Source organism: Lampetra fluviatilis, chromosome 5 (assembly GCF_964198595.1).
Source record: "Lampetra fluviatilis chromosome 5, kcLamFluv1.1, whole genome shotgun sequence".
Classification (NCBI taxonomy): domain Eukaryota; kingdom Metazoa; phylum Chordata; class Hyperoartia; order Petromyzontiformes; family Petromyzontidae; genus Lampetra; species Lampetra fluviatilis.
In genome coordinates, this window is record NC_136279.1 from 719,038 (window position 1) to 846,430 (window position 127,393).

Sequence of the window (127,393 nt, forward strand, 5' to 3'; positions counted from 1 at the left end):
AGTGGCTTATCATCGTGTGAAAATGTGGAGCCATGCGCGGGTTTTCTCCATAAATTCAGGCAAAGGTGACTATTAATCAAACACAAAAATCATTCCCCGAGCCTCTCTCTGCAAGATACATTCAATAAAGCACGGCAGTGACATTTATATCATTCCCATCATGTTGTTGGGTATGATGCCTATTCAGCATGTCTATGAGTGTGCGCTTGTTTAGTTGCAAGGGTTCAGTGCCGTTGTTCGGCATGGTTAGCGTGGGCCCCACGGGAGATGTTTAACCCTCTTTGGTGGAGGCAATTGCCAATTACTTTCAAAAACAACGACTTATCATCGAGGCACAACAGTCTCAGGAAATCATGTGTCCATGCGTCCTTTGATGGCTACACGCTTAAAGCCGATGCCACTTTCATTCCAGGAAATCTATTTAACGTAATATTGATGTTTGTGCACTGCTTTAGATCTCTTCTCCAACTCGGTTGTTGTCACCCCAATTTCCATTTGCTTCATCGCTGCGCTTTGTTTTTACGCCATCGCTTTTGTCATTTCCGTGAGCCAGGTCCCTCTCGCAGACGAGACCTATCCCCGGTCTCGCTACCAAACTCGACGAACCCTCAATAGTGTGGCACGAGCCGGCCGCGCGTGGTGGCAGTACTCACTCGCACAGGCGGATGGCCCCCTCCCCTTCCGCAGCAGCGGCGTAGTAGTCCCTGTTGGTGGAGTCAACGAGCGCCGAGCTGTATTCACGCTTGCTCGACTCGAGGTGCGACGAGCTGTATTCACGCTTGCTCGACTCCAGGGCGGACTTGTAACGGGCACTGGCGGCGTATTCGTCCTCGCTGGCGTCGAGCAGAGCGAGCTGGTACTCGCGCTTGCCGGACTTGGCCCTCGTGGCGGCAGCGGCGCCGGCGTGCTCGGACGACGCGAGCTGCCGCCGCGCCGCTCGCTGCTCGCGCAGCCGCGCGGCCGCGTGCTCCTGGCGGCCGAGGTCGAGCCGGGCCACGCGGTACTCGTCCGTGATGGCCTCCAGCTGCGCCGACCGGTAGTCGCGGAGCGAGGCGACGCGCGCCGCCCGGTACTCGCGGTCCGCCGCGTGCAGCTGCGCCTCGGCCGAGCGCAGGCGGGCGTCGCTCAGCTCGACGTTCCGCGCCCGGACCCTGTGGTAGTCGGAGTGAGCGGTGTGCTGCGACACGCCCAGCCCGCGGCTCTTTCTCGCTTGCACGGACATCGCCCCGCTGCTGCTGCTGGTGGTGGTGTAGCTCGACGTAGCCCGACTTGGGACAGCCTTGCTGGAGGACGTTCACTGCGGACAGGTGGCACGACGCGACACGACTGAGACGTGACGTCCACTATCAGCTCGGTGATGCACGCGGGCTACTGCGGTCACGTCAGAGGAATGGCACCGAACCGGACGCCTGCAAGAGCAATGGCAACGATCGTGGTAGATAACGGAGGCAAAGGGCGACCAAGAAAACGATCATGGACTGATGAGGAAGAGGAGGTGCTAGAGAGGAATGATACGAAAACATCAGCAGCAGATGGGCCATGACGATGGTGCTGATAATGACGATGATTATTATTTTAGTGTTTAGTTTGGCCTTCCCCGCACCTCCAAATAGCACGGTTGGCTCTGTACGGTGTGAAAGAAGTTCAACATATATACATACAAGGTTTGGTCAGCGCCCAGGTGTGGAAGTGCTGCGTTGCTAAGTCCGCTAGGCAGACTGTGGAGACAATTCCCAATTAGCGGCAATGCACTTATTGCAAAATGGGACATTTATTTCGGAATGTTTGGCCTTTGGTTATTTTCACAGAGTTATCGGTAACAGCATTAGCGGTCCATTTTCACATTGAAATCAATGCTTTCCATTAACATTCGGTGAACACTGCTGAGATTTAGAATAAAAGTATGCACTCATTTACACCGGCACACAGTGACCTACTTTAGAGTGGCCTGTAATGGGTTCAGCAATGTCCTCGTGGGCACAGACGCTTGTTGATAATGTGCCCATAATATTTCTTATTCCCTTCACCAATCCTTTTAGTAGCCATTACCATGAATGCATTAATATTTTTTGAACTAGGGTCATTATACGACAATAATCGAGTGGGGTATTATTTTTCAATCACTCGAGCCGGCAGTAACTTGAGCCAGAGGTTTTTTTAACGAAAGAAAAACACGTCTGCATGTAAAGCATCTTCAAGCATCTTCAGTCTCTCGGTGAGCCACTGCCACCATCCCACAGATGCCAGTGTGGAGCTCATGAAGAAAGCCATTATCGCGAACGAGGTGAATAAAGTGGGCGGGTTGAGCGAGGGAGCCATTTAGAGAAATGCAATCACAGGACCAATGCCCCGGCTGGCTCCCATTTGGCAAACAGCTGCTGCATTTGGGGTCCAGTTCTACATAGGGTGCCGCGGTGGTGAGATGTTAACTACCTCGCCTGCTATACAGGAGGTCGTGGATTCGATCCCGACCCTGACGCCTGCTGCTGTATATTTGGAGTTTGCAAGTTATCCCTGTGGTCCCGTGGATTTTTCTCCAGGTCTTCTGGTTTTTCGCCTCCACATTTATAAGCTTTGCGTTTAAAACATGTGACTGCTATACATTTCCACGTGAAAAGCCACTTTGTTGAGCTATCATATGTGGCCAGGTCGCTTCTGAAAAAATAGATTCATATCGCTCAGTGGGCCTTACCTGGTAAAAGAAAAAATAAGTAAAATTTTAGCTCCAGCCCAGTTACAGGATTTGGTTAAGACGATGAGTAATATTGGAACAGCATCAGCAGCACCAGCAGCAGCATCAGCACATTCCATTGACTGCAAGGGCACCCGGAAAGCTGACCTACATTCTTGAGGCCATTAGTCAATTACTCAAATAGCGTACCTGGTAATTAAAAGTTAAACAAGAAGAGGTGGCTGGGTGGATTAGCGGTCAAAGCACTGAGCCACCACTGCTGAGATGCTTGGTTTGAAATCAGGTTTCAGCTGGCGGGGATTAACCCAGATTTTCCAGTGTAGTAAGTTGGTGAGTCACTAATGAATACACAACACAGCCAGCAAATGAGGTTTTATAATCCAAGTCTGGTGAAAGTGATTCCTTGCTCAAATAAGCACGGAAGCAATGCTCATCTTCGATATAAAGTACTGATTCAGTGCCTGAAATTCCACATTCCTGTAATGGGACAAGTCTTCCACAGGACAACCACTGCTGACTTGCACACAACATTGCACGTATCTGATCGACACCCTGGGAATGATGGGCTCAGTTCACTCCCATCCATGATTTGAACTCGGAAGGCATGCGCGACCATAGGACTTGCTTTTCGTTTGTGCGAAAAGCAAAGCCAAAGGTCAGAGTGCCCACTCAGCAGAGGTGGGACAAAGTCATTGTTATGCAAGTCCAAGTCGAGTCGCAAGTCATCAAATGCATGACTCGAGTCTGACTCGAGTCCAAGTCACATGACTCGAGTCCACACCTCTGCCACTCAGTGCTCGCAGCTGTTGTGGTGGCTCTCCTGATCCAGATCAGTGTGGGCAGAGGACAATCACGGTTCACTTCCTGCGAAATGGTACTCATTATTTTATCCACCTCAGATACTATGGACAGGGACAAGTCGCTCCTCCAACCCCATCCCCCTCACTCTCCCACCGAAATTTAAACTCTCAAACTGCCCTTCTAATTGCGGGCGAATGCTATTCCTCGGAGTATATATAGCCCGCCTATATATACAGCACAGTGCGGTATATATGTGCGTGCGTGCGTGCGTGTAAAACAAGTATTGGAGATGTGAGCAAAGACCCTTGGGGGCTAAACGTGACCGAATCAGCATCGCAGAATCTGTTAGATAATTAAAGTAACTGCATAGCAATGTGAAAATGTTCGAGCGTAAAATTTCGAATATAAAGTTCATACATTGATTTAAATAACGTTCATTTAAGCAGTGATGGTAAGTGACAAAGGGCTGCACATTTGTTTGGTGATGATTCTGCATACATTCTCCCCATCCCAAAACAGGTCATGTGTAACATAATATATCCAATATAATTTACGTGTACTATAATGCAAACTATGTAATATAATATTCATGTAATTTAATCCAGACCATGCCGACTAGCAAATGCCACTTTCCTCAATTGCTCGATGGTTCAAAGGATGAGGCAGCCTATTAAATAATCATTGATGACATCCTTATCGCTCCACTGCTCTTGCTTATTGTGATTATAATGTTTAACATTCTTCACAGTCTTTACACACACACAGAGCACATGACAATTGCAAGCATGCAAATTAGTTAACAGCTTAATATTTTCTTAAGTTACGGTAGTTTTACTCTTGATTACCTACGGAAATAGGATGCGCGTAAAACACATTTGGTAAACTGAAGATGCAAATTAGAAAATGTATTGCTGCGTCTCGTGGTGTAAGTATACAACAGGGCCTCATGTATAGCATAATATACATTCTAACATTCAATCAATTGCATATACAACACACACAAAGTATATAATCTAAACAATGTATGTTTAAATGTTAACGTGTTAATGGTGTCATTGCTCTCTGGATCAACGACCAGCGAAGCCAGACGCGAGGGTGATCTGGCACCTACCTGGTTACTCTCTAAACTCTCGCGAAACGGCCAGGTGAGCCCTCAAACGACTCCCTCCTCCTCCTCACTCTACGCACACACGGCACCACAAACCCACGAAGCCGAGCGCACGATACAATCCCAGAGGCGTGCGGCGAGAGGGGACCCGGAGGAAGGATGGGAGAGAGCGCCAGGGGAGCGCAGGGGGAGCGAGATGGATACCCGAGGGCGTTGCTGCCCGGCGCGCCCATGTATGGCGAGGAACGGCGCTTCCACGGGGGTATTTTCGGCACGCTTACTACGCGATTACCCTGCTCGCTCGCTCGCTCGCTCCCCAGCCGAGAGAGCAGACCCCGGTGGCCACGGCACTTGTCACCGTGAGGCGTGAGTGGCAATGGAGAGAAGCGCGGCGAAGCGCTTCTGAGCGAGACGCTGAGGGGGCGAGGGAGCAGAGTGCAGGTGATGGAGCCCACGGGAGGGTGTGGATTTGTTGTTGTCTTTAACTGAAGAACGAATGAAAATACATCAAAGCGAAGTCGAGTCACGGAGTCTCTCTGCTCAGTTACCAATAGAGCGGCGCTCAGCTTCACTGGAAATTCCACATTCCCATGGCAGGAAAAAGTCAACAATAGAACAATCATTGTTGAAGGATTACGGGTTTAGTTTGCTACAATTCCATTGCTTTACTCACCAGTATTTTCATCTATGACCCATCTGGGCCCATGAATTCTCGCAGCACCCGTCCTCCACTGTTGGCGATGATCGTCACCATCGTCACTATATCGAATCTGCCGCTGATGTGTCCACGTCATATTCATAAGTCCAGTACTGCAAGATCACGCCACAGGCTCGATATGTACACCGTCCAAATATGAATATTTCTTGTCAGCATACACGCCATATATATCTGGTATAGGTTAATGCTGGTGCTGTCGTGCATGTGCCTCACCGCACAGACAGATATTGACTCTACGATGACACACGGCTGTGCGTGCACCCTCCCCTGTGACGGCACGCATGAGAGAACGTTACGACCCAACGTTTACAAAGAGAGCGGCAATGTTGCGTAGTGATCCATCATCGCAACTGTGATTTCCTTCACCTCTGAGCAAGGGAGGGGGGGGTCCCTCCTGAGACGCGCTTTCTCAACTGCGCGGAATAACCCAGTGACAAGCTCAGCTGAAATGTGACGCCCCGCTGGGCAGCGTCACGCTGGCAGCGGTGGTGCAGGCACGGCAGCAGCTGGTTCCCACGCAATGAGCGACGGAGAGTGGGGACAGCCAGCGAAGGCGTCAGCGATGGAAAGGTCAAGCGGCCATCTGGTATCCGCAACAGTTGTCAATATCCAATGCTTGACCCCTTAGAGCACTGACGCAGCCCCTCATTGCATCATCATCAGCCACGGTAAATCCACTGCTGGATGAAGGCCTCCCCAAGCCGCCACTATCGCCCACAATGCCGTCATGCAACAACCCACATCGCTCCTGCACAAGGGGCGATTTCATCACTCCATCTCCTCCGTGGACGACAACAGCCGACTTAAATTCAGAAAGGGCCTCACGGAAAAATGTTTCCAGGTGCATTGATTTCGCTTTTTTCAATTGTATCAATTTTTTACACTGTTAATAGAACATTCCAATGTGACTAAAGGTGCATTTTATTTGTAATTAATCATTAATACTATAATTACGCATTTTGGTCCATTAAAATTACCACGTTAACCACGTATATCTTTTTTTGTCGTAATGCCAACTATTTCCCTATGGCAGTTTGGCACACAGGTGAACGAACCCTCTGGGGGTCTCATTCTGGGGGTCTCGCTCCCTCTGGGGGTCTCGCTCCCTCTGGGGGTCTCGCTCCCTCTGGGGTCTCGCTCCCTTTGGGGGTCTCGTTCCCTTCTCGCTCTCGTCGTCGTCTCAGGCACAGCCCCCTGGCAGTTCACACTTCACACACTCGCCCCGGGGGGGCATGTCGGGATGTGAGTGGACAAACTCGGAGCTCAGCGAACTCAGCCCACCACGTGTTAACACGACGTGTTAAACTATTAGTTCCCTCGGCACGCAGCGCCTACTGAGTTTCATTGTAGACCCAATCCCCTTTCGCGAGCCGTCACGACACCAGGAAAGCAATAGCAGGTGCTTTGGCACACAAATAAAGTGAGTTTGCTTCATTTCGTGTGGAACTTGGCAGCTGGGATTATTCAATTTAAGAAACCTCACCCCAATGGATATTCTACTGCCTCCAATGAAACCCTATGCCAGCCATCTCAATGTCACGCACAAGTATTGCTCCAACTTGCGTCCCGGACGCATCCCCTAGCGCGTGGGAGGGAGGGAAGGGGGGGGGGTGGTAAAATAAAAAAATTGCCGTCCCAACGATGCAGTCGCGAGCCCCAGTGTGTGAGTCCAAGGCACGCACCACCCCGCAGCATGCACCACCACGCGGGTTGCAGGCACGCGCATGCCCGAGGGGGCAGGAGACGCGTTAATCGCGCGTCCCTCTCGAGAGTGCTCTTCGAAGCCACCCCACAATCTGTGCCCTTTTAAAGCAGAGTTGTGTGCGCTCGTGAGTTGGGGGGTGTTGGGCCCCAAGGAATAAAGGGCGACTATCCTCGATGCGTGAACCCACCACTCCCCCTACTCACTGCTGCCGTTCAAATATTCCGAATGTGACGACGGTGGCTTCAGGGCTGGAACACGGCCGCACAATTTTGAAGGGCCCTGCATGCAGGGCTGCCCTACAGGGGGGGCTGCCCTACAGGGGGGGGGTGGTGTCCTACAGGGGGGGGGGGGTGTCCTACAGGGGGACAGTTCCCGCCGGTTGTTGGTGACGTTGCGCTGAGCCGGTAGTTCACGCGATCAATATGAGTGGTGGGAGTGAGGCCAGAATGCAAGGTGATGGAGTGAAAGCTTCAACACTGTCACTGCGTCCCGGACGGAATCAATGATTCATCTGTTTTTTTTAATTTAATTTGACTCACAGATCGACCACCGAGAGGTCTAGACACGCAGAGACCCACAGACACGCACAGAGACCCACAGACACACACAGAGACCCACAGACACGCACATAGACCCACAGACACACACAGAGACCCACAGACACGCAGAGACCCACAGACACACACAGAGCCCCACAGACACGCACAGAGACCCACAGACACACACAGAGACCCACAGACACGCACAGAGACCCACAGACACACACAGAGACCCACATACACGGACAGAGACCCACAGACACGCACAGAGACCCACAGACACGCACAGAGACCCACAGACACACACAGAGACCCACAGACACGCACAGAGACCCACAGACACACACAGAGACCCACAGACACGGACAGAGACCCACAGACACGCACAGAGACCCACAGACACACACAGAGACCCACAGACACACACAGAGACCCACAGACACGCACAGAGACCCACAGACACACACAGAGACCCACAGACACGCACAGAGACCCACAGACACACACAGAGACCCACAGACACACACAGAGACCCACAAACACGCACAGAGACCCACAGACACACACAGAGACCCACAGACACGCACAGAGACCCACAGACACACACAGAGACTCACAGACACGCACAGAGACCCACAGACACACACAGAGACCCACAGACACACACAGAGACCCACAGACACGCACAGAGACCCACAGACACACACAGAGACCCACAGACACGCACAGAGACCCACAGACACACACAGAGACCCACAGACACACACAGAGACCCACAGACACGCACAGAGACCCACAGACACACACAGAGACCCACAGACACGCACAGAGACCCACAGACACGCACAGAGACCCACAGACACACACAGAGACCCACAGACACACACAGAGACCCACAGACACGCACAGAGACCCACAGACACGCACAGAGACCCACAGACACACACAGAGACCCACAGACACACACAGAGACCCACAGACACACACAGAGACCCACAGACACGCACAGAGACCCACAGACACACACAGAGACCCACAGACACGCACAGAGACCCACAGACACGCACAGAGACCCACAGACACACACAGAGACCCACAGACACACACAGAGACCCACAGACACACACAGAGACCCACAGACACACACAGAGACCCACAGACACACACAGAGACCCACAGACACGCACAGAGACCCACAAACTCACACAGAGACCCACATACACACGCATAGAGACCCACAGACACGCACAGAGACCCACAGACACACACAGAGACCCACAGACACGCACAGAGACCCACAAACACACACAGAGACCCACAGACACGCACAGAGACCCAGAGACACGCACAGAGACCCAGAGACACGCACAGAGACCCACAGACACGCACAGAGACCCACAGACACACACAGAGACCCAGAGACACGCACAGAGACCCAGAGACACGCACAGAGACCCAGAGACATGCACAGAGACCCACAGACACGCACAGAGACCCAGAGACACGCACAGAGACTCAGAGACACGCACAGAGACCCACAGAAACGCACAGAGACCCAGAGACACGCACAGAGACCCAGAGACACGCACAGAGACCCACAGACACACACAGAGACACGCACAGAGACCCACAGACACGCACAGAGACCCACAGACACGCACAGAGACCCACAGACACGCACAGAGACCCACAGAGACCCAGAGACCCACAGACACACACAGAGACCCACAGACACACACAGAGACCCAGAGACGCGCACAGAGACCCACAAACGGAGTGAAGCTCCTCCCCCTTCTCAGAGTTGAACACCTCTAAGAGCATCGCACCAACATGCACGCCCGGGGCAATCAGGTGAGCTGGGATCACAATGAGAGCATGTGTTTACGTGTAGAGTGATTGTTTTGAGAAGAGTGCCATGCACCCAGATAAAAGTGGGGCTATATTTACCTTTGTGCGAGAGGATCTGGAGGCGCGCCAAGGTTTAGCGCCATCACAACCACGGAGGGAACGGGGTCAAGCACCCGGCTGCAGAAACAGTGGCATTGTAATCCTGCAGACACTCCACTTCCCCATCCAGTGCGTTTATCCCGAGTGTTTCTGTGTTAAGAACTCTCACGTGTGCTCCTGGTATGCCGCGTCAAAGTGCGTCATCGGCCATGAAGACATTCAGTTTTCGAAAATCGCTGAAATAAAACAGATTAAGTGAATAACAAATCATTTACATTGCTGACGTGTTATCTTGTTTTGGCAATGTTGTAATGTCAACGCCAATGATTCACGCAGGCAATTCTGAGTAACGAGAATTCCGAGGCGGCCTCTGCGTTGAGACGTTTGACCCAATTTCATGAGCGAGTGTTGGGCTCACGGCAGGAAAGCGGGCACCTGGGGAAGACAGGTCGCTGCTAAATGACTCCTGACATGATCATGGTCAAATCCATTGACCTCACTTGAGATCGTAAAGGTACACACACAATGGTTCTGGTTCACAACAGATTTTACATTTGGTCAAGCATCAAGTTAAATTGTTGAAATAAACTTGGTGCCTGTTGAAATAAACCCTAGCATGCTAGGGACCATATCTGTGCACTACTATGGAGTGCTGATGTTAACTACCACGACGTTGTGGCTTCTATCCAGACCGGGACGCCTGTATATTTGGAGTTTGGATGTTCTCCCTGTGGTCGCGTCGATTTTTATTCGGGTCCACCAGTTTTTCCCTCCACACTCAAGATTCAACACGCGTTTAGAGTCGTTGGCTGCTATAAATTTCCACATTACAATAAGCCATTTCGGTGAGCTATTATTTGTGGACAGGTCGCGTCTGAAAAAGAGCTTTTGAGCTCAGTAGCACTTACCTGGTGAAATAAAAAGTTTCAGTTTATATTTATATGTATGTACGGAGATGATTGTACGTGTAGATACTTCTTGACTTAAAGCTTTCGTGACTGCAGGAATTCATATTCTTTGGGTCTTTCGGTAAAGTCACGTAGGTAGAAAAAATAATAAAAATAAAGTAATAAAAATGAAGTGGCGGCAGCGCTGCGATCTTACATTGACATGCTAATCTCTCTTCTTGGTTCTTTCGGTAAAGTCACGTAGAAGGGAAATAATAAAATAATAAAAATAAAACATAATAAAATACAAAAAAAATGCTAATCCCTCACAATACAATGGCCACCTCCGTGCCCTCGTCGTGGAGGTAGCTATCCAATCTTACATTGACATGCAAATTCCTCACTTCAACATCACTAGCTCTGCCCACTTCGTTCATGACCCTTGGGCTACACCAATTTCAAACCTTTAAAACAGACTTCCTCAGCAGCTTTCCCCTTTTTCTCCTGATGACGATTGCTTGTGTTGCGATCGAAACGTTGTGATTTTTTGTATTATTTTTTAGTCACTTTATTTTCATTTTTTCTATCTACGTGACTTTACCGAAAGACCCAAAGAATACCTGTAGATACTTGTTTGTCATATGTATTTTACACGTATGATTTAGCAACTTGTGTTTGTCTGGACTGCTGTTAAGTATCACCACAATAAGGATATCAACAGGATAATGTATATATAATTATATCATTTTATTCAAATTATTTGTATAATACAATATTGAACTTGCTGTACATAAAAGCAGTGTGGAATACTGCTTAAACATGTATACATATGAGCATACACATCCACATTAATTTATATGTGAAAAGGCCACTTCATAAATTCACTGAAACCCACCAGCATTGTACAATGTTGGCCAATCACAAGAGACACGAGCAGTCTTTTAAATAAACATTGCACAGCCAACATATAACAGCCATGTGAAACCCAGGTAACAACATCCCAGCAACACAGAGGGTTCACCTCCTGCCATTCAACGCCGTGTATATCGCCGAGTGCGCCTTTGTAAATGTGTTCACAGTGGTATAGTGAGCCGGGCGACCAATCAGGGTAAGGGTGGAGCAAGGGACCCGAGTCTTACGTTGCACTGTGGTGATGTGAACATGCTTCACGTCACGCAAAAATCCAGTGTGAATGGTTCCCAGCATCCACGTAGCCAGTGCCTCGGCATTCAGAACCACTGACAAGCAGGAGCATGGTGTAGTTAAGGTCACAAAGTGAAAGGTGAACTCTTGGACTGTGTCACAATCGCCTCCTACTCTGGACAGGTCCACTCTGTACAACTACCCATAACAGCTTCTGCATTTAAACCTGAGGCAACAGTTGCTACGTATGCATTGATACATTTTGAATTTCTTTCACACCGTACGTAGCCAACCATACTTATCGGAGGTGCTGGGGGAAAGGACAAACTAAACTCAAAATGCAGCTACAACAGAGAATGCCATATTGTATCCAGTTATAACTTTCCAGAGCTATGTTAACTCTAAAAGGTTTAATTATATGATACCCTTAGGGACAATTCCTCCACAATCTATAATAATTCTAGATGTGAAGTTTTCGTGGCTGCAAGGGTCCATACTCTCTGGTTTTGTCGGTAGTCACGTAGGTAAAAAAGACGTGACTTTACCGAAAAAAACAAAGAGTAAATATATTAAACACAAAATAAAATACATGTACCATAAAGGGAGAAGACAAAGTTAAATTGACATAAAAGTACTGCAACACTCGAATTATGTTGTATTAATTAGGACACCGAAATTAAGTTACGCAACAGAACTTTCCAGAGTATATTAGCCACATGCAAAAGTATTGCTATTCAGTCTGTTGGAAAAATGGTCCATGTTTTCTGGGTTTATATATAAAAAGATCAACCAATAATTTGGCAAACTTATTTCTTTCAACATTTACTTTAATACTACTCAATTACAAAGGCTGCAGGTATGAACAGGTGGGATGTATGCTATTTCATGTTTTCTGTTACGTCACCTGGCAAACACTACACCAAACACACCATCAATAATTATAACCATATTTGTAGTGACACCGATTGCATTACACACAAATAACAAACTGACACTGGTGTGATCAAAGTCTGACCAAGTGACAAAAATTGGATCAAACTTTTTTGCCCAGTACACTTTCATTCAAGTTGTCTTACAAGACGGGCAGTCACCTCATGAAAGCTCTATGCTACCTATTCAGCACCTGTCCCAACAATCATCCCCCTGATGAAGGATGCTAGTGCAGAGGAAGTTTACACCAATTCAGGAAATCATCCCTCCCATACGCTTGAACAAAGCCTTCTCTAAGTATTATCATTGGAACAACACAATTATCATATCAGGTACATTGCCAATATATTAGAGAACCTTTAAGTGGCATGACATTTTTGAATTTATATAATCTTGCACCGTTGTTAGATCCACCATTATTTTGTCTTTAGTGTAGATACCTCCATCCCATTATATTCTTTATAAAAGAAACTTACAGACTGGCAAAATATTTATTACATTTTTTGGATATCATTCCCATCTTGTTAACCGATCTATTTCTTCCGATTGTCAGCAAAGACGTGGTGGTAGTGGCTCCATTGTCAATAATTGGGACACCACTACAATTTCACGAAACGTCTGCCAAACACGACGAATCGTCACGATGGGAATGACACCAATTACCTTTGCTCGCATCACCAATCTCATCTGGCAGCGCAGACGCAGCTCAACGCAACCCGCCGGCTCGACGGCGCGTCACGCATCGCACTAGCTCACGCTTCCACCGCCGGCGCGGTTACGCTCCAGCACGGCGCGCGGCGCAAACTCGCGCACGTCGTGCAGACTGTTGAAGTGGCCGGGGCCACCGGTGGCCACGTCATGGAGCTGCTCCTGAAGCCGGCGCTCCTCACGTCGCTCCAGCACCCCTCGCTCCTCGTACGGCTGGCCCAGGTCTCCCCCGCGCGCCATCCACTCCAGGTTGTAGCCCACGAAGCCCACGACCAGCGCCACGGGGAAGGTCACGTAGGGCGCGTAGGTGCGCATCGCGGTCCAGATGATCGGCCACATGACGCTCTACTCTGCCAGGGTTTGGAGAAAGCACATGAAACCGGCTCTTGTCTTTTTGTGCTGTCTTTTGTTGCAGTTTTGTATCTGTCAAGTGCAAAGGAGGGTGATGCGTTCCAGAATGTGTCAGCAGCGTAGAGTGTGAAGGAGGCAGCAGAGCATTTTGTGTGGTAGTTTGGGCAAACATTTTCAGGTGACGAGATGGAGAGACGTCAAAAGGCTGGTAGCGTTATGTGTCAAGCTTCTAATGAGCAATATAATTAAAAGTAGTAGGTGGGACAAAATGTACATACTTGTTGTTTAAAACAAGCGAGTACCCGTTGAGCGAAAGTCTCTTTTTCGAGGGAGATCTGGAACGGTAAGAATTTAAACAGTCAGACCACAACATCATTAACTTCACATAAATGTGAACATTACACAACAAGCAATACAATAACAATGCACGCCGGCTCGAACCAAAGAATCAAAGAATAATTCCTGCAGTCACGAAAGCTCCAAAATTAAGATTAATAACAATGCAGTCTATCATTGTAACAACTTCATTTCCGATAAAACAACTGTGGAATTGGGCATATTGTATTGCAAAGGCAATGACACTCATTATACACGCGTTGATACAAGACCATCACAAAGCCAAAATATAACTCGAGATCTTCAGAACATTACTGTAGCAAGACTCGCACACTTAATTGTTCTGTAGCCATTGGGGTTTTCTCGTCATTTACAGCTATGAATGACACACTCCCTTGGCGAGGGTTACGACCGACTCGTGTGTTGTGGACGGGTAACGAGTCAGAGCTTTAAGCAACTCCTCGAACGAGGCCCGATTATAATCCACTACCCCACCCATAACACGATGGCACTGCGCTACTGAAGCCCGAGTTCGACTCGTGGCGAACGTCAGTGGCGAGCAATACGAGAAGCTGCCCTGGGCCTCGTCTCCCCCTGCACCAAGGCGCACCGCCGATGTCGTGTGGCCGACTTACGCGCCACGGGAGGGAGAACTTCATCCAGCAGTGGAGTGACAAATGGGCTGTAACTTAAAACCATACCCGGCTCTCACGCTCACGAAGGCCCGAGGGTGATGCTCCTGGAATCGCGCGAAGGCCCTGTCAGTCGGTGAAGTTCGCCAAGGCCGCGTGGGCCCTTGATAGCCGTGTCGTCAATGCCCTGTATTGCCCACTGAAGGCCCTGCACGCGGTGAGCCCCGTGTGACCACTGCAGGCCCTGCTGACTGCAGGCCCTGCTGAGTGAAGGCCCCGTGTGACCACTGCAGGCCCTGCTGAGTGAAGGCCCTGGACTCGGCGATGAAGCCCTGCGCTGTTCAGGTCCCGAGTGAAGGTGACACGCGGGGGAGCCCCCCCCTGCCTGACCCCTACGGAAGCCGCTCGGGCGGCTCAATTGCGAAACGCGTTATGCGACCAGCAGTCAACAATCGAGTGCAAGCCGATGAGAGCATTACTCCTGCTGCTTGTTCGTGCCATTGCACCTCAACGATGTGACACTGGAGTGGCAGCATGACACCGAAATAACGATTGGCACGCAGCAAGTCGGTGCACGAGATCGCTCTCAATGCGCGGCCACTGCCGTGTCGCTACGCCGCAGCGCAAGGCGGCACCCATCGACGAGTGCGCAGACATTGAGACCGTGGTCATTATATTGTCCACCGGGGTCCCCCTGAGCCAGAGCGTGAACATTCCACTCACCCACGGCGGGGGTCAGGCTCTCAGTCGGGCAAAAGTCAAGAGGTCAATCATCGCGTCCATTGCCACTGATGGCATCCGCCCGTCCATTCCTTCTGCCAGACCCCGCAGTGCTTTTTATGAAGTCGAACCCAACCTCAAAGGTGCCCCTTTAAGTGTCCCCCCACGGTGTGGCTTTAAGTATTCCTCTCGCTTGCCAGCCTCTGGGTGCCACTCGGGCCCGCCTCAGCTCCTCGGATGGGAGCCCGGCCGAGCCTGTGGGTGGTGATTCACAGCGCTCAGGGGAGCGAACTTGCGTCAACCAAAGGGACGTTTGGTGGTGCAGGACCCACCACGGAACCCCCGCTCCCTATCTCATGAACTTGCCCATCATCTTTTTTGGGTCGATACAATGAGTACCACTTCGTGAGAAAGCCAACAGTGGTTGGCCAGATTCACAGTGGATGTTTGGGTCGGATCGCGAAAGTAAAATGTGTTTCGCAAATCCTCCATCCGACACAGCCAATGAATAAAGTTGGCATGTGAACAAACATGCCATGTTGTTACTGCTTTCCGGGCACCGGTGGTTGCCCGATGGATACACTTCGCCAACGTCATAGGTCTGCGAGCGATGAGCGGGCTTGAAGAGTGAGTCCGTGTTGTTTTGATTCTGTTCTGTTGAAAGAGAGCGGACTACAATAGTTGTCTTTCTGGTCCATAGTTTGGGTTGCATGGCCACAAGCACACTGCTGTGGCTTTGTCTTGCATTTTCCATGTATACAGATGTGCGCATTGGCCTGTTGATGTTCTGTTGCGGTTAATGGTTCCACCAGTGCCTTTGAGGAATGGCGGAGCCAGGAGGTTCGATGTTTGAGTCTTGGATGAGGTGTTTATTCTGGACATTCGTGGTATCCCTCTCTGTTCACCAGCAGTGTCCCTCTGGATCTGGGTGGGATTCTAAGATGGTGACAGCAGCGCGGTTGCCCGAAAGGGATCGGGGCTTGAGTCGGCGGTGAGCGGCATTGTTGATATTTGGCGACAGGATGTTGGCCAGAACAGGGAGCCAGAGGATTGGCATCAGTTTCAGTGGCCTGGTGATGGGGCGCATTGCGTTGGATATCTCGCAGTGTTGTGTACGAGCTCCCTGAGCAGGCTGGAGCGCAGTGACTCTGCCACTGAGCAGATCAGAGGCAGGGCAGCAGTCAGCAGCACAACGGCTGAGAACCCCAGGTCGTACATGTCAGTTGAATAAAGCACAGAAATTCATCAGTAATTAATTCATATATTTTTTTATTGTTTAAAATAGTGTTACAGTCAACAAGTCAGGCATTGTACTCGGTTTAAGATACCTGTCAGTTGCATCTCCATACGCAAACGCTACATGGACAGCAACATGTGCCAGGTTAGAAGTGCACGTAAAAAATAGCCATTCTCACGATAAGACGCCGTGGAGAATTCATGATATTAACAGCACACTTGTTTACGCCCCAGTGTATGTAATGTTAGATGCCTCTACGTAAAATTATAATAATAAAAAAATACAAATTATACTTCTAAATTACATATTACACATGTTACATACAATAGCAGCTTTATAAATAAAAAGATAAATTATTAATATTGATTTATATATTTCCAAAATATTTACTACAAGATTATGATTGTCCATAACCCATTTCCTGGCAGTAAACTCTTCCAGTTTGAAGAGCATGTGAACACTTTATATGCCATCGATTTTTGCATACAATTCTCTCATATATTACACATGTTATCATGATTACAGTAATTATTTACCCATGATATAAATTAATAGATAATTTTGTATTGCCTCCAGTGTTGCAGAAAGCATCAATGAACCGTAGTAAAATGGGGGGGGGGGGGGAATGAACATGAGCGTTTTTGTTGTGAAGAACAGCATCACGTGTTATCAAAACTAGATCAATTAAACTTACAACAAACTCCATAAACATTCTTTATACAGCCCTTAAGGGCTCATAAACATTAATAATGGTCGATATAGTGTGACAAGCAAGATACAAAATATGGAATGCATAGATATGTACAATTTGTTTATTACATAATGCAATACTTAATATTTAATAAGTGTAAGTATAATACAGCAACGAAAAATATAAGCATGCGATTTATTATTGAATGTGTAATCAGTGATTTCATACAGGATACATGCCAAAAGGTTCCATAGTAATGATGTGCATTAAAAAATAATGGAATGCTAGCTGCAGAAGGTGTTTTAGTTATCTCTGGAAGGCCAGGAACACTTCAGAGTGCTTGTCCCCTGCTTATGTGGCTTGTGAATAAACGCCCTGGGTGGTCGTGATTAGCACAGCTTAATTTTCATGTCTATGGACGAGCTTCTAAATAGCACGCATCATTTTAAGCGACAACCCTGTTTACTGCTGTAAAAATGAGAATTTACAAGGTTGTATCAGTCACTACCCTTTTGTAACATCATTCTTTTTCAGAGATGGAATATTGTTGTTGCGTTTATTTGTACTGTTGCATACTATATGCACACGACATGCACAATCTCCTTAAATAACAGGGTGAATAGTGAATATTCGGATTGTTTTTGTTTTCATAATAGTGTTTTGGAAACGAGTCGACAATGTTAAAATAATGCCCATGCGGCTGGTAAAATAAAATACTTTGAGATGTGGTGAAAGTTTAACTGCCCAGTAATAATTGCACAACAAGTGGAAGTGAGCCCAAATGCGTGCGTCTTCATTTCATCCTTGCACGGTCGACTTACATTTCCAATTGGGCGCATTATTTAAAGGTAAATTGCTGACCGTTTGCAATAAAGCTGATCAATTTTGTTGAAGGAGGAAGATACACAACGCTCGCTCTCCATCACCATCTCAGCAGGCCTCATTGTAAATTAATATCCATAATGCACTACATGATGTGCACATGCTCCACTTTAACTGCGTGGATTTTTATATAATCCAATTTCATACAGTGGATGTAAAACAGAGCATAGAACATATATATACACCTATGGCCTGCTCTCCCTGGAAACTCAAACTTATCTTGACGTAAAACCAATCCCAGTCCAATAACCTGCAAGGAAATGTCACACTATTAGGTTCTCCCAAACAAGGGCTGTAATACTCATTGGTGTTTTATGACCTTTATGTATGTGTGTGCACGTGCTGGTGTGCATATAATGTCCGTAACTTCAACTATAGTTTTATGAGTGCTTAAAGCTGTACACCAAAAGCAAGGTAGATTTTTGCTCGAATGCATGTGCCGTGAATGCTGAGTTGTGTGACAAGGGCCGGAGGTCTGATACAGAAGGCTAAACTAGGAGCCACACTCAGGGTTAAGTTCATCAACATTTTGGCCAAAATCTGTGGGATTTTACTCAAGTTTTAGTTTGTAAATTAAATTTAGTCATTAAAATAAAATAAAAATGCTGACGAATATAACACTGGTCACGCTATAAGTGAGAATAATTTCACTACTTTAAAACGCCTCCAAGCTTTATGTTTCTGTTTTCACGAGGTCACACCCAGTAGGTTCGATGATAAAACTGAGATGCACTCACATATTGTGAGGCAGAATTTGCAGTCACGCTTCTCACCAACATTAGTCATGTGAATACCATGTTTAATAAGCAAGTAAAAATATAATTTCTATAAATAAAAAAACACGTAGTTCAATTGCAGTGACTGCTCCTAAACGCAGCAACGTCACCTCCCCCCCTTCACCGTTATAGATACATGTCAAACATCCCAGATGCCAGCACCACTCACGGAAGACTGCATCAGCATTTCCCTTCTCTTACTCAACAGCAAATAGTAAAATGAAGTCACACAATGAAAAACTCGTGTGTTCGGAAGGATGGGAAACGTAACAAAACAAGCTCACTAAAAATGTGCGCACTTTAAACAGAGACATACACTTATTTTACTGTCACGTGTGGGTGAACAGGACGGTTCATGTTGAAAGAAAATGTGTCGCGTGGAGTCTCTGGGGTGAGAAGGCTGCCAGATCACACATTCCTTCTATTACATTGACTGATTGACTTGGAATGCAGTGGCCTCTGGAGACAAATCGGTCATTGAAGTGTCAAAAGGGTCCCTAGGGATAAGGCTTAGCAAAATAATTAAAATGTTTGGCAAATCAAATTTGCTTTACGACATCATAACAACCACATGTACGTCACGGACAAAGATACAAAGCCATGTTATATATGATGACAGGCAGTGCATCTGTCAGGGTAACGTCAGCCAAACATGCAAGGGTCTCCAGTGTTACGGGCTGCTGTAAGCAGACCTGTCAGGCGGTGTGTTTTAAGTTGGCACTGATGCTGGATAAAGTATGTCATTAAAAAATGATTATCAATGGATGCAAAATGAAGTTGTCAAGCCAGCATAGTTACTAAACCTAATTTCTGACACTCAATGAATGAATCTCCAGCACTGCGACATATAAATAACGAGGCGTCTGTCTGTCGGTTAATCTTTCAGTTACCAGTCATCATCAATCCTCTCTCGAATTGGATGGTTGCCCTTTGAAAACGCTTTCTATTAAACATTGATATACTAATTAATTTGGTGGTGCCTATTCGCATTTTGTTTTGCACGAGGAAAATAATAAACCCATGCAGTATTCCTGGCGAATAGACATTTGAAAGTGCCAAAGCGCCTGAGTTAGCTAAGAAATGTTGAGTTACGACGAATTCCCTCCATCGTAGAACACTCTAAATTATCTCATTACACCAGTAATATGTTAACAGTTAACAAGATGCAATATATTTTTAAAAAGTCATGCACGCTTTTCTGGATTCTACGTGAACACGTCTCTACAATAAAACTATATTTCTTAATCCGTCCGCTGCAGTGCAAATACACGCATGAATGTCGCGCGACTAGGCAGCACGTACAGCAAACCATCATAAACAGCCACTTCCTCAAATGTAGTAAGACCACCATGAAAAGTCAACGACCGAAGGGATGGGGTTGCCATCCGCATGCTCTTCACCCTGCAGGGACACCAGCACGGAGGGGGGGCCTGCAAGTGGTCCGACTGTTCGTGATCAACGACGCAATGGAAATCAAAATTAAAGCGACGGTGGGCAAGAGCCTCGAGTGACTGATGGGGCGTTCATGAGGAACGGTTCAAGTGATCGATGAGAGAGGAGGCGGGATTCTGGGAGGAAGGGGGGAGACTGTAAAGAGGGATGTCCCGTGGGGGGGGGGGGGCGTGAAGGACGAGGATTTAAGTGACGCGAGAGGGAGAGGATCAGATTGAGTCGCAGGGATGGAGAGGACGGAGTCCTGGGAAACCCGCAGAGACACTCCCGAAGTGGGTCCAATACGAGCACTTTGTGGATGGACGTGAACGTGCGGCGTCAAAACAACGGACGGCAACGCCCTCTCAGAGTGGACAGAGGCATCACAGACTTTAGTTTGTGTCATTCATTAGTTGACAAACCAATGAGATGGATAGGGGCCAATCTCGAAGTTGGGGGTGTGGCAGTCAAGAAGCCATGGGAGGCTAAGTGGATGTAGGCTAAGGGGGGGGGGCTGGAAAGGTGTTAAAGGGGGGGGGCATAGCCCATGGTTATCCCGCTGCCCCACTTACCCAAATTAAAAGACACAGAAACAATATTTTCTGAAAATATTGAGTCAATAATTGGCACTCCATCACGGTGTTCTTATAAAATGCTATGTTTGGGTGTAATGGTTTCAGTAAAAGTGTCTCTTTCTTCCTATGCTTGTACATTATATGCATGTCTAGGGAGAGAACATTTTGTTGAGTACATACTGTATTGATGTAATTAGTAATTGAGAGGCATTGCACTTGAATTGTAAAAGCTGATATGTAATTAACTCTTCACAGTAATGTATATGTGTTAATTTAATCATTAAATGCATACCGGGACAATGCGTAATGTATGTGCTGTAGAGCGCTCAACATGGTTTTAAATATATTTAAGTATATCCATTTGAAATGTTCCTGGATAAACTAGAATTTAAAGTAAATTCCCATGTATACCCGTCACCCTAAACTTGCTCAGTTCATGAAATGCATAAGAATGCTCCTATTCGGAACTCTATCATAAATACGATGAACCCTGCACGTAAACAAGGAGAACACACAACGGCCAGCTGAACATGGAGACTACAGAGCCCCGGGTGGGAATTCCAATGCCTCTCATCGGAACAGATCGTGTGCGTGCGTGCGTGAGCCGCACTTGTTAATGACCGCCTGCATATTCATCCACGTGCTCGGGCCTCGCTGCATTCCGACCCCAGGGTGTTGTTGTGTGATGACCACGCCGAGCCAAACGCGGGCGGCTCGCCGATGAACCCACACGCTGACGTAGTGTGCAACACAACTTGTCTATCGCGCCTATGCAATGTGGCGAGGGTGGATTACAACGGAGATGAATTATCACTCGCAGCAGCGTCAAGTTGCTTCCACCTATTTACAAGCAAATTAGACGAACACTTACACGATCCTCCAATGTAAGTCTGTGTCAAGGAGTGCAACACATCTGGCACATACCCACACACTAAACGGACTTGCTTGCCTCCCAGTTGCGAGCTGGCAAGAATGCAGCGACAGCCCATTGGCGATGTTAAACCCGCCAGGTGGCACCTTGATCGGTGATTGTGCTCACAATCAAAATGCGCTGGGGAGCCAATCTGCACTGAGCACGGGGCAGCCTCAACGGATGCAAGAACATCAATCACCGCTGGTTAACTGAGGTGGCATATCGGTTTGGTTGAATACACACGGTGCATACGTTCCATTCAGTCCATCGGGCGTCGTGTCCTCCTGTAGCGAGTGAGTGTAAATGGAGATGTGTTTTGCCTGCTCTGTCCTAGTTTCACAGTCCCTTCAAGATTGATGTTTTATTCATATCTGCAAAACTGTCACGCGTCACCTTCACTTGAGTCGCGTTTTTCTTGAATGCAACTTCGCAGCAATGCGTGTCACGAAGTGACCACGCAAGCACACGACAACACAACTGCCCTTGTCATCATCAGCCATGGTCACTCCACTGCTGGCTATGTGCGTATCGGTCAAATCACCCCTTCTCACTCACACGGCACATTGTTGTGGTGCTTTTGTGGACGCAGGAGTACTGGAGGAGTACCCGAGGCCCAATGATCGCGGGTTACCATTTACAAGTCATAAGAATACAAAATAGCTAGTATATATATTTTTGTTTCTGATGCAGGGAAAAATATTTGTTTTGCCACACGACCTTGTTGAGGACATATTGCGATGTCTTTTACACCCCCGCACACATAATTATATCTCTTGTGTCTACACGCAGATATACAACATTATTATGTCATAGTTACCAATGACCTCGGCCACAGTAAGTGAAACTGTGTGCGTGTAAAAGGAGTACAACTAAAATAACTTACACTTGACCTTTCAGGCACTGTCCTCCTCCACTGCTTAACTCCATACCTAGTAGATGCTTTTGCTACGCTGTTGTTTACTGATACTTGTGTGTGTATAGTGTGTGCACGTGTGTGTATTAAGTAAACATTATACAGATGTACGATCGATTTGTATTGTGTGTCCTCTGATGATCTGGACTCGTGTGGTAGCTTATGCTGCTGTGCATGCCCAACGGTTAGAACTGCGTTTACATTCACAATCTCGGACTGTTTTGCATTTCCATCCCATTCCACATTCCACTCGGATGGCAACGGTGGGCGCCATACGCTCTCAATAATCAAAATATCGCGTTAGACACGAACACGTTATGAAATCAGAATATTGCGCATTTCAAAAGAGGGGAGGCATGGATATCATTGTTATCTGGCTTGCCGGCCGATGCGTCTGATGGCTACATAAGCAAATGAAATGCCATCTATGCAAACGAATTTGTGAGTGTCTCCAGCACCAGCCTTCTGTGGGATGTCCTGACATGTGCAGTGCTGACCTTGCATGCGATGCGATGTGCTACTGTCCGATTGGCTGTGTTGGTATGAGGTGCAGGCGTAACGCAAACATCGATGTAGTCAAAAGAAACATTCCTGACCGTCTTAATCACATCCTCCATCGCACAGTCAGTCATCGCGCGTTCGTTGCTGAGGGGTTGAAGGTGAAGGGATAGAAACTAAACCTGAAACTGTGACATTGTGTGCGCGGCCGTGTTTAAGCATCGAGTCTGGGCCCCAGGGCGAGGCCCCGCGACCCCATCGCGAGTGATGTTGCGGCTGGTGCCCCTGGTGGACACCGCAGTCGACCCTCCTGCACCGCGTGCCCGGCGCCGCTGTCCTCGTGCCACCAGACCCTGGCCAGGCTCCCGTGGGGCACCGCGCTCAGCTGCTGCTGCTGCTGCTATTGGCTGCTGTGTCAGTGGCTTTCATAGTGGAGGGTTCGATTGGAGCAAAGTGTCAGCGCAGACAAAGCGTAGCCTGATTCCTCTTTGAATAATGCAGTGTTACACTTGGCTGAACTGGCCCTCCGCCACCAGTGAATCTGAAATCTCATTCGTGGCACTTAATTCGTATTCGCGATGCAATGAAAGTGTGCTTTCAACAATGGAATGTGAACCTGACACCATTGCACGTGTAAGCCCGTCTTTCTTTGACAGCATGACTGTGAAACATTAAGACTGTAGGGGAGAACGCGTGGGGCTGGGCATTGCGTTGCAGCGACGTTTGACACTTAAGGGTTCAGAGTGTGGATTTGGTAAACGAGTACAGAATCATCTCTTCAGACTCCTCTTAAGTCCAACAGACCGTACGAGTGGGCCCCACAGCTACATAGCTTTATGAATACCCAATGTCGTCACTCTCTTAGATACTCGGACTTACGACAAGTCTCATATAAAACTTACACAATGTTAGGGCTGTCACAAGTCGTTCTGTACTCCGACCCCTGGAATCCCATGCAGGCAGATGCTAGTGAGCATGCTGTACGCACACCCCAGACTGAGTGCAAGAAAGCAAAGAACAGCATGCCATGAGTGTGGTAATACATAACACAGCTGAAGCCTTTGGGATCATGCCACCGGATGCTTGTGTCACGTATATAACCTCATACCTATACTTATCAAGAGCACAGAACGTGTCGGCGAATGTCGCAGGGGAATTGTGGAATGCGGTGGTTGTGCTTACAATTATTTTCTGCAGCAAAGAGAGCAGGGCTGCGACTTAAATAGCGCTGAATGCCACCACACCGCGCACAGTGGCCCATGTGCATCCAAGGGGAATATGAAAGGTGGATATCTATTTAGATTATAATAAATCTTTTTGATTTTCCATTTAAATAGCGTTGCAATTTCCCTTTACTTAAATGTCCAGTCATAAGGCTTTGTCAATGGTTCCGTGACTTTCCGCACCTCCGATTACCGTGGTTGGCTACGAACGGTGCGAAAGAAGTTCAACATACATACTTCTGTTAAAATTATACCACACTTCACATTTGGCACAAACTCGTCATTAATGAATACATTTCTCTCTCTGTTGGTTCAGCCTGCGATGTTTTCCACACATGTAGTGTATAAAATTCTCACCCAGTGTGCATGTAAACATATGCATTTATAATTTTACTAAATGGGATTCAACTACTCTTTGTTTTAACAGGCTTCTGCAAAGGATGCGATTCGCCCTTAAATAACACTCAGCGGCATGATGTCTGGGGGCTAAAGAAATCATCCGAGTGGACATTGCCGTAAATACCCGAAATATTTGATTTATTACAGTATCGATGAGACCGGAGGCGATCTAGAGAAGCAGCGAGCAGGTCACATTTGCTATGCTAAGTCACTAGAGCCAAATACAAATCTTGGTCCTTTAAAACCATCAAAAGCCACACATGTTCCCCGTTTCACATTTTGTACATCCACCTTTAGCGAAGACCCTGCGTACGGGGGGATAGGGAAGAATGTGCAACTCCAATTCCGTCTCCGTCTCGCGGCTTCATTGACGTTCAACCATTTGCCGCCTCGCTTCCCAAATCCGCACAGTTTCTTCCACGTCCATTGGCAAAACTGATTGTCGAAGACAAAGCGGCCTTGCGGTTGGTCCGTAGTGGTACATCTCATCGGATCTAAAACGCGAGGCTGGATCGCCGCCGCATCTGCTGACCGCTTGCAAATTCGTCGACGAATCTGCCGTTGCGATGGTTTCCGCCGCCTGGCGCGTAGTCCTCTGTCGCGTCACAGCGCTCGCACGCGACGCTCGTCGTTCCACTGGCCGGCCGCCGCAAGCGCCGCTTGGCTCTAGAAGGAGCGCATGTACGGCGCCTCGGCGGCGCTCTCCAGCGACGATTGCGACGGCCTGCGCGCCACCTGCGCCAGCGTCGGGTCCACGAGCGAGAAGGTGGGGAAGAGTTTGTACCAGCCGATGACGGCGCTGCTCAGGTCCAGGTCCTCCAGGAGGACTTGGGCCGCTCCCATGAAGCACTTGTTGTCCATCCGCCCGTAGTCGCCCCACACAATGATCTGCAATGAAACATAACGATTATTTCGTGTTGTATACGACGAAACGGGTCAGCCGGTTGCAGAGGTACGCAGTTGAAGACCGGCGGCCACCCTGGTAAATACTGCAAGTGTATTGACCATGGAGTATGCGCCGTCTGCTTCGCAGCGGGCATTAAAGGTCTCCGGGCAATGTTTCAAAAGAGAATCGGCCATGTGTGCCGGTGTCACGTTCCAAATTTGGCAAGAAGAAAAATTCCTCACTAATTTACTTGGTAAAACCGCGCAGCAAAATGTGTTAAGTTATTATTGTTGTTGTTGTTGACTTTATGAACTTTCGTCTCTCTTTGAGCTCACCTGTAAGACTTTGCCATGGGGATTCTCCTCGAAGATGAAGTGCTGTTGGTAAACGGGGTCCAGGCTGCGTCGAGCCACCTTCGTTTTTTTCTTGGCCAAGCAGGTGCCGCTCTCCAGCAGGTAGAGCTTCACGTACGGCGCTGGGCACACACCAAGGGGAAGCCACGATGAGCGTGAGACGACCACCACTCGCAGATACACCTCATCGAGGCGTCAGTAGTTTGTACGCCAACCAAGTCTAAAAACTATTTTTTATTTGATCAGGTAAAGTCCAGTGTGCTGTCTAGCTATTTTCAGAAACGAGCCGGCTACAAATTATAGCTCAACGAAGTGGCTTATCGCGTGGAAATTTATAGCAGCCAAATATACTGAATTTCAAATCTATTTTAAATGTGGAGGGAACAACAGGAGGACCCAGACAAAACTCAACGCGACCACAGGCAGAACATGCAAACTCAAAATATACAGCAGGTATCAGGGTTGGGATGGAGCCCACGACCTCATGTATACCTGGCGAGGTAGTTAACATCTCGCCACCATGCAGGTACAGCCGAGCATCTCACAATCTTGCAATCGGGACGTTGTGAATTCAAATTGGAGTTTACGATTGCCGATCAACATTCTGGGGTTGATTAAATGAGTACCACCTTGTGGGGAAGTAAACAGCGGTAAGAATGTGTAATTTTATCAACTGGCTCAAGGCTGTAAGCAGGATATATCACGATATTGACCGCCCCTCCCCCGAGTCACCCAGCCACCTGCAGGCTTGATTCTCACCTGGCGGAGATTTGGATCCACGTTTGGCGCTGAGTCCTCGCGCTCGGACGATCTCCACCTCCAGGTGACCTGTCCTGTCCACCATCCCAACCTGGATGTCACCTGAACACAGCGGAACATTCTCAGTGAATAATTCACAACGCCAACGCATGCCCGTACAACACAACTTGCCAGGTTCACAATCAGAAGGTCAAAAATTGTAATGTTAGTTGGTAGTCAACTGAGCCGATCCTTCTTATAGGTTTGGTAAACTGAGTCACACTTTGGTTGTCTTATAGAGGAATTGACTGCCATAGGAATGTGGAATTTCCACCACCGGCTCATGGCCACGAATGGAGATGAGCACAACGCCATGCTCGCTGTACCATTTACACTCTTTGACTTGTTCATAAATGTCCAATATCACATTTTCTCTTTTCTCAATAGTCAAATAAGAAATCCTAAGGCAATACAAATAAATATTTTATTTTTACTAGTATTCATTTGTTTTATTATTTCCCTGGCACAGTAATATCGAAGGCCCAATCAATGCGGCCATTACCTGTGGTGGACGTAATAACGCTATTGTATTTCCCTCAGGTCCAGAGTGGCCCAATCCCTGCTGCCCAGGCCCGGCTTGCGTGCCCCACGACACTTTGCGCTATTTCGCTCTCTGCCTCGAATGCAATGAAGGCCTGTACGAGGCCTTATAGTAAGTCATGACCAAACAAACGTATCGCTCTTACTTTTTTGGTTACTCTTCCGTCTTAATTTTATGCCAAGCTGTCGATTTGTTGAGATCACTTGCGATTGCATGCCACATACATTCTCGTATGTTTACGTGCGAGTGAGTCCATCCATATTTGTGCGAGTCTGTCCCTCTGCGGGTCTATATGTCTACGTGTGAGTCTATACGTCCCTGTGTGAGTCTATGGATCTCTATGGGAATATATGGGTCTCTATCATAACCACTTTTTCCTTTATATTGCGTCTGTGTCTCTTACACGTGAGACACAACGCTCGAGCGTGTGGTAAACTAACCCGTACCACAGCTCATGCCAAGAGGCATTGTGGGTGCAGTGCATCGTGACCCCAGTGCGTGTCAAGTCACCGTGACGACAAGGGGCAGCACAACAGATCACATTGTCATCCTTCCTCTTGACGCTCAGCTCCAGCCTCTCATTCAAATTTCAGCCGTGGTCTTAAAGTCTCCAATTCACACCGAATTCTATCCCCGTTAAACAACCGATGCTTGACATGAGCTGTGGAAGGCAAACACTTCGTGAGCATTGTTATTGGTTGTGCCGTCAAGGATTGTTCTCCAGTAATTTGTCGTGCTTATGACCACCATCAACGAGTTAACGAAAACACCTCAAGTAAAAAATTCCCCTCAGTTCACACCGATACGGGCTGACGGCTGAGAGAAAGTTTCCACCTAAGCTTATGCAAGCGGTCACACGTTTGTGTCACCTTGAGAACAAATTGTATGGAGGTTCGCTTAATTAATTAAAGCGGTGCCTTTGATGAAATCCCAGCTCTTGCAGGCGAGCAGAGTCGTTCGGCAGAGAGATAATTCAGCAATTAACGACGATGTTTGATAATAGCACAAAATCAACAAAAAACCCCAAACCATGGCTGGCATTTCCACTTAGCACGTTTCAACCTCGCAAGACTGGACTGCAGTGAAAACTAAATTATATCAAATAGATTCTCACTTTCAACTTAGGGATTCATAAATAGCTGTGGCGGAGTAACGTGTTGGTACAACCACCTCTTACAGCCTGTCTGGTCAGCGTGGAAGAGTAGACCAAATACCCTCCATAATTCTCTCTAGTGGAGACCCTTCTGTCAGCAGTGGAATGACCAATCAATTTCAGGGCTGCACCTTTATATTGATTACCTATAAAGAGTAATTCCTTTATTACATCTTTCCCTGGCAACTACTGCTAACCTAAATCTCACTTTAAACAAAAATGATCCTCAGTGTGGTGCGATTCAGTGTGAAATACAAGACATAATATTTTAAACGTCGCCACCCGGCAGTGGCGTGGCTACCACTGGAGTTCATTTCCTAATCCTCCGCTGTCTCTCACAGTTGTTTATTACACGCTAAAGAATGTACATCGTGTGCAGAAGAGTTGCCAAAAGGTCAGCACGTCTATTATATACGTTTGGCACAGCAGGTAATGATAATAAAAAAAAACGCTACTGGCCCTTGTCAAATCACTGCTGGGTGAAGGCCTCCCCCTTCCGGTCGGTTGACCATACTTCACCGGGATGGTCAGTGGGGGTCGGGGCTGGTTTCGATCTCACTCGCGACTCGGGCGAGATCGGGGTTAGGAATCAAATTGAGGCCATCGACCCGAGAGGGCAAAGCGCCCCCCCCCCACCACTCCGCCAGAGCCAGCAATCTCGCCAATCGTGCGGGGTGCGTCTCAATTGGCAGCCGTTTGCCAATAGCGTGAATGTGGCAATACGTGGATTGAACACGCAGGACTTTAAAGCAAAGCGCTGCAGTGAGTACCACAAACTGCAGCGATCTACAGAAAGCAGTCGAGTGTCTCATACTCACACTCGCGGTGAGGGAGGCTCATCTCTGCTGCAGTTGTTGCGAGCCATAACAAAAGTGTTACTCACGTGGCCTACACGAACAAATGGTGCTGACTGAGCTGAGCAGCTCTCTAGAAGGTTCAGCGCCACGGGTTATTGAGGCTGCCATCAAGAGCGTGGTCTGACAGCGCTCTGTACCTCCCCTACCCTCCCCGACTCACACCTCCTCCACCTGCCCGACACAGATGAAAGTGAACTAAGAATGTGAAGGGCACCGTTATGCAACGACAAATCTCATTAATCTTTGGTTCTTTAGGTAAAGTCACGTAAAAAAATCAAATACTACAAGCTGCCATCATCAGGTAAGAATGAATAATAAAACACAGACACGGAAACAACATAGACAGACACACATGCAGAGACACACCGAGCGAGACACACACACATGCAGTGACACACGCACGGCGTGTCTCTGCATGTGTGTCTGCCTGTGTTGTTGTTTCCGTGTCTGTGTTTCATCATTCATTCTTACCTGATGATGGCTGCTTGTGTTGCAACCGAAACGTCGTATTCTATTATTCTTTGATTTTATTTTCTACGCGACTTTACGGAAAGAACCAAAGAGCAATTCCTGCAGTCACGAAAGCTTCGAATCTAGTTGGACAAATGTAATGTCCATGAGGAACCAAGGCGTGCACTGTGGTGACTGTCAGGCCGTGGGAAACGAACGAACTGATGCTGTACAGGCTGCCTCACTGGTAAACACACCTGGCACGCGACTACACGACCGTGTACATTGTAAATGCAAATCACCCTACGCCGCGGATAATGAAAGCACATTCACAACAACAACAGATAAAGTGGTCATCCCTTAGTCGTCTCTTTGGGATGCGTGTTGTGTGTACAATGGAGGTTAAAAGTGTTAATGCAACGTGCGGAGCCGGGAGGAGTGGCTCTGAGTGAGGGCTGTTGTAGGAAGCACTCAGCCTCAAGTGAGCAGCTACTGGTGCGGTGTGTAAACATCGCCACTCGGGAGACAAAGGCGGTCGGGCGTGGTGCTGGCCACCCACCCCCTCGTGTGCCGTGCCGGCCTTCATATGCGCTACTCGCTAACAGCACTTGCCCCAAAAGTCCGTTGATGCTATACGGGGGATCTTTGTCTTTGTTGTTGTGCCCCTTCCCCCTGTGTGAGTGTGTTTACCCTAATCTGCCGGCAAGGGTGCTGCTGTTCACCCTGTGAGGGAAAGAGTCAGGCAAGGACAGCTTGAACATTCGACGCGTGTACGAGGCAGGCTCCCACAGGGTTCGACACGCGGAGATGAGACACCCCGCAGAGACCGCATAAATTACCGGCGGTGGTGGCCGACTTGTTCCCAGTCTAACTGCTCACAGTGGATGACAAATGTCTTTGCGTTCCCCCCAATTCAGCAATTTAAGTTGGATGTAAAAACTCAATAAATGAGAGCCGCGTGCGTTGTTTATCGAGGAGTGTTTCGTGTCAATCCACCTGCGGTCTCAAAGGGAATTGTTCGTTAACGCTCTCAAGGTAATGAAATGGCTTTTGACGCAACGGCTCTGCTGGCTCGCTGCTTTGTGTTTGAGTCACCCGGCAAAATTGCTCTGCTTTATGACATAGTTAGGCCCGGAGCAATCAATACGGTGACTCCTGGTGCCACGTGATTTGCCTTCGGCCATGCATCAGCACTGAGCTTCCTACAGGTAAATGCATGTTCGGAGTTCCCTGTAGCTCTCCGCAATTTTATATTGCCACGTGAACACACGTCATCATCATCAGCCATGATCAATCCACCGCTGGATGAAGGACTCCTCAAGCCGTCACCGTCTCTCTCATGGTCTTGCGAGATAACAATACAAATGTAACTTTTCATAAATCCAGCCATTTTCAAATCAAAAATGTGTTCATGCTGAAACACACATTGCGGCCAGAGGTCATTCATCACCAGCGGCCCTGAGCCAGTGGTGTAAATTCCACATTCCCATGGTGGGGTGGGGTGGGGGGGCCAGTCTATCCAGGAGATAGGCCAACGTTTAGATCTCTTAACGTGGCACTTGATTTCCACTCTCCAGGGCAGGTGGAGGCGTGCTCCTGTGTGCATGGAACCGTCTCATTTACTGGTGCACTCTTCACCGTGTGCAGCCCCACACAGGGGGGCCCGTGACGCAGGCCATGATGCTGACCCACTCGGGCAGAGTTCTTCACTGACTCTAAGAGGGAGGCCACTTTCGCCGATAAGACATCATCAGTGTGATGGCCGCCATACATTTAAAACCATTGGGTTTGACAGCAGCACGATGATGGGGTGGTGTTCTCGCATTTGTGTGTTGAGGGGGGCCACACTGAAGGCCACCTGGGGCCGCCAGTGGCACGAGGGCCTTGGAATGAAGTACACTGCACCAGGGGACCCGGCCGGTATCACCCAAACAAGTTCCTCACCAACAGATGGCGTCGCCAGGGTCTGCCGCCCGACCATCTGAGCAGGGCCCAGCCCATCCAGGAAGTCGCTGAACTGGCTGTCGGGCCCGAACCGCAGGCCCGGGAACACGAGGCTGCAAGAGGGCGCCACAGCGAGAGGTCACGCGCCGTGGCCACTGCGGACAGCGCCCACGAGGTGCGGTGTATATGCTGTAGGCAGTGAGCGTTCAACGAAAAACTGTACTCATGTTTGGTTTGAAATAGCAATGAACGAATGACCGGTGTGGTGAAGTATGGTCAAATAACTGACACGGCGTGGGGAAGCCGGCAGGCAGCAGCGGGCTGTAGACGGCACGCTCGCATTCTCTCTCACCCGCAGCGCTGTCGCCCTCGCGACATTTAATTCCCAGCCTCCCAACTCCCCTCCTGCACAGTTCTGCTTTGGGGACCTATCCGCCTGTGTCACACTCGGCTCTACACCTTCTCCTCCTCATCACCACCATCATCACCCCCTCCCTCTACGCCTCACTTTATTCGCCGTGGGACTCTGCGTGCCACTAATAAAATAGCCGCCCTTCCAGGAGGCACGATGCACTGACTCATCAAATAAAGCTCTGCATTTGAGAATCAAATTCACGAAATGTGTCCATATTTTAACTGAACAAATAAAATTGTGACACGGCGTTGGCAGCGGTACCGATGTTCCTTCGTTGCAGAGCGAAGTTCGCCTATCAATGTTTCGTTCCTGTCAGGGCCGTGTTTTGACAAACGTGTTTTCTTTGCAGTGTGAGTGGTTCACATAAACAATGCAGCCACGGGAGAATCGACTTGCCTGCAATGGCCAAATAAATAACACATTTCCAAATCAAATCGCTAAACAAAGTTGTAAAACCCATCACACCACTCACAGTGCAAACTCTTACCCCTAACCCAACCCCTTACCCTAACTCAAACCCAAACCCTTACCCTAACCCAAACCCCTACCCTAACTCAAACCCAATTGGGCCACTCGCCCAAATCCGAACCCGAACTCAAACTCGAACCCCGAAGACGTCAACTTGAGTCTCCTCGCCCTGCCACTGCGCGCCCCGCGCTCTCCCCACACACCTCCCCACGCTCTCCCCCACACACCCACGTCCCCCCCCCCACGCTCTCCCTCACACACCCCCCCCCCACGCTCTCCCCCACACTCTCCCCCACACACCTCCCCACGCTCTCCCTCACACACCCACGTCCCCCCCCACACTCTCCCCCACACACCCACGCCCCCCCCACGCTCTCCCCCACACACGCACGTCTCCCCCACGCTCTCCCCGACTCACTTCCCCTCCGACATGTAGCTCTTCATGCTGTCGTCCGTGGACTCGCGCGACGCCTGGCGCCCCATCTGCAGGTTGCGCATCTCGGCCGCCATGCCGGTCTCCGTGCTCCTCTGCACGGTGCTCCGCAGCTTCTTCCCGCCTGGCGTAGCGGGGACAGCGGGGACAGCGGGGAGAGCGGGGAGACGGGAGAGCGGGGACAGCGGGGAGAGCGGGGAGACGGGAGAGCGGGGACAGCGGGGAGAGCGGGGAGACGGGAGAGCGGGGAGACGGGAGAGCGGGGACAGCGGGGAGAGCGGGGAGACGGGAGAGCGGGGAGACGGGGAGAGCGGGGAGACGGGAGAGCGGGGACAGCGGGAACAGCGGGGAGACGGGAGAGCGGGGAGACGGGGAGAGCGGGGAGACGGGAGAGATTTGCGGATGCCGTTAGGGGCGATGAACCCCGGAGGGGACACGCGGCGCGGATGGAGGAGGCCGCTGCTGCGGCGGCCTCGTTGGAGATGAACGAACACCGCACGCGGATGGAGGTCGCCACGCAGGAGGGCGTTGTATTGTACGTCGAAGTCATAGAGCATACATAGGGTTGCTAGGGACAATGATGTCAAGAGAGCCGCTGTTTTAAATCGCATTAACCAGTGCATGGGAGCATGGACATTGCACCCAAAATAGGGTTGGGTTTTTGATAGATACAATTTTATTGGATTGACTTCTATCCGAAACCAAAAATGTTTTGGGAGCAACCGAAATTTAATATCTAGTCCCAATTTTGGGGTATTTTTTTCTTCTTCAGATCGTTCAAAAAATGTGGACCACGTCCCTCCTAATAATCGACGAGCTGCGGCCCTCCCGTGCCTGGCCGCGCGGTGCCGAGATGGTGGCACTCGAGGTGGTGGTGGCACGGGAGGGGGGCGAGAGAACGCGTGGGGTGGGCAGGGTACCTCATGCAGAGATGCCACCGAGCCATTTTGCTCACAGATGAGAAGCCGATTGCTCCAATTGCCACTATCACTCATTAATGAAATATCAAAGTGTCTCCATGCTCAAATGAGCATTGATGTACTGCTCGTTATTGAAGGATGACCACTGGCAGCTTCCAACAGAGTGGTGGCTATGTTATTGATCCCTGACGGATGATGGGCTTAGACGGCCCCTGACCTGGATTTGAACTAACAGCCTCCTGATGCTTTAAATAATCATCATCATCATCCAGTGTATCTACTGCTGGATAAATGTCTCCCCACGCTGTCACCATCCCTCTTGGTCGTGCAATGTCTCAATCTCTCCTGCACCTCCGCTGATCTCATCGATCCATCTCCGTTGTCTACGTTACTCCCCTGGCAGCTCTGCAGCTGACGATGCATACGGGCACTGTCCTAAAAGATAAGAACTCAACTTCCCTGAGCATATGTTCCGTGCGGTGTCGCTCCGTCTCCTCTGCTGCCACCGTGGGTTTGAAACTCCATTCCCCAGCTGCCCAATGCTCTGGAATAGCTGCCCCCCTTCTAGTCCAGGCTATAGACCTTCCTGCTCGCCCCTGACGATGCCTATCTCATGCACAAAACATTTTACATCAGCAGAAATGATGGCTCTCCGTGTTTCCCCGTGACGCACACTTCCCACTGTTTTGTACAGCGTTTTGAGATAAGGTTACATTCGGATGTTACATAAATCCGAGTTGTATTGTGGAGCAAACAGACACATTTATAAATCGCACACACACAGAGACATACGCGACGTTAAATTCGTGCCCTGTGATCTGCCATATTAAAGGGAATGTATAAATAACGTTTTGATTGATTGATGCTTTAATCTTTGACCGCTGTAGAGAATTTAGCTGGGGGAGGTTGCAGACATTGATCAACTTGCTCGCCACAATTCCACACGCACCTTCCATCAAAATATCCCCCTGGTGTTTTGGAATAATAAAAGCACTGACGTTAGTTGTTTCAGCACATCCTTTGTTATTAACGTACACACAGCTGATGAGAACGATGGGACAGAAGCTAGACACAAAAGCTCGCAAACCCACGGTCATCGCAATCAGAGACCCGCAGTTATCACAGAGACCCACAGTCACAATCAGAGACCAGCAGTCCCTGCCTGGCGCCTGTACGAAAGCAGAGGGCGCGAACGGGCTTCAGCTGATATTGGAAGCTCCGCCGATGCCCGTGAACGCTGCCCATGAACGCTGCCCATGAACGCTGCCCATGAACGCCGAGATAACTCCATGCGCGTGATTCTTATTCCACGAAACAAATCCTTCCGAGTCCGGCAAGGCCATCAGAGGCCACTGGGTGACCACACCAGGCCGGTCACTGCCACGCGTGCAACCAGCCCCATAGAGATCCCACATCACGAGCGGGATCCTGCTCCTCCTTGGCCGCCACACCCGACAGCCCAATAAATAGGTCAAAGTAATGGTGAAGGTGCACTCACGAATGTTACCTTGGCTCATTATTGTACAACCATCGATTCTTGAGTTGTAAGCGGAATGGCAAACGTCTCTCGGTTAGTCCAGAGTGGTACGATGCCGTTAGTGAAGGTGGTGGAGGTCAAGGCGCAGTCCTGCAAGTGCTGGGCTCACGTCACTGATGGCAGAAGGCCCCCCCCCCCCCTAGGGGCTGCTGGAGAGAGCTACTCTCGGTGTTTGTTTCCTGCCTTTTCGCACTGACCACATGTCCGCGTAGACGGAGGCAGCAGGATCCCATTGTTTCAACGGTCATGCTGTAAGGTCGAACTCGTGTTATAACCATTACACTGCCACACCAGCTACTAATTTACTAATTTAAGGCCAAGTTAACCTAGGCGAGGCCTATAATATATTGTGATAACCCTTGCCACTGATGTTATCCATGGCCGTGAATAACACTGGGGTCACGAAGGTCACCGTGCAGTGCATTAACCACTGCACCAACACATGCACACAGTCCCACACAAAGACAGAGATCCCCCGTAGCGCCATACTGGCTGTTGGGGCAAGTGCCGTAGTGAGCACCTATGTAGCCAAGGCAGCACACACGAGGGTGTTGTGGCCAGGCACATGTCCGGCCCCATTGTATGCCGAGGATATGGAGCAATGAAATCTGCTCGTGTGCACGGTGGATCATTAACATCGCACCGTCGTGAGAAATGGCGATGGCAGGGGGAGCCCTTCATCAAGCAGGGGATTGACCATGGCTCATGATGATGATGGTGATCACTGCCATATTATCCTCTGTGCACAATGCACAGTTCTGTGTTGATGCCGTTAGATGAGAGATATCACTTGGGACAAAGCCGTTGTCACGAGGTGAACAATTCCCAACTAAAGGGTCAATGACAATTTTACAGCGATAAATGGCAGCATAACCAATTGAGACTCATCTCTCGTCGTATGTTAATTACAATCAAACGCTGAACAATTGTGTTTTTTTTATTTTGCGAATATTCTGTTAACAGTCGTAACCCAAAGATCCCAAGAGGACTCCTTTATAAATTGGATTCCCGATCCAATCAGGTCAACAGGATCGCTTGGCGAGGTGCTCCAGAGACAAATACTCATCATCCCAACATCGCATCGCATCTCATCGGCGGCAGACGCTGGCAAGGGCTCGGATGGGCGCTCCGTGTGACGCGACACCGCCGCGTCACGCGCCCGGAGTCCACGCGGCGCGCGCCGTGGAGCCACCGCAGCGCGCAGCCTGCTCCGCCTGGATGTCGATCGATATTCATCATTCATTACGAAGCTATCGCTTCCCCATTTGTCGACAAATCATTGGCGTCGCCGCCTGTGGAATGGTTTGCACAGCGGACGCTGCAACACACGGAGGTCGCCACTTTGGTCTCCTGGCCGGGCAGCTAAAGCAACGGAGCAAATTCCTTAAATCCACCACCACCACCACCCATGTCCGCTCACAAGTACAATTGGGTGCACCGCTGTTAGTCGATCTGCAGACCGTGTGCGGTGGGGTAAAGTGTGGATACTCGCACCTCGCTCAAGATGTCTGCCCAGCGTGGGACACCGTCTCTACAGGGGCTCTCTAGAGCGCCCTTCCGCCGGCCGTGGTACGAGCAGGACATTGCAGGGCCTCGTCTCTACCTCGACCAGGCTACGTACGGTGCGAAAGAAGTTCAACATACATACATACTTGCGCTAACGGCTTCTTATCACTTGGGATTTACCAATAGACGTTTGTCTTTCCACTTACAACTCAAGGACCAACAGGTGTACAAGAATGAGTGATATATAAAATAAATCTGTCAAAAAAAATCCCCTTTCACAAATGTGAGTTTTAGTCCAGACGAATGTCCTAACGCGCAGCGTGAGAACCGCATCAATCGGAGCGAGTGACTGTGCATGCTCATGGGACAGCTGAAAAACATAAATTTCTCAAATCATCAGACGACTAATAATGTATTGAAATGCGGACTCGACTGTCAAGGGCCACTCTTGCAGTCACAGCATCACCACCGACGTCTGGCTTTAAGTCTTCCCCCTGGTCACTGATTTCTCTCTACAAAGCTTTACTGCCACTCGCCTGAGTTGCTTACCCTATCCTTGCATTGAAATCCCTCGGAGCCTGCCCGTGCTCAAAGGCCCGAAGCTTACGTTCAAGTGGCTTTGTTAAAGCACAGCTCTGGAATAAAAACAGAGTTGGAATTATGAGGAATTATATTTTGGTCGCAGACGAGTTAAGCTGCTTTGTTACTGGAGTGGACACAATTCAAAAGGGCAAATGAATATTTAATATAAATTAATTAGGCATCTGTTATTGCATCCGGTGCGCTGTTTTATCCTAATAAATTCACTAGTGATTATTACAATAACGTGTTTCTCAAAACCTGCCAGTTTAACTCAGCAGAGGCCCTCGCCATATAAACAAAAAGCGTGTATCTGTGTCTTGGTTCATCTCCATTGATAGCTACAACAACAACATCATCGTGATCCTCTCGGCACGTGATGTACAAACACTGCGCCGCGCAAAATACACTTCTCATGACGTCAGCCTCACTGCAGGCAGTGAGGTTCACGTGGGGGGTTCACGTGGGGGGTTCACGTGGGGGGTTCACGTGGGGGGTTCACGTGGGGGGTTCACGTGGGGGGTTCACGTGGGGGGTTCACGTGGGGGGTTCACGTGGGGGGTTCACGTGGGGGGTTCACGTGGGGGGTTCACGTGGGGGGTTCACGTGGGGGGTTCACGTGGGGGGTTCACGTGGGGGGTTCACGTGGGGGGTTCACGTGGGGGGTTCACGTGGGGGGTTCACGTGGGGGGTTCACGTGGGGGGTTCACGTGGGGGGTTCACGTGGGGGGTTCACGTGGGGGGTTCACGTGGGGGGTGACGGGAGGCAGTGAGGTTGACGCCACCTGCCACTCGTTGTGTGCACCCGCGGGATTCACGCGCCCCGAGCAGCCTGCACGCGAATTATGATGGCAGATGTTGCTGGGCTATACAAGAGATATCATTACTGATCGTCCCTTCATTGTAATGAAGCCCCTACTAGGTCATCGTATCGAGCCTCGGCCCGTTGTAAACAGTTTGTTTATAGAATGCAATCGTACTTGGCAATTATTTAACGTACGAAAACGTATCAGAATTCAGAGTTTTTTTGGCCAGGGGACCCCCTAATGGCAGCTTGTCCTTAGTCCAACATCTACATTTGGAGACATTTAATGGCTTCCATGAATTGTCGCAATCCAGGGTTACAATTCAAGTCAAGAATCAATGTTTTGTCGACTTTGCTATCTCATCTCATTGAGGCGGTCTTGTCTGCTCCATTAGCCTAATAGCAACATTAGCGTACAATTCACATAAATTGTAAATAATCGATGTTCTGCAACGTGAGATTAACTGCTTGAATTGTGAGTGTAAGAATATATATTTTAATTAGTGAATTGATGCATCGTCACGTGCTTAACAATCTGTGCACCTCTTGACCGAGTGGACCCCGCGTTGGCGGCGGGGATTGAGCGCGAGCTGCCGACAGAGGCAGTGCCGTCGTCACGCGCGGCGTGCCCGGCTCGGTCTCATATCTGGGTCAGTTCATTGCACAACCGCCACTAACGGGGTCTGTGACACAGACACTGAAATAATGAAATAGCTCAGCGTTCCATGTTTCACACAGTGACAATCTGCCTTTTATTTCAGAATGATCCTCCACCTTTCGGTAAGAATGTGCCCAAAACGTCTCTCACTCGTTTCGTTGAGTATCTGTGTATTAAATAAAATACAACTTTGGAAATATTTAAATAATGTTGGTCGACATGAATTAAAGCTGCAAACGAGCTGTTGGCAAGAGGCAATGTTTGGTGTACATTGCTGCGGACGACGAATGCCACTGGAATTTAAATGCCCCCATTGTACCAATCATTGTAATGTACTTCCAGCGTGCCCAGATTCAATGCGAAATTTTGAATCAGTAAGCATTATGCAGCGCCACCACATTTAATTAAGGTCATAGCTATTGCAATCGTAAAACGTAAACACCATTCAAAGGCTGTGTGGTGTTATGAAATCAATTACCAAGCGTTTATTGAGATATACACAAAACTGAGAAATCCAAACACTCAATCTCCTTTGGTGTTTGGATCACATCGCCAAGAGGTGTGGGGAATGTTTCGTTGAAACCCGCAGAATTTCAGCTGCAACATTGAGGCGAATTGCCATGCATTCGCGGTGATCAGAAGCGAAATAAATCCCAGCACGAGTCGCTGGCAACAGATCGGACGCCGTGCGCCCGCGTGTCAGTGGCCATGGGCACAGTGCGCTGTGCTTGGGCTCAGCGGTTTTTATCTGGAACAAAAAACAATCATTGTTGCAGCGCCGGAGGGTTCCATTAGAGGTTAACGAGCTCGGAGGAGCTGCTCCGAGAGAGATTTCCCGAGTCTTGCGGAGCCGCGTATTTGGTCTCCAGCAGATGGCACAACTAAACGGATGTCGAACACAACATTACAATATTTGTGCGAATATGAAAGTTTTTTTTATCTTATTGAACTTGCTTTTATTATACATCTTAGCTAAGGCTGATTCTACCTGTAAACACAAATTAATTGGATGAAAAATAAAGGCACTGCATTGGCAGTGGTCCATAAACAGAAATCATAATGATCAAAATTTGCTTCATTAACACTGCCTTATAACAAGAACATGGATAAGGCAGTGTTAATGAAGAGCACGGTGAAATGTTGTGATCATTACTTGGAGATGCAATTGTCATATTAACTTCAGAGTCAATATCTTGCAACACAATCCTGCCAAATGCTATTGACGTCCTCGAACTCTAGACCATCTCAAAATTAAACACACATCCACTGTGCGTGAACACTCAACATCCCCTGTAGCACGAGACTGCAATTCCTAGAAACGGGGTTCAAATACTACATTGAAAGCAGCATAATGAAAACAAATGTACCCGGTGATCAGTGAATTAAACCCAATTAACTACGTCACCGCCATCGGAGATTCACGAGGTGCACGTGCGCGTCTGTGTGTGTGTGCGTGTTCGTATATCGCGGCACCGTCGCGGTTGGCGTGTTGTCCTACAACCCCGTGGTCCTGAGTTTGGACCACAGCCAACACCAAGGGCACACAGCTGAATCCGGTCGTGGACCTCCCCTAGGTCAACTCAGCCGCTAAAGAGCAGCTGAGGATGTGCGAATAACATCACGGGGGGAATGAAGGGCGGCCGGCATGGCGTCTGGGTCCCCATCTCCTCGTGTGCCGCCTTCGTCTCAAAGATCCTCACTCACGGCCCTTGCCCCACCAGTCTATGCAGGCTACACGGGACATCTTTATGCCAGAAAGTCTTTGTGCGAACGGGCCATGCACATAATATGTGCTTAATCATATGTCAAACATAACTTAAAGCGATACATCTCATTAGGTAAATCACATACTGAACAAAAACGTTAGAAATCAAGTGCGGTTACTGAATATTATGGTAGCAATACCAGAACATGAGTATGTCAACATTGCCTTGAGGTGGCTCTCATTCATTCCCAGGAGTCATCGTCCCAATGGGGTCTCAAAGATCCTCCTGGCCACCAGAGGTGGGACAAAGTCATTGTTATGCAAGTCCAAGTCGAGTCGCAAGTCATCAAATTCATGACTCGAGTCTGACTCGAGTCCAAGTCACATGACTCGAGTCCACATCTCAGAGGTGGGACAAAGTCATTGTTATGCAAGTCCAAGTCGAGTCGCAAGTCATCAAATTCATGACTCGAGTCTGACTCGAGTCCAAGTCACATGACTCGAGTCCACACCTCTGCTGGCCACTGACCTCAGCCTCGCTCTCACCGCAAGCCGCTAGAAAGTGGCTCCATAGATGTTTTCATGCCTGCGCGTGTGCGTGTGCATGCGTGTGCGTGTGTGCGCGCGTTTAACGTGCACGTGAGCGTGCGTGCATGCATACACACGGGAGTGTTGTGTGTGTGTGCGAGTGTGAATGCATGTTCAAGCATGTGTGCACGTATGAGCGCGTAGGGGCATGTTTGGATATGTGTGTGTGTGTGTATCTGTGCATGTGCGCTTCGAACTCGACGACCCGAGTTCGATTCCTGCTCACGGTCAACACTAGTGACGATTAATTAAACCAGTTCTGGTCATACCATAGGTCGACTCAGCCTCAAATGAGTACCTAGTGCGGTGTGTAAACACTGCTACTGGGGAGACAAAGGCGGTGGGGCGTGGTTCTGGCCACCCACCCCCACGTGTACCGTAGTGGCCTTCATCGGTGCTACTCGCGAACAAAACTTGCCCCAAAAGTCGGTGAAGGCTATAAGATTTGTCTACATGGACATGTGTTCGCGTATGAGCAGGTATAGTCTGAGACTCTGTGCGAATATCCCTGCGTATATGCACGTGTGCGCGTGTGTAGAGACGTCGATGTTGGTGCGGTGAGTGCGAGTCGCCGGCCGCTCTCAGCTGCAGCGGCTGCAAGCGTGCGATGGTCCAGACGTACCTCCCTCGCCGCTCTCGGCGGCTCCCATGCAGGGCAGGTAGCTGGCGAGGGCCTCCAGAGAGGCGGAGAGGCTGCTCTTGCTCTGGGAGCGAGGCACGCGGAACCCCAGGCCGGGCCCGCCGCCCGCCTCTGGCTTCCCCATCGCAACTCTCCCTGGGCGTCGCGGTGCCCGGAGAACAACGGAGTTCGGCAGTGGCCGTGATCGATCTGGAGTAGTGGGCGGGGGTGAGCGATGGGCTCGGACGCTTGGAGCCAGCTGGGTAGAGAGGTGTCACGGCGGAGATTGACTCGCGATGTGTTAGCGGGACCTCGAAAGTCCAAGCATTGTTTTTGCCCTCTTGGGATATTGTTTCTTAACCTCTTCTTGCGATGAACTTGCTTCAAACTATCTCAGGGCTACCCTCTCAAGAGGATCACAAATGTTCTAGCGGTAGAATCGGAAGAAAAAACTTTAGAGGCTTTCACTGCCGTGGGTAAAAAACAAATAAAACCTAAAAAGATATTGATGCGAAGTACGGGAATTCAAGAGCCCATCCACCGCATCATAGAAACAAACACGGACATTCTCCGAGCTCAGAGAGAGATAATGACTGGAACAATCTCTGCCAGAATTATTGACAGCAGGACGAGCGGCTTCGCATTCAAGCAAGGAAGGCGCTTGTCGCGACAAACACATCGGTGACCGCCGCTGCTGTCACTGTCGGGAGTCGCGCGTCGTCTCTCCCCGCGAGTCCTCCGCCTGGGCCACGGTCGCGCTGTGGCGTCTCCTCCGGACTCTCCTCGCTCGCTCGGCTCCTCTGCGCATCATCCTCGGCGTGGACCGGCTCCGCGCCGCATCCTCACTCTCTGTTGCCACGGCGACGCGCGCCGATTGGCCGACGGGGTCGTGCGTGCGCGCGCGCGCGCCCCGGCACGCGGCACGTGCTCGTGCATCTCTAATGCCATGGCGACAGCTCGCGGCCCGTGCGCCCCTCCCTACCCCCCTCCTTCAGAATGGAGCCTCCTCCCCGGTCCCCTCCGCTTCACTCCGCTTCTCTCCGCTTCTCACCCCCCCCTCCACTCCTCGTGCCCGCCAGAGCCACGAGCCACCGCCCGTCCAATCCCATTAAAGTGGCTCGGGCGAAACGCGCCCAGACAAAGCCAATTGCTCGCCGTGGCAGAGGCTCCAAGAGTGGGATGTTGCCGGCACGACATATACGTGCACATGGACTCGTACGTGCACTGATGAACGCGCACGTACATTGGGGCCTGATTCGCAGTGAATTTGTGACGCGTTTCTGTCGCTAACGATCGGTCACTTTGCCGTGGCGTCTCGGCTAATTGGTCGAGATGTCAAATTGGGCTCTCGGTGTCAGCCGGATAAACGATGACTGCACAAAAAACCGAGTCCCATTAAACGTGTCTTTTCCTGCCTTAATTCCAGCTCTTAGAATAATAATGACAATAAAAAACGTTTTGTTTTTCATGCAGCAAATATCTGTCTAGTCGGGTATGTGGGAAAGTGGGTAACATGTCACTTGCAGTGGCATGAGATGAAATCATCTGAACCTCATTTCTGTGAGTCTTTCTCTCATGGGATATTTATTCTCCCTGCGAGAGTTCCGAATGGATTCTTACAATGTATAATTCCGCCAGAGCAAAGGGGAATTTGCACCACGGACTTGAGTACAATGCCTCGAGGAGTACAATGCAAGCAAGTGGACGCTTTGACTTAACAGGACGGTGAGAAGACTCGAACAGAGCATACGCACTCTACACTATCACACTGCAGCGAGCCGGCTTATACACGTACGGCATTGTTCTAATTGAACTGTAAAGTGCCTCTGCTGAGAAGGATGTGTCCTGGTCGCTCAGAGTAATTGGTAACCTGAGCGAGGATGAGCTCACAAATCAGCGTGCTCCATGGATACAACTCCATTCGTATGAAGCACAAATACACGCGTGCGGACTAGCGCTCGTTTACAAATTCGCACTGAACCAGCCAAATTCAAAACACGTTCAGCCCATTCACTCATTTAGTACACCCGTGCACATTGTAGGAGTCTAATTCATTAACAACTCAGCACTGTGTTAATCATTGTATATTTGAATATCAAATGAATATGAAATGTATGTGAGAATGTGATTGAAAAAATCATATACCAGGGGAGGGCTGAGATCCTTTTGGGCCCCGGGAAACGAGCTGATGTTGCATCTATTGATATCATAGCTATGGCCGAAGAGGCTTACCTGTGTATACGTCGTGATTTCATCGCGGGGCGCAGGTCCTGTTGCCTCATTGGGCCCTCGGTTTGTGGACGGTGCTCATATTGGTCAGTGTGCCCATGCATGTCACGTGCTGTCTATGCAGGCAGACAGATGAGTTTAAGAGTCTTTTCAGTGACCCATTTTGACTCATGTATAATTGATCAAATTGTTTTTATAAGGATGCTGATTTAGAAGCCACAATTATGAAATTCACTGGCGAGCAGCAGACATTAGGCATTTGAAACATGTTCTTCTTGGCAATAAATTACTGTCTCTTTTACAAATGTAAATTACAAAATCGAATTCATCATTGCAGTAAGTAATTCCTCCCAGGCAAGTTTACGCTGCGAATGCTCTGTGCCAGTGCGAGAACGCAGGCGTGGAGTGAATCTCTGATAAGGTCTGGCATCGCTATTTTTAGCGCTCGCTACTTCCCCCGCAACAGAACATTTTGAAGAAAAAAATTTAAAATCCACAGCCCACGGCCAATGATCGGAAGCAAACGGGGCTGTTATCGCACGCTCCGTGGCCGACGGCGTGAATGGGCGAGACGAATTCCGCCTTAAAGAGCTCAGCAGCCGACAGCCTTCAAACGACAGTCCCGAGTTTGAACATTCGCTTCTCCGTCGGCATCAAAGTGATCAGAAAGCTGTGTTTCCACGGGGGAACGGCCGATATGGACGGCGTTGAATGCCATCGTTTGCTACTGCGCAGCTGCGTTTCCGCTGAGATGGTCCGGGTCTGTTGACAAGCACAGGAGCCGACTTTCTTCTTTTTAGATATGATCCCATTTGTGCTATTGACGTCATGTCACGAGACGGAAAAAAATCAATTCAGAACTCTCACGGGGCAGCGTGTCGCCCTATATTAGACAAAGGCCCGCGGAAGCAAATCTCACAGAACTTTTCCAGAGTCTTTTGAAGGGGCATTTTTTCCCCTCCGCACACAGACGCTGTAATTAATCACATTCCTTACTGTGAGCTAATTGTCGCATAGCAGTCAAAAATAATATTTTTAATTCCCAGAGCTATAGTTCAGCCAAATCAAACGGAAAGGAACACATTGAATATGATGGTTTTGGTGGCCAGTCATTGGTGACCATCAAATGCATTTGACAACTCCGTTTAACCCTGATTCAGCTCTCGGGTCTTAGTGGTGCTAGCTCAATGCTGTGACCCCTGACCCGCCGGGCTACCCACGCAGGTGACTTGCTGTACGAACAGCTCCACTTGAGCTGTCATTTGCGACCGTACGTTTCCCACTTAGAAAACCAACCTAACCTCCAAGCATGTCCTTAAAATAAAATAAACAACACGGTGCATCCTGGGCTGTCTGATTAGAGCTTGAAGTTTTGTTCGTAATAAAAACCTATCCTTAAACTGGAGATCACACCATTCCATTATATCTCTCTAGCGACTTGACTCTGATACCAGTGTGACATCGCTCCGAGACATTTGAATGCAGCACCACTGGAGTGTTCGAGGTGTGTATGTCGTGTTGGGGCGGCGTCTTTCTCGCCCGCAGCGAACCACCCACACTTGCTCAACCAAATGTGGGTGGTGTTCACGGGTGTAAATTCCACATTACTTTGCTTGGGGGCGAGTTAGTCCATAAATACAACCACGGTTCACGAAAACTGCAGCAATTGCTTATTAGCGCGCAGGCTCATTACTGGTGTTCACAATGAAAGCCTCAATTCACCTTGTGACTTCGTTTCAGAAGACTGCAGCATTGCAATGTCGGGCCAATTCCTAAATGAGTGTTTATTATTTGCGAGGAAATATGTGCCCAGAGAACGCTCGGACATGCGAGAGATCGAGAGAGATCGAGAGAGTGCTCATTAGTCCACGTGGAGGAGTCACGGACCCACTGGCTGTACTGCCACCTGCTGGTCACCTCGAAGCTCTGCAGGTCGGACGTTTCAGTTGACGGTGATCCGGACGTGATCCACCAAACCTCACGTACAAGGGGCAAATGAGTCACAGATGAGGCTCAGATGAGGCTCACATGAGGCTCAGATGAGGCTCACATAAGACTCAGATGAGTCTCACATGAGGCTCACATGAGTCTCACATGAGTCTCACATGAGTCTCACATGAGGCTCACATGAGGCTCAGATGAGACTCACATGAGTCTCACATGAGGCTCAGATGAGGCTCACATGAGGCTCACATGAGTCTCACATGAAGCTCACATGAGTCTCACATGAGTCTCACATGAGTCTCACATGAGGCTCACATGAGGCTCAGATGAGTCTCACATGAGTCTCACATGAGGCTCACATGAGTCTCACATGAGTCTCACATTAGGCTCACATGAAGCTCACATGAGGCTCACATGAGGCTCACATGAGGCTCACATGAGTCTAACATGAGGCTCACATGAGTCTCACATGAGGCTCACATGAGTCTCACATGAGTCTCACATGAGGCTCACATGAGGCTCAGATGAGACTCAGATGAGTCTCACATGAAACTCACATGAGGCTCACATGAGGCTCACATGAGGCTCACATGAGTCTCACATGAGGCTCACATGAGGCTCAGATGAGGCTCACATGAGGCTCACATGAGACTCAGATGAGTCTCACATGAGGCTCACATGAGGCTCACATGAGGCTCAGATGAGACTCAGATGAGTCTCACATGAAACTCACATGAGGCTCACATGAAGCTCACATGAGTCTCACATGAGTCTCACATGAGGCTCACATGAGACTCAGATGAGGCTCACATGAGGCTCACACGAGTCTCACATGAGGCTCACACGAGTCTCACATGAGACTCAGATGAGGCTCACATGAGGCTCACACGAGTCTCACATGAGGCTCACACGAGTCTCACATGAGGCTCACACGAGTCTCACATGAGACTCAGATGAGGCTCACATGAGGCTCACACGAGTCTCACATGAGGCTCACACGAGTCTCACATGAGGCTCACATGAGGCTCACATGAGGCTCACATGAGACTCAGATGAGTCTCACATGAGGCTCACATGAGGCTCACATGAGGCTCAGATGAGACTCAGATGAGTCTCACATGAAACTCACATGAGGCTCACATGAAGCTCACATGAGTCTCACATGAGTCTCACATGAGGCTCACATGAGACTCAGATGAGGCTCACATGAGGCTCACACGAGTCTCACATGAGGCTCACACGAGTCTCACATGAGACTCAGATGAGGCTCACATGAGGCTCACACGAGTCTCACATGAGGCTCACACGAGTCTCACATGAGGCTCACATGAGTCTCACATGAGGCTCACATGAGGCTCACATGAAACTCACATGAGTCTCACATGAGGCTCACATGAAGCTCACATGAGTCTCACATGAGGCTCACATGAGGCTCACATGAGTCTCACATGAGGCTCACATGAGGCTCACATGAGGCTCACATGAGGCTCAGATGAGTCTCACATGAGGCTCACATGAATCTCACATGAGTCTCACATGAGGCTCACATGAAGCTCACATGAGGCTCACATGAGTCTCACATGCGTCTCACATGAAGCTCAGATGAGTCTCACATGAGGCTCACATGAAGCTCACATGAGGCTCACATGAGGCTCACATGAGGCTCACATGAGTCTCACATGAAGCTCACATGAGGCTCACATGAGTCTCACATGAGGCTCACATGAGTCTCACATGAGGCTCGCATGAGTCTCACATGAGTCTCACATGAAGCTCACATGAGGCTCACATGAGTCTCACATGAGGCTCACATGAGTCTCACATGAGGCTCACAAGATTCTCACATAAGTCTCACATGAAGCTCACATGAGGCTCACATGAGGCTCACATGAGGCTCACATGAGTCTCACATGAGGCTCGCATGAGTCTCACATGAGTCTCACATGAAGCTCACATGAGGCTCACATGAGTCTCACATGAATCTCACATGAGGCTCACAAGATTCTCACATGAATTTCAGATGAGTTTCCTCCACCGGTGGAGGCTGCTGCCGCTGCCTTACATTGCACCCACACCGGCCACCACAGGTGCAATCACTTATCCCCGCATTGGGAAGTAAAATAATCTACCAAATGTGACAGACACAGACACACATCAATGACAGACACCAATACCAATACGCCCCATTGGCCGCTACATGACGGTGACGTCAGCACGACGCCTGTGCCAGTCCAGGTGCACTTTGACACACACACAGACAAAGATCCCCCGTGTAGCCTGAACAGACTGTTGGGGCAAGTGCTGTTAGCAAGCACCTATGAAGGCTGGCACGGCACACGAGGGAGTGGGTGGCCAACACCACGCCCGGCCGCCTTGTTTACACACCACACCAGGTACTCATTTGAGGCTGACTCGACCTAGGGGAGGCCCAAGGCCCATGATCGGTTCAGATAATCGTCACTGGTGTTGGACCTGAGCAGGAATCGAACTCGGGTTTCCTGGTTCGTAGCGCAGCACGCTAACCGCTACACTATATTAAGATGCACACACACACACAGACTCACACACTGACACATCCAGACACACACACAGACTCACACACTGACACATCCAGACACACACACAGACTCACACACTGACACATCCAGATACACACACAGACTCACACACTGACACATACAGACACATACACACACAGTTTCACACACTGACACATCCAGACACACACACACAGACTCACACACTGCCACATCCAGACACACACACACAGTTCTAGATTTGAAGCTTTCGTGACTGCAATGATTCATATTCTCAGGTTTTTTCGGTAAAGTCACGTAGGTAAAACATTAAAAGTAATGAAAGTAAAATAAAACAAAACAAAAATAAAAATAAAATTCACGACGTTTCGGAGGCAACACAAGTCTCCGTCATCAGGTGGGACCGTCACAGCCAGATTAGCTGCATCAAGTGAAGCAATGATTCAAAATATAATCCCTTATAAGCAAGTTGAAGGGGGGGAGGAGAGGGGGGGGGAGTTCATCAGAATGTGGTAGCCAATGAATGGAACGTATCGGGAGGGAGGGGGGTGGGAGGGGGAGGGAGCCAACAAAACATTTGGCGACGGCTTGGACGCGGCTGCTGCGCACGCCAACACAATGGGCAGAAAGGGGGGAGGGGAGGTCTGATACACATGATAGAACAAAGGAACGAAAATGCCCATGTTTATACCAATGCAGGCTGAAAAATGAAGAGAGTACTGTTAAAAATAACTGGGGATGTTAACACTCGGTGAAGTAAATTAAAATAGTGCCTGTCAGATAAGATGGTCCACACACACACAGACTCACACATTGACACACGCTGACAAATATGCTTCCATTTGAAAGTTGAATGAAGGAGAAACTCAGCCACGAGTCCTCTCTGCTTCTTTTCTGAACGTTATTGTATTTGTTTGGCTTCTGCCATTTCGGTGACCGCCCAAGTCGCTCTTGCAAATGAGACTCATCCTGGTCTCTGGAGTTCTCACCCGGTTCTACAAATCCGCTTGAAGCTTGGAGGCAATAAGAGGAGGTTACATTCATTCTCAGCACCTTGCCAGCCATCAATCAACAGTCTGAGCCTGCGCGGACAATTGTTTAAGTTACATTTTCCACCTCGGTTTAAATAATAATAATGATGCCGAGAGCTTCACAGCAGCTGTGAGCAGCCCACGTGCTGTGCCTCCGCAGCTACGGGCTCTGGCCACAACTCAAACTCTGGCGATGATGGCTCGCTATCACCAGCAGCATCATGGTTATTTAAACACCGTATACATAACCTATATAGCAGTGAATGCATTTGAATCTGCACCCTGACAATGATGAATTCAAGGTCACAGTTTGAAACATTTTACATCTCGCACCCTCGAAGGTGCCTCCGTGGACCGGGCGTCGAGCAGAGATGTCGCGAATGTCTCCCCGTGTTTAATTCTCTTCCTTGTCGACGAAACAAGCAAACACGTCTCGTGCTCGACATCGCCAGGGGTCCGTGCTGCATCGCTTCACAACTTGCAAGGGCGCGCTCGCTCCCGTCGCACGTGTGGAACGTGGTGATTTTAAACATCGTGCTTTAGGCAGACACATACTGATGACACCAGCCTTGAACCATTGGGTTGCTTGGCCCATCCCGTCAACGATGGGAGTCTGGCTTCGTGTGGAAAGAGGTGGGAGAACACCCGATGCACTTACGAGGGGGAGACACTCACAGCTCCGCACAGACAGATTCAATATTCCGTCTCTGGCCACCTCGCAGTCAAAGAAACACCATCCGGGCTCAAGCAGACACATTGAGAGTGATCGTGTCACAGGCAAATCCATACACATACACACACGAATACAAACACAAAGATAAATTAACACACATTCAAATACACACACAACTACACGCAAATACACATGCACACATACAAAGACACACACATAAATACAAGAAGACAAAGATCTTCCGTATAGCCTTAATCGACTGTTGGGGCAAGTGCTGTTAGCGAGCACCTATGAAGGCCGGCACGGCACACGAGGGGGTGGGTGGCCAGCACCACGCCCAGCCGCCTTCGTCTACCCAGAGGCGATGTTTTTACACACCGCACCAGGTACTCATTTGAGGCTGAGTCGACTGAGGGGAGGCCCAGGATCACTCAGATAATTGTCACTGGCGTTGGCCGTGAGCAGGAGTGGAACTAAGGCCGCCGGGTTCGTAGCGCTAACCGCTACACTACCGCTCCCCAAATAGAAAGAATCGTACACACACAAAGACACACGCACTACGGAAATATTCCGAACGTTTGCTCACACATGTTACATTTGGCTTCAATTGTGATGTACAAAATATTGCATAATCTACATTCAGAAACTCAGAAAATAGTATACTTTATGAAAACACATCTTATTCCAGTTCTATGTACAGCCAGGTACGTGATTGCACAGCGTTTAACCAAGGTAGCTGTGACCTGTATTTGGCAGAGGTCAAATCTTTTGATTTGCGGTCAAATCTCACGCGCGCTCTCCCCGTGGTCTCTAGCTGCATGCAAAGTTCCGGGCAGTAATTAAATTATCGAAGGCTCCGCGTGACGAGGTTAAGAACAGGGTCCCGAGTGGCACGCGCGGCAGTCTTTGTCTTCCCTGCGCAGCGCGGACGGCCCGTTCCGCGAACTCATCCGGGGGCTCAGTCACCTCGTGAGCGGCCCTCACTCAGCACGGGCACCGATCCCCATTGACTCGCGGGGCTTGCAATCAAACCCATTTCACTGGAGATTGTCAAGTAATAGACTAACCACCGTGTTCCCTGCTCCATGGGTCTCTCTCTCTCTCTCGCGCTCTCTCATACCCGGCGCGCACTCACAATGGCACAGATAAATATCCCCCGTATAGCCTGAACAAACAATTGGGGCAAGTGCCGTCAGCACCTATGAAGGCCGGCACGGCACACAAGAGGGGGTAGGTGGCCAGCACCACGCCTGGTCGCCTTTGTCTCCCCAGTGGCGATGTTTACACGCCGCACTAAGCACTCATTTGAGGCTGAGCCGACCTTGGAGAGGCCCAGGAACGGTTCAGATAATCGTCACTGGTGTTGGCCGTGAGCGGGAAATGAACCCGTTTCTCAGGGTTCGTAGCGCAGCGTACTAACCACTACGCTACAGCTTCTAACGTCCTGACACACACGCACATTCTCTTTCACGTACGCAGAAACGCACACATAGTATACAAGTGAGAGGGCGTGCATCAAGGCGATAGGGCGATGAAAACCAGTTCGTGTCCAGCTGCACATCACGGGAACGCGAGAGGTGGCGGCAGATTGGGATAGGCCTTCATCCAGCAGTGGATTGACCATGGTTGACGATGATGATGCGTGATTATGGTGTACAATAAAAAAAACAATCCCGAGCATTGCAAACTATTTATGTTAGCACCTTATACATGCCTAGTGTGCAACGCTTACAGCTATCCGGTGTAATGAGAGCAGAGGAAAGCGAGCGTCGATGGGTTGGCCTCATCCTATCATCACGTATCATCACATATCACGAATCATGTATCTCGCTGGCAGACGCGCGCCCTGTAGAGTTCTTGCAGTGATTGGCAGGAGCCCGGACGCGCACACTCCGTTCGCCTTTCATAAGTCACGCGGGACTTGTGAACACTGAAACGAAACCCTACACACTCCTCTTGTCCAACAAGCAAACACTCGCACAGAGGCAAATTCTAGTCAAGTTTGAATACATTATTTGGTTCTTTCGGTTAAGTCACGTCTAAAGATAAAATAATAAATTAAATTAAATAATAGAATACGACGTTTCAATTGCAATCGAAACGTCGTATTCTATTATTTAATTTAATTTATTATTTTATCTTTAGACGTGACTTAACCGAAAGAACCAAATAATAATTCCTGCAGTCACGAAAGTTCTAAAATTAAGATTGAAGTTTGAATACAGCCAAGGCCTTCCCATGCCGCGTTGGTGGTGGGGGCTGTTTGACCAGAACTCACCGTGCTGATCAGTGCGGATTGACACAGCCAAGAGGAGGGGACCCAGGGCCGGCGCAGGGGATCGTCATGGACTCTTTGCCGTGGCTGAGACTCGAACTCGGGTTGCTGGGATTCAACACGCAGCGAACTAACCACTGCTCCACCGTTCCCCGTCATCATCGCTTTTATAATTATTATAATTCAAGTCGAGTATTTAAAGCTGACGGTCACCGACTTAAAATAAACAAATGAGACACTGGCTATAGACACACCACAGAGCACAAGTGTCAGTGAACTATTATGCAAATGCGATTGCTGTGCTCACCGATGATAATGATCAGGGTCAGATATGAAAATGTAAAGAATCAAAGTATAAATTAGACTATATTATCATGTTTAAATGTAACTTCATAATAAAATAATAAAATAAGATAAAACATGTACAGTTGTCTGTCAATCCATTGCTGATTGAGGCCCCTGCTCAGGCCTCATTGGTCAAATGGGTTGTTTTGACCATACTTCACCACACTGGTCAAGACGGTTTGGTGCAGATATCACTCGCCACTGATGATAGCCATGGCTTGGACTCTATCTCGGGTCAGCAGGTTCACAGTGTGCTAACCACTGCGCCACCGCTCTCTCCCGGGGGCTATTTAATGTATCATATTCTCCAAAACACATTGAGTTCTCCAGTTAGCGTGCAGGTGGAAACTTTAACAAACTCGCACTGTGCGAGTTACGTAAGATGCATTCGATTATCAAGTCATCCGAAAGGCGCTTTTCACACCAACAATGTTTTTAATGGAAATCAATCGGCACTTTCCAAAGACACCTTTCGAATGAGCACACTTACTTGTACGGGAGGGCTAATGGTGCTGGCGACACTCGACTCTTGGACAGATCGAGCTGCTGCTGCTGTTCACTGGGAGGAGACTGCAGCTCGCAGCCTCCAAGTGCGATCGTTCAAATGAGCTCAGACGAACGGACACAACGAAGGATGCTCCACGTAGCTCATCCCAGCCAGTGCTGTGGTTCACAATTGATGTTTGGGTGAGGCCACGTAATCATCTGACCAAATCTGTGTGGGAATGACTCCGTCTGCTGCATATTGTTTGGGAGAATGTCTTCAACTCACTGGTGAGCTGAAACGATCATTGACCCATTAAACGCTCGTACGCGCGACGATTTTATTTTGTTTGGCCCTGTCAAGTGGTTGCAGGGTCTCAACGACACAAGCTTCGGTCACATCATTACTTGGCCTAACCCGAGAATCGTTCATGAATCATGGCGTAGCAGCTTTGAAAGTCACAGCAACACTGAGCAGGATGCATAGCGCTGAGATTATTGGGTTAAACCCAAGGTTTTAATCGCCCGTTCTGTAATGGAATTCTCTATGCAGACAATAACACCATGATAACTTAGCTTTTTCACTTAATTTGGTGAAATTCCAGCAATAAGAATTACAATAAGAATATATATACATGCATCATTTCTAATTAAGTAATATATTGTACTTTTTTTTCATTTTTTGACTTTGTTAATTGCTGTATTTATTGTATTTATAATTTTTATGCGACCTTTTGCAAACGCATTTTTTATTTTACAGTTTTTTGTTGTTGATGAAACCCGATTCAAGAGTTTTTTAGCTCACAAGGCTATTCTAAAACACATTCCTGCGGAGGGAGCTGGTAGGAACGTTGGGTTGCTCGGTCAATGGCCAGGGTCAACGGCGGCGTGGTGTATTCCGCAAATATGGCCGACTGTGAGGGCGGGCACAAGCCGGCGTGAGTAAGTTAAACGTTGAGTTTTATAAGGGCACTACGGGATGACCACCCCCTCCCTCCCCCGACCCAGTCCCACCCTCCCCACCCAGCCCCTCCCCACCCTCCCCACCCAGCCCCTCCCCACCCTCCCCTCCCCACCCAGCCCCTCCCTCCCCACCCAGCCCCTCCCTACACGACGGACACAATAATCCCCTGTGGGCTGGTGTAACCAGGAGGTTCCTACCAGTATAAACTGTTCAATCAGTTTGAGTGCCACGAGGCGCGCACGTTCCTGACGTCGACTGTGTGGGAGAAGGGCACCCCCTGGTGTCAGAATGAACACGGCCACCCAAGGGATCTTCGAGATACAGCAGTTCAACGACATTGTATCTCTGCTCCACTTTGGAATTCCCTCCCATAGTCTCTGTCAGTGCCGGCCCGAGCCTCTTGGGGGCCCTAAGCAGAATTTGATTTGGGGGCCCCCCTCCCACCATCATTTATTCATTCATTCATTAATTCATTTATATCACTTGTTTAAGTTATTTAATTGTAAAAAAAAAAACGATTCGGGGGCCCCCTGGTGGCCAGGGGGCCCCAAGCAGCCGCTTAGTTCGCTTATGCCTCGGGCCGGCCCTGGTCTCTGTTCCCATGATCTGATATTACTACTAATAATGACCCTGCCCAAGTCAAGAAGCGTGTTGCACTCTCATCTAATACAGCTGTGGTGGTTTTGTAGAGTGCTGTTTGTTGCTGACCGCTTGAAGTTGTGGGTCTTTGTGCTCTTGCCTGCTCAGCCACTGTTTATTTAGATTTGGCCCAATGCGGGAAGACGTTTCCGGGCACAGCGCTCGCGTCAGTCAAAGGACTCCAGGACGGCCGCTCCCTCCCACCTCACGGCTCCCCGCACCCTACAGCTCCCTCCCACCCCACTGCTCCCCCCACCCCACAGCTCCCCCCACCCCACAGCTCCCCCCACCCCACAGCTCCCTCCCACCCCACTGCTCCCCCCACCCCACAGCTCCCCCCACCCCACAGCTCCCCCCACCCCACAGCTCCCTCCCACCCCACTGCTCCCTCCCACCCCACAGCTCCCCCCACCCCACAGCTCCCCCCACCCCACAGCTCCCCCCACCCCACAGCTCCCCCCACCCCACTGCTCCCTCCCACCCCACTGCTCCCCCCACCCCACGGCTCCCCCCACCCCACGGCTCCCCCCACCCCACGGCTCCCCCCACCCCACGGCTCCCCCCACCCCACGGCTCCCCCCACCCCACGGCTCCCCCCACCCCACGGCTCCCCCCACCCCACGGCTCCCCCCACCCCACAGCTCCCCCCACCCCACAGCTCCCCCCACCCCACTGCTCCCTCCCACCTCACGGCTCCCCCCACCCCACAGCTCCCCCCACCACACAGCTCCCCCCACCCCACGGCTCCCTCCCACCTCACGGCTCCCCCCACCCCACAGCTCCCCCCACCCCACGGCTCCCTCCCACCCCACAGCTCCCCCCACCCCACAGCTCCCCCCACCCCACGGCTCCCTCTCACCTCACGGCTCCCCCCACCCCACGGCTCCCCCCACCCCACGGCTCCCCTCACCCCACAGCTCCCCCCACCCCACAGCTCCCCCCACCCCACAGCTCCCCCCACCCCAGAGCTCCCCCCACCCCACAGCTCCCCCCACCCCACGGCTCCCCCCACCCCACAGCTCCCCCACCCCACAGCTCCCCCCACCCCACAGCTCCCCCACCCCACAGCTCCACCACCCCACAGCTCCCCCCACCCCACAGCTCCCCCACCCCCCGGCTCCCCCCACCCCACTGCTCCCCCCACCCCACAGCTCCCCCTACCCCACAGCTCCCCCACCCCACAGCTCCCCCCACCCCACAGCTCCCCCCACCCCACGGCTCCCCCCACCCCACAGCTCCCCCCACCCCACAGCTCCCCCACCCCACGGCTCCCCCCACCCCACAGCTCCCCCACCCCACTGCTCCCCCCACCCCACAGCTCCCCCACCCCACGGCTACCCCCACCCCACAGCTCCCCCACCCCACAGCTCCCCCACCCCACAGCTCCCCCACCCCACAGCTCCCCCACCCCCCGGCTCCCCCCACCCCACAGCTCCCCCCACCCCACAGCTCCCCCACCCCACTGCTCCCCCCACCCCACAGCTCCCCCACCCCCACGGCTACCCCCACCCCACAGCTCCCCCACCCCACGGCTCCCCCCACCCCACAGCTCCCCCCACCCGACAGCTCCCCCCACCCCACAGCTCCCCCACCCCACGGCTCCCCCCACCCCACAGCTCCCCCCACCCCACAGCTCCCCCCACCCCACAGCTCCCCCACCCCACAGCTCCCCCCACCCCACAGCTCCCCCCACCCCACGGCTCCCCCCACCCCCCAGCTCCCCCCACCCCACGGCTCCCCCCACCCCACAGCTCCCCCACCCCACGGCTACCCCCACCCCACAGCTCCCCCACCCCACTGCTCCCCCCACCCCACTGCTCCCCCACCCCACAGCTCCCCCACCCCACAGCTCCCCCCACCCCACTGCTCCCCCACCCCACAGCTCCCCCACCCCCCGGCTCCCCCCACCCCACTGCTCCCCCCACCCCACAGCTCCCCCCACCCCACAGCTCCTCCACCCCACGGCTCCCCCCACCCCCCGGCTCCCCCCACCCCACGGCTCCCTCCCACCTCACGGCTCCCCCCACCCCCCGGCTCCCCCCGCCCCCCGGCTCCCCCCACTGTGGACTCGCGCCGCCTGCCGCTGGTCGCGTCACCTCGGCACCTCTCCCGTCGGAGGCAAACGACGCGCGATTGTGACGAGGACTGTGCTCGGGGCCTTTCATGTTGTTGTTGTTGTGAAGCTTATTTAATCAACATTTGCTTATCGATGTCATCATGCCAGGATGCACGTTGCCGAGACGTGACGTCGCATTTTCAACGCATTCCACGTGGACACGCGGAGGTCCACATTCGCATTAACGCGATTGCAATATGAATGATAGATGTTTCGCGTGTCCAAGGCCACGGACATTGTTACTGATTCAAAGACTCAGACATCTCTATTATGCAAATGGAATTGAAAGACGCCAGTTACGGAGAGAGTCCACGTGAATGAAGGCATCGTGTAAACCATATTTACGCGAGATGACACATCACTCATGCGGAGCGATACATTTCCATAATTTCAATCAAGGCAGCACATGTGGCAGAGCCAAGTCGCGTCAAAGCAATGACTACATGGACGGGTCTGCCATGTGCACTGCTCCACGCTCAGGGGGAGAGAAAGAGGGGGGGCATCGTCACGCCGCCGACTCGCGCACTCACACGCGGCTGGCACAGGCCACGCAGCGCCCGCCGCCCCCAGTTCGGGCTGCCGTGGCTCCACAGCGGCACGGGTGGAGGCACGAGCCGTGGTCAGGGGCCTTCTCCCTGAGCCACACCCTCCACGCGGCAGCTTCAACGTCACGTCGAGGGCACCGGGGGGGCTTTAACCCCCTCATTTGGTTGCGTTGCGTCCAGTTGCCACTTTCCGAGCCACTCCTAGCGGGCACCTGTGACAAAGAGCGTCAAAGCTCACCGGACATCTCGCGGGTGAAGATTCTGACTTGTGGGTGCTCGTGGTGTGTGCACCTGCGCACACGCTGATTTAATCGCTCCATCTCTTCTCGCGTAAGGTTTTATGCCAGACTAAATGCGTGCAACATAAAGCGATCCAGTGCATTACAACCTAAATAAATCAGCACATGGCAGTGACTAAAACAGCGGAGTAAATTCCCCATTCCTATGGCAAAGGTCTGAAATGCAAAAGGGAAGCGACTCTTGTTTTCCCCAACAAGCCTGACTCGTGAGCAGTATCTGTGCTGATGCTGGGCGGAGCTCCAACCAGGAGGCGGCTGCTCCAACCACGGCCTCCGCCCGGCGAGATCACGGGAGGGAAGCGCCCGAGCGTGGGAGCCAAGCAGCACCGACACCTCGCCATGGGAGACTGGCTCATAGCTCAGATCGGGCAACGAATAGACTTAAACTGCTCTTGAGCAGATCCGATTTCACACGGTTAATCTTTTACGAGTGTAGCGACACATGCATTTGCTTCTGATGGCTCACGCGATGCCGTATTTTATGAAGCGCTTCAAACAGCGTAAACCTGCCAGGTGCTAATGACAATGTGCACGCTGCAGCACGATAGCATCGTACGCATCCGCACACACCGACTGTGGACTCACAGGGTCTCTCCGCGTGGGTGCTGTTTGTGTGAAATAAATGCGATGCAGGCACCAGGAGAGATCCGTGTGGATAACTAAACCAGGCAGAGCTCCCAACTCCAGCTGCCGCTCTGTCTGCGCGCAGTGATGCTGAGCCCCCCCCCCGCTCCCTGGCCCTGTCCAGTCGAGGCCACGGCTGCTTGATCCTGAGCTGGCCGCGTTAGGCATGGGGGGAGGGAGGCCGCCGGCGGTCTCATGCAATGTACTAAAAGGGCCCGCTCAGTTACACACAAAGTGCTCGCGACAAATGAACCACAAAACCGACCTCGGCAAGAAGCATAAAACATCATCACACTGCTGCCACTGCAGCTGCTGCTGCTGCTGCTGCAGCTGCCACTGCTGCCACTGCCGCTGCTGCCACTGCCGCTGCTGCCACTGCTGCTGCTGCCACTGCTGCTGCTGCAGCTACAGCTGCTGCTGCTGCCACTGCTGCTGCTGCCACTGCTGCTGCTGCCACTGCTGCTGCTGCTGCTACTGCTGCTGCCACTGCTGCTGCTGCCACTGCTGCTGCTGCCACTGCTGCTGCTGCTGCAGCTACAGCTGCTGCTGCTGCCACTGCCGCTGCTGCCACTGCTGCTGCTGCCACTGCTGCTGCTGCTGCTGCTACTGCTGCTGCCACTGCTGCTGCTGCCACTGCTGCTGCAGCTGCCACTGCTGCTGCTGCCACTGCCGCTGCTGCCACTGCCGCTGCTGCCACTGCTGCTGCTGCCACTGCTGCTGCTGCTGCAGCTACAGCTGATGCCACTGCTGCTGCAGCTACTGCTGCTGCCATTGCTGATACCACTGCTACCACTGCTGCTGCTGCCACTGCTTCTGCTGCTGCTGCTACCACTGCTGAGTGTAATCCAAACTGAGTCGTTTGCAGGAAATGCTCCAGCATTTAGCTACGGGAGGAAGCCGGAGAAGCTGGAGGAACCCCATGCAGAACAGGGGGAGAGAATATAAACTCCACACAGAGAGGTTCCCAGAGTCGGAAATCGAATTTTACAGCCCGGGCTTAAGTAGAACATGAATACTTCCGTTCAGTAACTGTGTGTTAATTTACAGAACACATACATGTTCAGAGCTATTATATGCGAGACCAACCGTGTTCGTCACACGTTCGGCGAGGCTGTGAGATGGGGCTGGACCTCATAAATAAAGTGACGGCTTTATCGGCTGCACTGACTGTGCTGACCCCACCGCGCGGCGGCATTAAACCCACAACGGCTGCGAATGCAGAAATGCCCTTTCGGCATCAAGGTCCACATTTATAATTTCACGGTGATATTACCCGAGAAGCCACAGTGACAGGGTCGGGATGGAGTTCGGCAACGTGCGGTGTGCACTGCGTGTTGATGCATTTTGACACCGAGTGGAATAAACAGCAGCTATGGTTCCATCAGCGTGACGTCACGAGACGAAGACGTCTCCAAGCAGAGCGCCCAGCAGATGACGTCACGAGACGAAGACGTCTCCAAGCAGAGCGCTCAGCAGATGACGTCGTTGAATTAGTGCTGCAGCCACTTCAATCGACAGTTCACCGTATCATCATCATCATCATCAGCCATCGTCAACTGCTGGATGAAGGCCTCCCCACCGCACCGTATGTGCATTGTAATCAAATATAATCGCACGGAAAAAGGCACGCAAATTAAACCCACATTTTAATCCTGCGAGCTGTACATGTTTTATATAAAGTGATACAAGACATGTTCACAGTGCAACTGTTAGCGACCAGAATGAGACCCTCTACTAAATGCAAGTGAGAATTTGGTATCGTGAAACATTTATTTAACGCAGGATCTCAGTGCTGTGGCTCACTGTCTCTGACGCAGCCATTATCCCCTCGAGTCAACGTCTCATCAGTGTGCAGTCATTGGCGACGGCCTCAGACCATCAAAGCGCTACGCTTGGGAAACCTCTCTAACCATGGGTGGCATTCCGCATTCAAACCCCACGATTTCGGTGGTGCTGGCTCAGTGCAACGGCCATGTCTTGGGCCACTTTCATTTTGACTGACCACATCTTTATTTTTGGGCAGTCGATCCTGGTGATACAAAAACCAAGCCCGATCAGTCCCGTCAAAGAGCTGCAGAGTCTCGGGTTCCCAGAGACAATGTGAGCGTGCCACACACAGAGACAGAGAGAGTTGCCCCGGACCGAGCGTCACGCGCCCACGTGGCAGTGGCACCGCACGCCGAGCTCGCGGGGCCACGCGGGGGCGGTGGGGGCCGCGCTACCCGCGCCCCCCTTCCACCCCTCCCCCCATCCCTTCGAGCCTCTCCCCCTCCCTCCCCCCATCCCTCCCCCCTCTCCCCCTCCCTCCCCCCATCCCTCCCACCCTCTCCCCCTCCCTCCCACCTGTCCCTCCCCTCCCTCTCGCCATCCTCCTCGGATTGCCCCCCACCTCCGATTAGCACGGCTGGCTGCGTACGGTGCGACAGTTCAACATACACACACGCATACGTCTGCTCGCCCCAATTTCATATTTCTGTCACTAATTATATTGGGACGTAATTGAGCCTTCATGATGTCCGTCAAATTCTCTTGCTTACTTCGAGGCCTGATGCACGCGTTGTAGACTCGTCATAGCGGGCAGGTTTTGTTAAGGGCTCAGATGATGCATTGATCAATAGTGGCAGTGGGTAATGGCTGATGTCAATCATCAGATTGTACAAATGTGAGCTGACATTATCCAAAGTGGGAAAAGCGAATAAGCCAAAACCACACACTGGAATCACGGGGTGCAGTCTATGCCATTGGATCCATTAAATTAAGCACGCGCATACACCTATTGCAAGAGATTGCGACATGACATACATGCACATAACGTAGACGTATTCATGTGGCTGTATGTAATTTTAATCATGTGTAGACACGCATGTACGCAGGAAAGTGTTTGCCTGAGTTAGGTGTTATGTTGTCCTCCGAGCCCAGACTTTACAATCGTCTCCAATAGGCGCAATGAAGTAAATAACGAATTAATTGTGGCTGTAGGTGGCATCACAGTTCTCTCGCTCATCCACTAAATCCCTCGTCTCGCTCAAACCACTCGCTGTCACAACTACAGCGGCAGATTGTGTCCAGGGACGTATCACGGTGAGGGCTATTTGTTGTTGCTGAATCACAGCCGGGTTATCGCTGCGTTCGCATTCCGTGAATGCTCGCTTCACGGATGAAACTCGCACAGCACGCACGCTCACACGCACGCTCTCGTGAACATGAGCGCACATGCAGTGTCGCGGGCAATACTGCACGTAACAAAGACAACGATCCCCGTATAGCCTTGACAGACGTTTGGGGCAAGTGCTGTTAGCGAGCGCCTACGAAGGCCGGAACGGCACACGAAGGGGTGGGTGGCCAGCAGCACATCGGGGACATATTTGAAGCTGAGTCGACCTAAGGGAGGCCCTCCAGGACAGGTTCAGATAATCGGTGCCGGTGTCATCTTTCGCGCAGCGCGCTAACCGCTGCGCCGCACTCACACGTACACACACACAAAACAAAGATTCCCTGTATAGCCTTAACAGACTGTAGGACCAAGTGCTGTTAGCAAGCACCTATGAAGGCCGGAACGGTACACGAGGGGGTAGGTGGCCAGCACCACGCCCGGCCGCCTTTGTCTCCCCAGTGGCGATGTTTACACACTGCACCAGGTACTCGTTTGAGGCTGAGTCGACCTAGGGGAGGCCCAGGACCGGTTCAGATAATCGTCACTGGTGTTGGCTGTGAGCGGGATTCGAACCCGGGTCGCCGGGTTCATAGCGCAGCGCGCTAACCGCTACACTACCGCTCCCCACACACACGCACACACACACACGCAAACACACACACACACAAGCAAGCACGCGAGCCTGCGGACAGCCACGGCGACTCGCCGGACGTCGATGAACCTGCGGACATCGCCCTTCGCGGCGCTCCTTTTGTTGCAGCGACTCCATTCGCGCGTTTTTTTTAATTCCTCAGCCTCGAATCCGCAAAGGCGTCCACGGTGCCGGCGGCCGAGATGAAAGAACGGGGCCACGTGACGCGTGACGCGGCCACCCCTCTGAGCGCCGCCGCTCCTCGCACGAAACGCATTCTTCACCAGAGAGTCTCAGCTCGCAGATTCGTGTTCGTCAAAACAAAACTAACAAAATCCCCCACAGAGTGATGTCCTGCTCATGTGAGCATTGACACATCGGTGCTCATCTCCCGTTGATAGCCCCGAGCCAGCGGTGGAAATTCCACATTCGTATGGTGGGTGGGAGTAGGCCTATCCAGAGCATAACCAATGTTGAGTTTTCCAACAAAGTGGTACTCACTTTATCGACCACTGAAAAATAATGGGCTGAATCAACCACCGACCATAATGTCAACTGACAACCTTCCGATTGCGAGCTGCTCGCTCTCCCGCTGCACCACGTGGCACCATCACCAGGGCATCGAGCGAGGAGAGAAAGAAACACTGTCTGACCCGCAGCGTGACACGGATGCTTCTCCTGCCCCAAAGACCGATTTCTTAGCACTCGAGATGATGCTCGCACCACACGACTCTTGATCTGCTGCTATGCATATCAGCGTCACCACAAATACGCCGTGATACCAGGAGTTCGTGAAGGTCAGGCTTGAACATGAGAATAGGCAATGGCTGATACCATCAAATACAATTTTACTTCGGATTTTTTTCTCTATGCATGTGTGTGCAGGGCAGGAGGCTGGCATTCATTAATCGTGGACAAGAGGAATATTGATTTAGCATCCGTCTTGACATTTAGCTTTTCTGAACTTGCAGCTTCGTTGTGCGCTGCAGTTCACGCACTGCACAAGCAGACAGCGAGCGCCGCTCAGGCCTCGCGTTCTCTTTGCTTGAGGAAAGGTAAAGGTGCAGCCCTGCAAGGGCTGCCTCACACCACTGCTCCTTTACAACCTCGACTGCTGTTTATCCATATTTGCAGCTTTAATGTGTCTTTCGTGTCAGCTATAGCTTTCATGAGAGATAGGCCGTGCCAAAATATTAAACTCAACTATTTTTACCCCATTGGAACCTCATTTGCCAGTAGAAATATATGATAATTTGTTTTTTACCCTTTTATCTGGCAACAAAACTGACACCTTTTTTACGAGGAGTCATTTTTGCATGGGCCACAATACCTGCAGTCATAATGCAAACCAAAAACATAACTCTGATAATGTATGCACTGTCCTTGAAGTTGATTGGTCCACACCCGAGACAGCTTTCCTTAGAGCCTAGTCTCACATGGTGTTAGACCAGATGACGCGTCTAAGGAAAGCTGTCTCGGGTGTGGACCAATCAACTTCAAGGACAGTGCATACATTATCAGAGTTATGTTTCTTGTTTGCATTATGACTGCAGGTATTGTGGTCTATGGAAACATGACTCCTCGTAAAAAATGTGTCAGTTTTGTTGCCAGATAAAAGGGTAAAAAAACAATTATCAACTATTTTTAGTTTAGCAGGTAAGGCCCACTGAGCTACATAGCTCTATTTCAGAAGCCACCTGGCCACAAATGATAGCTCAACGAAGTGGCTTATCACGTGGAAATTTATATCAGCCAAATACTCTAAATGCATGTTTCTAAATGTGTAGGGAAACATCGGAGGACCCGGAGAAAAATCAAAGCAACCACGGGGAGAACATGCAAACTCGAAATGTACAAACGTCAGGGTCGGGATCGAACTCACGACCTGCTGTGCACCAGGCGAGAGAGTTAACATTTCGCCACCGTGGCATCCCAACCCCTCGCTGTCAAAACACCACATTCACAGGCTGCATCATAGGTCATCACACACATCTCTAGTCAATAACTACACGTGCATAGGCCTGTAAACAAGATCATTGCATCTCTGAGCAACGAGATGGTGCTCATCTCCAGTGTACAGCTCTGAGCCATTGGTGAACATTCCACATTACTATGGCGGGAATGAGTTTATCCATAGCACAACCACTGTTGACTCCTCCACCAAGTGTCACGCACGTGTTCTACACGATGCTCCAACTGCCGAGAGCGAGAGAAAGATGCGTTTGTCGATGCCGTGTATTTCCTTTCCAATATTCAAATCATCGTGGACGAGAGATCGATAGACGTGACACAATCACCCAACAAGTGATGACCTTCGCACGCTAACGACACGGCGACGCATCGTCCTGTTATTGGCTTTCTTTCGCAATTAGGGAACAGAAGTATTGCCCGCCAATAGACACCGCGGTCAGTCGCGTGCCGCACGCGCCTCGAGGAGGCGCTGCCAGATTATCTGGCAGCCGCGTGCGCGCGGAGCACGAGGCCTTAACGACAGCACGTGGCGTCAATTCAGAAATCAGTCTACTTTTGTTGTATTCCGAATATCGACCTTCACTCGATATTCCCGACTCCCTGTAGCCGCGGGACATCGATACGCAGCGCCAGCTGCTGCTGCCGAATTGAGTCAACTGGCGCGCGGCCTCGCACACGACTCGCTCGAGCAGGAGAGAGGACTTGCAGTGGCCACGCGTCTTCTTAGCTCGGAAGGGACATTGCCCGAAACGTCGCCTATTATATACCCCGTCGTCTTGGAGGCAGCGTTGTTTACAAATGTGTTGAGCTTTGTGAGTTGTGCATCACGACCAATGCGGTATCACGATTGTTTGTTGGTTTATTGCGTCAGCGAGACGGAGTCCGATTCAACAGGCGGCCCATTCGACGTTCCTCGGCCACTGGGAATCATAGTTGTAGTGAGTAAACAAAACAAATACTCACAACTGAATTGCAAAACAAAAACATCCGCTCTCCGATTGGAAGCGATCGTTACAACCGCGCAGGTTCCACGGCCGTGCTGCGAAGCTCGTCGCTGTGAGCGCGGGTCACACCACGTGTCGTCGTTCAGCACGATGTCCGACGTTCCGCTCCGCGTCCTGAGAGCATCTTCAGGAAACTGATCTAAAATATCCCAGGACGTGGAGCGAAATGTGAGAGCTGGTGCCGAACAACCAACGCGTGGTGCAACCCGAGAAGAACGCTTGGCGGAGTGGCAACACACGCATCGGTATCTGCCGTGCGTGGGCGATGAAGACGCAGGCCCTGAACATCATTACTCACAACCACAAAGCTCTCGCGTCGCTTTTGAAAGGGAGACCTGGGAGGGGTGCAATGAAGAACGAAGCAGGGAATCGATTCAGGAAACTAAAGAACAATACAAACATAAACATCTGGGTGAGATTTGAAAAAAAACTCCTCTAAACAAATATGAGACGGAATAACCAACAAAGGACAATGGTTAGAACCGCGCATCGCACACAAAAAAATGCCAAGATTCAGAGATCGGATAAAAAAACCGGCCCCCTAAGCCATACTCCGCGTACAGCTCCACAAGACAACACTCAGCACATTCTGAGTACCGAAGTTGCTGTAGCTGCATGCATCATTAAAGCAATAAACCTTCTCGTTGAGCTCACGCACCGTGAAATGCGGAGTTGCTAAACACAGAAAGTTATTAAACCCCACCCCGCCTCCTCTGCCCACAGAGCGGTGTGGAGGGCGATACCGCAGTGGGTCCATCGGCAGCTCGCGTGTGTTGGGGGAAGTGTGCCTACGCCTACCCCATTCTCAACATGACTCGTCAAAGTGGAAGAGTAGGCCAATTACCCTCGACAGTTGCCTCTATTAGAGGCCACTTCCACCAGCAGTGCTTCACTTGCGACGGTGTTCGGCACAGCTCTCAGACGCGTGAGAAAACGTCGAACGCACACACGTGGAGGCAGCAGATCGGGACGCGGTGCCTCATGCCCCATTATCGATCAAGCGTTTGCGAATGCCACGCTGCCTGCTAGCACGGATTTCTACAAATTACGCGGCTCAAGCGATGCGTGTCGGTTATCAGCGCGACTGCAAGGCCTTGCATGAGGCAGCCGTGCGCCCAAGTACAAAGCGTCTCGAAGCAAAGGTAACGCTGCAACGAAGGCGATGGGGTAGACTCGTCGCTGTTTGGAAAGATAAGGTCGGTGTGTGAACATCACCACTAGGGAGACAAAGGCGGCCGGGGATCGTTGTCTTTTGTGTATGTATGTGTGTATGTAAGTGTGTATGTTTTGATGTATGTGTCTGTATGTGTGTATACATGCAGGCTATAATCAATTTGACAAGCTGCATGACATTTGTTAAAACTTGTATGTCACATGTCAGAACATTCAGAACTGATGCCAGACCACAGCAAGCGCCGAAGTCTGGAGACGAATAGACACGTGGATGGGGCATCAACATCTCGTGGGCGAGACCCAAATTGCAAGACGGGCAATGAAGTGGGATTTAGATTTTTTTTTTAAAGAGGAATACCACGACAGAATAGGAGAAACACGCTACCAAGAACGAGTAGAGTGTTATTGGAACACGAGTCGACAACCCAACCCCACGAGTCGAACTTGGACTCTTGTAGTTGTGAGCTAACGCACTCCAAGCACATTGCCACAGGGCCATGCGGGACGCACGGCGCGAGCTGTGGACGAGTTGGAGAGTTCAAGTCCAAGTTCATTCATTTGGTATATCCCTGTGAGCCATGCGGCTCGTAAGTCGGGTGCAACCGCAACGAACAAAATATGAACACAGAACATCTTAAAGCGACGACGCGTAACAGAAACGTCCTGGATTAAACCAGTAATTATTACAAAAAAACGTATTAAAACGCTGTGTGCAAAAATCCCAATGTGGATTTTGAGTTTCTGCAGCAGCAGCAGCAGGAACCGTCTCCCGTCCCCTGCAGAGAGGCCGCCCCCCCTCTCTCGGGAGGCAGCGTCTCTGACTCATCCAGCAGGGGGCTCTCCATGGAAGCTGAGCTATGAGCAGCAGGGGCTGTGGGCACCTGATGCTTCCATCCCTCGGCCGAGTTCCACGGGGAGCCGCGTCTGCACGGTGATCGAGGTTCGACCGAGCGAGGCCTCCGAGGTTAGATCTGAATCAGGTGCTCAGCGTGCCTCATCCGAATCTTCGAAGGGGGCCGTGTCCCTACCCCCGCTCCCACTCCCTTGAGACCCTCAAGTTTGGTATTCGTCTCCCTGGTGGCAATGCTCACACACCGTGCCAGGTACTCATTTGAGGCTGAGTCGACACAGGGGAGGCCCACGACCGGGTCAGATAATTATAATAATCACTGGTGTTGACCGTGAGTGGGAATCGAATGAACCCGGGTTGGCGGGTTCGTAGCGCAGCTCCACGACCACTGCCCACACACTCATGCCCACATCCACGCTTCAAGAGTTCGCAGTCAGGAGACTTTAATGATTCCGCGTCGTAATAATGATGATGATGTGGGGGTGAGTCGAGTCCCGCGAGCACACAGAAGAGCGAGCGCGCTGCGCTGCCCTCACGCCACTCGTGTCTCCTTCGGCGCTTGCTGTGGTCTTGCATCAGTTGTGAATGTTCTGACATGTGACTTGCAAGTTTTAACAAATGTCATGCAGCCTGTCAAACTGATTATAGCCTGCATGTATACACACATACAGGCACATACATACAAACATACACACTTACATACATACATACACAAAAGAGAGCGATCCCATGTAGCATTAACAGACTGTAGGTGCAATTGCTGTTAGCGAGCACCTATGAAGGCCAAAACGGCACACGAGGGGGTGGGTGACCAGAACCACGCCCGGCCGCCTTTGTCTCCCTAGTGGCGATGTTCAGACACCGCACCAAGTAATCATTTGAGGCTGAGTCGACCTAGGTTCGGGCCAAGACCGGTTCAGATAATCGTCACTGGTGTTGGCCGTGAGCGGGAATTGAACTCAGGTGGTTGGGTTCGTAGCGCAGTGCGCTAACCGCTACACTACCGCTCCCTGCCGTCACACCCTCACTCACACGCACCACACACACACACCACACACGCACCACACAAACGCACCACACACACACACGCACCATACACACACGCACCACACACTCACACGTACCACACACACGCACCACGCACGCACCATACACACACGCACCATACACACACACGCACCATACACATACACACACACCACCACACACACACGCGCGCACACACTGTCACCATGTGAAGACAATTCTCCGTGAACAAACTTTGAGTGTTCAGTTGTGTCGCTGTCCGGAACCTCCCCGGTAGGAATCTGCCCAGACCGATCAAAGACTCGGCCCAGAACTTGGCAGCAGAAGCGCATCGCGACAAGGACTCGCGTTGCCTCTCTCTGCTGCTGGGTCTCTCGTCACATTCCATTCTCCACAGAGACGCGCCTCGCCCAGACATCTGGCGTCATTCGTTTTCCCCAGCGCGGTAATTGCCATGGGCAATGTTCATTTGTCGATTTGCTTGCGCGACGCTCGCGTTTCCTGCACCGCCGACGACGCCGCTTCCACGAAGGCGCCGACGCCGCGTCTCTGGCACCAGCGCCGCGGCGTCGCCCACGTCGGCGTCTGCGTGATGCCGGGTTCGGGTTCGACGACTCGCGCGGCCCCTCGGCTCGCCGAGCGACGCGACCCCCCGGATGGCAGCACCGGCCTCGGTGAGCGGCCCTCGTGATGGCGAGCGAAATGCCGTGGGGGAGAATGTGTGCTCTCGCAAGGAGACGTGGTCCAGATTGCATCGCGTTATTAAACATCGAAATCCATTCGGTCATCGCGAGGCCGTGAGGGTTGGCGGCGACCTGGCGAGCAGGATGGGCTCTGGGAGAGCGCTGGGCCGGACACTGCACCGCCCAATGGCCCCTTGACCCCACCCAGGGTGACTCTCCGAGTGCTGGTGGTGGTGGCGGTGGTAGTGGTGGTGGTGGTGGCAGCGGTGGTGGTAGTGGTGGTGGAGTCACGGGCACGATGTTGTCCCACGCGTCAGCTGTGCTGGGAGCCTCTCATCCGAGAGGAGCTGGAGCCGGGCCTGTTAGAGAGGCCTTCAACCAGCAGTGGATTGCTCACGGCCGATGATGATTAACTAAAGAGTGTCGATCCATGGTTATTAATCAGTTGACGCCTGCTTTATCAACGCCTAGGACCGCCAATGGTGATGCGGACTGCACCCAATGTTCGTTTGAACTTGAAAGCACTTTGATGTGCGAAGCCTTTGTTTACGTTCCTCAAATGTTAATACATTTTAAAACATCGCATTACAAATGCAAATCCCTCAGATCGGTGCTAATAATTAAATTGCTTCTGCAGCTAGTGGGGGGCTCCTAGATATGTTCTCTCTCTCTCATTTAACTTCCACATTCGACCTCCACGCAGTCGAACCAAGCCAGCGCCTCAGCGCCACGCTGGGGCTCACGCGGAGAGGCAGAGAGGGGGGCACACGGAGCAAATAGGAACGAATGAATTAATGTGTGTGTATGTTGAAATTCTTTCGCACCGTACGTAGCCCACCGTGCTAATCGGAGATGGGACAAAGGGACCCCAAACTAAACACAAAAAGCAGTTCTAAACAGAATCGGATTTCAAATCGAGATTTAAAAGTGCACAGCTTCCTAATATCGGAACGAAGCAGAGACTCGGCGTCGTGTGTGAAGAACACGAAGCGGCTCTCGGCGGGACGTGCCGCTGGAGCGAGGATGATGGACGCTCGCCGACGCTGGCGATGGAACGACAGCGAAGGACGAAATCGCTTTGCAGAGGACAGACACCGCACGGGCGGGAGCGAGAGGCGAGCTCCGTGACCCGCCCCAGCGCAATCTTCCTCCTCCACGGCGCCGTTCGACTGACAAACAAAAACAACCCGAAGGGAGATGACTGGCCGTGTCGATCTGGAGTTGAAACTCGCAGACCGACGGCTGTGAGATGCGCCTTCTAACCGCAGTGCTACCCATACGAATATTGCGTATTCTTTTTTTCTCTTCCTTTCGACATGTTCTTTATTGTCATCGGGTTCACGAAGCCCAACTTCTTCACGCTATTGTGTTGCCAGTTTCTGTACGAAGCGTACTACTGCAGTTCAAGCCACGTCCCTTTTTTCCACATCTGTCTCACGAAACAGAAATGCTAAATGGCTCCCGCGGACTTTACATGCTACACTGGGGTTCATTGATGGTGCCAGCCGCTTTACAAACGCCGTGCGGAACAAGGTGTGCGTCCTTCGCCGCAAACGCACACCAGGAGTGACGACAGGTTCCATTGTCTTGTTGCTGGTGTTGTCGTGGCCACTGCAAAGGCGTTGCGTGTTTGGTGCCGTGCTATTGCCTTGCCATATCTCCACGCTCACGGCGTTATCCCAGGGTTATTACATACTCAGGGTTATTACATACTCAGGGTTATTATTTCTTCTTCACTGAATCCGGTCTCGCCGCGCACGGTAACGACTGCAGAACGATGCGCCCGAAATGTCATTGTGCACAAAAAAATAAATCTATTTATACACACACGCACACATCGTGGTGCTGAAATGATTGCTTGTTTGCAATGTAAAATTACTAAACAAATAATGATATTACACCTCCCTCCCATATTTGTCTCTCCACATTTAAAAATTAAAAAAATCTGTCACGCAACCAATTGTCCACACTGCCCCGACGGAGTCAATGTTGTCCGCAGCATTGGTTCACAGGAAGCAAACTCTAGACCGGTTTCGGCAATCAGTGTCTCATCAGCAGTCAAGCTCGCTTGATCTGCCAAATGATTAGAAGCAAGGACCCTCTGTAAGAAAAGGGTCCTTCAAAATATGTATTCAGACACAGTGAGGTTTTTATTGTCAATGTATTAAACTATGTAACATTTTGTTATAATGTTATTTTAAGCATATGAAACAATGCTGTTAAAATACTTATTTTGCCCTTTAATGCCATGTTTTAATATATACACAACGGTGCACATGAAGGTGAAGTCTGTTTTTCATGCGACCCTTTCGGCCGCTATAACCGTGATGAAAATCATAATTTAGTGTTTGTTTATAATTCATCATCATGATCATTATCACCACAACCACAGCAATCATATACATCAATTCCAAGCTCATAATGCTGTTGTGTTATTGCGTGTGGCCAATCATGGTTTGAGTATTATTAAAATAGGTATATGAAATATCACAGTCAATTACGTGGTCATGATGATCGACGGACGAGGTGTGAGCGAGGCAGGTGGCCACAACCGACCGCGTCGAAGACAAACGCGGCGATGCAGCTGCTGCCGTTGTTTGAGCTGCCTTGCGAGTTACGCGATTCATCCCCCGCGCGTATTTGTCGTGCGCGCGGAGGCACGTGCAGCGGAGGAAGGGCGCGTGCAACGTCGGATCGTTGTCATTAGCGCTGTGTGAATTGCGTCGTCCATCGCGCTATTCCCACGGCTTCGGCAGCGCGCTCTCTTCACTGCCGCTGCCGCCGCCGCCGCCGCCTCCTCGGTATCGACCGACAGCGCCGGCGGCGGTGGCGCCGTCTCAAACAATAGCGGCGGGCGCAGAGCGGCAGCGGTCGGTGCCACAACAATGTGCCGCTCTAACCCAGAGGCCCAGCCCAGCTGATCAATCGAACTCTGCCCCTACCACCCCTCACCTACCCTCATCCATGCCCGTTTCACCGATTCGCGCATGTGCCCCATACCCCGCTGCCTCTCGTCCGCGTTGCACCCATCAGACACCCTCTCTCACCGTGACATTCCACCTTGTTCTGCCTTGCCTGCCCCAGCAGCACCAGCTACATTCCCAGCGCCTGTCCCTCCGTCCATTCTGTCACCTGCCTCGCTGACCGCCGTCGGCTTACATTTTAAAGCGCCGTGCGAAGGGCGTTATATGAATCCGAAATAGAATAGATCGATGAAATCTCTCCACAACTCGCGTCGTTGTGCAGAATGTAAGCAACACGATACATAAGCAGACGATAAACCTGTTTCTGCAGTTCGCCAGCACTGCTTCAAACAAAGCTGACACTGCCGATGGGACACTGAATATCGAAACCGGTCCACAGTTTGCCCGTGTTGGCACGGCCAACCACTTCCTATTGGAGGATGATTAAATGAGTTATAGAATTCATGTGTCGAAAAATATCAATCAGTGATTTAACAAGTTTCATAATGAGATATTGAGAGAATGCGGACACGCATAGTTTATTAGTATCTGTTTTGTTTTCCTACATTGGAGTAATGCACTGACTGTTAATATTGATATATACCTGTTACGTGCACTATTTAGAGAATAGTGCACTAATGAGGCTGCAAAGTAAGATTACAACTAGAATGGAGATATTTGTCTTTTATTCGTCTTCAGCTCTATTTATAAATAGATTCCCTTTGATTGCTTCCCAAGGGCGGCGACTTTGAATGAAGACGATATCCACTCGCAACAGAGACAGCAGGAGCTGCTTCCGCCACGACAGTCCCACAGCCGTGACGTCTCTCAATGTACGGAATAAAACCCATCATGAATGAAACATAACCGAGTTCCAAAAAGTACTCTAAGAAATAAAAAATATATATGGTTATCCTCACGCAAATACATTTTTCAAAGTATTCTTATTTACAGCAATAACGCTGACAAATCAGTGGCAGTGAATCGCAGTGATTACCTTGGGACTAATCTGGGACACATTCCCTTTGTTTGTGACCTAATAACAATGCCCAGGCAGGACTGACTGGGCCTCAAGTCTGATGGATGGTATATCTCTTATGTGCTCACATCTCCTGGCCAATCCGCACCCCAAAGCCACAATATCTGACATTCCCAGACGGCTCTCCCCACTCTATGTACTCACCTGGCTCTAACCCGCTTAGCTTCCGAACTCGGGAAGGAGACTGGGGGCATTCAGGGTGAGCGGGTCGCTGGCTGTGGACGCTCGTGATTGCAGTGGCTTTCTAATTAGTGGCGCTAACCCCCCCCCCCTCCCCCGGGTGGCACGCAGAGGGACGTGGTGGCTCCAGCACTGGCGAGGGTTCATTTGGCGATAGTCCGCACAAGGCGGCGCAGCCCGCCGTGGTATTGACGCGCCGATAACCCAATAAGAGGCTCCTCACTCTCTGAAATTTTCATTTAATTTGAGGCGCAGGAATCAAGGAACCCGCCACCCGCCCGCCCCGCCCCCACGTACCGGTCTGGCTCAGTTGCGAGGTGCTCCTGCTGCGGTAAGAGAGGCCCACGATGGCCACCATTCGCGCTCCCAGGCTGGAGCGGCGCTTCTTGCCGGCCGTGGACTGCGCGTCGGCTCCGTCGGCCGCGCCGTCCGCGGGGAGGGGCTGCCCCCCCCCCTCGGCGTCGTTGGTAGCCGCGGTGCCCTCCACCACGGTGTCGAGCGCCAGCTCAGACGCGCTCGCGCTGGGGCTGCGCGGCGGCGCCGGCGCCGACAGCAGCGCGTCGTCCGCCGAGTTGGAGCGGAACGTGCCGCAGTTGGGGCTCCGGGGCGGCTGGCGCATCGGCCGCCCCGCCGAGGGCACCCACAGGTGGCGGCTCCTCTGCACGACGGCGCCACCGCCGGCGCCACCCGCCGGCTCTCGGCCGGGCACCACGGGAGAGAGGCCCGGGGGTTGCACGTGACTCCTGCAGCAAAGACAAAGGTTGCCTCCTGTAGCCGGAGTAGTGGTACGGGTGCCGTTAGCGAGCGGCAATGAAGGCCAGCCGGCACACACGACAAAGACACGGGCCCGTGCGGCGTTAGACGCAGAAATGCTCTTTTCCAGGTTTGTATTTATATTTGCCAGGGTGTGACCACGAATGCGAACCTCGCGTCTCCAGGCCGCCGAGCTACCGCGGCTGTGCGTGAGATCCCTTCCCGTGACTTCGTGTCTATACCAGGCGGGCGGCGCTCGACCACCTATCCTGCTACAGGGATGTTGGTCGCTTGGCAGTCACACCAAACTTGTATTTTGTTCATTTCTCACCACTGCCACGTTTTCCAAATTAAGTGGGGGGAAACAAATGAAATACGATGGATGTTTTGTGTTCATTTTTTTGACCCCCAAACTATAAAATAGTCTCATGACTTTTGCAATTCTAGGTCGCACTCCATGAAAAATGCTGCATGACCAGATGAGCTAAATGCTTCCAGACATTCATGTAACGCGCATCTTTCACTTGGTGTCTCTGTAGCCTCCTAGTCAACGTCTGCCTAATTTAAAAACTGCAGCCAGTATCGAACACCGTGCCTTAAAACTAATCCTAGCTCTGCTGCAGCAATAAGCACAGATCTGCAAAGCGTTATTAAGAAATGTGCCACCGAGCATGGAGACAATGGAAACAGATTTTCTCTGAGTGGTTTCATGGAATAGGGATACCATTGAACGAACAGAGTAACGGTTCTCAGAAATCCCTGTTGGGAGAATAGAGACAAAGTTACGGAAGTCCAAAACTTGCACCGAAATTTCATTACCTGAGTGCACAGCGCGAGGGAGCTGAGTCTCTATGACCCAGGGAGCCCAGCGGGGAGTCTGCTGTCAGCTCAATACGCGAGGCAATTAATTCCCGAGCAAAGCCTGCTGCTGTTGTTGCTGCCGTTGTTATCGTCTAAGCTGTTACTCGCTGTTTAGTTGGAGCCTACTTTCATTCAGCACACGCCACTGACCACACACCCACGAACGCTAAACGTTCACACACATCCGAAAATAACACCGCCCTAAAAGAAAGAAAAAACACAAAGGTGACGTTTTGGGAAATGGCCCTTCACAGCATATCGATCAATCCATATTATGTGAATAGTTTTTAGTTGAATTTGTTATGTGTGCCGATGCACCACTGCCAACACAGTTTCGCAGCATAACCCACGACTCCACATGTGACAGTGAGCCACCAGTGCCTCAATCCCTCGACCAGTGAGGGCCCAGGCTCTGCCAGCCCAGGCACAACCCCAGTCCTGGGCCACGCTCAGCACCAGGACCCGGGGGAGAGTGTCCACGAGCTCCATTGGCCATGAAGCTCCGTCGGCTTGGCTCGCTCGCAATCCTCACCCCCACCAATTCCTCCTCTCCACCCCCAGCTGCTCGTCAGTGAGGGTCGGGAAACAATCTCTCCATTGCGGGGGAAGGACAACACGAGCCTTGCCCATCAGTCAGCCTGCTCGTGATGTATCCGGTTGAAGCCCACTTGCTTTCCTTAACAGTCAATATCATGTCTCTCGTTTGTGTCTGATCCCTGACTTGTCCCTCACTGTAACTCTACTCTATGCGCGTCTCCATAATTCGATATACATTTTACTATTAATTGTATTCATAGTCAAATAAAAGTTCACGTGTGCTAGTGGAGGATACTCCCCATTCCAGTGTTAACTTCACGCAAAGTGGTACATCCCAGAGGGATGATGACGACGATGATTATTGATAGGCTGAGTTAACCCATGAAATTGATTTGAACTTTGCCCCCTCCGTTAATGTTGTAAGACAACGCTATAACCACAGTGCCATTCAGCCTGACCAACCAGAACAGGTGTTGATGTCACACTCCTCACACATTCACTGAGCCAGCAGATGCCAGATATCCCTGCGAATTGTAATTGTACATCTCGCTAACTCCGTCGAGCAATTAAATTAAAAACTAAAAATAATCCTGAGAGCATTAACAATTGGAGGAGGACACGTGACTTCAGTCAGAGGCACGCGCTAGGCCCCGCCTCTCATGAGGGCTGCGTGGCTCACCAACGACGAATGAGCACGTGTCTACAAAGACACTTGCAGCTCCCTCGCAGGAGAGATCAATGAATGGCAAAGGACTCTTGCTAAATACAAATTCACGAACGAGCACGTGATTGATAAGTTACACGTTATGTTCAATGCATGGTGGTAATTGCATGGCAGTCATCTGTCCATCATATTAAAAACAAGTTTGCCCTGTCACACAGCAATAGGCGATTACCGTACACAGAATCTACATCCCATCATTCCAAACACACAAGAATACAGCAGTTGTGTTGTTTGGAATTGCAAACAACGCAGCATTCATCACTCCCCCTGTCTACAAATAAAAGAAAAATGCAACAAAGGAAAAAACATATCTGAGAGCTAGAACGCAGCTGTGAAAAAAACATAATATGCAACACATTTCTATCCTTTGGTGATTTTAAAATGAAAACATTTCCACGTGTGTTCACATTCACGTTTTATGTGTTTTTTTTATCATTCAGTATGAATGTGAAAATTATTCTCACGGAGGGAAGGGGTCGGTGAATACACATCGTACAACAACAACAATGGGAATGATTCAAGGAAACGTTTCCAATGATTGTGCTGTGGCTGGCCACTGAGAGAGAAGGCCGCGCGGTGCCACCGCGACCACCCCGCGTGCTCGCCGCAGCGGGGTGAGGGGCGCGTGGCGCGACTGCCAAGTCACAGGCAGCCCATCGCCGCCCAACACAGGCACCTCGAGGCGAAGGTGAAGTCACGTGGCAGCGCGAAAGAGTCGCGAGCTGACAGGAGCGCAAAGAGCACGTGGTTTCATCGCGAACATTCTTGCGAGAAGAAAACAATATATAGAGACGAAGATGGCATTTCATAATTAAAATCGTGTTACGTGTGCTTGCATCGCTGGAAGAAATAACGAGGAAACAGGCGTCCTATTAAAAGCAACCTATTACAGACACTCGGCGTTCCTGCTCGAATGTCAAACGTGCTTCACGCACGCGCGCACACGCTCGGCACTGCGCACGCGGTGCGCTCGCCAGGAGCGCAGAGGCTGCCGTGAGCACGCAGGGCGATACGAGATCTTCACAGGGACACCCACCTGAGGCTGATTGGAAAAAGTGCTGCCATATTGAGGCGCTAGTATTAAAAACATATATGGACGAGTGACCATGTTGCAATCCCCGCAGTCCAATCCTGGATCGATGCGAAGATCCCACTGCGTCTTCAAAGTCCTCCAAGGACTCACTACCGCATACATCTCCCCATTCATCACCCTCTCCTCCCCTAAATCACTCACACGTCTCCCTTCCCATCTCACTCTACTTCTCTCCGCACACACCTTCCAACCTCTCCCCTCTCATCTCACTCAACTCCAGTAACCAGAGCTTTCTATCGATGTCTGCAGTCAACATTCGCTCAGTGGGAGAGCGCTCATTCTCCTATCTAGTTTGGAACTCCATTTTCCTCAGACATCCGTGTTGCCAATTCCCAGCGCCGTGTTCCAGTCGAGGCTCAAGGCGGCACCTCGTCTCCTCTGGCTACGATCCACTGCCTCTTTCTCTCCCTAAAACAAATCTGCGCACTGCTCCATACGGCGCGGCAGATGTGGCCGCCTTCACGCGCGGCACGAATCGCGCCCGACTCGGCGTGCTCGTTCCACTGCTCGCCTTGCGCAAGGCGCTCCATCTTGACCCCCGCGTGCGCCGGGCGCAGCGGGGCCCGCTGGCTTCATCGCCACCGCTCGCGTGCATCCATCACGGGCAGCAGTGCCCGCAGCCTCACTGTGACAGCGGCCGCCAATTTAGGCCTCGCGCTATACCAAGAACGGACCTCCTTTTCTTAACAAGATCCACCGAAGAGAGAAAGGGGGGGGGTGATCAATGTGTCTGCTGGTGGCGCGACGCGCCCCACGACCCCCCTTCTCTTTATTTCCTCTCCCCCCTCGGCCTCGCCAGAGCCCCCTGCCTCCCCGACCCCCACACGGAGCACCGGAGGCCGGCGATCGCCTCTCGATTTCTCTGGCTCAAGGTGCAATCAGCGTCTCCCATCTGGCGCGTCCCCCCTTCTCTCGTTCTGCTTTCGCCTCCTGAAGATGCCCCGCGGCAAGCGGCGCGTGGCGACAGCTCGAGAGACGAGACGCCCAATGGGCGGTGCAGGCCACGAGCCACGAGCCACAGCGCACTTCGCAGTCTCCTCGCAACGCTAACGCGGCACCGCCTGCTGGACTTTGGTCGTACCAACTCCTCAACATGTTGGTATGTTGAATGTAATGTTCCCTGCAACACGGTAGCACTCAACTCAACACACTGTCCTGATGACAGATGGCTCGCACCATATCGATGTGGACAGGCAGTTTGTATATATATACACACACCGTGTCTATTTCAATTCTTAAAGCTGTGGAGACCCACATGTTCACGAGCTGTCTGGGCCACCCAGCGATCCATGAGCGGCGTGTGTTGTCACGCAAGTCCATATCTCAGAACTCATGGTGGTGTTTGAAGCATCGCATCGATAACAGACCACGTTCTCGGGACGCAGAGATTTCCATCCGACGGTCCTCCTCCCGACTGGGATGCCGCGGGTACCGCGTGAAAAATGAGCCACTGTGCGCCAAACGTCACGGCCAAATGTCCATCGTAGCATGAGGCAGCGTCCCCATGTATAGCAATGGGAACGCCTCTTAATAAATCCACCCAGTGTAAATATCCCGGGTATATGCCCAGTACCCTACCTTTTACAATAAACATCCGTTTATGCTACCTCTCTAAAATGTCTATGTGCTGTGGCGTTATAAACTGTAGCACTAACTTTCTTTTTTACTAGGTAAGGCCCGATGAACTATACAGCTTTTTTTAGACGTGATCTGTCCACAAATAATAGCTCAACGAAGTGGCTCTTCATGTGGAAATTGTATCAGCAGCCAATAAATCTCTCAACGCGTGATGTTGATTCTTAATGGGGAGGGGAAACCCGGAGGACCTGGAGAAAAATCAACGCAACCACAGAGAGAGAGACACACAAACTCCAATTATATAGCAGGCGTCAGGGTTGGGATCGAACCCAAGACCTCCTGTATACCACGCGAGGTAGTTAACGTCTCGCCACCGTGATGGATGACCATGTTGGGTTGTTTTGTTAAATACAAAGCGATCTATTTATAGACGCCCCACCGACTTCTACTGACCGTCTTCGAAACCACTGATTGAATATTGTGACAGCGATGGCTCAATATTTTGCAGAGGTCAGTATTAACAGATTGAATGAGTGCATTTGGAATTGGTTGGAGACATGTGGAGGCTTTGAAATGAGATGTTGATTTCTCTCAAATTTATGGCGAATATTTTAGTGCGGTATTTGTTAAATGGATCGCCCTGCGTACATACCAGACACGTCACGATTTAATTCTCACACATCCCCTACAATTGGGAGGTCATGATTCAATTGAAGAATATAACACATTGTCAACATTTAAAGAATAAAATCAATTAATGGTTGGCATTTCTCATATGAAGTTTAAAAAACGTGTTTTTTTTAAATGTTCCCATGAGTTGTACAGTATTTGTTTCTTTAACTCTCACACAGAAGGATTATTCGCGGAGGATCTGGGATTTGAAAGAGAGGCGGCTAAAAGGTTTAAACTAAATTATGCAAAACCGTATAGGCATAGGAATCCATTTATATATTTTCCTGCCTGGATGTTCCAGCAAAACATTTGACAAACACAACATGGCAACGCGCGGAGGTCTCGAGAGGTCAAACCCCTCTCCTTGAACTCGAGCCAAGCGTCAGCGACCTCAGCAACGCGAGAGCGCAAATCTCAAAACCCCGACGCTTGGCGTGGCGCGTGGCCCCGCGGCTGCCACTTTGTGGCTGCGGATTGGCAGCCCTGCCAGACAGCGTTCACGCCCTTTAAAGCTGCCCTCGTTACAGGCCGTTCGTTAGGAAGCAGAAAAATAAAAGTGGCGATCAGGATTGAGCTGGGGAGGGCATCGATCGTGCGGTGCCGCTGCCCATCCCCCCCACTCGCCCCCCCGCGCGCCACGGCAGGGAGCCGGGTTGGCGAGAGGAACGGTCGCCCATTAGCGAGTCACGACCCGGCGAGGTTTGCTCAACACTTGGAGGAACGAGCGCTGAAAGATTCCTTCACTTCCTCATAAATACTGCGCGCCAGACACAACTCAAACTCCGCGGCGCACGCTCTCACCGCCGTACGTTTCATCGCCTGCCTTCCATCGATAATGCATGCCGCTTCCTCGTTGCGATGGTTTATAACGCAGCTCAACTCTACGCGGTGCACTTGCATGGTGCGCGTGTGAAAGTTATAGCCCATCTCTTAAATAAAGTTTGGTCTCACTTTATGTGGATGTACACCGAGGAACCGGCTCAGATCATCGTTACTGATCTTAAAGGTGCATTGGAAATGTTTGATACTCCGACTGATGCTCCTGCTGTTGTGGAGTGACTCATGCAGCCAGCTATGGCTGCAGGATTTCGTTGTACATGTTGTTTATGTCGTTTATTGTGAAAATTTGGTCACAGTTCCTATGATCACAGTTTCATTGCTTTTATGGATTTATTTTGGTGATTTAGAAACGTTTTTTTTTTGGCCATGTATGTTTGTTGTAGTACGGAGTTAGACTGATGGCCTTAATCTAAGTTGTCTTGTGGTTGTTGTTGTTTGACTTGCATCCACTGGGATTTTTGAACACAACGTTGGTGTACGGTGCTTTTTCTGCAATATTTTGCTGTCTTTTCTTGGATTTTCTGTTTGCACATAGTCACTTTAAGATGTTTTCTTGTTCATGTTTTTGTTTTTTGTTTATTGCGGTTGCACCCGATTCAAGAGCCGAATGGCTCACAGGGCTATACCAAATAAATGAACTTGAAACTTCAACTTGAACTTGCCGGCATTGGCCATTAGCCGGCATCACACTCGGGTCGTGGGGTTCGTAGCGCAGAGGGCTAACTGCGACACTACCGCTCCCCACGTACCCGAGGATGAGAAAGAGAGAGAGAGGAGCGTGGGATTCCGCATCATCGCGGGGAAGAGGAAGGGCTGTGGAAGGAGTCTTCAACAGCGGTTCTCTGGCAGCTCCCTCGCGTCGTCGTTGGCCAGGATAGAATTCACAGGACAGAACCTTTAAAAATGCAGGAGGAATGTTTTTTCCGGGACACTCTTCGGGCAAGAATCACGACCCCCCCCCCTGCACGGCGGCTGTCCTCCAGCGATCGCCGTGGGCGTGCGTCGTCACGTCCACGCGGCGCCGAGGAGTCTAAACGACACCAACCCCGCCCGCCCGCCCGCCTCCCAGAAAAATATCACGAAATGTTCCGCATACGATTTAAATCGGAGAATATGTCGTGCATTGAGACTTACCACAGCCACATACAACTGCAGCGCCAGTGTCTCCATGTTCATCACATGCACTGTGCCTGTGAGTGAGTCTGTTAGGGTGCTTCCCTCTATATATATTTATGGGTTTAATCAAATTCGCCATGGCTTATGTCTCAAGTGAACAATGCGGCAGTGTGTCTCCCTTTCTTGCCCTGCGCCACTGGTGGATATTCCACGCTGCTTGAGTAGATTCCAGTCTCCCATAGGACGACGCACGGGGATGGCCCTTCTGGTTATTTGCTCATAGTTCAGCGGGCCACTCACTGTGGGTTGGTGAAGACGGGGAGCATAGACGTCGGAGCAAAAATTAATTTTGTTGCATTGATTTCTGCTGGCAACGCACCAGAGGATGATATTCAGGTCTATTAGCGTGATATATTGTTTAGAGTTCATGAGAGTGCTCTTAAATACACGGGGTTAACATTGTGATATTTTATTTATGTCCGTGTGTGGGTATCCCGATTACAGCAGGTTCATAATACAGCACGTCATGTGGGTAATGGTGATTCTAAAAAGCTATTATCTGTATTTATCCATGAAATGTGCTCCTGTTATCCGCGTAACAATCTATGTGAAATGACTCGAACGACGAACCACTAGGAGCTTATTTTATTACAACACGGTAACAACACTCGGTCCAGGCATCGTGCTTGGTCTTGAAGCTCGTGCCTTCCCTCGAACGTCCCCTCCCCTTGTGCTCAGCCCTTTTATATCTTTCGAGCCCCCTTTTTCGAATGTTCTTCCAGTGTTTTTTCTCCTTATCCAATCCCTGCCCTTCTGCTCGAACGGATCCCAATCGTCGCCTCTGGGTTCCGCTCTGTTTCCCGCCTATCATCGTTCAAACCTTTACCTCCAATCGCTTCAAAAGCCCTGCCTCCCGACCAATCACTGTGGTGGCCTATTTCCGCCAATCGGAGACCATGGCCTATTTTTTAATAGTCTTCATGCTGCAAATTGGCTTGGAGTGAGTGCTTCTTAATTTCGGTCATTACATACGGATGAATAAGAACAATTCGTTGAATGTGCTGCCACTTACGTTACTCCTCTTATCCGCACAGTCACGGATACTCGGATGACGTTTGCTCTTCAGGCTGCCTACTTTCAGACTCCTGTGCGGCAGAGTGCGGATAATCGGATACATTTTCGGTCTCCTCCAGATTAACTTCTCATTAGCTGCACGTATTGCGCATACGAGAAGAGTCAATGTGTGGATGACAGGGCTTTCAGAGAATTGATATAAGGGTGGTGCAGAGGATAGGATGAGTGAATAGGGGCACAGCCAAGAAGAATTGGTATTGTGGTATTCTCTCCACAGGTTCGTTCTTGGAATGTTTTCCAGCATATACAGACGGACAATCAGTGCCACACAAGAAGCTAAAGAAAAAGCTGTGGAGATTTAAACACATGTCAAATACCTTCAAATTATCTTTTTTGTTGTTAGATTACCAGTCAGGAAGTGTAAATTCTAAATATGATTAGTTAATTAATATTCTCAAAGTAAATGCCATCCACTCTGCGTAAGGGCACGGCTGTTGTGAGCAACAGCACACCAGGGCTCCGAGTGGCCCTTTCCTGTGTGGACGAAAGTCCCGGCCGAGACATCGCCTGCGTGCCCTCGCTCCTCTGCGCCGATGGTTCCTACACGTCACGTGGCTCCATGTTACGCGCATTGCCGCGCTCAAACCGCTTCGAACCACCTTGCCTGCATTAATTCTAGATTTGAAGCTTTCGTGACTGCAAGGAATGATATTCTTAGGTTTTTTCGGTAAAGTCACGTAGGTAAAACATCAAAATTAATGAAAATAAAATAAAACAAAAAATCACGACGTTTCGGAGGCAACACAAGTCTCCGTCATCAGGTGGGACCGTCACAGCCGAATACACAGTGTTGCCTCCGAAACGTCGTGATTTTTTGTTTTATTTTATTTTATTTTCATTAATTTTGATGTTTTACCTACGTGACTTTACCGAAAAAACCTAAGAATATGATACCTTGCCTGCACTCACCACGGCTGGCGTGACACTGAAAGCAGCTCAGAAACCGTGCTGAAATAATTTCAGCCAGTACAGCTACAATACAGTTGCATTTCGATTTGAGAAGATGCTTTCATCAGTTAGCCATTTAATATATATACTGTGTATATATATAAAGTGTGTAAAGGGGATGTGTTCCTGAAGAAGCTCCCAGAACGTTTAGTGAAACGTCAAACATCGTGATCAAGAAACACGAGGGTGCGGCCAGAAAACGGGTGAGCTACGCAGCACAACCTGCGCAGTAGTAAATGGGGAGTGCATTTCATTTTGTGTAAGCTCAGCACATATCGACACATTTTGAAACTTATCTCCACTTGCCTTCTGAAAGAGAGACGAGTATCCACGACGTCAACACAATTACAAGTGTCGGGGCCCCTGCTGTCACGTCGGCTTTGATGCAAAACTCGCTTCCCAGCAAGCGAGACTGTCAGACGACTCTGGCTTTCATCTCCACTTGCGGAATTCGTGCATTGCACTCGGTTTCATAGTCGCAGCGATGACAGGAGGGAGCTCAGCCGTGCCAACAAAATCCTGGCTGTAGGGAGGTCCCCCCCCCCGCCAGCACGTAGACCATTGTACGCTGCCGCCATTTTGTACCCACCTGCGCCATCTTGGCAGGCCGCATGTCTAAGTAAGAAACTAATAACACAAAATTGAACTCCGTGTAGGCACATCGAGAAAACAGAATGCAACAAAGTGTTGCAAACAAACATGGCTGGCCTCAGTAGAAATAGTGGCACGATTACTTCCACGAATTATGAACGTAATTACACGTGCAACACATGGTAATGGTGCCTCAGATTATGGAGACAAAATAAGAATCGGATGTTGGTGCTACCGTGATCGCAGCGCGCCCTGTATGTGTGCACATGTCGCACACCCCTAGAGCTGGTCCTAAAAACAACATTATTTTTGCATGTGTAAAATACCGATCCAGCACTGCAAGATCGTGAGAGGTGGCGGCGACGTGGGGAGCTCTTCCTCCAGAAGTGGATTGACTTCAGAGACTTCATTCAAAACCAGTCAAATTGATCCATGGGCTGCCTAAAATATGGAGACAAAACGTATCGGGCGAGGTATCTCCCCTTGTCACTTCCCGATGAGGTCCTTACTTGTGCCATCATCTCGCCATTGTGCTTGGAACGTAACATTATTATCGCTAATTATATACTTCTGATGACAAACACTTGTTGTCAGAAAGCATCACAGAATGCAAACAGGTAAATAATCCCAATGGCACAAAGCGAACACCATTGACTTTCGAGCCATGACGAGAGAAGGATGATGGTGGCACCGCCAATGCCGCGGCACTGGGGCCTTGCCCACGATAGCGCCACCAAAACCAAGCGGCTGTGGCTTTGCGAGTTTCTGTTTAAAGCAGAAGCTGCACCGTGATCCATCATTCTTCTACATCACGGGAGCATTCGGTTGTGTGGTAGGACATTTATTTTGGGAACAAGCCGTTAAGACGCACGATACGTATTACTCACTGTGAGTTAAGTCGCTTAACTTTAGCACAAAATAGAATTTGCGTAAAAGGCACGGCATAGGATGTTTAGTGTCTATAAGGAGCCTGAGGCACACCCAATTACATTTACATCAAACAAATGCATGCATTTAATTTAACTTTTATTAATAGCTGAAGACAAAATGTCTTATTATTCTAAAGTGTTATGACAAGCGTCCACAGTGTGTAATGTACTAAATTATTTATCTCTGTGCAGAACAATGTATTTCTATGGCAATCGTTTTTATTTTAGGAGCAACCTGCTAAGGCAGTGTTCATCATCTCCAGTCTTAGAGACCCACAGCGTACAACTTTCCCTTGTTACCAACTATCATGTGCGTGCAGTGTGTGTGAAGTGACACCTGAGTAGATAAGATTGGTAATCATGGTAAGGCAAACTGTGGGTGGGTGGGTAGCACGAACTGCACGGTTGGCTACGTATGGTGCGAAAGAAGTTCAAGACATACATGGAGCAACGGCTGGCAAAATTCAGAAAGTGTGTACGTATGTTCAACTTCTTTCGTACCGTACGTAGCCCACGTGCTAATCGGAGGTGCGGAAGAAGCTGCAATTGCAGTTACTTAATCACGGAATTTAAACACGGGATGGGTAAACGAATTTAACCTCCACGCTGGTGAACGTCATCAACCGCTGTCGAGTAAAACATTTTGTCTTGTTCCACGTGGTGGGTGCTTCCTCAGGAATTGAATGAAGAAGCTCCAAGCAAGTTGAACTGGAGAGGAAATGCCACGCGTTGCTGGAGGGCATGGCAGTGTCGGAACTTGCGAGCCGTATAAAATGACAGCCCCAAAGCACGTTAGGCCGTCGCCTTTCACATTCCTATCGTATGACATATTACGGCATTCACTAAGAAATTATTACAATTTATATCTAACTTATCAATTCCACAATTAACCCTGCAATGTAACATGTGACTTTACGTAACTATGTTTATCATTTCAAAACACATTTTATGTTTTTTTTAGATCTTGGATGACAGAGTCAATTTCCGCCGAGTCGAATGCTTGTTCATAGTCTAAAAAGACTCAGCATAATGGCATTTGATATTCATTCATCTTTTCCAGAGTCTGATTGATGGTTTGTACGTGTTCAGTTTGCAAGAGTGAGATGGACTGTTGCATTACGGGGTCATGAGGGATGCTGACGACTTGAGGAGTCCTTCATCCAACAGTTTATTAACTACGGCTCATGGTGGCGGCGATGACGATGACTGCTAAATGTGTTGCCTTAATACCTTCTCTGCATTGTTAATATCTTGATCCTGTGTGCTGCTGTGTTTCATATATTATCGCACGTTTGCTATATTCAGTTCATGATCCACTTCTCATTGAACGAGACACTTTTATTCTCGATAAGCTCCCAGCTCTGGCGTTCCTTCCTAAGACGGCGGCGTAACTGATGGCCACAGCACCCTCAACACGCCCCATCTCCTGGGTTCTCCCCAGCTCAGCGGCATTGAGCCAGGGTAGTGCTCGGATGGGGATCCACTGCTGTGCTGCAGAGGGCAGTGCAGCAAAATAATTAGTTGTACTGTACTGTGCTTCCATGCTTTCCACATTGCTTGCCTTACAACGAGGAGGGTTAGCGTTGCTCCGTCGCCTATTCGACGGCACCCGTTGTGTTTCCGCGCGTAAGGGGGTTAGCCCAATGCCTGCCCATACCGGAGCTATGAGCAGTGCCATCGAGCAACTCTTAATGCCCTGAATGGGTTACCGGACTTAACGTACATTTGTAACTCTTTGTCTGTTGCACTTCAAATGCCATGCGAGAAAAGTGAAATGAGGTGGATTCTTTTTGTTTTACTATTCAAACGCCTTTAGAGTTTACATTGCCTTTAATGGCATTGGATGGAAAATTAAAACATTTTCCAATTCGCCAACGTTATTTTAGCAACACCATGGTGAACACCTGAATGGCTGTCCTATGTTTCATGATAACATGCTTCACTTACAATTGTCTGATAAAACGCGACTCGGCCAACAATTACAATGTTACATTGGGAAATTCAACTTACACTTCTGGTTATTAATAATGCTAAACGTGTTTAGATTCAATACAAAATGTGCAGCGCAGACATCATAACCGCAAAGAAATGCACATTATAATTATCTGGCCTGACATGAAACCTCATTTAAAAGGTCACAGTCTCCGCTGAAATGAAATCTAATCAAACAATCGATCTCCAAGCTTGCACGGGAGAGTCAGGGCCTCCATTCAACTTCTCTTTTTGGGCTTTGTTTATTTTTTTATTTTAGCCTTCCCTGAATTTGGTGAGTGCACGACACAGCCACTTGATCCAACAGTGTGGAAAAGAGATCAGAACTGGGCGGGTCAGGATGCTGAGTTGTTGCCACACGAGTAGCCCATTGAGACGAGAAAGGGCCTACATTATTTGGATAATTTGGCTCTCATTCCACAACCTTTTGGCAGAATGATAGCTGTTTTTACACAAAGTCTGAAAATAATCATTCCACATTGTGTAACTCACGTGAGGCCAATACCACGTGACATGCATCCATTCCGTAGCTTCTATGGCCATAACTGTGGACTGGTCAAACCTGGGCAGGGTCAGGGCCAATGGTGCAGAGTTTATGAAGGTGTGGAATTGTGTCGGTCACGATGTTGGTGCTTGGCTTGTGCAGGGGATGCTGAGAGGGCATGAGCAGCCCGTATCGTGCTACACGGCACTGTGATGGCTCACACTGGAATTCTGCCAAAGTGTAAAAACGAATTTTACAGGAATTGAGCCCCCCAGTCTCGTCTTCAATGGAGACCTGGGTTAATAATAATGCAGGATTGGATATAGAAAATCAATTACACAACGATAACGTCAAATGTACAATATCACAACAACAACAAAACGTCCTCAAATTATTGGCAAATCAAATAAACCAAGAATAAAAGTGTCAGATTAAGACAAATTATGAAAATATAGAGACTGATCAAATCGTTGGTACTCCATTTTCAAGAAATTAATCGAGTTTAGCAGAGGGTCCAGACCAAATATTGTATTTGTTGGTGCCACCTAAGATGGTATCTTTAAATAGTCAATAAAAGTGAATTGTGTAGTGCCCTTAGTTGATAAGTAGGCCATCATATACTGTTTGGTTCTTTCGGTAAAGTCACGTAGATAGAAAATTAATAGATTACGACGTAATTAATCAGGAGAACTGCTCTGTTTGTCTCACCTGATGACGGTTGCTTGTGTTGCGATCGAAACGTCGTGATCTTCTAGATTTTAAGTTTTCGTGATTGCAAGGATCCATACTCTTTTGTTCTTTCGGTAAAGTCACGTAGGTGAAAATAAAATACAAATAAAAAAATAACTAAATCACGACGTTTCGGAGGCAACACAAGCTTCCGTCATCAGGTGAGACAACTACCGCAAAAAAATGTTTTGATGCCCACTACAGTAATTGTTTTGCTGTGGTTGTCCCACCTGATGACGGATGCTTGTGTTGTCTCCGAAACGTTGTGATTTAGTTATTTTTTATTTTATTTTCACCTACGTGACTTTACCGAAATAACCAATAAGTATGGATTCCTGCAGTCACGAAAGCTTCAAATCAAGATTCGGCCATCATATAATCTACTTTTATTAGCCATTAACATTACTAAATAGCTGCCACTTATAGTGGTACAGTGTTCCGCTCTGACCCATTGACTATGAGAGGCTGCAGTGGTAACGCGCCCCTTTTATGCGACTACGGTACAGAATTTAAATGACTGCTTTATTGGGAGAGAAAAAAAACTTCCAGCAGCCTACACTTTGCCTTTAGCAGCAAAGGGCAACCACTATGGAAATTGGACCCTGCTCACGCAGAGCTCAGTCCAATTTTTTGTTATTAAAAAAAAACCTGGCTAGCCGATATTCCCCTTGCAAAAAAAAACAAAGAAAATTATTACCCAGAATCAATCTTAGCCCAGTGCAGGGAGTGTTACGATTTTAATGCGTGCTCTACGCGTGTTACTGTGCAACAATGGACTGCAGAAAATGGGCGTGAGGATGTGATTACATTTGCCCCACACTAAACCTACTTTGATTCAGCGAAGGATCTTGACATTTTTGTTACGACCCAATTTTCATATATTGTTAATATAATCAAGCCTCGACTTTTTCAGTATTTATCCATGTAATAAAAAAAAATCCCAATAGGTGTCTCCTGTGGAGAAATCTGTAAATTCCACCCCGCTGGGTCAGTATCGCGAACAGAGTTGAGCAACGTTCCGTCCCCATTTGAAGAGGAAGAGAGTGAAGTTGAAGGGTAAAAGTGCAGCTCTGCAACTGCCCGCTCACGCCACTGCTGGCAGAAACAAACCCTCTCCTCCAGGGAGCTCTAGAGAGCCCTCCCTGGTGGTATTTTTGTTCCCTATTCTTCAACGACGTCCAGACATCTTGGAAGAGGTGGGATTAACCCACACTTTACCCCACGACCACACGCGATCTGTTGATCGACAAACTGGGGTGAGTCCATGTTGTGTGCTGAGTCGACAGAGGCGGGGGGCATTTTCGGAAACTTTGCCCCACTGGTCGACCTGCTGCGTCAGGAGATGGAATCAGAATGGCGACCTTTGCGTTGCACGCCCGTTGCGCTGACCACCAGGGCACAGCCGCATCCCCGACCGAGCACGGGAAAACCCCGAATGGAATGTTCGCGTGAGCCCTCGCCGTCTCGCCGTGCGGCCTTGCAGGATACCGGTGCGGGCCACCCCCTACCCCACGTGCCGGTCAGTAACCCCCCTGGAAAACATCGCGCCAATTGTTGCGGCAGCAGCGACAGAGCCAAGTTAACGCACTCGCCGTCACCAACGCAGCCAAATTTACTGCGTCGGATGCTCTTTCTGTTGCCACTACAGGGGGCTGCAGAGTTTCCCTGCCAACGGATATGAATCAAAGGTCCACAGAGTCTCACAACGCCACACGCGAGTAATGGGGCAGCGCCCGTATCCAGGGCTGCCCAAAGGTTCTGGGAGACCCGGGGCAAATTTTCATCTGAGGCTCCGCTTATTCCACTGTCCACAGTCTTGCGGTGGGGCCCTCTTTAGTGTGATGCCCTGGACAACTTTCCAGGCCCAATCCTCTGAACGGCCCTGCCGGTCTCCATTTGTGAACCTGAGCCAAAATTCCAAATGTTGAGTGACAGGGACCAGTCTGTCCATTGACTTAATTTGAAGGGGCGTGATGCTCATTAATTTACGTTTGATCATGGGAGATGATAAGTTGTGTCTGCCTCTGGCCAGGATATAAAAAAAATTGTAACGTGAAATGATTACTGTTAATGTTTCCATGGTCTTCTCTCACTGATCCCTCCTCCGATGTTGACGATTCAATCTACCAAATTGACTGCTTAATCTCATCCAAGCTGTGTTCAACCGCAACACTGCAGGTCAAAACAACCCACTCACCCAAGTACCCACCCATCCACTCACTGACTCACTCACTCAAACACCCACACACCTACTCACTCACCCACCCACTCACTCACCCACCCACTTGCTCACCCACCACCTCACTCCACTAAGATCAAAACACGTATCTATCTGCTTCTCCCTTGCACTACTCCACTTTGGACTTCTCTCCCATTACATTTTCCCAATTTACTACAATATCCTTACGTATGCCAAGAAACCTATCAACTCTTATCTATTAGTGCTGTTTGTTGCTGACCGCTTGCCATGTTGGGCCTTTGCTGCTCAGCAACCGTGATATTTTCACAATTTAAATGGCGTTCTCTAACCGAGCCTTTGCACGCTAGTTTACAAGGCCATTCCAATTTCTACTCATTTGGGTCTTGGTATTAATGTGCAGTGGCTCCATTCATCTTCATAGAAGCTCATTAACAGGAACGGCCCGCTCGGATTATTGAGCATCTTTGTAAAGGGTGATCCATTAAGCTGCCCACATCCTGGTCATGATGGAAGAGCTCTGTGCCGACAGACAGTAAGAGTGCATTGTATGCAATCCAACGAGATGCAGTCCACTTGGGTTACCAATTGTGAACAAACAGCCCTCGTTAAGGACAATTAAGGTGCCTCGAAACGACACGAGGGCTTCTGAGAGTGATATTCTGGACACCTCTTTCATCAACTGAATTCCACACGGCGAATGACAAATCGGACGCGAGTGTGCCGTCATCACGATGCTAGAGGCTTTGATATAATAAATAATGTGACAATTACATTTGAGTAATATGTCAAGAGGCGGCTGGTGTGCTCGGAGGCTTCTTATGAATACGAGGAACAAGCGTACGGGTAACGCTGCTTCAGGGCAGCCAATAGCTCAGCAAACACGAAAGTTAGAGGCACCAGATTGACTGTCAAGCGAGCCTGGGCAAGACGAGGTGGAGACTAGCAATGGACTGGCAGCCACAGCAGCGAGCACAGACAACGGCCTCGACTCTGAGGCCTGTTGCAGCTCAACGCGACATCTGCTGTAGCACATACGAAGGGGCGGCACGGCACGCGTAGGCCGCCTTTGTCTCCCCAGTGACGATGTTTACACATCGCAGCAGGTATTCATTTGTGGCCGAGTCGACTTAGTAGAGGCCCAGAACCGGTTCAGATAATCGTCACTGGGTGTTGGCTGTGTGTAGTGCGAATCGAACTGGGGGGGTCGCTGGGTCCACACAGAGACGCACCCACGCCACTAAGCTCACAATGCGTGCGCGCAGCAAGAGGTGCAGAAACTGGTCAAGTCACAAGTCAAAGGTCTTGTGTTCAAATGGACATTGAGGCAGTGTCCGTCTCCTGCTAACAGCCCCGAGCCGGTGGTAGAAATTCCACATTCCTATGGCTGGGCAAGTCTATCCAGAGAATATCCACCGATCTCATTCCCACGAGCACCGTTTATGATTGTATTGACCACAGAGATGGGCCGGGTCAACCCGCGACCAGGATGTGAACTCACGAACCACTTGTGATTGCGAGCCGCTCGCTCGAGCGCTGGGCCATCTGGCCAGATGCAACCACTGGTGACGCTGAGACATGTCAGTGGTCATGGCTGGACACGTGGCAAGACATCAACGAGAGATGTGAATAAAGAGGTAATAAACCAGACTGGTTAGAGTTAAGCCGTTTAAAATAGAATACTTATACAAAAGAATCGCTGGTGTGGATAACAAATCACTTGAATCAGAATCCGTTCTGTGATATCACCTTACACAGACCATTCTCGACCACGTTGGTGGATGCATTGCTCGGCGCTAATTCTGTATGGACACTTCTTTTTGTAGAGTGTACGGCAATATGTGACGATGTCCCTTCTTCTTAATCTCACCACTCTAACGAAGGAGCATTGCCAACAACGTGGCCTGCCATGTATGCGTTTGCTCTTCAGGGACAGCGTTATTGACGAACGTGTTGAATGATCGCTACGTGTCCGTATGTCCGGTGTGCTGCCCTGCCACGCACGACATTAGACGGTTCACAGGCGCCAGCTCCTCCCGCACTTGCCGATCGCCGTGGGCTACACCCGAGACGACGCCTTCGAGAGCCATCACTCCCACGGCTGCGGCTAAGACAACAGGAGGCGTGAACCGACTCCCTCCCCACACATCCGGTCCCCCCCACTCCCCCCGCTGCCCCCCCCCCCTCGTCTCCTCCTCCCCCCTCCCCTTCTCGGCTTCTCAATGAAAATGTGAACGGAGGCAACGATGATGCCGCGGCTGCTGCTGATGGCGGTGTTGCCACGGCAACGTTATTACCACGGCAACCGTCTCCGTGGAAACTCGCGCATGCTTACTGGAGGCAGGCAGCGCTGTGGGTTTTTTTTGTGCCACTTTTAAAGAAACGTCAAATTTGCATGCAGACAGAAGGCGACAGTCTGAGGTCCTGGCGAGGTGCGGGCTGCGCTCGAATTTGGGGGCTGATATAAATGGGTAACTTTGGTTTTAATAATAACCGACAAAATGTACCCGAGTTTATAGCTGTGAAGAGGAGATAGACACATCTGACTTGAGCGAATATTTAATTCAAACCCCTTTTGTCACGTGATTATGTCGCAATGCTAGAGCCCTCTGGGAAATTATGACAACGTGAAGTTTCCGTTGCTAATTATACGAAGAGGTCATGTGCGGCTGTGGGTATGTGGTGAGCTCCGTGGGGAACGAGTGAACGCCGCCGCCACCACCACCACCACCTCTCTCCCTTGCAGACTCACTGCGTCCCAGACTTCGGGCGGGACTGCCATGCAACCAGGGACTGTTGCTTGCAATCCGCGTGTCTAGCAGCCTGTCTACGGTCACCTCCTCCAACACGGCCTGGGTTAAAGTGGAAGGGCGAGTTCGTTTCTTGTGAACGCGCTTCCACCAGTAGGGGCGAGAGCAAGGCAATTGCAGGACCGCGCCTCTATCGTTCAGCTCTTACACGCTGTATACAGCAAAAAATATCGCACGTGTAATTGGTGAATTTGCGCCAGTGTTTGACTTGTTCTATAGATGTTCACAGAATATGACCTTTTCACACAGCAATGTATCTTAACCTCGCACGAGTGTGCTACTTCTAAAGCACAGGAGATAATGTTTACATGTTTACATGTTTAAAGCCGTCTGCGCTTTTGTTTGTGTCCAGCAACATATGTGTGCTTATAATTGCGTTTCCATATCCGACCATTTCACATCTCAGCCGATGCCTCGCTCCCCAGCGCGTCGGATCTGTGACGAGCTACCCTCCTGTTTTGAAAATTAAACGGTTATTGCAGATCACATTAACGGGCAGCAATGAATAAATACATTAATCTTACACATTTTTCGTTACAAGCCTTGCCTGGAGAAACGTTTGTGAACTAAATCCCACAGCACCGTCTGATACCTTTTGTGAAAATACATTTGCGTTTTTTTGGAATCAGACCATTTGTCCCCAGTTTCCGCGTTCAACCGATTAAACTATAAAACGTTGCATCGGTATCCTGCTGTAAGAGTCGATTTCGAAACACGCAGGTGGCTGCGTGCGTGCATTCTGCTGCACCACAACCAGCACGGGCGTGTAATCGCTGACGATTTCAGGCCCTAATGAATGTATAATGGAGGGATTCGTATTTATACGATGAGCATCGCCGTACGACGGCGATTGTCGCTGCTCACAGCAGCCGACGCTGGAATGAGTGATGGTGGAGGAGAGACGAGTGTTCACTACTACACTCAATTGCTTGAAACGATCCACCTTTACGAATTCGCCATTTATCCCAAACGTGAGTTCTTGTTAAAATGACCATTGGGAGGGTGATCATCTCCTCTTGAAAGCCCCAAGCAATTTGAGGAAATTCAACATTTCTATAGCAGGGTTGAGTTTATCCATCGTACAAACTCTTTTGTCTCAACACAATGTGGTCTTTATTTTTAGACCCTGGAGGGATGATGGGTCGATTCAATCCCCACAACGATTGCGAGCCGCTCGCTCTACCGCCGAGCCACCAGACCGGATATTTGTCCCCGTTGCAATATGAATCCCGTCGCTACACACCGTACACGCCGAGTGATTGCTAAACGTGTCTCACGTGACAAATATGCCCCATGTAATTAATTGTATAAATCATCTGTATGCCACGTGGGTCACACACGTGCTCCCACGCGGCCTCTATTGTAATGTGTATTAAACACGACGTCGACCACGTGGTTTAGTCATCATCGGGCACATGCAGCGTGCTGAGACTTCATTTGTATTTCAAACGGAGGGAAACTGGGTGACCTCAAAGATGACGTCCCTTGGTGGGTGGTGAGGGATGGAGAGTGGACATCCTTGCCTAGAGAAGAAGGTTGCTTGCACGTGGGGAGTTGAGTATTTGACTAGTTTGGCTGTGTAAGGTTCACCTCTTGCGTGTAAATGTACCCACATTTTACTCGTAAAGAACAATTATTTCCATCATAAGAGCCGTCATCTTCCCTTCATTACCAGTGACATCGCTAACATTATATACATTCACATTACTATTATTAACATTGCCAGTGTAGTCCCAATGAGGACATATTGTGCCAAATGGCGACACAAGGTACATGGCGTCATATTTTTATGTATTGGAAATTTAATTTCACTCAGCGTTGCTGTGACGAGAAAAAAATAAATAAACACGCATGGAAAATATTTATCCAACATAACCACTCGCAGGCCACCAATTCACCAGGTCTAGATGTGATCTTCCCCAGGATTGTGTTCCACTTTCACAAATTCTGAGAATTCTGTTCTTCCCCACCACCGCCCCCCCGCCCGCCCCTGCTGTTCATTACCCCCGGCCGCACACTCCCTAAGTGCAACCTCAGTCTCGAGCCCACGCCTTTCACTTCACACCTCGCATCTCCAAGACCTCTCATTGCCACGTGCGTAACGCTCCCCAAACCCACAATTTCCTCTGCTCTTTTCCGAATGAAACCCTCTATTGTGACATCCCATTTTCATCCCCCTCCCAACATCGTTCATCGGCAGGCGGCAGGAACCCTGGTATGATGATGATGATGATGCCTGTAAGAGAAACTACGTGTTTCCAATCCTCAAGTGCCTTTGCAGGAGCCCAATCCATCTGGACACCCACTGCGAAACTGGATTCGCATCAAGACTCCTGTTTAGCAAAAGGCCTACCTGAAACGTCGTCAACGATGCAAAAAAATGGAAGATAAACTCAAAAGGATGTAAAGAAGCATTGAGAATTGACAGTGAACAGATGAACGCACGACACGCAGCGGGTTGATTACACCACTAAGACCGTTACGAGAAGTGGGAGCCTTGGGCAGAACGCGTCGCTGGAAGAGACAATCTCCTTTGGTCAAGAAAAGTGACGGATCGACAGCCATGGAGATGGAATGCATCTGGGGGGATGGTCGCTGGGGAGATGGAGCGGTGACATCGGCTTCGCGTGTCGGTGCTCGGCGGATTGTTGCGATTGAGAGACGGGAAGCCTTCGTCCGTTAATGCGAGACGAGCTCTGTCTCCCCGCCTGTCTGAAACGTTGGGACGCAAAAATAACAATCGTCGCGATGATCAAATAATAATTAACTTTAGGGTAAAGTTGTGCTGCTATTCGGGACTAACTCGACATAAAACCGGCCACATTAATTAAAGGAGTTGCCCAAAATGGACTCGGAGCAAACATGCCAATGCAGTTTGCCCTGACAGACACCCGTCGGCTTCCATGCTGCACATGCGATTCGTCCGGGAACAAACGAACGTTGAAATCCGTGGCATGATCTTCGCGTGTGCGTGATTGCCGTTCACGTGCTCACCATTGACTAATCAAACGCACGGAAAGAGTCACGCGGCCTAGCTACGCGTGTACAGAACGAGAGTCGTTTGGCTTGTCCCTGGGTTGCATCGCTGAGCTGTTGACTCGAGGTCTGCCGCTGTCCACAGGTGATGACCGCCGCTCGCCCCGTGACGATGGAGTTGACGCGCAGGCACCGGGCTGCCAGCGACGGGCATCTCGCCACGATCATCGCGAACCGGTATCACGTTGAGATGGAAGACAACATGTGATCAGCTGAAGCTTCGAGCCAATGGTCGTTTCTGAGAGGCCCTTTAGCTTCAAATGAGGGTCAGTTGTCCAAAACGTGAGCTCATTGCGTGTGTTTTATCTTCGGTCGTGGCTGTTTTAAAGCATGGTGGTATTCGGTGCTTTGTGGCACGTTCATGCCTCACATTATTCTGTTCCAAGGTTCGTGAACGTTTGTTAAAATTAGGATAAGGTGCCGCACTTTCTCTCACACAAATAACCACGAATGTCTATTTGCATTGTGAATGTTCTGCACAACGACTCTGGCTTGATGTCCCATCACCCGAATTCACTCACGAGAATGGAAGTACAATTGCACTTTCTCTGTCGACGTATTCATTCGATCAGCTTGCGCTCAGTGCCGTCCCGCTCCCTGTCCACCGACACGTGCCGTTGTCATGTTGGTGTGAGTTGCCACGAGTTTGAAAATAAACGAGATGATACAGCGGGAAGGGAAAAAAAACCCACACTGCAATATGACGAGATAGCAGACACCTCCAGCATCCCACTCCCTGTGTGTCTCGGTATTAGCTTAATTTGTTTTATTTTAAACACCATTAAAACTTCAACTTGTCAATAATTAGCACTCAAAAACTGCCTCAGCTGCAGATTAACTGCACGGGATTTTGTTTTGCTCATCCCAGAACCGACGCAGCCTTCTGGGTGTGGATATCTCTTTCAGCAACATTGGTTTAACACAAGACAACTCTGTGCCCGGTTTGACAGCCAGGGTCTCATCAGCAGTCAGCTTTGCTTAAACCAATGCTGGTAAACTGACAGATGTTTACAGGCAAGGAGCATTCCTGTTAGATGTAGACGTCAGGCAATTTAGCGGCCTTGATGAGACAATGAACGTTGAAACAGGTTCAACGTTTGCTCGTGTTGATCCGGTGTTTGATTCATTGCTGGACTTTATTTTATTTATTTAACTTTTCTCGCCTTGGTGACCCAGGTTACTTTTGCAAACGGGACTCATCCTGGACTCTGATTTCTCATCTGGTCACATAAACTTAAAAGTGGAACTTAAATGCTGCCAAAAACATAGATGCACTCCCAGAAGGCAGTGCGGCTGATAGGATGAGCTAAACAAATTTTAACTCTGTTTGTTGGAAGAGGCGGAATGTCCGCTTGTTTATTTAGTTCGTTACTCTTCCTCCACAACGACGGTCAGTTATTGTACTTGTTGTCTACGTTTTAACGAGGCTTTTATACATTCGTCATGGGAAGGGCCAGGTAAGATCGCCCACGTCAACTCAAGGAGAAAGCCATGCGATCCGGAGTGAGTGCAGACGAAGGGTTAACTTAAAGTAAACAGAATTCTAGCGAGAATTGGGTGCAGAAGATGCAATCCCAGCGGGGTCAAGATTCAGCCTAAATTTAGCGCACGCGACCAGGCAGAGCATGTGTCCCGAGTCTTGCATTAAGCTCCATTTAGACAGAACCAGAGCAATCCGTCTCTGGCTTTTTAAATGCCTTGCGCGCCAGGTGCGTCCCAATCGGCGAGTGCAATCTACGCGCTGGCACCACGGCGCGTCCATCCCCACAGGACGCGCCGTGTCCACAGAGCACGCACAGGGACAGGCGGGCGATAGGACGGAGACGGTTGCATCAATGTCACTCTGCGTGGAGGCTTCATCTTAGTTGCAGCCGAGGTTTCAGTAATGCGCTAATTGATGAGAAAAGACAGAATCTTCGCGTGGTGAGCCATTAGCCTCGTTTCCACCACAGAGACGCGGCGTGGACAAAGCCCGGGGGAGGGGAGGGCGGTCGTGCCGCGCAGTAACTGTGGGTCCGGCGCTTCGTGACGGAGCCAGCGGCAGGGTTTTTAGAAGCGAGGGTGCTAAGTGCAGCTGCCACACTTCAATGGGCACAGTGGCTCACAGCGGTGAGACGTTTTTAACCGAAAGGGCGATGCCTTCCCCGGAGCGCCAGCTGACCCTGCACCACCACCACCAGCATCAGTTTCAGCCGCCGCCGCAGCCGCCGCCGCAACTGCTGGCCAAGGCGGCCAGCAAGGAAATCAGAGTTGCCTCTCACATCAGAGTGTGTCGCTGAAGACGGAGGAGTCTCAGTGTCCCGCGTCGTGCTTCTAACGCGGACTGCATCGTCAATGTGGAGCACCGCTTCGCAAGGCAGAGGAACAACACGGCCGAGATATCAAAATCGTTCCACAGCCTTGGCCCCAGTGAAAGCGTTTCAGCGGCAGGCACTCGTGCAGCAGAGTAATTGTTGTTGTTGTTTAATACCAAAAGGCCGTTTGACTTGTACTCTGGTGAACAACCAGAGGCCAGGAATAGGGATGCAGGCAGAGGCGTCTAAGGTTGGCACGAGGCCTTCACGAAGCGGCGGAGGGCAGTGATCACGGCGTGGTGCAGTCGAGCAGAGTCACCCAGCCACAGGCTCGGTGAGCACGGCCACCGCGGGCGCCTCCGAGTGGAGTCGAGACGGCGCTCCAACACGCACGGGGTGGTGCCTCGTCTCACGCGGAGCTCCCGAACCAGGGGAGCAAATTCCACATTGCTATGGTGGGGAGCAGTCTTTACATATTTTTTTTTATAATATAACTGGAACAAAAATGATGCGTGATTGATAGTGATGTCGACGAGTGCTCTGGAACATGCAAACCGCGTCTATCGCCGCTGAGCTGCATCAACGTGAGGACCGCACGTGCATCCATGCCCCACGCGAGTGCTGTTTCGTTATTTCTCTACCGTTGTGGCCAGCACAGCCGCAGCGCCGATGACACGGGGACCATGACACGGGGACGGTGACGAGGGGACGATGACGAGGAGACGATGACAAGGAACGCCGCATCCAGCCGCCCCTGACCGCGACACCACAGGAAGAGCCCCCCCCCCTGCCCCTCTCCTGCCCCTCTCAGCCTCTCAGCCGCTGCGCCACCACCCCCTTGTTCAGGCCACACTCCACGAGGCAGCGGCGCGATAAGCGAGAATGAGGGAGGCGATTCACTGGGACGTCGCCACTGCTCTCTGCCACTCGGTGGTCACCCCGAGCGGTCGCGGACTCGCTGTCTGGGAGTTGTTGTTGTTTTTGTTGTTTTTGTTTAAGTTCAGAACAGAGAACGTCGAGCTACGCCGCCGAGATGGTGAAAGGCGTTGCGGAGCTGAGCGCCGATCGACTCAGTGAGTCGCCGTGCCCGACGAGGCATCCACAAGGAGGGTACGGCTACTTGAGACATTCATCAGAATCAGGTAAATGTATTTTATGCTGCAGGAGGAATCCGATGAGCTACAAAGCTCTGTTTCACAGATGTCAGTAGGGGCAGAACGTTACAACAACAACCACCACAGCAGTGCAAATCAGTGAGTAGGAGGAGGAGTAGGAGGAGGAGGTTCAGAGTTGAAGTTGTTGACGTGCCCACAAAGCGGCGGCGTCGCACAGAGAGGCGGTGGCGGCGTCCCTCGATGCCTCGCGGCGCACAGATTCTCATAACCCCCCCCGATCTATTACAGACACATTTAAGCCCAGAAATCGATAATCATTTTTTTTGTTAGCGATATGGGATTATCTGAAGAACCCTCACTCCAAGTGAGATTAGATGGGGTGTTTTAACGCATGATAGCAAAAGCCGAGGGCAATCAGAGGCTTCAGTGTTAACATCATCTATGGCTACGTACCTGGTCTTGTTCTCCAAAGGAATGGTTTTGTTCAGAGAAGCTGTTTGCGAGACACGCGATAAGAAACTGCCCTAATGCGCTAAATGCATCACAGTAACATCTTGCGACACGCTCTGCAACAACCATTTTAGAGTTTAAAAGGGTTTGGTGGAGAAAGACGCTTTCCCATCTTTAGACGATGTTTTATTTACAGCGCATGCTACGGGCTCGAATACATTTATTCATATCAGCCCGAGCAGTCCCGAATGCAACGTCTTCCTAAGCAAACCACCTACACGTAGACAACAAAGAAACGAACAGCGTTTTAGAAATGAGTAAAATATACCCCGGGAGTCGTGCGAGAGGTAAATGTTGTGTTGGGAGTCGAAACACACACACACGCACACACACACGCACACACACGCACACACACGCACGCACACACACCCGCACACACACACGCGCACACAATTTGATGCCCCCCCCCCAACGCAAACCGCCAGGAGGCTACAAATCAAAAAGTGTTGATGCAGTGGGCCTCGGAGCCGTACTCACTGTACTGAGCAATCCATGGCAGCAGCTTGGCAGTGCTGGCTCAGGGTTTGAGATGGTCCCAAGTGTTCATGCTGCCCGGCAGTGTTCACCGCATGAGCAGCTGTTACCTAATGGACTCGAGTTCGCTATCGTCTCCACCTCACTCCGCCTCGCCTCCCCGGTGCCCCGCTCCCTGTCATGCGCGCACCCTCTCTCCTCTCTCTCCTCTCTCTCTTTCTCACCGTGCTATCCGCAACGCTCTGCGTTTCTTCCCTCCTCCTCCTGCTGCCTCTCTCTCCCACACCTCGCTCGCTCTCTCTCTCTCTCACTCGCTCTCTTGTTTCAGCATCGCGTGGAGGGGCGTCGAGGTGTCGAGGCGATGTCCCTGCCCCGGCGGAGCTCGGAGAGGAGACTGGACGCGTCCTCTGGCCGCCCGTTTCGTGGTGGTTGTGGGTTTACGTTGTCAATGTTTGCGTCGTTTCGTGCTCCGCGAGGAATCGACTCGGGGGGCGAGCGCAGCAGCTGGAGGACGCGAGTTTTGTTTGGGGGTCATTGGAAGGAAGGGGGAGATTTGGAGGAGTGCGATTTTTGTGAAATGATTGCGTCGGAGAGCCTCCCGTTCGCCCGTGATGCGTCGCGGTAAGACAACGTTCACCGCCAGAATGTTTTATCTGGGCCATTGTCCGTTTCCATGGCAAACGAATTAAAGACGGATGTTGCCGACATTGGGCTTCGACAGAGACGCGGGCCGGCGGCGACCCACGTGGACCGTCCCCCCACACGGAGGGCCTCAGCGCCCACAATGGCGACGGTGCTAATGATGATTTACGAGTGAATTCTCTCACGGAGCCCTGACGAGTGAATTCTCTCACGGAGCCCTGACGAGTGAATTCTCTCACGGAGCCCTGACGAGTGAATTCTCTCACGGAGCTCTGACGAGTGAATTCTCTCACGGAGCCCTGACGAGTGAATTCTCTCACGGAGCCCTGACGAGTGAATTCTCTCACGGAGCCCTGACGAGTGAATTCTCTCACGGAGCTCTGACGAGTGAATTCTCTCACGGAGCTCTGACGAGTGAATTATCTCACGGAGCTCTGACGAGTGAATTATCTCACGGAGCCCTGACGAGTGAATTTTCTCACGGAGCCCTGACGAGTGAATTCTCTCACGGAGCCCTGACAAGTTAATTCTCTCACGGAGCTCTGACGAGTGAATTCTCTCACGGAGCTCTGTCGAGTTAATTCTTTCACGGAGCTTTGTCGAGTGAATTCTCTCACAGAGCTTTGACGAGTGAATTCTCTCACGGAGCCCTGACGAGTGAATTCTCTCACGGAGCCCTGACGAGGGAATTCTCTCACGGAGCTCTGACGAGTGAATTCTCTCATGGAACTCTGACGAGTGAATTCTCTCACGGAGCTCTGTCGAGTGAATTCTCTCACGGAGCCCTGTTGATGTAGTCGCGGCCCGCGAGGGCTGTGCTCGCTAGGGAGAGCTCAACGCATGAACCCCGCAGGGTGAGTCAACTGAATTGAGCGCCGCTGCTCGCGTCAAACGTGGACACCACCACTGGAGGTGGGAGGAGACGCGGTGAGGGTGACAAGGCGACGATGCGACGGGAGTTGGGGTGGGGGGAGACTCGAGCCGACTGAATGAGTCGGTAGTCTGCGGGCTCTTGTTGCTACTGCTGCTGCTGCTGGTTAATGACTCCTCACGTTCTCAAGCCATGGATGCGTGTGCAGGATTCTACCATTGTTGGCTGACTGGAGGACACCCTGTTCAAGAATCCCTTTTGTAGGGGACAGTTCTTTTTCAGTGAAGGGGGTGGGGGCCCTGGCTCTACAGATTGTTTTGGGGGGGGCAACTGTTTGGGCTCAGGTGCACGTTCCACCGCCACTGGCAGGTGCTTCCTCCACAGGAATGTGGAGTTTCCACCGTGAGCTCACGGCAATCCGTGTACATGGGCGCAGTCTCTGCTCACTTAATGAGGAAGACACTTTGACTCGGGCCCTAATTGTCGACTGGCTGGTAGCCGCAGCCATTGCGAGCGGTATACTTGATATGGTATCCCGGGTGAGGAAATCGTTTTGCAGGTTGCCGACCCAAGCAGACCCGGTTGACACAAAGTCGACTTGGCTGGGTGGAGCTCGCCTCGCCTCCCCACCAAGACTCACGGTGGCACTGCCTCTGCGTGTCATCCCTTGAGTCCAGTTCTCGGCCGCATGTGATGACGCGCGCCCACCTGCCAGGCGGTGTCGGCTGACTCGCTCCTTCCTCGGCCACCATGTCAAGACATTCGACAGGCCGAGTTGTTACATTTTATCGATAGCGACTCCAGGTCCACAAAGTCTGCGACGTTTTTATGGATCTGGTGAGGGCCCTGCGGCTCCCCACATTTTGCCTCACCAGTAGCGAAGCTCGATCTGTTATATAATTATATAATTATTCCCAACGAAGAGATATCGGGAGGAGAAGTCCGCAGCGGTGCGAGCCTGGCGGTGATGAGGCCGTTGCCTGGAGTTGGTCAATCATCAGAATGTTGGAGCACAGAGCTATGGCGATGGTTCGTGCCGGTTCGGTCTCCCCGCGTGTCTGCAGTTTCCCGCGCCTCCTTACAAACTATCCAGCGTCTTCAGATGCAGTTTGCACGAATGGCGCCACGATATATAATATATATAAATAAATAAGATGACATTAGTATTATGGTGGCGTCAGAGTTCCTGCGCGCAGATCGACTACCCTAGCAGACACTTCACGTGAAGTTAAAGAACTCCTTAAACTTGGACACTGCGCCCATGACCCCCACACACGCACCGGGCGTGCCCAATCTCGTCAGATGAGCTCGGAAACTAGGCAGCATCGTGCGCAGGCATTGGGCGAATATGAGATGCCACTGTGCATAGATACATCACTCATCGTCGGCTGTGTGGGGCAGCAGAGGGCGACGCAATCAATCCCATTGTTGTGCTCTACTACTATCACGCGTACATGCTCCACGTATTCACCGACTTGCACGCACCGGCGTGGTGAAGTATGGTCCTACGGCCCTCGCGACCCTCGCGACCCGCACGGCACGGGGAGGCTCGCGTCCAGCAGTGGATCGACACAAATGGCTGCACAGAGTCACCCTGTAGGCAACTGCGTTCCACTGACGGCAAAAGCCACGCTCAACAGTTGAGCTGGGGAGTCGATCTCCTGCCCCACTTCTGTGTGGACATGACTCCCGCCGAGGCAGAGACAACGTCAGACAGCGAACAGCAACACCGCGACTCCACGTGCCGGACTCTAAGGCCCTGTGCAGGTTTTGTCTGCGTCTTCATTTATGCCCTTCATTCCGTAAAAAACCCATAAAAATTCTGCCTATGCATATTTTATCAACATATATAATGTATCACATCCAAATCACATTTAATGCACTGTATTTAAAAAAGTCTCAATTCCTTCGGCAGTAAAGGTCGTCAACAGGTTGCAGTATGGCAGACGGTGACGTGTTTCGCTTTCCTTGGAGCTCATCAGCTAATCTTGCCCATGTAAAGGCTGCCAACGAGGGACAGCTGTCATCTTCATTATTATGACAACGAACAGGAGGCCAAGGCTAGAATTGCACCAATGCTGCTTCATTGAGAAGTTGTCTGAAGTGAAACCATAAACTATTTTTTATTTTACCAGGTAAGGCCCACCGAGCTATGTAGCTCTTTTTCAGAAGCGACCTGGCCACAAATGATAGCTCAACGCAGTGGCTTATCATCGTTTGGAAATCTATAGCAATCTAATACTCTAAATGCACGATGTTGATTTCAAATGTGGTGTAAAAACCCGAAGAAAAATCCACGCGACCATAGGGAGAACATGCAAACTCCACATATACAGGCGTGAGGGTCGGGATCGAACCCACGACCTCCTGTATACCGGGCGAGGTAGTTAACATCTCGCCACTGTGAAGGTTGATGGGCCCTGGTAATGGTTTTCGGATAGCAACATTTCAGTTTCATACCTGACAATAACGATGAACCTGAATGAATACAGTGCCTTTATTTTAGGCAAACCTGCAAGGCACAGACCCCGACATTAAGTTCGGGAGTTTAAATCAGACGAAGGATATCTCCCAGCACAGCAATTATTTCCCATCATAATGAGCGGTGCCACAACAAGCCGACCTCGTGTTTGTGACAGCAGCAGCAGCAGCAGCCGCCACGAGACGTGCACGGAACCGGTCATTACAGCCGCCACGGCAATTCGCGTCTCACAAATAACGCGCCGTCCCTCCTAATGACGATTCACACATCACACGGGGCGTCTGCCGAACACCCAGTGTGAATTGTCCTTCCTAATGACAATGCACACTGTGTCTGAGTGGATGCCTTCCTGTAAACTATTTTGAAATATGCCTTGAAACTTTCTTGTTCCGGCACACCGGTGTGGTGCTTTGCATTAGCAAATTTGATTTTACAAATGCACTCCATCCTCTGCTCTCGCTCGCCCAGTTATAGCCTAATTCTTTATTCCATTTCGCATCAACGCATGCTCTGGTTACACACGCTTTCGTCTGCGATTCCAGCCGTCTGCCCTTCAATTATTAAACAATTAGGAAGAATATTTTCAATCGGTGCATATTTCCTGCCACGACAACGACATTATCAATCAACGTGGGCGCTTACAAAGAGCGTGGAAGTCATTCTGAAAGGGGGAGAAGAGCACCACGGGATCACACCGAGCGGCAGAGGAGCGCGTGGCATCCGGGAAGGAATGCAAAGTGGAGACATCGTAAAGGTAGGCTTGAGCAGCACGCAAAGCGAGGAGGCTTGATATTGGTGGTGGGGACGACAGCCTCGCATAGCAATGAAGGGTGGCGACGGCGTGGGGAGGCCCTCATCCAGCGGTTGACAGAACATGGCTGATGTTTTTGAAATGTGAAATACAAATTTGCACCTTACAATATAAGTTGTCATTCGTTTATAATACGACTCGGATAGTCATTTCAGAAATATGCATAACGGAATGTAGCCTCAAGCAATGCCAACATTATATAGATTCTCACTCAACCACTTTATAAAATAACCAAGGCAATATTTGTTGTTTCTGCTCACCGTCAATAAACATGCTTGAAATGTATCCACTGCAGTAGATCAGGCTTGCTCATTAAAACGGATGACATGCTACTTTAATTGCTACAAAAGGTCCAACCGCCGAAATTAATTATCTGACCACAAAAGCCAAAACATGACCTTGCTGATGGTAAATATTGTTTGTATGGATCCGAGAGCCTTTGTGAAACCCAGGGCGGGTCTAATGAGAGCGCCCGCTGTTACCCCACAGTCCCCACCCAGACGCGAACACGGAGGCGGCGTCTTTGTTCATTAGTTGGTCCCGAGTCCAGCTGCGGCAATTCTACATTGCTGCGGCAAAAAGCATCGCCTCCTTGACACAGAGCGAGTGCTACTCTCCGTTGATGCGAGAGGGGGTGAAGGGCCCGACTTGACCCGTGACCAGGACTCGTGTGTCGGGTCACCGGTGTTCTGCCGCAGTGACATCAGTCCTGATATCGAAGAAGACCAAAAAGACAGACACTGGAACGTCTCCTTGCCTGGTTAAATAAATGGCATTGTTACTAATAGCATTAGGAGCGAGTTCTTGCTGAAATAAACATTTACAGCGCTGAGGCATCATCCCTGCGGACGGGCGCGAGTCCCTCCATTAGGACAACCGCTGTTGACTTCCCCACAATGCGGTACTCATTTTATCGACCTCGGAGGAATGATGGCCCGAATCAATCAACCCCTCCCCTCCTCCTAACCAGGGATGTGAACTCGCGACTTCCGATTGCCAGCCGCTCGCTCTACCGCCGGGAGCACGAGGCGGCTTGCGGGCGAACTCAGCGCCGATTTCACGGCAGGGCTCCCTCCAGTGCCCACGTGGTCCATCTCAGCGCGCGCCGGCCCCTGCCCAGCTCCACAGATGGCGCGCGCCACCCAAGGGCAGCGTGGGTTGGCCGGGCAGGCGGCGCCGCGCTGTTCACCGCGGTGGGAGAGGGGCGAGCGGTCGCCGCAGCTGCTGCAGCTGCCCCCCTACCGAGGCCCGCCGGGCCGGTGGAGAGGCGTGGAAGTGGTGCGAGCGTGAGTTTGAGGGTAGGAAGGAGGCCGGCGCGTGGCTTTGTGCTGCAGAATAACGCGCGGATTCCAGAAACCCTCCGCCTGTGTCCCGACTCCTGCACCCCACCCGCTCGTCAAGGCTCACATTCGAAGTCATTTGTTGATTTTCAGTGTGTTATATTCGAGGCTTTTTTTTAAATCACAGGCTACAATGACTGAACACGGAGTTGCCGTGACGAGAAGTACACTTCACCAGAAATATCAACAGCCACGTGACGATTCATCCCTCTGGAAATGTGGTAGAAGGACACAATTCGGGATCACCATTCCATTCAGCTCCAGTAATAAACTGACAGTCCATGTGTTTGACCGTAATGCAATCTTCTTCGTCCTCCTTCGTGTGGCTGATGTCGAGGCAGAGTAACAACTGCAATTTCACGGCAGACAACCGCCTCTCTGGCGGGTTATTTGGCCCTGAAGAGGGCCGCTGGCATGGCTTGCGTCGTCGTTGTTGTTGCTCTGGAGACCGGGAGATCGATGATCGATGTTCGGTCGCCGCGTTGGTGGCATGCGTCGTGATTTCTCACTTAACAGAGTGGGCCTCGTGAAGGCTGCCGTCATTGCAATTTGAGGAGTGTTCTTCTTTAGCACGGCGTCATGCGATGTGCTGCAAAAAGCGCGTGCATTGTACACATATCATACAACTCACTTGATTCACATGGCCACTTTAGGAAGTAGTTTTCTGAAAATCTACAAGAGTTCTGAACAGATTTTTTTTCCATCTCATGGCAATGCAACGATAGCGCAATTCCAATACAATTTTGAAACATATATACGTACCAAAAAGTACCAAACATATTCCTATGGAGGTGTAGTGGTGATGGTAGTGGTGATGGTAGTGGTGATGGTAGTGGTGATGGTAGTGGTGGTGATGGTAGTGGTGATGGTAGTGGTGATGGTAGTGGTGATGGTAGTGGTGGTGATGGTAGTGGTGATGGTAGTGGTGATGGTAGTGGTGATGGTAGTGGTGGTGATGGTAGTGGTGATGGTAGTGGTGGTGGTAGTGGTGATGGTGGTAGTGATGGTAGTGGTGATGGTAGTGGTGGTGGTAGTGGTGATGGTGGTGGTGATGGTGGTGGTGATGGTGGTGGTGATGGTGATGGTAGTGGTGATGGTAGTGGTGGTGGTAGTGGTGGTTGTGGTGGTGATGGTAGTGGTGATGGTGGTGGTAACCCCCTGGCTGATGTGGAATCACTGAGTACCCACGGCAGTCGCCCGTCAACTCCATCAGGACCCTGGCCCAGCGCCTTCCCTGCGGGTGGCGCTGCCGCTGGTCGCGGGGAGCCAGAGGGCTTCGCGTGCCGTCGTGCCGGGCAGCCTGCGCCGTCCCGCCTGGCTCTGCTCGGCGATCAGACTCGTTGCAGCGGGCGAGCGCCGGGCGCTTCCGAGTGCGCCGCGTTCATCCGTCGGGCTTTTGTCGGCGGGGAGCAGCTCTGATGGCAGCCGTCACCAACAACGGCCGACTCGGCAACATGTGGTGGATCGGGTATCGTCCTCCGCAGACCGAGTCAAATTGGTGCGGTAATGTTGTCATCATGGGCGGGAGCGGAATGTTTGATAGCAAAGGAGCCTGCCGTGGACATGAACGCAGCGCGTTAGCGACACCCTCGCCGCCTTGACACCGCGCGTGGCCTCACTCCGGATTTCCTCTTTCAGAGCTCCCCACGCCCCACTCTGAACAACGCTCCCCACCATCACCTGCCGATCTTAGCTCCCATCCCGAGGCCGCTCTCATGTCACCTGCACACCTCTCTTGCTCCCGAGTTTAAATCTTCGATGCAAGCCCAATCACTCGTTCTCCCCTGCAAACAATTTCATTAATTAATGTAATTAATGTAATAATCCGTTCACTCTGATATCGCCCTTCCGCCGTGTTACGGAGTTGTTCGGCACGATGTCCGACGTTTCGCACCACGTGACGAAATCTTCTAAACACTCGACTTTGTTTTTGTGCTAATCGGGAGGCCTGCCGTCACAACGCACCGTGGCTCCGAGACACGCGATCTCTGAGAGAGTGAGGAATTCTGACAAGTTGTAGACTTCAATGCTATTTATTTTAAGATGCAACCCAGCGAAACGAAGATCCCTAATCTGGAGTAACCATACAATGCGTGGCGTCTGTGCAAGGCTGGACGTTCAAGATCCCGTGATGTCATGAGCAAGGGTCAGCCATTGTGTGTCGGCGTCATGGTGGGCGTTTTCTACAAGTGAAGAAGATGACCTCCAACTAGTCACTTGATACCACGCAGCGATCTTCGCCCCCCCACTCCAACTGCGAAGCCCTGGCAGGATCTTCCTGAAAAGGAGCCATGAGACTCGGCGAGGCGTTATTGGATAAACGAGCATGAGCTTAGCAATAAAGCAGTCGCCTTTGTTCATCAGGAGATGAAAATGGCGTTAAATGGAGTTAAAATCACCTGTTAATAGGTGATGGGAGGACTCGGAATTCATCGGAGCGGCCACAGCAGGTTCAGTGTCCACCAGGTATCGTCTATCACAGCCATGTAAACGTTGTCCTGAAAAACAACGTAACATAGCCGAGAGCTGCCCGGTCGTGCCCAAGGTACCCGGCTCATCCATCCCCCACCCCTCCAGAGCTCGCGGGTCTCTGGCCCAGCCTCCTTATCGAGGCGAAGAGGCCTCCCTCAATCAATGATTCCGTTATTCAACCCAGCCGCTCCTCCATTACACCACTCCCTGGGGAGGCGCTGCATTGTTTGAGTAATCATCTTGGCTGTGTGTCCGTATATCCGATAAATCGGTTTGTCCCTAATCCCACATTCAGTAACCCCTCCCCACCCAGACATCTCCACATGGGTGTGGGCAAAGATCACAGCACCTACAAACTTTCACATTTGAGAGAGAAGTGGACACAGAGAGGTGGAAAGAGGTGAGGAGAGAAAAAAGAGAGAGGTGTGGAGAGAGAGGTACAGAGAGGGAGAGAGGTGGTAGTGAGAGAGATAAAAATAGAGCGAGATAGAGAGAGAGAGGTGGTAGAGATAGAGAGATAGGTGGTAGAGAGAGAGGTGGTAGAGAGAGAGAGGTGGTAGAGAGAGAGGTGGTGGAGAGATAGATAGAGAGAGGTAGAGAGAGAGGTAGAGAGAGAGGTAGAGAGAGAGGTGGTAGAGAGAGCTAGAGGTAGAGGGAGCTAGAGGTAGAGAGAGCTAGAGGTAGAGAGAGAGAGGTGGTAGAGAGAGAGGTAGAGAGAGCTAGAGGTAGAGAGAGAGAGGTGGTAGAGAGAGAGGTAGAGAGAGCTAGAGGTAGAGGGAGCTAGAGGTAGAGAGAGCTAGAGGTAGAGAGAGCTAGAGGTAGAGAGGGAGGTAGAGAGAGAGCTAGAGGTAGAGAGAGCTAGAGGTAGAGAGAGCTAGAGGTAGAGAGAGCTAGAGGTAGAGAGAGCTAGAGGTAGAGAGAGAGGTAGAGAGAGCTAGAGGTAGAGAGAGAGAGGTGGTAGAGAGAGAGGTAGAGAGAGCTAGAGGTAGAGAGAGCTAGAGGTAGAGAGAGCTAGAGGTAGAGAGAGCTAGAGGTAGAGAGAGAGGTAGAGAGAGCTAGAGGTAGAGAGAGAGAGGTGGTAGAGAGAGAGGTAGAGAGAGCTAGAGGTAGAGAGAGAGAGGTGGTAGAGAGAGAGGTAGAGAGAGCTAGAGGTAGAGAGAGCTAGAGGTAGAGAGGGAGGTAGAGAGAGAGCTAGAGGTAGAGAGAGCTAGAGGTAGAGAGAGCTAGAGGTAGAGAGAGCTAGAGGTAGAGAGAGCTAGAGGTAGAGAGAGCTAGAGGTAGAGAGAGAGAGCTAGAGGTAGAGAGAGCTAGAGGTAGAGAGAGAGGTAGAGAGAGAGCTAGAGGTAGAGAGAGCTAGAGGTAGAGAGAGCTAGAGGTAGAGAGAGCTAGAGGTAGAGAGAGCTAGAGGTAGAGAGAGCTCGAGGTAGAGAGAGCTAGAGGTAGAGAGAGAGGAGGTAGAGAGAGAGGAGGTAGAGAGAGCTAGAGGTAGAGAGAGCTAGAGGTAGAGGGAGAGAGAGGTAGAGAGAGAGGTAGAGAGAGCTAGAGGTAGAGAGAGAGGCGGTAGAGAGAGAGGTAGAGAGAGCTAGAGGTAGAGGGAGAGAGAGGTAGAGAGAGAGGTAGAGAGAGCTAGAGGTAGAGAGGGCTAGAGGTAGAGAGAGAGGAGGTAGAGAGAGCTAGAGGTAGAGGGAGAGAGAGGTAGAGAGGGCTCGAGGTAGAGGGAGCACCGAGGCGGGAACGGCTGTCGCACGGGGCGCTGTCGCTCCGAACGCGAGGATTGTCCACCCCCTACCCCCGCCGGCCTCCCCGAGGGGGTGGGGGCTGCACAGAGATTATAACGCCAATAAAACTTGTCGGCAAACACCGCAGTGAATGCGCAGGTCTGCAATTACTTGCGAGTGCCACTGCTGGCAACATGGTCGTGACGAGAGATGGTTCTCGAAGGTGTTTTTGGCCTACTCTTCCACACTTTTTAAGTTCCTATATATTTTTTATATAGTCAACACAACAAATACAGGAAATTGCAGCACCAGGATATACAACATCGGGAAAACTCTGGCCAGACGTGTTGGAAGAGGTGAGAGTACCCACACTTTACCTCGTCACACGCGACCTGCCGACCAGTCAACTAGCGACCTCACGCAACAATTGCCGCGCCGGAAGATCGAACCTCCGGACTGCGAGTCCGGTGCACTGACCATTCCATGGCGGCAGCTCCTTCTCTCTCCACCTGATACAGGAGAAGGGCCCAAGATACGCCAACGGAAATGTTTGGCGCATAATACAGACGGAGACGTTGGCAACATTTTCACGCAGAAACATTCAGAGGAGAAGCGACATTCCGTCGACCAGTTCGAGAGGTTCTTAGAGAATGTACCGCGATATCGGACGGATGACTCAATAATGATAAAGTGTTCAACACGAGCGCCTAATTCACAATCGAAGGATCAAGAGTTCAAATTGTGCTCAGCCTCGTCTGTCTGGGGGACCATTCAGCGAGTCCCAATATGTGCGACATCGACATCGCAACTTGGATGGATCTGGCTAATAAATGAAATCACATCACAGCACATTGCACACAATATTGCGACATAGTTCATGGGTCAAAAGGAGGCGTCAATATGTGAGTGTGTAGAGCAGGGTCAAGATCTTGTGACTGTGACGAGAAGCGGCGGCCACAGGCAGCGGACAGGAGGAAGAAGGTCTTGGGTCTGGACAGAGGCAGCGAGTCGGGAACACGGGGGCTGTGGGTGAGAGACTTCCAGACTGTGGGGGCAGCAGAGGAGAACGGGTGACCCTCTCACTACTAAGGAGAGACTGGCCCCTGCCAAAGGAATGTGGAATTCACAACACGCTGCTTCAGATCTACGACAATAATAATAGCGGTGACTGGGGAGTCACTTTGCCTTGTTGGAATTGTTTACCGATGTCCGGATACTGATAGAGGGCCCACCATTATCCACGCGCTAATTTCCCACATTTGTTTAGAATAAACCCTTCGCTGAGTTCATACAACACCAACTTGGTTGTTATTCTAAAAACATCCACAATCACAGCGAATAGCTTTTACTGGACTGTACACCACGGGGCCTAATAAAATTTTTTTTTTTTAAAGTCTCACACATGAACAATTTTAAATTGCCGTATTTAGGGACAAATATTAAGAAATATTTATTTTAAAACTATAATTATAATATGTTGCACGTTGCATTGTGGGTAAGATAAGTCCATTATCTAAATCAGGGATGGGGAACCTTCTTTCTGCCAAGGGCCATTTGGATATTTATAACATAATTCGCGGGCCATACAAAATTATCAACTTAAAAATTAGCCCGTTATATTTGGTCAAACATTTAATTAACTCACCCCTAATGTGATGGCTGTAACTGCTTTTCTTTGGTGAGGCGTGTAATATTAGCTGGTATTGATGATGTTGCTACTCGCAACTGCTTTTCCAGGTTTGCTCCTAGATTTATTGAATTTCGAGTCCCGCCTGCGGTTGCCTTGGCAGGGCCACACCAAATGATTTCGCGGGCCTTATACGGCCCGCGGGTCGGACGTTCCCCACCCCTGATCTAAATAAGTGACTCACTCTCGGGCCTCAATTATCATTTCAATAGGATCAAAACGGCTTTATTTATTCTTCTGAAGCGGAGGGTAGAGGAATTTACAGGAGCTACAAATAGAGGTGACTATGATCAGGGGTCGCATTCAAACTAGACTACGCGTGACGTTAACCGCGGTGGTGAGATGGTAACTACATCGCCTGGTATACAGAAGGTCGTGGGTTCCATTCCGACCCCGACGCCTGCTGTATATTCGGAGTTTGCGTGTTTCTCTCCCCGTGATCGCGTGGATTTTTTTCCGGGTCCTTCCGTTTAGAATCAACATCATAAGTTTAGAGTATTTAGCTGCTATACATTTCCACGTAACAAGTCCCTTTATTTGTGATAGCCAGGTCGCTTTTTAAAAATGGCTACATAGCTGGTAAAATAAAAGAGTTTAGTTGTTTGGTTTCTAGCTTTGTAACGGTGGGCAGGTTACAACTCCACTTCCCATTGCTCGTGAAACTATCGCCACCACCACCACCAGCAGCAGCATCCACAACCTCCTAGCAGCGCCCAGCAACCACCACGCCCGAGCATGCACCGAGGGCGAGCGGGTGCGGTAATCATCGCGGAGCTGGAATTCAATAACGCGCGCAGTGCGTCACTGCGGGGGGTCCCGCGTTGACAAAACGGTCTCTGGGTTTGTTGTGGATGGCCGCTGACGGAGGCCCGGGGCGGCCACTCGGCTCGGGAGAAGAGCGCCGAGGGGCCAGCGAGTCGGGCAGAAAGAGGCGCCTACTTCACCATGTAAATCAAGTGCAGGTTAAACGAAGATTAAACTAAATTATTTATGTTTTTATTTTAGCATTTGAGACCCACCGAGCTATACTATAGAGCTTTTTTCAGAAGCGACCTGCTGATAAAAAATGATAGCTCAACGAAGTGGCTTGTCATCACGGGGAAACGTATAAGCAGCCAAACCATCTAAACGCGTGCGATGTTGATTCTAAATGTGGAGGGAAAAACCGGAGGACGCGGCGAAAAATCCACGCGAACACCGCGAGAGTGACACGCAAACCCCAAATATACAGCAGCAGGCGTCAGGGCGGGATCGGACCCACGACCTCCTGAAGGAAATGGAGCGATGAAACCAACTCACGTGCAGGAGCCGAGTGGATTACTACATCGGGGTGGCCTTCACCCAGCGGTGGGTTGACCATGACTCATGATGATGCGTACATGGACCCCCCCCCCACCCTTGGTCTGTCCACTGCTGGATGAGGGCCTCCCCACACCATCGGGGGATTACTTTACCATAACTCACCACGCCGGTCGGTGCTGGTGGGTAACGGCGGGGAGCATAGACGCGGCGGCATAGTACAGTACAACAATAGATTCCTGTTGCACTGCCATGTGCTGCCCCCAAAGCATCTCTGCAGCATGCTCTAGCAACCAATGTTGAGTATGAGACAGATGAGATGTATTCATTTCACATGCAGTATTTGCGAGTGTAGCATACTCGTTACTCGGGAAGGAACGGGGCGTCAATTAACATCGATTCTCAAGTTCAAGCGACAGTGCATGCGTTGACCCGTGTATGTGTAAACATTACTTCCGATTTGTTGCGAGTCACGGCTTTCGCGCGACCCATTGCAGTGTATGTAACGTATATGACTTATTAGGGTTACCGCCTCTGAGATACAACACACTGGGACGTATCGTGGGAAGTCGCTCTCACGCGAGCAGGAGAGGGGAGAGCCACAGATGCATGCATCGCCTCGGGTGCTGCATCGCGAGGCCATTGACAAACACCCGGGGAATGTGACGAATGTTCCCGTACGACCTCCACAGACTTGCCAGGACAGCTACCAACTCAAAATAAGAGGAGGATCTCGGGAAAACCTGGACAGGTGGCAACCCACATGTTCATAATAACCCATTCTTTCAATAAACCGTGAAACTGTAACGCGACTTTTTTTTTCGATGAATCGTCAGATTCCACCGGAGCACACATCAAGCCTGCCAACACGAACAACACAAGTAAGCACGTGCCTTTAAAATAAAGAAAAGTAGACTAAAAAAAGCACCTTTTGCTCGATAATCTAAAAGGCAAAGCGATTTCCTGCTCAAATTCGCATTGAGGGGTGTTTGGCTCCCGCTTGCAGTCCCGAGCCAGTTTTGGAAATTCGACATTCATATGGCTCGGGCAAGTTCATCTATAGGACAACCACCGTTGACTTCCTCACAAAGTGGTACTAATTTTATGGACCCCCAAAGGGATGATGGTCTGAGTCATCCCCAACCAGGATGCGAACTAGGAACCTTCCGCTTGCGAGCCACTCGTTCTACCGCCGAGCCAACTGGGCGGTTATCTTTCACAGACATCACGCCCAAGCAAGCCAGCGAATAACAACAACAACAACCAGTCCATCATAAATCTACCCACTTGCTTTAAACAACATCAGCAAATATATTCCAAACAAATAGGCTGTTTATATAAGAAGGGTAGGAATATATATCAATGACAGGGAGAGCGAACACAAGCTGGCCCTGAGCAGGAGCCAGCTCACAGCACCACCCCGAGCTGACGAGGAAGAGTTACGGCCCCTGGTGTGCCCGATGATGCATCATCATCATCATCCTCTCGCTGATGGTCCTGGCAGGCGCGGCCACTCTAACATCGATGCCAAGTCCACTCTGACAGCCAAAGAGTGTGGTTTTTTTTTTATTACCGCAGCAGAGAATCGAAGTCGCATGTATCCTGGTGAGTACTTCGATGGGCTACGATGCCTGGGGATATCACGTACTGTAGGCGTGAGGTGCGAAGTGTCCGGAAAATGTCAGTACAGCATTGGATCATTGAAATCCATCCGTGTGGATTTGCAAGGGATACTCGAGTTTTCACCCACGTGTGAAAACCATCTTCGTGTAATTGGCCAAACATCCCAAAGTAGCAGAACCCTCCTGAAAGAGAGCCTTGAGACTCAGCGAGGCTCTCCTGGGTAAACAAAGGGCATTGTTATCCATCACAATTTATTCAACGAGTACTGGGAAATGCGGTCCCTTTCAGAACTCCCCCAGCTCGACCTGCAGCGTCAATACACCGCGGGTCGAGGCGCTCCCGATGCCGTACACACCGCAGAGGGTTAATCGACCATACTTGGCCACACTGGACAATTCCGGTTGGTGAAGGCAGATAACGTGGACATGGGAGCATAGAAGTACACTGCGAGAGAAGGGTGTTGCCGCCCTGCCCTCTGCTAACGCAGTCCCACGGCCTCCAACGGCCTGGTCCGCACGGGGGTCACGACCCCAAGCACCGTGCAGGCGCCACCACTTTGCTTAGCTGCTGAGATCTGACCGCGACCTCGGGCGCATTGCGCGTGATTGGGTCATGGGCTTACGGAGAAGTCGGTGCGAGGCATGAATTGGCCTCGTTTGAAGACGACGTTCGCTGAGGAGAGAAACAGAGCGGTGCCCTCAACGGACACGTGGCGGGGCCGTGCTGCGAACAGGTGGAGCGGCGCTGGAGCTCGGAGGTTGCCCTTGCAGGTTCATCATCGCGCCTGTCGTCTCGGTGCCCACTAATGGTCTCGTTGCCCACTAATTGGTATCAATGCCCATTAATGGCTTCGGTGCCCAGTAAAACGGTCTGTGTGCCCACTAATAGTCTCAGTGTCTCGGTGCCCACTAAATTATGTCGGTGCCCACTAATGGTCTGGGTGCCCACTAAATTATTTCGGTGCCCACTAATGGTCTGGGTGCCCAATAATGGTATGGGTGCCCACTAATGGTCTCAGTGTCTCGGTGCCCACTAAATTATGTCGGTGCCCACTAATGGTCTGGGTGCCCACTAAATTATTTCGGTGCCCACTAATGGTCTGGGTGCCCAATAATGGTCTGGGTGCCCACTAATAGTCTCAGTGTCTCGGTGCCCACTAAATTATGTCGGTGCCCACTAATGGTCTGGGTGCCCACTAAATTATTTCGGTGCCCACTAATGGTCTGGGTGCCCAATAATGGTCTGGGTGCCCACTAATGGTCTCAGTGTCTCGGTGCCCACTAAATTATGTCGGTGCCCACTAATGGTCTGGGTGCCCACTAATGGTCTCGGTGTCTCGGTGCCCACATGCGGCCGTGACGTGTAACCTGCCACGGCAGCCGTCCGGGCCGCTGCGGCTTCAGAGGAATCAGCAATCTCTGGCGAGGCGACGCAATTCCTGCGTGGCACGATTCGCCGTTACACTTTCGTCGTTCCTATTATTATTATTATTTAAGAAATTGCTTTTGCGAGAGTTTGAAGTGAATACGTTCGAAAACTCTTCACAAAAGAGAGGGCACGCAAACAGTGTCGGTGATTGACTACGGAATAGCGACGGCGAGTTTCCCCACGAGTGGCGGGGCAGGTCACGCGACGCCTCTGAAGAAGCGCGCGTCGCGCTCCTGCCGCCCGCGTGGGGGGGGGGGGCGTCTCTGGTGCGGCGCTGGCGGCCTCGTTACGCGTGGGATTGGCCTCGGGGGAGCTTTGCCATCGGTCCTCGCCTCTCCCAGGTTCATCTTCTTGTTGGAGTAGCTGCTGTCTTTGAAATTTAAACCTCCCGGTTGTTGTGAGTTGCACAGTAATAATAATAATACTACGACAGTAATGCACCACCGATGACGATCCATCTCGATGGCGTTCTCCTTTCTTCTGGTATTGAAAGATGCTTCTTTTCCAAGATGCGTCTTTTTACTGTGCACCTCGGAGTCGGTGTCAGCTGGGGCTGTGGCTCGGCGTGCCCGTGTGCGGTGAGCCGTCGTTCGTTGCGTGAGCAGCGCGCGAGCCGCGCTCTCAGCACCGCTCTCGCATCTGCTGCGTGCCTGTGTCCCCAGCGGCACGGCCACTCCCGGACACAGGCGCGGTATTGGAGCGCGCTGCTTGAATGCGAGCCGATCCGAGGCAGCAGGGCCACCATCCATTATTCATGCGGCAGCTCTGTTGGTGGCACTTCTACGGCGGCGGTGACAGACTTAGCAGAATCTTTTTTTTGCTGCGCTGCTACAAAAACAAAAAAACCTGCGTCGTGAATTATCTTTGTTTTGGTTGTGTTTGTGTTTCTTCTTCCGAAAATAGTTTTGAGACCAGACAACTGGCGGATGCCAAGCTTTGGTATGTTTGCACGTGATCGATCAAAGTGTCTTGACGTTTTCAATGCCTCCACATTTAATCAGAGATTCAACTCTCCCAGTTCGCTAAGAAATAGAAACAAACATCGCAACTGTCCTTGGCCAAAGCCAATGCTTAAAAGGATACCTGCAATTACCCAAATGGGATTACGCATCGCGACATCGCCACCCCCTACTGCGAAACAATGGTCGGGCTCTCCTGAAGAAGAGTTGATAGTCGATGAAGCTTCCCGCATTGAACAAATGTGATTACAATAATTCGAATTTGATGCATTTTCACGATTTGGGTTGCAATTTGATTCCAGTACAAGCAAAAAATGTGATTCCAGTACAAGCAAACTCTGAAGCGGTTTCGACATATAGCGTCTCATCGGCAGAATCAGGCTTGCTTTGGATTCATCTAGCATCCCAACGCGACTGCATCTCAAACCGGCGTACATAAAGAGTGAGACACGTTTATGTGAGACGCGTTTATGTCATAGCGAGAGAGGGGGGGGGGCAGCAATGAATCATCGGCAGAGGAGAAGAGGACGGTCTTGAGCCTGGACTGGAAGGGGGAGGTGAAGAGAAGAGAGATGCGTGTACATTGAGCCTAGCTGCCCAGGCTGTGAGTGGGTAGCGTCGGGGGTAGTTGGGACGCTGGGTAGACGGAACGGCCTCCGGCTGGACTGAGCGCGGCAGGAGGGCCTGGAGTGAACCTGCACAGGGGAGGCAACTGGGAGGCAGCGGCATCCCTCGCCCGTTGCCCTTGGATTGCAGGCGGACAAACTCGCCGCTGATCAATCCCATTGGATGGAGCGTTGTCGTTACCACATGAGTGTCCTCTTGCTTTGCAGGAAAGCCTCAATGAGTCTCAAGACTTTTTCAAGAGGGCCTTGCCAGGTTTTTACAGGAGGAGAGGAGGCGATGTCGCTCTGTTTATTATTAATTTGAGTGATTTTCAGGTAATTTTGTTTCGCATTGGAAACTTTTTTGGCCAATACTGTACTTGTTAAGGTTTTTTTTGCTTTGGAATGAAACCGCATAAAACCATAAGACACCCATTCCGAACTGGGGCAGAGATAACGCACAAACTCCACACAGAGAGGCACCCGAGTCGGGAATCGAACTTGTTCCCGCAGCGCCCCTCACAATCAGTATGATCAGCCAGGATGATCAATCACCACCAGAATGATCAATCACTTCCCTTGCCAGGACATTTATTCTGGAACGTGAAGCTGACACTAAAGCCACAAGGACTGGTGCCTGGGTTTGTCGTCTTGCCGCGGTTGTTATCCACTGCTCTCATCCGTCACCGCGTAAAGCGTGGTCTTCACGCAAGCGAGTCGCCTGTCATGCAAAACGATGCAGAATCCCAACTGAAGGTTTCTCAACAAACGCATGTAACCCCAAGTCTGTCAAACAACCTCGGCGTGAGTTTCATGCCGTGCTGCTCCCTGTACAAGATTCAAACGTTCACGGCCAATTGTGAGCAGCGTAACCGCCCATGCAGATCCACTGCTCCGTGGACGGATATTGACGGCCGTGAATTTGAACCGTGAAATGAACATCCCTGAGACGTAAACGCGTTAACCGCCAATTAAACCGATGCCGTGTTGATTTTTTGTAACTGTGTCAAGACGGCAGATACAAATAGGTCACGGATTTATTTATTGATTTTGCTTTAACAATCCAAACTTCTTTTTATAACAAACACGAACTGTATCTGAAATCATTCACCCACGTTTCTGCCCAGAGAGAGAATTCCGCGCCGCATCCGTGTGTGTGAGAGCATCTGTGTGAGTGTCTGTTTGTGTGAGTGTCTGTGTGGGTGAGTGTCTGTGTGTGTGTGTCTGTGTGTGTGAGTGTCTGTGTGAGTGTCTGTGTGTGTGAGTGCGAAACGTGGACCCCCCTAATAGAACATCTTCGCCGGTTAGAAACATTTAGGCTGGCCTGCCTACGATCCATCATGGGTTTAACCAGGCTGGAATGTGTGAGGAGCTCACAAATCCTTGAAAGATCTGGACAAAGTCCCATCGGTGAGCTCCTCCGGCAGGCAAGGTTGCGTTGGCTGGATCATATAGCCCGCATGCCCAGCCACCGCATGCCCAAACAGCTTTTGTTCGGCCGGATAGAAGGGGCTAAACGGGCGCGGCACGGGTTAGAGAAGAGATGGAGTGATGTGGTACATGAGGATGTGGAGCTGAGTGCACTTGCCGATGACTGGTACCAGCGGTGTCAAGATTGGCCTCTGTGGAGGAGGCTCGTGAAGGACGCTACTGGGCAGTTGGATGAGCGACGCTCACAACAACGAGCGGAGCGCTGGGTGGATAAAGCACAGCAAGTTGGCAAAGTAGGGGGCACAGGTGGTGCATCAGCCAGTCATCTCAGTCAGTCGACCCGTGGCACCTGGGTCTGCACCGTGACCTCCTGCCAGCGGGCGTTCGACACTTCACGTGGCCTCAAGGTGCACATAGCCTGGCACAAGCGTCGTGGTGACGTCACCACCACTTAGTGGCGAATGGCGGTTGTTGTTCTATGGGGAGCGGTGGTGTAGCGGTTAGCGCGCTGTGCTACGAACCCGGTGACCCGAGTTTGATTTCCGCTCACGGCAAACACCAGTGACGATTATGTGAACCGGTCCTGGGCCTCCCCTAGGTAGACTCAGCCTCAAATGAGGACCTGGTGCGGTGTGTAAACATCGCCACTAGTGAGACAAAGGCGTGTGCCGTGCCGGCCTTCATAGGTGCTCGTAAACATAACTTTCCCCAACAGTCTGTCAAAGGTATGATTGTACGTGTGTGTTCATATTTTTCACCGATTCAGAGCCCAATGCCAATGTGCACATTTCAACAAAAGTCCCAACGAAGATTAATTCACGTGGCTTACTCTGTCACGCCTGCCAGACAACTTGCAAGAGCAACAGGGTATAAGCTGACAGTCACGTCGGGAGGACGACGCGTGAAGACAACTGCCGTGGAAAGACCGCTCGTTCCCACTGCAGAAATACATTTGGCGGCTCGCCGAAACAAACCCCCTGGCACTGGTGCTGTATAAGGCAGCCGGGAGGATGTCGAGCGCCTTGAACGGGAATGAACAAGAGCGAAGAATGAGTGGGTGACGCTCATCGCTCACAACACAACAACACGACACTGCTGTTACTCTGCGTCTGCATCGCAAGGGCGCCACGGTGGCTAGGAGATGTGAACTCTCTCGCCTGGCGTACAGGAGGTCGTGGGCTCGACCCCGAGCCTGACGCCTGCTGCTCTATACTTGGAGTTTTCACGTCCCTCTCTCCCACGTGGTCGCGTGGGGTTTCTCCGGGTCCCGCGGCTTTTCACGCCACATTAAGAAACACGCGTTTACATTTCTTTGGCTGCTGCTGTAAACGTCAACATGATGAGCCACTTCGTTGAGATTTCATTTGTGGCCAGGTCGCTTCTGAAAAGAGCTATCAGTGGGCCTTACCTGGTAAAATTAAATAACAAAATAGTTTAATAGTGTAAAATAGTTGAACGTCAGCCATATGAAATCGGAGGAAGAGAGTTGATAATGATGCGAGCGGTATTCCTCTCACCGGGAGTGGCGCCGAGGAGAAGCATTTGTTGTTGGCTCCGTACGGTGCGAAAGAAGTTCAACATGCACAGACACACACACAGTGGGACTCGCACGGGCCCGTGTTCCGCATCAACGTCACACTTGGCCATGGTGGTGATGATGGTGACGGTGATCGTATTGACGGAACCCAAATGTAAATCTATTTCACGGCTCGGCAAAACGAAGTCGCCGTCTGGCATTGTCTCCGTGCGAGGCAGCGGGAACTCGCTGTTCCCATGCGCGAATCTCGTCAATGGCGAGCGGTCGTTGTTATTTTTTTGAGTGTTAATGAAACGATGCATCGATCACGAAGGTTTACCTCCAGGTCCACCTCCACGGGACATCGAAAACAAATCAATGATCCGCAAGGAGTGGGACACCGCACTGCTCAAGAGGGGCGCTCGATTCGTTTACGGATGTCTCGCAGTGATTGGCTGCCAGCCTCTGACGTCACAATAGGGCACGGATCAGCACCACGTCCTTGCGTCATACACGGAGGCAAGGTGACGAATAGGGGTATCACGATGAGTCGATTCGTCGTCGAAAATCGATTTGATATTTAAGTTGCCCGGTTTGCACGTAATCGAATCGTCACCGCCAGCCAAGATCAACCCCCACAGGTCCGCGCACGAGCTGATTATACTTATGCATCTCGAAGTGCGTTCGTCTGAACCGACTTTTGTGGTTTATGCAATATATATGCAAACGCATGCGTCTTGCTAAGCTGATACGTTTAAAGTTATCACTTATAAAATCTAACTTTGTAGGTTACACATATATATACATTATACTCGATTGACCATGGCTAATGCCGATGATACATTGCTTACAGAACGAATATTTCGCAGTGACGCAATCTCAATGCATTTGCTCTCGGGGTGGGGAGCAGACTCTGGCACGAGCCGCTCGCTGCGCGACAGCAAACCGCCAATTAGGCGCCGCGCGCCGCTCGTGCGCACATCCCTGAGAGCAGCAGCAGCAGCACAAAGACAAAGGTCCCGCAGGTAGCCCGCGCAGTCTGTCGGAGCAAGTGCTGTTAGCCAGCAGCTATGGATGACGGCATGGCACAGTCCTGAGACTCGGTGAGGCGGGCTTTCTCGGGTTAATACAGGATACACTCTTTATTGTTGGCCTCCATGTGGACAGTAATGACTTGTAGCTAACAAACGGCAGCTACATTTTCAATGGTTTTAGTTTAGTTCATATTGGGGTTATCCTCTGGAGGGGCTGGTTTCCACCGTAGGAATGTGGAATTCCCACCACTGGCTCAGGGCTGCCGAAGGAGATGAGCACTGATGAATATTTGTTTGAAATGGGAGGAATTTGGAATTTTATTTTGTTGTATAGCTGATTTAATAAACCAATGCCGCTATAAGAGGCAGCATTATATTGCTTCCACTGCTGCTAAGGGTGCTCATGGCGAGGCGAGTAAGAGACGCACACACACAGACGTTCGTGAGTATGAATAGTATAAATAGCATTAGATAGTATGAATAGTATAAATAGCATTAGATAGTATGAATAGTATAAATAGTATGAATAGTATGAAATAGTATAAATAGTAGTGCAGCATTCGGAGACCCGAACTGTTCTCGCATTAAAAGAAAGCAACATTTGTTCACGTGAATCAGCGAGAGGGATTGTGCTGAACCGCTCAGCAATGTTCCACCCCACTCTGTTCACAAGGAAACAGCCTGCATCCATACCTCTGCTGCGATGGCTGGTGTTCTAGTCATGTACAGATCTGAATTAATGAGATGCCTTTCGGCGGTGCTAATGAGGTCCCCAAAGTGTAAAGGCACAAAAGCCCTCTCTGTAAAATTCGGCTCCCCGAGGCACACGCCAGCAACCAACATTGATGACTCCGCTGGACTGATGGGTCCCCACGAGGACGGTACCGGTCTGCGATTGTGTCGTTGATTCACCGCTGCCCGTGATCGGCACGACCACATTTTCTCAACTCTATCAGTTGGCGGTCCAAATGACAACACGGCAACACATTCAGTTCTTCTGAGCTGGTGGTCTTGATAAGGCAGAGAGCGTCTGTACTTGTAATGGGGCACACCTCTGTCCACTCTAATCACAGCACTCCAATAATCGCACTTGGTAAAGAGATACTTTCATTCACACAGTTTTAAGTTCAAAAAAAATTATCTTTAAATATGAGACTTTATTTTTAGATGAAAATGTAATGAGGCATTTTGACAAAATATACCGCAGACCAAGGTTTGTTGACCCATAATTGACTCTTTGCGAGTGCCGAGTGTAAGCGTCGCGTCTACGATGTCCTTCATCTGACGTCGCCGCTCGCACGTACAACTCCTCATCAGCGTACGCACGTGTGTGTGTGTATGTACGTGTGTATGTGTGTGTATGTACGTGTGTATGTGTATGTGTGTGAATTGGGAGCGGTAGTGTAGCGGTTAGCGCGCTGCACTACGTACCTGGCAACCCGGGTTTGATTCCCGCTCACGGCAAACACCCAGTGACGATTATGTGAACCGGTTCTGGGCCTCCCCTAGGTCCACTCAGCCTCAAATGAGTACCTGGTGCGGTGTGTAAACATCGCCACTGGGGAGACAAAGGCGGTCGAGCGTGGTGCTGGCCACCCACCCCCTCGTGTACCGTTCCGGCCTTCATAGGTGCTTGCTAACAGCACTTGTCCCTACAGTCTGTTAAAGCTATATGGGGGATCTTTGTATATGTGTGTATGTATGTGTTGGAAACATTTAGGCTGGCCTACGTTCCATCCTGGGTTTAACCAAGCTGGGTTGTGTGAGCTCACAAATCCTTGAAAAATCTCGGCAAAGTCTCATCGGTGAGCTCCTCCGGCAAGCAAGGCTGCGTTGGCTGGGTCATGTAGCCCGCATGCCCAGCCACCGCATGCCGAAACAGCTTTTGTTCGGCCGGATCGAGGGGGCTAAACGGGCGCGGCACGGGCTAGAGAAGAGATGGAGTGATGTGGTACAGGAGGACGTGGAGCTGAGTGGACTTGCTGATAACTGGTACCAGCGGTGTCAAGATCGGCCTCAGTGGAGGAGGCTCGTGAAGGACGCTACTGGGCAGTTGGAGGCAGTCGCCCTCCAACAACAACGGAGGGCGGAGGAGCGACGGTCACAACAGCGAGCGGAGCGCCGGGTGGCTAAAGCACAGCAAGTTGGCACAGAAGGGAGCACAGGTGGTGCATCAGCCAGTCATCTCGGTCATCTCAGTCAGTCGACCCGTGGCACCTGCTGGGTCTGCCCCGTGACCTCCTGCCAGCGGGCGTTCGACACTTCACGTGGCCTCAAGGTGCACGTGGCCTGGCACAAGCGTCGTGGTGACGTCACCGCCACTTAGTGGCGAATGGCGGTTGTTGTTGTTGATGTGTGTGTATGTATGTTGAACTTCTTCTTTCGCACGGAACAGCTCCACGTATCAACGTGGCTACCACGCAGATCGCAACCTACCCAAGCGAGAAACTCTCCTCGAGTCGAGGGGACACGCCGCGTCGCCCGCACGACGATAACGCCACAACGATTGCCAGCACCGTCCACACGAACACGCGCTCCATCGGCCAACGCAGTTCGAATAAAGCCTCTAACGAGGCACAGAGGAGCCGAATGATCACTTTGGTTTCCCTATGACTCGTCAGGGTAACACTTCTTTTTATGCTGCTTAAACACAATAGAAACATAATATATTGCGATATTAAAGTCACTGGCACACAAGCTTGCAACTCGTGCCAGTTACATACAACTCTGTAAACCTGTACTGAGATGATGAGTCACCGCCATCAACTGATGACTCTGGTCGATACAATGAGTACCACTTTGTGGAAAGCCAGCAGTGGCTATCCGAGTAACGCAGCGGGCGAGTACGCAGTGCGGTGCAACTGCGCCAGGTCCCCCGGGCCTGAGCGGCTACGACAGGGGCGGCGATGGACGGCAGAGAGCCCATCCATCACCTGGGCCTCAGCACACTAACCACGCTATGGCCTGGGCCTCAGCACACTAACCACGCTATGGCCTGGGCCTCAGCACACTAACCACGCTATGGCCTGGGCCTCAGCACACTAACCACGCTATGGCACGGCCTGGGCCTCAGCACACTAACCACGCTATGGCACGGCCTGGGCCTCAGCACACTAACCACGCTATGGCCTGGGCCTCAGCACACTAACCACGCTATGGCCTGGGCCTCAGCACACTAACCACGCTATGGCACGGCCTGGGCCTCAGCACACTAACCACGCTATGGCACGGCCTGGGCCTCAGCACACTAACCACGCTATGGCACGGCCTGGGCCTCAGCACACTAACCACGCTATGGCCTGGGCCTCAGCACACTAACCACGCTATGGCCTGGGCCTCAGCACACTAACCACGCTATGGCCTGGGCCTCAGCACACTAACCACGCTATGGCACGGCCTGGGCCTCAGCACACTAACCACGCTATGGCACGGCCTGGGCCTCAGCACACTAACCACGCTATGGCCTGGGCCTCAGCATACTAACGTGGAGTCTCCACCGCCGACTCTGGCTGCCAATGGCGATGAGCAGCAGCAGCACCCCCGCTGCCCGCACGAGCAGAGAGAGGCACTCCGACGTCGACGCGAGGCATCCTCGGCAGCGACACGCAGCAGTGCCCTTCCCCACCGCCGTCTGTTAACCCGTTGACAACAACCACAACAACCACAACAACAACAACCACCACCACGTGGCTGGAGGATACAAGGGGCAGCTGCAGCGCCACGATTAATTCATCAGTGGGGGCGCGCGTTCGCAGGAGACCTCCGACCAAACGTAGCTGGACGCTGCCGTGCGGCCGATTGTCCACACACCCCGAGTGCGCACAGCACGAGAGGGGGGATGACATCACACGGCGGGGCATCTCGCCTGTGAGTCAGCAGGGCGCTTTGTGAGTCGCGCGGAGCGAACGGCAGCGGGTTGGACGAGGAGAGGAGCGCGTCGCGTCCCATCGACCTCGCCACAGCAGCTTTACCCACAAGGCATTGTGCCGGTGACATTGCATACGTTTACTTTTATACAAGTGAGTTTATACAGTAATACATGCTTCATTGTCGAAGGGTGGATCTGTTATTTAGTGGCTACTGTGAGGTAACTGTTAATATACAATTTTAAATACGGGTAATCGATCATCATTTTTTAAAATGCGATATTCATCAGGGCCCATGGTGTAAGTGTAGTTTCCAACTTATCTACTCTCTGGCCTGTCTAATTACGTGCAATGGAGAGGAGTCATTGCCCCCTAAGCATCGCCTGCCGTCGACTTTTACTTTCCAGGCCCCAGTGTGATATGCGGATGCGCCGGGGCTCTCTGCATGACAATCCCAGTGAGCGCACGGCCACAGCAGCAGCAGGAGCGCCCGCGTGTCATGAGCCGAATACAAATCCAGTTGCACCTCTCACAGAAAGCATTGCATCACCTTGTGAGGGAACATTCCTGGCAGAGGACTTCACGAGACTTGAAGGGTTTGGGACGATGCCATGTTTATGTCCTCTGAACGGGTGACATCACGGGTAGCAAACCCAGGGTCTCAACCCAGATCTCAACCCAGGTCTCAACCCAGGGTTTCAACCCAGGTTTCATCCCAGATCTCAACCCAGGGTCTCAACTCAGGTCTCATCCGAGGGTCTCTACCCAGGGTCTCATCCCAGGGTCTCTACCCAGGTCTCTACCCAGATCTCAACCCAGGTCTCAACTCAGGTCTCATCCGAGG

The 127,393-nt window shown here is 50.7% G+C and overlaps 3 protein-coding genes across 9 annotated transcripts in view; all 3 read right to left on the reverse strand.

Moving 5' to 3' along the window:
• LOC144932306 (myomesin-1-like) overlaps positions 1–4,709 on the reverse strand; it is a 46,527-nt gene extending 41,818 nt beyond the window's left edge. The window contains exons 1-2 of the mRNA XM_078856246.1: positions 4,605–4,709; positions 654–1,297 (exon numbers count right to left, since the gene is read on the reverse strand). Of these exons, the coding sequence (XP_078712372.1) occupies positions 654–1,222 (569 nt within the window). The 5' untranslated portion in view covers positions 1,223–1,297; positions 4,605–4,709. The remainder of the gene's footprint in view (positions 1–653; positions 1,298–4,604) is intronic.
• A 6,416-nt stretch (positions 4,710–11,125) lies between these two features.
• On the reverse strand, positions 11,126–14,990 carry SMIM12 (small integral membrane protein 12). Of its 5 annotated transcripts, none has more exons than XM_078856325.1 (3): positions 14,567–14,972; positions 13,808–13,864; positions 11,126–13,523 (listed from the first exon to the last, which is right to left on the reverse strand). In XM_078856325.1, the coding sequence occupies exon 3, from the start codon at positions 13,515–13,517 to the stop codon at positions 13,218–13,220; it is 300 nt and encodes a 99-aa protein (XP_078712451.1). In that variant the 5' UTR covers positions 13,518–13,523; positions 13,808–13,864; positions 14,567–14,972; the 3' UTR covers positions 11,126–13,217. The 5 variants fall into 5 exon arrangements, 4 of the variants coding, with proteins under 4 accessions (XP_078712451.1, XP_078712449.1, XP_078712448.1 ...); XM_078856323.1 differs by having other exon boundaries at positions 11,126–13,528; positions 14,567–14,967; XM_078856322.1 differs by lacking the exon at positions 14,567–14,972 and adding an exon at positions 14,501–14,560.
• A 3,531-nt stretch (positions 14,991–18,521) lies between these two features.
• On the reverse strand, positions 18,522–101,067 carry LOC144932362 (regulating synaptic membrane exocytosis protein 3-like). 3 transcript variants are annotated; one of them, XM_078856326.1, is made up of 7 exons: positions 100,769–101,067; positions 73,646–74,091; positions 33,039–33,177; positions 31,738–31,850; positions 26,754–26,855; positions 25,977–26,116; positions 18,522–25,643 (listed from the first exon to the last, which is right to left on the reverse strand). In XM_078856326.1, exons 1-7 carry the CDS (start codon positions 100,783–100,785, stop codon positions 25,422–25,424), a joined length of 1,179 nt encoding a protein of 392 aa, XP_078712452.1. In that variant the 5' UTR covers positions 100,786–101,067; the 3' UTR covers positions 18,522–25,421. The 3 variants fall into 3 exon arrangements, with proteins under 3 accessions (XP_078712452.1, XP_078712453.1, XP_078712454.1); XM_078856327.1 differs by lacking the exons at positions 73,646–74,091; positions 100,769–101,067 and adding exons at positions 41,974–42,819; positions 44,203–44,361; XM_078856328.1 differs by lacking the exons at positions 73,646–74,091; positions 100,769–101,067 and adding an exon at positions 57,737–57,756.
• Positions 101,068–127,393: the final 26,326 nt, after the last annotated feature.

Excerpts from the sequence above, each read along its gene's own strand:
- SMIM12 (XM_078856322.1), bottom strand. The coding sequence starts at position 14,524 with ATGAAGTTCTCCCTCCCGTGGCGC. Across the intron at positions 13,865-14,500 it reads AGTTCTCCCTCCCGTGGCGC|ATCTCCCTCGAAAAAGAGAC; the intron begins GTAAGTCGGCCA and ends TTACCGTTCCAG. Across the intron at positions 13,524-13,807 it reads TCGCTTGTTTTAAACAACAA|AGCGTCATGTGGCCGATCAT; the intron begins GTATGTACATTT and ends CTGGCAGAGTAG.
- LOC144932362 (XM_078856326.1), bottom strand. Across the intron at positions 33,178-73,645 it reads CTCGCAACTGAGCCAGACCG|GCGGGAAGAAGCTGCGGAGC; the intron begins GTACGTGGGGGC and ends CCGCTACGCCAG. Across the intron at positions 31,851-33,038 it reads AGCTACATGTCGGAGGGGAA|CCTCGTGTTCCCGGGCCTGC; the intron begins GTGAGTCGGGGA and ends GCCCTCTTGCAG.